This window comes from Cebidichthys violaceus, unplaced genomic scaffold, assembly GCF_023349555.1.
Source record: "Cebidichthys violaceus isolate CVI_PGR_0920_01 unplaced genomic scaffold, fCebVio1.0.p SCAF_1, whole genome shotgun sequence".
In the NCBI taxonomy this organism is placed as follows: Eukaryota; Metazoa; Chordata; class Actinopteri; order Perciformes; family Stichaeidae; genus Cebidichthys; species Cebidichthys violaceus.
The window spans coordinates 11,701,823-11,825,298 of NW_027176262.1; the positions used below are offsets into that span (position 1 = coordinate 11,701,823).

At 40.9% G+C, this 123,476-nt stretch overlaps 4 protein-coding genes across 7 annotated transcripts in view; all 4 read right to left on the reverse strand.

Moving 5' to 3' along the window:
- The window catches only part of grik4 (glutamate receptor, ionotropic, kainate 4), a 286,850-nt gene extending 244,771 nt beyond the window's left edge, over positions 1-42,079 (reverse strand). The window contains exon 1 of the mRNA XM_068710683.1: positions 41,863-42,079. The gene's annotated coding sequence lies outside the window, so the exon portion shown is untranslated. The remainder of the gene's footprint in view (positions 1-41,862) is intronic.
- Positions 42,080-61,296: 19,217 nt separating this feature from the next.
- On the reverse strand, positions 61,297-97,337 carry arhgef12a (Rho guanine nucleotide exchange factor (GEF) 12a). Of its 3 annotated transcripts, XM_068710695.1 has the most exons (41): positions 95,968-97,337; positions 84,520-84,540; positions 83,630-83,721; positions 80,536-80,601; positions 77,185-77,283; positions 76,096-76,145; positions 75,807-75,864; positions 75,537-75,709; positions 74,916-74,993; positions 74,002-74,121; positions 73,456-73,554; positions 72,835-72,969; positions 72,509-72,610; positions 70,967-71,077; positions 70,745-70,843; positions 70,235-70,277; positions 69,827-69,932; positions 69,545-69,682; positions 69,375-69,407; positions 68,694-68,808; positions 68,498-68,603; positions 68,207-68,410; positions 67,988-68,126; positions 67,868-67,900; positions 67,626-67,777; positions 67,216-67,362; positions 66,895-66,980; positions 66,013-66,138; positions 65,664-65,778; positions 64,327-64,427; positions 64,022-64,099; positions 63,768-63,843; positions 63,505-63,672; positions 63,206-63,293; positions 63,033-63,110; positions 62,844-62,938; positions 62,548-62,751; positions 62,202-62,438; positions 61,850-62,079; positions 61,661-61,736; positions 61,297-61,547 (listed from the first exon to the last, which is right to left on the reverse strand). In XM_068710695.1, exons 1-41 carry the CDS (start codon positions 95,997-95,999, stop codon positions 61,537-61,539), a joined length of 4,320 nt encoding a protein of 1,439 aa, XP_068566796.1. In that variant the 5' UTR covers positions 96,000-97,337; the 3' UTR covers positions 61,297-61,536. The 3 variants fall into 3 exon arrangements, with proteins under 3 accessions (XP_068566796.1, XP_068566805.1, XP_068566813.1); XM_068710704.1 differs by lacking the exon at positions 80,536-80,601; XM_068710712.1 differs by lacking the exon at positions 73,456-73,554.
- Positions 97,338-99,223: 1,886 nt separating this feature from the next.
- On the reverse strand, positions 99,224-104,310 carry tlcd5a (TLC domain containing 5a). 2 transcript variants are annotated; one of them, XM_068710725.1, is made up of 3 exons: positions 103,914-104,310; positions 102,188-102,391; positions 99,224-101,815 (listed from the first exon to the last, which is right to left on the reverse strand). In XM_068710725.1, the coding sequence occupies exons 2-3, from the start codon at positions 102,381-102,383 to the stop codon at positions 101,283-101,285; spliced, it is 729 nt and encodes a 242-aa protein (XP_068566826.1). In that variant the 5' UTR covers positions 102,384-102,391; positions 103,914-104,310; the 3' UTR covers positions 99,224-101,282. The 2 variants fall into 2 exon arrangements, with proteins under 2 accessions (XP_068566826.1, XP_068566834.1); XM_068710733.1 differs by lacking the exon at positions 103,914-104,310 and adding an exon at positions 102,558-102,594.
- Positions 104,311-104,842: 532 nt separating this feature from the next.
- Positions 104,843-121,011, reverse strand: oafa (OAF homolog a (Drosophila)). Its single transcript, XM_068710746.1, is given in 5 exon segments — positions 104,843-106,776; positions 107,560-107,740; positions 107,885-108,019; positions 120,262-120,524; positions 120,527-121,011. Coding segments are annotated over 5 exon segments (891 nt in total). The 5' UTR covers positions 120,564-121,011; the 3' UTR covers positions 104,843-106,501.
- Positions 121,012-123,476: the final 2,465 nt, after the last annotated feature.

Here is a 123,476-nt window from a genome sequence, read left to right on the forward strand (position 1 = left end):
CTGTTTTATGGCTTGATCTATAGACTGCCCAAATAAACTCATTCACACATGCACCTTTATTCAGAAAATTCTGACATGTCTTGATGATAGCAAACCACTGAAACCGGCCTACTGAATATGAAAAATTACTTGTTCAAAGAGTCAACTTTTGTTCTGTTTGTCTCTCCCCTATGTAAAGCGTCTTTTGGGTAGAAAAGCGCTATATAAAACGAAAGTATTATTATTATTATCAACAAAGCAAGAGGTTTGAATGCACATTGCATAAACGGTCCATCTACGTATATGCTTCTGTCAAGCTCAGTAACATTGTTTGTGCGCCAGTTAAAGTAACAACAGTGTATTCAGTTACATAGTTTCCAATTGTCAGATATCTGAAAATGAAGTTGACTCTAAAAGTGGCTAATTAAGTTATTTTTTGACAAAGATGCACTGTAATAATTTGAAGGAATGTGATAACTTTTTCGGCATCAAATTTGTGTGTCAAAATGAATTACCCAACGTCCATAGATCCCCTAAAAGCGCCTCAGAACTGTTTATCCATATGTTTATTACAAGGTTACAGAGATGTACTGCTGTGGACGGGGGAAGCAGCAAAACTCAATCAGGCAAAAGTATATATCTGTCAAAGTGTACGGGTAAAATATGTTTGCTACTGCCCCCATCCACAGCATTACATTGCTTTGCTACCTTGCTGGTACTCTTGTCTGTTTCTCCAAACTTCAACTTCTATAGGTGCTCAGTGACGTGCGGTGAGGTTTGTGGCTGGTGAGGCACTGACTGCACACTACATAAATCAGATTTACAAATATATGAACCCAATAGAGTAGCTTAAATCACCATTCAATTGGCAGCTTGCACATTGACTACTGGTTGTTTTTCATATTTCATATCAGCATTCCTTACACACACATAGGTAAGGTACATATTTGATTCCAACGGGAGTGTGTGCGCCGCAACCTGCCGACCTGCCCCACCGGGAGCGTTTCAGAAGTGCCACCCGCGAAAATCGTGAGATCTGTGTAACAACCGCGGATGTATGAAGAGAACAAACACATAAAAGGTTACTTTACCTGTCCGACGTTGAATTGCTGTTGATTTGGTCACATGTTTAAGCTTAGATATTGAATCCGCATTTTTGCGGTCAAAGCAAAATATAAGAAGAAGAAGAGAAGTGTAGAAGAAGAACAAAGACAGAACAAGCATAAAACCCGACACGTGAGCTCTCGCACGCCCTCTTCTTTGAGGCAGAGTAGAGTGTGCCTCCCTCTGTGCTTTTTCACTGCGGTTTAATGTCAGATCAGCAAGACTAAATATGTTCTACACAGACGTGAAATACATTACCTATTCTATGGAAAGAAAGGACATATAATAAAAGTGTCTACAAATATTACAGTGGTGACAAACAATGAGAAAGCAAAAGGCACGCGCTCAACCCAGTTAGTGAGGGATTCACAGTCTGAGGTGAAGCACAGCTGGTCGCTGCCTCACCTCACGTGTCTCCTCTGTTTGAACAGGACATGCGCTAATTCAGCGATTTTGATTATAAAAATGCTTGAAATGATTGGAATCATACAGAAATTACATTTATAGCACAGATCAGTAGAGAAATATTAACATTTATTTTATTTTATCATTATTTGTTTTTTACTTTTCATGATGACAGGCTCTGCCTCACCTGCCTCCCCTGACCGCACACCCCTGGAGATAATACACTGACTATGGAGAAGTAGCTCATACAACCTCACCTCTAAACATCACAACTATGACTTTTAAGAGAAAGAACTATCATTGAGAAACCTGAACTAGGGAATGTTTGGCATTATTGCCTAAAAATGTGCTTTCCAGAAGACAGATGTTTGAAAGAATTAAACTTTCACTGTGACGTACTATGTTGTTTCTCTAACATATACTGTAGATACAAATTGTTTATTTTGTATTGCTCTGATTATGACTTGTAATGCCTTTGAAAGGGTGTGTTGTTTTATTACTTAATAAAAAAAATAATTGTAACAATAGAGTTGTATTCATATTTGTGAGCATTACTATCTGAAAATAGGACATTTTGTACATTTTAAGTTGATTAGTTGTTATTCTGTTGAGCGTGTTTGAGCTTTGCACAAATTAAAGACAGTTGGAGTGAGGCACTGAAAAATAATACTTGTTCCAGCCCAACTATACCACGGACATTGAAACATGAAGGGTTTGAAAAAAGAAAACATCACGGCAGAGAGAAAAACACAAGAAAGCTTGATTGATCTTTGAAGATCCACTTAGACAAATCTAAATCTGGAGAAAATGTTCCCTGGTCTGTTAAACCTCAATTAAAGCTCTTAAGCAAATTATAGTGACACTTAAAAAAAAGAAAAAAAATGAAACAAAAAGGAGCCGCTACCTACAGACACAAGGAGGATGAGATGCTGGAATGCTTCTGGAAGTAAAATTTCGGTAAAATAAGAGATGCACCGATTGATCGGCCACCAATTGAAACAGCAGATCAGTCTCATGTGATTTTTTTACTTGTCAAATGTACACACACACACACAAAATGCAAGTCAAATACACAGTGGAAGCTTTAATCAGCTAAGAAAACCGGTGCATAGTAAACAGACAGGCCATAAACACAGAAAATGGAAAAAATAAGAAGAGCACAGCCAGTAATGCCAAGATTAATCCCTATATTCTCCTATATATTAAAAGTCTAATGCCAGACTGCCTAAACTTCCCAGTTAGAAACATCTTTAGAACTTCCAGTTAGAAAAGCCCAACCATCATCTTAAGGCTATAGTGAGATTTTTATGTCCTTCCCACAGCCCCCATGATTTAGGCGGTTGTTACGTAAGGTTCAGTAATAAGAAGAACAGAGCTTCAATTAACGGAATTGAGCAAAAATTAATCATGTTAGCAGTGCTCACTGGTGGTGATTCCCTGACTGGAGCTATTAACAAAGACTGAGCGAGAAAGCTCATCATCAAACTAGCATGCTGTTCATGTTGCGCTATAACAGCTTCACGTAAAACAAGCCATCACCTCAGAGAGCATCATGTCATGGTATGCTGATCATAACCAATTGGTGTGAATTTGAGCTGTATGTTTTGTCTGTGCTTTCATGGATGTAAAGAGTGTGTATAATAATGAGTCTCAACAGAGTCTACCACCCCAGGCTCCAAAGCAACAGTCGGCTTTAGACAAAGACTGCTGGCAGATGTTTAACTACACTGTTGCCCAACTTCAGCATTAAGACTCACATTTTTGTGTGTGCCAAACATGAAAAAAAAGAGCTAATTGCCTTTCTTGCACAATCTATCCCCATGTTTAGAGCGAGACACCCTATGATCAAACATCAATATCTTCACAGCAGGAGCCTTGTGCTGCCGCTAAACTCCCGCCTGTGGCAGTTAAGACCCATGCAACATTTTGCATCAGTACATTTTCAACTGGAAAATTTTCACTGATGTCAATATGAGAATTAGCCTTTTGATGCACCCCCTGGGTATGTATCATCTGGCTCACACACATATAAGTATAGGCATAGACAAGCATTGAGGTGGGAGGAAGTGTTCAATTTCCAAGGCCCCTCCCCCTCGCTCTTGAGCTTCTTTATCAATCGTGCACAGCTCTCCCAGGGCTCTGTAATTTCCAAATAAATAAATCATTAGTGGCTCCAGCATGAGGATTAATCAGTGGCTACTGCGGCTGCTTCTGCCTCTCTGTGGGAGTGTACCGTCACTCCCACCACATTCACATCAAGCCCCATCAGCAGCAACGAGCTGGGCTACGTCGAATGGCAGCGCTGACTGTGGGGGATTAGAAGTGGCAGCCTGGAACCGCTACATAATGCTTATTTCAGCTCTCTCTTTTCTCTCTATCACTCTTTTACTTTTCGATCAGTCTGCCACTCTCAGATTAATTCCGGCTTTATTAATAAGGGAGTGTAGCAGAACAGTATATTTACAATATATACATATGTGGGGTTTATCTATAATGAAAATATGGGATATTTGGACGATCTATCTTTGAGGGAAGCCATTTTTGAGAGCTCTGTATAATTGAGAAAGTGAGTAGAGGGGGTTGATGGGGTAAGGAGGGATTGATACAATGACACAGAGACCAGAGATGGAAGGAGGAAAGAGGGGTTAGAGAAGGCTGGGAAAGAATAAATGCTCTGCTTGATCGAAGTGGAGAGAAACATGCCCAACTAATCTCTCACAGAGCACTCAGGCCACTGAAACAGCCAATGGATTGTTTAGGGCTGTCACACATTTGAGCATTTCTTATTTTTATTTCTTATCTGTCTGAGAAAAGAACGCCATCCATGTTCAATTTACTAGGGGACTAGAAGCTTCAGGACGCCGCTAGGGCTGTACAATATTGTATATAGTTTTTTTCGCAGTCTTTCGCGGTGTCAACTTGTGCGATAAATGCATCACAAAAGATTATGATATTTGGTTAAGGAATTTTTTGAGGTAGTTGAAAGTGGGTATCAGTAGGAGACTGCACTTTAAAATGTCACCATCATTCTTTTTTTATTGGGGCCTTTTGTGTTTTGTTGAATGTGCAATTTATTTACACAAAGCAGCATTAAACAATTCAAATAAAACAAACAACGACTACAGCAATAAGACACAAAATAATCAGGGCTTAGAATAACAAAGATTATGTTTAAAAACATATTAAGAAATTTAAGAGCTTGCAATTCCCAACTCGCCATTGAAAACCAATTCATATTGAGAGAATCTGTTGCATTGTGTCCATGCATGGAGCGATGCTACATGTCACCCATTACTATCACAGATGGAGAGACAGAGAGGAGTAAGGCCAACATGACATAAGCCAGCAAGTGTTTATGCAGAGGTACAGGACAGGGCAGGAGTGGTCCAGTATCTACTCAGCAGGTTTTGAGCTCTATAGCTAGTTTCCCTATTCATGACAACTGAACAGGGGATGAATTTTTATTTCAAAATTATCTACTTACCAAATTTTGGTCCAGAGAGCGCATCTGAGTGAGAGAGTATGAGCCGCAACAGAGAAGCACCTGAGCCAAACGAGCCACTGGCAGATTATGAGCGGGACTACGTCACCCCTGCAGTTTTTTCAAGTCGCAGCGAGACAGGCCAATGGTTAGTCGAACGTGGTCACATTTTTCAAAATTCAACGCATACAACGCTTGCCTCATTATTTGTAAAGCAAAAAGCAAAGCTAGCCAGGACGAGATGTCTCACATATGCTCCCTCCGAGACACACGCGACAGCGTTCTTGTACTATGCTCTGCTGACAGACCGTGACAGGCTGCCAGTTGTAGGGACATGTTTGGGTGAATTCAACAAGGACTATGAGTTGGAGAAGTGTCTACTTTGTGAAAACAGGGGGTACACCCAAGCTATTTGTAATTTGCGAGTTTCTAATGGTAGAATTAGAAACAGAGAGATAATAGAATAAAAGCTTTTGTAATTCCTGTAATGGCAACTGCTTTGGGGGGGTGAATATCATGTTTTGTTTAAATGTAAAAGCACAAGCATTGTTCAGAATAGAGAGTGGGAGGTAAACAAGTTACCGATGGGCACCCTTAACCAAATTCAAGGAACCGGTACTGGTCCAAGTGTGAACAGTTCCCAACCCTAGTAACCAGTGAGGCAGCACTGCTTTCATACTCTTTCCCTCACTTGGCATATCCAAACACGTTTACTTTGATTTCTTCAATTGTCAAGAGACAGCCAGTCCTCGTCTGTAGTCTTGTAGCTATTACAGAAGAACAGGAAAAACTTATTTTTGAGGTATAAAAATATCCAGGCCTCTATGACCCACAGTCCTCTAAAGTTGATATTAAAAAAGACATTTCCTGGTGAACAGTAGCTAGATAGATTGTCTCTTCTGGTAAGACACAAACAACTCCTGAATCCAGGGCAGCGCTCCAAATTTACTTAACATGCTAAATATTTTGCTTTATGCTGTGAAGCCCTGCTCCAATGTGTACTAGGCATGTCAAATGATGCAAGGTATGCTCTGGCGGTGGTGTGCTTTGGACTCAAGACTTCAGTTTGTGACGGTTTGGCCCGAGAATTCAAACAGTCAAAGCAAAGTAGCTTTTAAACCCGGTGCTGAGTCTGTTTAAATTTACCAAACCCACTGTGATAAACTTTGCCTGGCTTTTTTAGTTATCTGGTTGTAAAAGAAGAAGAAATGTTGCAGAGCCCCTATTATGTGCAACTACTTATATTCTAGACATCTGACACTGAGATTTCACGATAATTAATGCCAAAGAGTACCTTTTCTGCTATTCTCTTGCCAATGTTTATTAAAAAATCTGACACATTACAGGGACAGAGTGCTCTTGAAGAGTGCCACTTGGAATTTTTTCAATGTTAGTATGCTATTGATTCAAACTCAACATTTCCTGTTGCCTCCCAGGAAAGAAAATTAATTATGGCTGTTGATTACATTTTTCCAGCCAAAGTGCTGAGTGATAGTCACAGGGGGCTAATGTTAAAGTTAGAGTGTCCCAACATTTGGGAATTTTACGCTGAAATATATTTGAGACTAATTGGTCCAAAAATAGGAGTGCTAGTGGTAAATATATGATGAAAGCATAATGTTTAGCCTTTAAAGAGTATTTATTAACTGTTAATTGAGCATTCTTGGTGCAGTGAAAACACTTTTTTGATCAAGTATGTTGTCTTAGTTAAATGCAGTTGTTCTATCAAAGCTTATATTATCAAAGCCGAAAAAAGGCGGACAGATTACAAATTTACTCTGAGCCCCTTGAGCCATAAGCTGCGCTTTGGTTGTCTGTTTGCCAAACGTGATCCAGCAACACTTAAGGATTAGAATTCTTCTAGAGTAGAAAAGCTTGAAGTCGGCATAAAGTCTTGTTGACGAGAAAAGACACTGACAAGGACATGACACACACATCAGACTACATTTGATGATTGAATAAAGGATTTGCCATTTTTGTATGTACATGTATTCTACGTGTGCGTTAGTGTGAGAAAGTCTCAGATATTGGTGGAAAAGACCAAGAAAGGAAGAGGAAGAGAATGAAGAAGTTTCTTAGTGCACACAGACAAACACTGAAACACTCCGCTCCTATACATATATTTCTTCTACGGTCCTTGTATTCACCAGTGGGATTGTTAATTGTCTTAGTCTTTAAATAAATCATTACAATACGTGTATCAGTCACTATCAGGCTTCCATTTTCTTTCCTCTCACCAAGTTCAGTGTTCTGCTGCCCTCAGAGTTCTCTCTCCCTGTATTGCCCTCTCTCTCTGTTTCTCTCATTATCTGTAATCCTCTCCCTCTCTCTGCCTCTCTCTTATTTTGTTTCTCTTTGTGCCCATGCAGACGTCAGAATGTCAAATGATAGGGGAGGAGAAGAGACAAAAACGATAGCCTCCATTTCAAGGGAAGAACAACAGTGAGAGAACATCTAATTACTCTTATGAGCTTATGCCAGGTACGCTGTGTGAATCCTAAACACAGTTTCCAAGCACCATTGTCATTCTGCTTCCAGACAGAAGCCAAAATGGGGGAAAAGACAGGTGAAAAGAAAGGAAGTGTTGAATGAAGAGCAACTCAGGGAAGAATGGCAGGGTGGGGGCAAGAAGGAGTGCGGGGAAAGGGAGGAAGTTTGGGTGGAGGGAGTGATGGGACTAACTGCAGGGAGCTCAGAAGAGGTAAGAGATGGAGGTAAAAAAAAACGGCACTAGCTTAGTGTGAAGAGAGGGACAATTTCAATTATCGTCTGGTACACACTTGGTGTGATGTGTTCGCAAAGTCACTCTGTTCGACTCGACAGTGGCACTGTGGCTTTTTTTTTCACCACATTCATGCTGTCGCCATTGTCATCTACGACCTTTTAAGTTGCAGATAGTGTACAAATGAGTCTGCACACAAACATGCAACCATCCCACTTCACCTCCACCCACTTGCAGACACTGCAGGTGTAAACCATTCCTCTATATGTTGTCAGTGGAACTCTAGCTACATTGTCAATTAAATGAATGCACCCACACGGTCAGGCACATGCCCTGGACTGACAAGCTAACAACAGGGCTCTGCGTGTCTGATATGCACACATTTTTGTTTGTATTATTGTGAGGAAAAATATAGTTTTAACTTAAGATTCAGTGTCTTCATCGAGGACACTTCGACATACAGACAGTAGAAGCCAGGGATCAAACCACCAATCTTGTGGTTAAAGGGTGACCCGCTATATCTACAGTGTAAGTGTGTTATAGTGTTGATCAGAAGGGCCCATTTCACACACACAACGCTGCCCACGCTTTGCTCCACGCAGCGAAAAGCCGCCGTGACAGCGTGCAGGCCATTGGAAATAATGGGTTTCAGAGCAAAGTGGCGCTGTTGCCGCATTCTGTTTGAAAGTTCCAAAAGACTGCAAGAAACATTTGCAACAGTCAGACAGGCTACTGTTTGTTCTATAGTTTATCTCTCCACATGTAATATGACTCTTGACATTAAATCTGGTCCACACCAGCCTGTGAACTTCAGTCAAAGATTTTATTGAATGAGCTCTCACAACAAGAACGTCTTTTGTGACGTACCATCAAAGAAGTCCAACAGTAGTTTTTCACAGCCATTTTCCTCTTTTGGTAGGAGACTCAACCTGTTATAACAGCAGAATATATGCACATGTAATTAGTTACTTCAACACAAAAGTGAGCACTAGACCAATAAAGCTAGCAACCTCTGAAATGACTCAAATTAATTAATTAATTAATTAACTGGCAAATGTGGATGCCATTTGGGCTGGTACAAGGTAATTGATTGCACAAAGCTTGCCTAAGACACTAGTCTCATGGGTTCCGAATTAAAACAACCAAGTTTGCATCACCACTGACAGCAGGTCGAGTTTAGTGAAAGCCAAGTCACTGAACAACTGAACTCTGCTGCAGTATATTGGTCACTGCTTGCATTCATTTATTGGTGAGTAAGGTTGGCATTTAGTAGTTTCGTAGTCATAAAGAGACAGTTGTGTAAGTAGCAACAATACTATAAAAAATCCATACACTCAATTTCAATAATAAAATAACTTTTTAAAAATTATAAAAATGTTAAAAGAATATTAATTGCTTTTCAGTACAAGGTCTCACCCTAGTACATCATCATCTATTATCTATTATTTCAAGTTCTTTATTATCATGTGTAAAACAATTAGAGAAGCAGTTGTTGGCAATGAAAATCTTTGATCTCATGCTCCCTCCAACAACGCTCATTATATATGCATTAAAATTGATTTTGCCTCATCATTTCAGAGCTTCTATTCCCTCTTTTTTTGTCATTTTATCAAGGAGTGCAAGCAAAGTGAAGAAGTTGTTATGCATAAACTTGCAATGTGGCACCTGAGCTTGCTCTGCAAGGCTGCGAACGACATTGGGTCACTGATCCAACCCAATCTCAGGGAGGAGAGTGTGGGATCCACCAAGTGGCTCCATGTGATACATGTAACCACTGGATGAGGCAAGGCTCCATAGCTTGTCACCAAAATGGATTGGTTTAACTCTTGACATTTGATTACATCCATCGGCCACAGTAAGGGATCATGCTCTCATCCACTGACAGCCATTCCTGAAATGGCATGACTGTGTGTGATTGTGTCTTCTTGGAACAGAGATGCACCCAGATGCGATTGGGAGCCTATAGAATGTAAGGAGCTGATCCACACTCAGGTCAGAATACAGTTGCTTGTCCTGTGTCTTGGTAGAGTAGAGGTTGGATATTACAATTTGGATCTCTCTTAGGGTGGGTGGATGCATTAGCAAGAAAACATCCACTGGGAGCAGCTTTCTGGAGCGTTTGAGCTGTATACTGTGTGTTACAGAATCACAGCGTTGGCAAGCCTCTTCAATTGTTTGAACACTATCTCTATTTTTGATTACTTACAGCCTTGCCCTTGGCTCTTCTGGTTGGATCCTCTTGCGGGCAGAGGCCCTTGGCTCTTCTGGCTGGATCCTCTTGTGGGTAGAGGCCCTTGGCTCTTCTGGCTGGATCCTCTTGCGGTTCAAGGCCCTTGGCTCTTCTGGCTGGATCCTCTTGCGGTTGGAGGCCCTTGGCTCTTCTGGTTGGATCCTCTTGCGGGTAGAGGCCCTTGGCTCTTCTGGCTGGATCCTCTTGTGGGTAGAGGCCCTTGGCTCTTCTGGCTGGATCCTCTTGCGGTTCGAGGCCCTTGGCTCTTCTTGCTGGATCCTCTAGCGGGTAAAGGCCCATGGCTCTTCTGGCTGGACCCTTTGGCGGGTAAATGCTTATATCAGTTCTAGACATCTTAAAGATTATGTGTATCAAAAATCTTTCATTCTTATTTCGTTCTTAAGATACTTCACGAACCAGCTGTTTCGGAGCTTTCTCTTCACTGGTATGTCATCCCTGCAGCTCTTGAAATTGGACAACTTAACGTTGTTCACCCACACATTAACTGGTATGATTCACCCCTTATAGTAGTCATTAACTGTGTGTCTGTGTGTGTGTGTGTGTGTGTGTGTGTGTGTGTGTGTGTGTGTGTGTGTGTGTGTGTGCGTGTGTGGATTTCTGGCTGGACATGTTAATGTGGGCTACTGCAAAAGAGATCCTGTCAGGCTCAGCTAATTCACTAAAACTGAAACTAGTTGGGGCCAATCATACTGTAACACAAAAGTGATGCTGCGTGCATTGTGTGGGAACTGAATATATTCATAGTGTAAGCCAGATACTGGTAAAATATAAAATCTGTCAATTGTTCTCTGAAAAACTTACATGTCCACCTAAACCTTCACAAGGACATGCAGTGTAATTTTCAATAAAACAGATGTGTTTTGGCAGTGCTCCCATAATTTTACCTTTGAACCATGCTGCAATTCCTGTAGTGTAGTGATAGCCAAGGCAGGCAGCCTATGCAGAAATAACAGTTTAGAATGACCAATACATATTTAGTTGTTTCCCTTAAGTTTTAAATTTGAACAGGTTGAATCAGTAGCAACTTCTCCAACTCAAAAGGAGAAGGAAGCTTTAAAAAGGACCAGCAGAGCACCCAATTGTCACATCTATAGTCATTGTGCATCACTTCACTCTGTTAGTTTATCATTGTGAACATAACTCAACAAACACCTCACCCACCAACTAAAGCCTTTCCTGCAGCAAACACAGGTGTGTCCATTATCTTGTCAGTGTTGGTGTAGGTACTGGTCCTCAGAGGAAGTGTGTCAGGCATCGCTACAGCAAAAGAAATACCAAGGGACCACGTCTCTAAAATGGCAGTCACAATAAGAGGTCAACCAATGGACTTTTAAAGCCCGATATAACAATACTTTGGAGCAGGAAAAAGTTGAATTATTGGCTGATATCTTCTTTGCTTCGGCAGCAAGCTAATTTTGCACACTCCATTTTAGATAATTTAGTTTTTTGCCACTCCAAATTTAATCATTAGTAAGAAAAAATCCTGAAATGTGATTTGGTGGATTACGTCATATGAATATGTTCTATTTATTCACAATACATTGTTAAATGCAACTCTCACAATCCATTAATGTAAGTAGGATCTTAATGCGTGCAATTTCAGTTCAACAATTAATGGTTTGATAATTTGGAAGAGAGAACACTAAATTGGTAAGTACTTTAATGTAACAGTTGAATGATATATTTTACTCGGTTTGGTTATCGGTTCTTTTTCATTATTATTACATAATGCTTTTTATTATATTCTTAAAAAGAATGAATTCAGAGCAGGGTTAGGAATTTATTCATACTTAAAATATAACTATTATATATATATAGCTATTGTGTCACTAAATGACATCACCACCACGGCTACGCTGCTCTGCTGTTCGCTGACTTTACTCCTTGTGTGTGTGTGTGTAGTTGGAGGAGCTCAGCCCTGACACACAACAGTGGAGTCGCGCTGCAGTGCGATAATAAATTACACCAGAACTTTGAAAAGCACCAATAAAAGAACTGATAATGTCCGAGCTTATACATTTTTTTTATTCTCCGGTCTTTAATGATTTAGCACCGGTCGTTGTTTAATACCAGGTTTTGTTATCCATCCCTATTGGGGAGAAATAATCAGTGGGTTATGCTCACATGCACAAACATGCACTAACAGCACATATGACCGGTCTAGATATAAAAAAGCAAGGAGATGCTTGAATAACAACACAAACAGAGGGAGAATGATTTCAATTTCTGCTCATGTAGTATAGTATACAGCACCTGTATACTATATCTTTACATATCAAATAGTTGTTTGCTGCTATATTAGTGCTTTGATTGTCATGTATGGCTCCTTTAATGTCCTTTCAAGCCAGCAGATAAGCGGTGTTCATCCGTGGACTCCTGTTGTTAATAACAGAGCAATGCGAGCGAAAACATGGCTCTATCCCAGGAGAGCCGTGAGCATTCATGTGGACGACCACCCTATAACAGGTGTGAGATGGGGCTAAATGGAGAAAAATGATGTCCAGTCAGGCGGGCAGGACTCTGTCCCCAAGCAGTTGTTCAGCAGTTTGATCTACAGCACGGGTCACCTTGTCCACCCACTTACAACAAAGCTGCAGCACACCCAAACCCAATTCACAAGCATCAGGGAAAGAGAAGATTAATCATTGGGTCAATATGATCAGGCGGCCTTCTCTCACCTCTGTGCAGTTTCCTTACAACATTTAACCTTTGATTCAGAAAAAAAAGGTCTGAAATGCCCTATGGAAAAACCAAGGCATGAGTCAAATGCTGTGTTCATTCACCCATGGGTACTGGAACTGCATTATTCACAATTATCTTTGTATGCAGAGACTCTAGTTAATTAATGCATTCTGTTGTGTTTGGCTGGGAGCCTCCAGAAGTGTAAAAGAGCAAAGAGCAACTTTAAGAAACACCACTGGGAAGAAAGCTATGAAACCAACACTAAGACTTAAATCCTGAGCTTTTAGAACCAGCACATTCATCAGCGGATAAATGTAGCTAAGCCTGCTCCATCTGAATTTATGTCTGGGGTATTACAGTACAGCAGCACAAAAGAGGTCATATCATAACACCCTAGTCCAAACATAAACGCATACAGTGTATAGACTGGAGCCTGGCCAAGGTATTGGCCAAACATTGCTTATTGCTGATATCAGTTTCGCAACAAAGGCCTCAAAAAAACAGTATCAGTTGGGCTACAGAACATAATATATCATCCAATGATGATGTTATGATATTGTTAAAAAAAGAAGCTATATCTTCAGGAGAAACAACAGCATATACAATGTGGATGTCATGTGGATTCATGTCAAGTGTATTTATTTGGGCGTTGATTTCGAGTGCACGCTGACACTTTTAAAAACATTTCATTAGTGAACGACATAATGGCTATAACGCGACTTGCTTGTCATGAACTAAATTGCATCTATAAACTCAACACTCATCTAACATCACTTTAAATTATTAAGAGGGAAAGAGGAAGAGAGTGCAAGAGGATTAGACAAAGTAGTTAAAAATTCCACGATAATGTTATGCTTGGTTAGGATATATCATTTCACACAGACATCATTAGAGATATCTGAAGGATTAGGCTTGAATCATGATTATAATTTATGAGAAATGGGTTGTTTGTACACAACAATTCAGCTCACAAAAAACAAATCAACTCTTTTAGAATAGAATTCTAATATGCACTTCGACGATCTGCAATTTGAAAATTTTTGAGGTTGACAACCATGCTCATAAATTCCAACTAAGAAAATTGGTCATGTCCTTGCGTGGGAGGCTGTTGAGGGATAACATCCTACAATATTGGTGCCAGCTGACAAGGGCACTCAACTTGTCATTAGATGGTTTGTGGCACCAAATGATAAACAGATGCTTATCAGGTAATGGCTGGCTGAAAGCTCACAATAAAAAGGATAAAATGAATTGTTTTAGGTGTTGGCAGTTCACTACAGGGGGTTGGTAGATCACAGCTGGATCTCCACTGGTCAGTGTGGTCCACTGGCCAGGTGATGCATAAGACTTCAAGGATACCTGGAATACAAATCTGGCTGTGACAGAGGGGTTATGTTACTGGCTGGAACCAATGGGTCTTTGAAAGTAGCACTGGTGTGTGTAAAAATTCTGTTAACATGAGGACGACGACTACAGCACCAAAAGAATGACTCCCTGACATTCGAGGGAGCACACGATTGTAAAGAACCTTTCACACATTTTAATCATGCAGTAGAACTTTATTCTGATAAGTGTTTTAATGTGTCCTCATTGAACCAAAATTGGGGCCTTTTTTAAAGCTGAAAAGGTTTTGCTGATAGAGAACTACATTTGACAACTGCTATTTTTCAAGCTTGATAAAGCATTTGATCCTTCTTGCACTGGCACCACAATTAACCCCATGGTCATATCACTGCTCTTGATGAGAGCCGAGGGGCAGCTAGGAGCTTCTCTCCCTTTACCTTCAATCACAGTAAGCCATACCATCGCTGCAGTATAATCACCGCAACATTGTGCGGAGGGACTTGACATACCTCTAATGAGATGTCAACAAAAGAAGGCAGAGAAGGATACTGGATGTACACTTTGCTCAATAATGGTACCAAATTAAGTGCTACCCTGATACATACTTCAGACTCATCATCTAAATCTTCATCATCCCTTTATTTCATCAAGATATTCAACGTATTTAATAATAATAATAATAATAACACATTAAGGTTAAGGAGGTTAGCGTCGACGGATCTGAGGTTGCGGATGGGAGTGTGTCGGTACAGGAGGTCTGAAAGGTATGGAGGGGCTAGGTTGTGAAGGGCTTTGTATCTAATGAGACAAATTTCAAACTGTATTATTTGCTGTATGGGGAGCCAGTGGAGGTTTTGAAGGACTGGGGTGATGTGATCTCTGATGCGGAAGTGGGAGAGCAGATGGACAGCTGAGTTTTGGATGTATTGTAGTTTGTTGATGATTTTGGTGGATGAGCCGTACAGGATGCTGTTGCAGTAGTCCAGTTGAAAGTGATAGAAGCGTGGATGAGTGTTTCAGCGGTTGAGGAGGAGAGGGAGGGGTGCGTAGACAAGCGATGTTTTTGAGATGAAAGAAGACGTTTTTTGTGATGTGAATGACGTGGCGTTCGTAGAAGAGGGTTTGATTCGAAAATGATACCAAGGTTACGGATATGTGTGGAAGCAAGAACAGTGGTGCCATGGATGTAGAGGGAGAAGTAGTTGGGGGATTTGTTTAGTGATTTTGGGCCGATGATGAGGATTTCAAATTTGTCACTGTTCAGTTTGAGAAAGTTGGTTTGCAACCAGGTCTGTATGTCTTTGAGGCAGTTGGTGATAGTGGAGTGGGTGGTGGGGGTGAAGGATTTGGTGGAGATGTAGAACTGGGTGTCATCAGCATAGCAGTGGAAATGGAGACCATGATGTTGATGTTGCCAATGGGGAGCAAGCAGGATGAACAGGAGGAGACCAACTAACGGACCTTGGAGGACACCTTAAGAGACTAGGGCTGTGTCAGACTTGAATTTATTGATATTAATAAACTGTTTGCGGTCGGAGAGGTATGAGTGGTTCATGGCGTCAAAGGCTGCACTGAGGTCAAGTAGGATTAGTAGCTTGAGGGAGTGGTCGTCAGAAGAGAGGACAAGGTCATTGGTGACTTTGATCAAGGCGGTTTCTGTGCTGTGATGAAATGTGAATCCAATTGAAATGGTTCATACAGTTGGTTGGAGTCCAGGTGAGTTTTGAGTTGGTGGGCAACAGTGTGTTTGAGTATTTTAGACAGAAAAGGGAGATTGGAGATGGGTCTGTAGTTGTTGGGGATGTCAGGGTCAAGGCCAGGCTTTTTGAGGATGGTGTGACAGAGATGATGCCAGGGTAGTGTGAGGAATTTAAGTTTAGAAGTACAATAGTTTGATTTAAAGCACACCTAAAGAAAGTATAAAATATCATATCTTCACAAAATATTCACTTATGAAATGTATAATAGGTTTACAGTATATTCACTTGTAAAGGATAGTATAAGTGTAACATATATTACTTACAAAAGTGTTAAACCACACAATCTTAATCAATTGAATGTATTAGACTAGAAGTATAGTAGTTGACTGTTTAGAGTAGAGAGAGGGCAAGGAGAGGAAGGGCGAGAGTTTCAGAGTTTTTCATGACCATATATGGAGATGTGATGGGTCGGAGGTGAATCGGCACCGCGGGAGACAGGACGGTGGTCAAGCGGGGGTCGGATGGACGGAGCTTTTACGAGGAGGTGGACCAACGGACATTACCAGGATCATCATATGGACCAATGGAGAGCATTGTCTGAGGCCAGGAGGAGACAATTATATTTAGCCAGCCACTGAAGTTGTTACTAGATTTTGAATGTAAACCGTTGACTTTTGGGTATAAAACATTGTTCGGAGAGACGCTATTCAGTTCTTGGCGATCTTCTTTACTGTAAACTGCCGTTTGTTGGCCGGTTAGGGGGGGAGAGTGTTTGAACTCGGTTTCGCGATTCCTTACTGTCGACAGTGTAATTCAGTTTGTAATTGTCTTTTTAGCATTTGTGAATTATAAATACTTTTTCATTGTAAGCCGGAGCCAGCTGATTTTTCTTAGCGTGACTTCGTTGCTCAAACAACAACGAAAGAGCGAGAGGTCCGCGGCCTCCTGCGAGCAGAGGTCTCACTCCATTACAGTAGTATGTGCAGCGTGCAGTATTGAGAGCCAGTTAGTACTGTTGTATGTATTCCTTCTAAGCCAGGGTGCAATTTAACATAATATGCACTGAAACATTTATGCTGTAAATGTGGGCAGAAAAGGTTAAATGTCTAACAGTGTAAGTTTTTTGTGTAAGTGCATGAAGTTGTGCACGTTTGCATGAATTTGTGTGTTGTGTGAGACTCAAAGGGCAATCCTAAATGTCTAAGGGTGAAGGGTCTGTGTCTCTGGACGGCAATTGTACCTGACCCATAATGCACTCTGAATTCATTAAGTGTGCTTCCTATTTTAGCACAACTTGGCCAGACAGCCTCTTAACAACACACTACCTTTCCCAGAAGGCCCACAGGCAATCACACTCAAAAGTGATTCATTATGGCATCACTAATAAACCTCTGTACTGTGATGATGAAAAGCCAGGGATGAAAAATTGAGGCCTTACCCCTTCAGAGGCATTAGCTGCAATGTGTTCTTCAGGCAATAGATGACAATACTGAACATCTGATGTCTACTGATACAATAACATTTGATAGATTATATTTAAATACTAATTTCATTGACTCACCTCCTCAGGGACAGCTGTACAAATTGTGAAGCAGTAAGAGCCAGATAAAAATGTATACGAAAACATTCAGTAAAATTGGTATAGTAATATGCTTGCTGTTTTTACACCAATCAATTTTGCTAAGGAAACCAATGACACTTGTTGCTATGATACCCTCCAATACTAAAAATGTGTTGGACGTTTTACTGTTACCAGGAGACATGAAAACACTGGGATATATTCCGTCGGCTGTCTATAAAAGTAGCAACAAAAAGTATGACCAAAGTGCACTGATTAAAAAAGACAGTTTTTAAGTATGTTAAAATAAGGTACAACCAGTGTTTCTATGATGTTCATGTAAGTCGAGAGCAACAGACGAATGCTGGAGAGCTGATGTGTTGGAACATTTTCAACAGCGTATAATTTTCTTTAAAGCAATAAACAAAATATACTAAGTTACTTTGGCCGAAGACAATAGAATAAACCGTCATGTCTGACATGCTGTAGTTAAAATTATTTTCTAACCTTAAAATGTGACCATGTTAATTTTCTTTTGCATGTTTATTAACTGCTTTATCATATTTTAAGGCTGTCTTGATTGTTTTTTGTCCTAGTATTTTGTACTTCTGTTTCTTTTGCCAAATCTTTTGTTTAGATGTTTTACCATGCCATATGCTCTTGGATATTTGCTTTAGTCTCATATAAAACATTACTGTCCCTGGCCAACTGCTTCACTGTCTTTCTCATTCCCCTCCTGGCAGTCTGTGTGGCGAATAAGTTTATTGATTTTTCAATAATTAGAAAACTATTGTTTAATAAAGCACATTCAGTATTGTTTGATAAACACAATGGTCAATAATTATAACTCCAATGTTAGTAGTGCTGTCAACATTGACTGAATAACAAATTAGTCAAAGTAGGATTGCTTCATGCACAGCATGCATGCATTGACTTGTCATAGCAGGAAAGGCAAAGGTGGACCTGATAACATCAAAAACCAGAAACCATCTTGCAAAGGGTCACCAGCCTTGACGCCAAATCGGAACAAGGGCCGTAAAGAAGGGGGGCCAATGGACCCATCCCTATTGTCTACCCCCCTACTTCTGGCGCACTTGCTCGGCCCATGTTCATCTCAGAACCCTGCCTTCATTTTGATGTCAGCTACAGACCTGTAAAGTTTCATGATTGCATCCTTCACAGTTGTGGTGCTACTGCGGTGACAAAATCTGGTGATAAAAAACACCAGACAAAGTACTCAAAAGTGCCTCTATCGGGACGACATTTTGCAATGATGACTCACAGACAGACTCACAAGATAAAAACAGTGCTGTCCCGGCTGGTAACGACTGCATTTCATTTAGGTGAACCAATTTCAGGTTCCTGGTACTGTGCGTGCTGGCTGGGCTTACAGGGACACTTGATAGAACTGGGCCATCACCAACTAAATTTGTTTTACTTGTTGTTAAATTTGTTTTTCCTGCTGTGAAAAAAAAAAAATCACAGTTGTCAAAACTCAAGGTCCCTAAATGTTATCTCCAAAATCAGGCAAGTGGGTTACAAAGTTACATTTTTTTCAACCATAAGATTCACTTGTCAATGGTTAGCGTGAAAGTGTTAGCACATGTCATCTCCAGTGGAGTTACATTTGTAGGCAACTTAAGCTTCAATTAGCTGGTATCTTCTCATCTGTGTGCCTTCAGTGGTGGTCATGAGCTACAGACACCCTCTTGACAAATTTGCATCAAACATATCATGAAGGCCTCTATTGTTTGTTTATTTTATCGTTCCTCTCTGATACTAAAGCAGAGCTGTTGCGGTGAATGGGCTTGTCAAAATAATATTTCTATTAGAAAAATTGCCAACATGTTGGGTCGGAGCCTGTGGGTAGGCGGTGGGTGTGAGAAAGAAACGGTAAAAAAAGAGTAAATGTAAGCGCAATGCATGTGCCAAGGACTGGCATTAAATCAACTGGCACACATAAATTAAGATACCAAAGTATCAGAAAAACAAGCTGAAGCTTTAATGATTTACATGCTTTGAAAATATAGGTGAAGAGCTTTTGACTTTGATGTAACCATGGTAATTTGCAACAATAAAACCGCATGACTACTACCAGACTAAGGCTACATAAAGCATCCATTTACAAAGAAAAAAAAGCAGAAAATGAATGGGTTGTTAGACTCCCCGACAGGCTAACAGTGATTTGACCTTTAATATATCCAGTCCACTGCTCGTATAGAAGCAAACACCTGGTATAGCAACTAAAACAGACGTGGCTGCAAGCATCTCCACAAGCAAAGAACATCAGGCTTCACTAATCTCTATCTGCAGCCTCCTCTTCTTCCTCTGCTCCTCTAATCGATACCAGTCTCCACAGCACACACCAGGTTCGAAGAGGCTGCTAGTCCACTGATCCCAATCTCCGCCCTTCAGCAGATAAGGCCAGTACAGGAAGGACAGTACAATAATTGGCTTCAACAAACTCGTCAGCTTTCGGCGTTTTTTCCTCCCAGCTCAACTCATTAGGTTAATTATAATGGTAATAAGGAGAAGAGAAGATCTGAGGAAGCCTGTTAAGTCTAGACTCTAGTGAAACTAGACCTAGCAGCTACTCTGAGCCCACAAAAGACCAGATAAAATTCCACTGGACACCATTTATTTTTCGAGTATCTCTGTCACACAGACAGCCTTCAGCCTGCAATCTGCCACTCTCTCCTACATGTCCCCCCCCCCCCCCCCCAAGCTACCTAGGAGTCTCGTCTGTTAAACAGGCCTCCTCCAGGCCCTGCTTAATTAACACAGGTGTTTCACATGGTAACTTAATGCTGGTGCTCAGTGGAGGAGCTAGGCTTTCTCTCATGAAAGGATGAAATTAGAAAATGCAGCAGCAACTCGTATTTCTGGAAGAGAAGGAGCAGGTGTTTTCTGGGGGTGAAAAAGGTACAGTAACAGATGTAGCCTTGTAATTTGTACACACGATAAGTGTAAAACCTGAGTATGGTTCAAAGCAAATGTGAATGGAGCAGGCCCAAGCAGGCTGTGTTAGAAGGGACTAGTACAACTCTCTCTCACCCATATAATCAAGCTAAAACAAGGTGTAATTCTGCATTTGCCACCCTGCATCTGATCTGCCCACTTTTACCAAATGATTCCCTAAAGAGGTGGAAGGTACTGCGGGAGGTGGTGGATAATGAAATGGTCAATCAAATTGTAGATCTAATTCTATTTCTAGAACTAAGAATAAAGCCGCTTTCAGACTGGCGGTTTAGAACTAATTTGGTGTCATTGCACAGTACTTTTAATTAAATCCCTTGTGTTTTCTATAAAACATATAATTATTAGTATCAGCAAATAAAGAACTCTGATCAGGGTCTGAACGAAAAAACCTAATCGGGATATCCCAATAATACTGGTCAACTGAATTCTCAATTGGGCTCTTGGTGTGATAACTGGCATTTTTGCATTGTTAGGAGGACAAGCTTTAAAGAAAAGATGCCTCTGTGATGAACAAGCAAAGCATAATTTAACTGGTTGGCCTTTGTAAGTAGATAAAAGTAATTCTCATTTGGCTCCGCAAAGCATTACTTTCTATTTGACCTGCATTTATCAAAATGTTCACCAATAGTGTTTCCTGGTGATAAAGCCCTTTGATGAGAAAAGCATTATGCATACATATCCCAAAACAGACAAGAGACAATCAGACTCAGGACTAGACTCAAACAAATAAACACGGTGTAAAAATGTCATCCTTACAACTTCAAATGAAGGCTAGTTTGTGAACAGTTTACTTTTTCAGTCATCTGGCCTCACACATTAAATTATCCAGCACTTAAAGCAGTCTATATATGGACAAGGCTGGAAGTCCTGTCACTGGGATAATTATGACTTACAATGGAAAAGGGGTACAAGGAGGTCAACAAGGTGTAACGCCCAGTGAGCAGTGAGTAGAGTAGTGAAAGTTCTTCGGCGTAATTAGTGCTTTGGGGGAGAGCGAGTACTGTATCTGTCAACTCTTCATCCACCCGTCTTCCACTTTGACCAATTTAGGAATTTAAAAAAAACTTTACTCAGTCACTGCTCCTCTAACTCCTGCCAGCTGAAAAAGATGTCTTGGTATAACGATTTACCTGTTTTTAAAAAAAAAGACTCTTTCTGTCCTCTACACTTCCTTTTGGCTTAGACTAACCAAAAAAAATCAGTAATCAATCAGTAGCTTTGAAATTACAACAGGCAAAATATGTGAAGCTTTGTGAAGTGTTGATGTTTTTTTTACTAATTTATCACAATGCAACTCCAAATGGGAAAGCGTAATGAGGTGATATTAATTAAGCAAGTAATTTGCAACTAAGTATTATGAATTGAAGCCTTACTATTAATGAGCTTAGTTTAAATACTGTCTCTGGAAGCTGATACCTTATGTTGAGGACCATCGGGTCCACTACAGCAAATTTCTTTAAAATATTACAAATGCAACCACAATGTGCCGCACATTTTAGTGTTGTGAATGTTTTCATTAAAACGGCAATCATTATGCGCCGGGCATCATTAATGTGGAGGACATCGTAACGACAGGATTTCTTCTGTAATTTCATTCAGTCCTCAAGTGCAAGCCTACTATCACTGAACACTGCCCCACTTACAAGTTATGTCAACCTAGAAAGGGGGATGGGCCCTTTGGGTTTCCAAAGAGATGAGAGAACTATGATATTGTTTCATCAGGATTTGTAAAAGAAAAGGGAACAAAACCAAAAGGAGTGGACAGTAGTTGGGAGGAATCACCGGATAATGTCAGACAAGAAGTAAAAAACTGCCAGCGAAGATGATTGCACCTTTGAGTGTGAGGCACTGAGTTATTATCACTGGAGATACAGTACCTTAGCTTAAGTTGATAGATTTATATCTGCTGTTGGATTTGGTTTAAACTGCCAAAACAACTATATATTTTATGGTTGGGCGATGACTACCGAATCGGCATATGACCGTGTCAACAGTGAAACAACCCAATGGAGGATGATATTGATGCGGTGGTGGGGGGGGTTGTCTAATGGGCTACTCCTATAAAAGGTATCATCATTTTTAGGGCTGCTCCCTCTCAGTCCGTTAGTTGACTAATCAGTCGTTTTGGTCTAAGTCCACTATGATTTCTGTAGTCGATTAATTTTTTTTATGCTTTTTTCATGCTGAAGGAGTTATTTCCAAGACATGTATGTACACATCTCTGGTAAACACATGATTTAAAGTGGTGTTTTTTGTGATTCTTTGTGTAGAAACTCAGTTTCACAGATTTGTCGATTAAATCAACTAATCGATTAGTCAACAAAATTGTATCAGTGTTGGTCAACTAAGAATATCATTGGCTGATGGTTTTAACTGTGACGATGTGTTCAAATTCAAAATTGATATTGATATATTCAGGCATCGGGATCCTTATGCTGTCTCGGTGCACGCAGCCTCACCTGTTCCTTCTCTTTTCTGCCACATTGAATGTTCGGCACTCAGTCAAGCAGACTGCAGACTGGTAGTGCGTGAGTCATCCAAACTGATTCAATCATCTGGGCACAAAATCCACTCCACTCCACGAGCTCAAGATGCACCAATCAATCGGCCACCAGTCAAAACTGGGCGCTTGTTAGCTGATCGGCCATGACCAGTGACCGGCCTATCAGTCTTATTTATCAGAGTTTTTGTCAGTAACATTTACACATGTGCCGCATAAGGGTTTTACGATGTGCAGACAGCAACGGTAACCTCGCAGACACACGCCCACACACACACATAAAACCATCATGTGTGGAATAGTGATGTTGGGTTGGGCAGGTTTAGGTACGCTTACCAGAAAATATCAGGTTTGGGAAGGCGGGTCAAAAATGACATAGCTTTCAGACTGGGTTATTAATAACTTACAGAAACATTGCGTTCAATAGTCCACCTTCCAACTTCTCTTCCTCTTTCTTTGCCTCTCTCTGTCCGTTTCTCACAAACACACACACACACACACACACACACACACACACACACACCGTGGCATCGCTGTCCTCGTCTCAATCCTCCTGACAATTGTGCCACTACAGTGGAAACTGCTTATCAACCCAAGATGAGGAATAACTCTGACTTAAGTCAGGTTGGTACTTATCTACCCCTGTTATCCTTAAAACCTGTAACACTTGAAAATATTGTTCTCCAGAACGTTAAAGCTTCCAACATGAAATAATAAAAGTTTTGCTGTTTTGAGTATTTTGTTTACAAATGTCACAAGTGAGGCAGTTGTGTTTGTTTGTACTGTTCAAAATCAAATGTGATGAACGATAGTATGGTTTATTGTTATTTTCTTGTGTATGCTACAATACAGTCTACTGGCATGAAACAACAAAAAAGGAATTTGTTTGATAACTACATTTGTGTCATTTAAATTATGTCCAATCAAGAGGCCATTGTTGGGTTTAAAAACAATAACAGGGTTTCCGCCAGTGTATCACAAGCCCGCCGACCCTAACCTAACTTGAGATGATTTCGAGCCAAATGAGCTATTGACCTGAAAGTAGACTGTGCAGAATCCCTTTTTGCAACACTACACTATTCTTAATCAGTGGCGGGCTGTGCATTTTATACCAGGGCCTTCAGTGCTGTCCTACTACAGTTGAACCACCTCCTAATAACCTCATTATGACGCCAGCATGACAGGATGCTTCGTCATTAACGGGCAGTGCATATAGTCAAAATCAATGGTATTAACACAATGACAAGAACAAGAACCAGTCACATATATTTATATGACAACAAAGCAGGTAAAATAACATAAAACCCAAATAACACGATTCAACAGGCTTCTGCACATTCCAGCAAAACTGCGGCGCTAAAACACGCATTCATCCACACACTTGAGGGCACGGGCCATTCAAATATTATTCACATCAGAGGGAACAATATTAACCATATCTAAAAAACGACACAATAGAAAAATGAACACAGTAGTAAAGCTACTGCAGATGTTGACACCAAAAATGATTAAATCATAAAATAGCTATAACTTTGTGATTCTGTCTAGGCCAGCAGAGACAGCCCACCACTGTTCTTAATGTAACAGTAAGGACTTAATGTAGGCTATAGAGAAAAATGATCCAAGCATTCATGAATATCACTCTCAAAAAGGCCAGATTGTTTTGTAATGATGAAAGATCTTGTGCATCAGAGAAAAGTGAATGTGCATGTGTGTGTGTGTGTGCGGCCATTTGTGTGTGCATGTGTGTGCCTGTGTAGGGGTGTAGGTTGGAGGTGTGAAATGGACACGCACTGTGGGCTAAATGAGTAGCTTCAGGCAGCAAGACTCCAATTTTACAGTCTCCTCCCCTGTGCAGGTCACATACTGTGATCAGCTTGAGCATACAGTTAATTATAAGCAATCAGTTCTGCACCTTCTCATCTCTCCCTGCATCTCTGCCAATGACAATCGCAGCAGCAGGAGAAACTGCCTCTTTCTGTTATTAAGTTTATAAAACACAAGCCAATTCAGGAGCATGCAATGTCCAATTCTGGAATACATGCATTATTGACATATACACGGGCCTACCTGTAGCTGCTACTACATAAAACATAAAAACATTTACACTTTAAAGCATAGCTTTATGCATCACACTATGCAGTATACATCAACTAGGAACTGTACTGCATGCAAACTAATCAAATGTATTTTATTTATTTTATTTATTTTATTTATTTTATTTATTTTATTTATTTTATTTTTTATTTGTTTATTTATTTTGTAGGGACAATGCACACTAATCAACAGTAAAACTGTAAGTGAGACAGAGTTAGCCAGAGAGGCTAGTTTTCATCTGCTGTCCCCGGCCAGATGTTCAAAGGCTGCCTAAAAATTACAAAATTTCAAATAAAATGGAATTAAAATTCATAGATAGACAGTAACATATAGATAAAACCAATACACATATAAGCAAAATAAAAGTGTACAACACTAGAGCAGAGCAGAACAAACCCACCTACAGTACAAGCACATATATAACACTGAGACACATAACACACATCAAAAGTGGAAAATAGCAACACTGAACAAGACAAATGCACATATAGGCAAAACAAGCAGGCAGGATGGACAGTGCATCAATGCTTGCACACCTGATTGGCAACAAGCCATTCTTTAAGGCTGTGTTTGAATGTTTTGTATGTGTTTTGTATTGCAATCTACAGTAGCAATGTAACCTCCCTTGTAGCATATTTATGTAAAAATAGATCCAAAGAAAGTGACATTCATAAATTAGCTATTGGGTCAGTCAGCCATTGGGCACCATTTAGCCGAGTGTGGCTGACCATTGCTTGATTTACTGGCTCATCAGCCTAGTGGATCAGTAACTTCAACCATTTAGTGCTCTTTCGCCTTAATTACCCCACGCCTCTTCTGTTCTTCTTCCACAAGCAAAACACACACAGGCTGACAACGCCATTGCAAAGCACAGCAAAGCAAAACTTTGCAGTACCAGTTTAATCAGATTCACAGTTGCATGAATGGTTGGCTAGTTTGTTGTGTTCGTCTCTTCAGGTTGAGTACAAATACAGATTTTATCTATTTATTTGCTGTCACAAATGGCACAGAACATTCATGCAAGTCTGTGGTTGGCTGAAGTGTTTGCAGTGTGCTCTTATGCAACACTAACAGATGCATGAGGTGACATGAGCCGATTCATAACTCCAGCTAAGAAAAAACACTTTGATGCCAAGTAACTGCAACATTAACATTTGTTCTATATATGACCAATACCCGTTTTTAAGCTGTGGCATGACGAGAGATAAATGTGTGTTTTCAAATATGTTAGTTTGTGGAAGTTTTTCTTCATTTCAGTCTCCCTTGTACATTAAGACAACCAACCCCTGGTTCTCTTTTTCCAGCGAGTAAATGTTTGCATCGCTTAGCGTGCAAAAAAACGGCTGTGCTATTTTGGGGCCTTTTTGATCCCCCATAATTTAATACTATTTTTCTGAAAATCTGAAAGCCTAGAAACTATCGGAGAAAAGCATACAGTGACTTCTCTCTACCTTTTACAGAGGAGCATTTCCCCGGTTCATGTCTGTGCTATTCCTATATTGAAAATGAAGTGAGAACGGAGTTTCGAGGTCAACCGTGCTCATCATATCTAAAATGCTATTAACACACAAACTGTCGTCTGCTGTGCTCATCAGAATGGAATGACAGATTATACACAATCCTAGGGCATTCAATTCAAGATCCCTGACAGAGTGAGCCTCTCTTCTATGTTCCAGATCTCTTCAGTAACTCTGTCACCCCTGAGGGGGCTACCATCTGAATACTGATGTAGTCATTCTCCCAGTCAGAACACAGTGAAGAGCCATAATCCCAAAGCCCCTGCGCAAGGACATCCTCCTTGAACCATAATCACCCCTACATCTCTTATCAGCCCCAGCCTGGAGAACATGATTAAAAAGTGGCCAGTCATACTGCCTCTGCACCTGGGATATGACTAGTCCCTGCTGTCACATGTCAATCACGCGGAGAGGTGCAGAAGTGCACTGACTCACAACCCCCACTAACCAATTAGAATGACTGGAAAGCCACAAGCATATGCCACACTTTAAGGGGTCTCAGCAGAAATAGTGGGGGCTCATAGATCTACAAGTGCATGTTATTGGACAGTATGGGGAGGGAGACAGGTCTTCAGCTCTACAAGACTGATGACAGGGAGAAAGGAAGAGTAAGTGGCAACTGATCTCCAGCAGTCTGGGGCAAACAACTGAAACTCAAATCACCCATAAAGATACACCGATTAGGCAGAGAATAGAGTTAAGAACAAATCAAGTAGAACACAAGCAGTAAGCGGAGAAAGTGGAAGCTACATGCAGTGGACTCTGCTGATTAACCTCGGGCTTGGGAACTGGAAAGCGAAGTCATTGAGTGTTTCTTCTGAGAGACAAGTGGGACCACTGGCACTGAAATGGTCCCACAGTAAAAATACATGGTTACTGGTTTGTTCCCATGGCTAATCATAATGAAGAAGCAAAAATATACAAGAGGGGAGCATGGCAAGGAATGAGCATCCAGAGGAGAACAAAAAGGAAATGTGAGCTTTAAGAAAATGACTAAACCGGAACAAGCAAAAGGTATTGCAAAAGAAGAGAGGAAGTAAAGGAAGAACGTGCACTTAAGACCATGTTTAGCACTAGCACCTTGACAACTGATGCCTTTTGTCAACTCAGGACTAATCACAGCAGCTGTTAAAACCTACACGAGGGATGAGTGCAGCTTTTCTTCTGTGGATTACACTCTTGTGTTGCACATCTATTCTTCAGTCCCCAGTCTCCCTTAGTCAGCATGAAGCATCATAGTCTATTGTGAACTGCTTCCAAGAATGACAGACGGTTGTTGTGTTAGGCATTAAGGTTGCACTTGAGAACCACAATCCATAGAAATAGAAACTCTACTACTCCGACTGTCTAGTTGTGGCCAAGTGTAGGCGAGCAGAGTTCTACTTTTCATCTTAAAAAGCTGGAGAGGGAATAAGAAGTGGTCTGGCACAATATTGGGCAGAGAGCTTGTGCCTTGTCTGCAGCACTATAAAATGCTCATTTGGATACGATTCAAAAGACAATATTGATGTTTGATGAAATTCACATGAACAAATCAAGGTGACGTGCAAGGCTGGCGTACAGGCCAGCGAGGGGGACTCAGTAGGGTACGGAGAGCTGAAAAGACTGTAAAGACTTTGTCATCAGCTCATGGAATTTACTTACAGGCATAATACATATGTAATCACATTGTCGGTTGCTGTTTGTAAACACAGCGTCTCATATAGCACAACACAGCAGAGAGACTGACAGCTGACAGATACACACAGAGGCACATAAAAACACATGGAGATGTAACAACTCGTTGTCTGCTGCTACGGTCTTTAACCTGGGAATGATAAAGGGCAGCACCAAAGGCTCTTTACCGATGCCCAGAAACATCCTGAACACAAAATAAAAGGCAGAGGGCAGGGTCTCTGTGGATAAAGACACCACACACACACTTCTAGTGGTTCATAAGTGATGATACAAAAGGGATTCTTTCAGTCTACACATACATTTTAACATTAACATTAATCGTTATCAGTTAAACATTTAACAGCTAATGGTTGTTAGACGGTAAGCTTGGACGTCATGGATTCTTGTATTGTTACTTTGTAATGTGATTGGTGGAAGGTATTACCATGACGATCTTCTCCTGTTTCTATGGTGCGACTGCACACGTGGATGCATCCGCATACATGGTTGCAACTAATGCGAATTTGCGCTTGTTTCTGTTGCACTGATGTGTTACATTTCAAAATAAACCATAAAAAATGAAAGTGATGTATTTTCTTAGTTATAAATGTATATACACTGACACTGGGTTACAAATTAAAGGAAAAAACAACATGAACTGTCCTAGAATTGCAGCAATGCACCTTGACATATAGAATCTGAAGGGATTTACACAATTTTTCAAGAAGACATTTTATGTTTTAATGATGGTAGTAGACAACTATCTTGCATACTGGTCCAAAATCTTCCATAGATGATTAATTGAGACAAGGTGACCGTTGGGGCCACATCATGCGTCATCTCATGCTCAGTGACCCCTCAAGCCCTATATGAAAGAGTCTGCATTGTTGCATTTCTCTATCAATTTTCTCAGGTTTTTCCTTTAAATTTGTAATACTTTTCTGTTACTTGGCCTGAAAGATCGGTAAAACCTTGCTATTTTTTCACTTGGTCTCCTAATTACTCTCGCATTCCCTTAATCCTTTTCACTGCCTTTCCATTAATAGAAATCATGAATTTGTGCACAACAATCCAGTTCCAAACATGTTCCAAAACCTTGTCGTGCTGGCAGTTTGTTTTGAGCCTGTTTATTCATGGATTTTGCACCACTTGTTGTTTGGGGCGGTTAAATCAGGAATGGAAATATCTGTATGCTGAACTTGCTGCAGGTTCTTTAAAAAGATGTCTGATTTCACAGTGTCTGACCATACACCGCCTGTACTCCTGCTGCTGCTCCAGAGTTGGCTTATTTTTCTTATCTTGAAGCCATTGGAGTCTCATAATCAAAAAAAGGTCTGCTGTCTATCTCCAACAGAATAAATTCATGACTTTATATGTTAAAGAAAATCTTGCCTTGGCATAATGCTGCTGGAAGGAGGACAATGTTTTACAAATGACTATGATCTCTTATTTAAATAGATAATTTCTTCCAGTGGAGTAAAAATAATTACGTTTTTTTGTTTGAATTATTTGTTTTTTAGACATGTCAGTATATTTCTACCCCTTTGCACTTTCCTGATCTAACCAAGCAATAGCCAGAGTCTGACAACATAACAAGACATAATTGCACCATCTTCTTGTATTGATGGATTGGTACATTAAGTTACATTTTATGCCTCATAACCAGAATGAGACAAAGTGGTACTGGCTGCTATGGCAACACGTATTGTGCAGCCAGGATAGTGCTGCTTAAAATCTATGGAAGGGTTACACTAAAGTGCATTTCCTTTGGACATAACAAAGCGTGGTCTAAAAGTCAGCAACATTTATCCAGTTCACTTGCATTCTTTTATTATTATTACAACTTTAATGTGCTATTGATTTGCAGTGGTGAAAATCTAACCTTCCTCGTAGCATAATAATGACGGTGAGGCTACAACAAGGACACCATTTATCTGTGTCAACATAGTGCAAAGAGAAATTACACATCTCTCCCTTCCCTATGTGTGAGCCTGAGACTCGGGTCATTTCAGAGTCCATTACACAAGTCGTCTTTGAAATCCACCCTGATGTACAATGACCTAAAGGGCTTTGTGAGACGGCATGAATGAATGGCTGCCAACTGCCCGAGTCAAGGCACCAGCTTTCGTTTACCTTCGAAGAAAACAATCAATATGCCGTGTAATTTGTACACTGCATGCCATTAAATGGTACAAGAGGAGGAGACTAAGGGTGCATACAAACAAACTTTTCTTTTAACCTAAAGCAAAGTACATGTCCTTCTTTGGAAATTTTAAATATTTACTGTAGGCTTAGAGTTCAATAACATGCTTAATATTGCACTTTATTTCACTGCTTAATATGTTGTATTTGAAATATATAGATCAACAACTGTATACACAAACGTTTACAAAAATTGTCTTGTTGTACAGAAAACATCACTCTAACACCACATATTACTATAACACTGTGTACAAAAGTGAAATTGAAGGTTTGAATGCTTTAAGGGCATTTTCTAATACAAATTGTTATGATCGATATTGCAATTATTCAACTTGTAATTATTTTCTATATAGGCTACAGACTTCATTAATTCCATTCCATTAACTGTACACTTATTTAATTTTCAATAATGACATTTGAAGATAGCATTTTACTTGATTGATTGATCGATTGATCGATCGATCGATCGATTGATAATAGCCAAGTTGTCCACAAATGGCAATCAGGAAAATATCTGGGTAAATCATGTCTTGCAATGTAAAAGTGTTTGTTCCAGAAACCTACAGGACAAGCTATGTCACAACTTCAAAAGTCACATATCCAGTAAGGTGACAAACATAAAACAATGATATGATGTGCTCAAAAGTGGAAGATTTAAAATACCGTTCACTATCAGCCATTAGGGCTTGTTATTGTTGCCAAATTGACAATACTGGTACTTTGACTATGACACCAGTTCCTTGCGGTTCCGTTTCATGTCTCTAGTTTGAGCACCTTGCATTTTTCTAGCCAAAGCTGTTTTATATTATAAAAATAAAACTATATACCACAACTTGAAGTTAAAGTTAAAATAAATGTAAATGTGTAAAAAGCTGAGTTGAACTGGGAACCCTCGTTTGAAATGAGTATCCGGTACGGATATATATAATTTGTATTTGCATGAGTATCATACAATTAAAATGTGTCAATGTCCATACTCTCTCCTCCCCTACACAGAGTTCACTGGAGCTCTGCTACGCTCAGGCTGCGCCACACAAAGACTGTTTTCACAAACAGCCACTCTGTCCACAGGGACAAACAGCTTGCGACTCTCACTGCTTCTACACCTGTTAGGTTTTCTTCCATCAGATACGGCTCGCTCTTATTTTTTTATATGGCTGAGCTGACACTTTTTTCCTCTCACTTTAGCTCATGAAATAATAGTAGGCCTATAATAATTAAGGCTTGAAATACAGCCTTTGTTTATAGACTTTGAATATTAACATATATATTAAACCGTTACGTCGCCTAAGTGTTGTACTGTGTGCGCGCACACACACACACACACACACACACACACATCTCTTTTGTTTTAAAATAGTTCTCTTAATCTTGTGATCAAAAATATAGATCTGATGTTCAATGTTGATGCTGCTCTGTAAGTAGATTTCTGATCAACCTACATCAATTGCAGGCTAAAAGGAATAACTTCCCTTTCAAACCCACCCACGTCCGGTTTAAGTCACACTCACTTCCAAGAACGGAAACACATACAGATAATTGAGTTGGTTGAACAGACACAGATACAGATAATAGTGTACTCACTCATCTGTACATCTTACAAAGGCTTCTCTTAGCAGTTCTCATAGCACTATCTTCAGTAATCTTAAATGAGGGGAAATCCAGTGGACACTGTAGTCAAGCCTCTGAAAATACAACACACACACACACACACACACGACCCCATCTCTTGGCGCAATGAAGTGTTTTTCCAGCATGCCTGAATGACGAGCAACGTTTGACAGCCAATCACCAGCATTATTAAATATACTGTAGGTACAAGCATGCTGCATGCTTAAAGGCGCACTGATGCTTTTGAGATTTACTCTTTAGACATCAAGATGTGGTACGAATAACGAGGCATTTTCAACACTCGATAGTATTACATCAATTCTGACGGTGCAATAAAAGTATACAGTACCTGTAAGCTAACCGTCTGAATAATATGATGTAATCAACTAGATAGTTTACCTAGGAAGAGACTTTTATTTTCTGTTTGCTGCTGCCTTTAATTGAACCAGATTCAAGCATATTAATCAATTTCTGCATTTTACTACTACTGTATTTTATTTCGTACACTGCTTTTTAGTGTTTTAGTGTTTCAATCAATGCTCTTAATTGTTTTTAAATCTCCTTTTCTTTTGCCTTATGTTTTGATATTTTTAATGGTTTTATGTGAAGCACTTTGAATTGCCTTGTTGTTGAAATGTGCTATACAAATAAACTTGCCTTGCCTTAAAACATCAAAATGACACAGAGCAGTGTGTATATATATATATATATATATGGTGTGTCCATCTAGGTTTTCTCTCTTTTCTCTTGACCGCATGTAGGCCAGAATCCCTGCATGTGCTTTATCTATGACAGCCTGCCTTGCACATATTCTACCTCTCGTTTATCACTGTCTAAACAGTTGACAAGTAGTGCAGTGGATATGGATCATCTCGGACAGTCAGATAAACCACTGTGATACACAGGCATATTAATTGCATGCGTATCAGGAATTGTATATATAATGTAGGTCAGTGATCGACCAGGCCATGACCTGGTAATGGTCTGTGCTTGCAACTGGGCCTCAAAGATGTTATGTATATGACAAAAAAAAAATTATGACCCTTTAGAAAGTCTTTTTCTTTTAGTTACATTATGAAAACTACCATTGAAAGAGGTTTTTCTTGTGTATACTGTTGTCAAAATGTCTTGTGCCAGGTAAATGACACATCCCCACCTGGTATTTTCACTAGTCGCTGTGTGCATGCTTCAAAGGCTAAAGGATGGGTGTGTGGTAGCTGGTTAACCTTCAAAACTTTGGGGAGTTGGGCTCCTATGTCCTATCCATCAATTGATCAAGAACGCAATGAGACCATGGATCTTACTTCACTTTTCTTGTCAGCACATTGCAAATGGCCCTTGCAGATGTAATATCATGTTTGCTCTGACTGGGCACTTATTCAAAATAGAGGCAGACAACTGTACTTGGCTTTCTATAACTTGTATTCTCTTGAGTGGACTTTTACAGTTTTTTTTACTCTTTAGGTTTGATGTTGTAACATTTTCTTCCATTGGATGGATGCAGAAAAACAGACCAATAGAAAGCATGTCTCACTATTAATGACTGTGACTGTTCAACAATGCAAACTACAACCTATATAATAAACATATACTTAATTGAATACATCTCGGACACTGTCAATCAAAACATTATTAATCATCTTTAAAAGGTAGAATTTATGGCTGAGCTGTTGTATTAGTCTAAATACTTACATGCTGAGTAACAATGAGGAATAATAGGTATTCAAGGTCTTGAATGAAAGATCTAAAATTATTGGATATAACAGGAGCTAAGCTGAATCAAACTGTTTTCACTTTATTTTCTGTCACCTATCTTGATCATTTTTTTGATATAAAAATCTTTCTTCACAGCAGTTCACCAGATGTTTTGAGACCTAATTAAAAGTTGCATTGCTCTTTCCTACTTCTTCAGTTTGAAAGTCCATTGAATGCAGAGGAATACTACAGCATGCTTGCAGAATGTAACATAGTGTGAACTGACTTTGATCCCTGGAAAAGTACAGACAAATTGAGCTTTCCTGCAGTGCCTTGGCAGCAAGATTTAGGTCATATGTTTGCCATTCACAGATAGCATTGTTATTGCAATTTTAACTATCTGACTAAATTTGAATAAATTTGACTAAATATAAATACATTTTTACCTAAATCAATTCCGATGCATGACAAAGTAAAATCTCCTCATTTATCTCAGTCAAAATGTTATGCACATAAAATGCCAGAGGTAGTGAGAAATAACATCTCCAAATAGAAAGGTGCAATCAGTAGAGAGTGGATCTTCAGGTGTGTCTGCAACAACCACTGTAGTGTGCGATTGAATGAATACAACCAGCGCTGTGAAGCATTGTCAGACTTCAGTCAAACTCAAAAACATTATGTACCATTATACAAGCAATGGGCTCAAAGTTGTCGTATAATACACTTCAAGCAATCGTGCCAAAACTCAAAAGGTATAATCACTAAGCAACCTGCCGGCCGAGCAGCAGTCCCCTCGCCCAATGTGGGGCCACGTTATTACGGAAGTGTAACACCACCCCTTCGGCTTGCCCCCACCAAGTTAAAACTGTTACCTCTGTCAATACTGCTCACGCTGTTGACATCGTCAGCAGCTAGCCGCTGGGTCAGAACGATGTGTATGATGGCAAATCACTGTCAAAATCCGAGAGCGCAAATGAGATCCAGGCGCATGCGCAAATTAAACAGCCGCACATGTATTTTACTTGGACAAGTATTTTTACAAAATTCCCTCTCGCACGAGCAACATTTGCTCGCTAAACTTTAACCTGCTCCCGAGTAGATTTTCTTTTTGACAGTAAGTGGGCGGACCCAGTCTCTGTTGTATCTCTACATCTAATTGTTTATAATCCTCGTCTTCGGAATGACCGGATATCACCCTCACACAGACGCTAGGTCTGTTAGAGGTGGTTTTCAATCCGCCACTAAACACTACTAATTACATCTCAGAATGTTCTACATTTGTCTGACAGGTTTTGTAAACTTTTCAGACTGTAGAAGCTGATGAAATACAAATTATGTTAACAGCGTTTTGAAATACAATAATTAAAAATGTGTTGCTTAGATTGATTTAAATTCACTCATCATTCTATTACAGACTATGTGTGTTTGATAGTCAAACCTGTTGTGACAAACAGCTCAAAGAAGCTCTTTGATCTTAATTGTTTTAAAACATGATGTCATACTGTTGTGTTTACAGAAGAGATATACTGTAATTGTATATAATAGACGAGGATTGTAACCAATTCAATGTAGAGATACAACAGAGACTGGGTCCGCCCACTTACTGTCAAAAAGACAAACTACTCGCAAGCGAGCAGGTAAAAGACTAGCGAGTGAGCAGGGTAAAATTTCACTCGCGCGAGAGGGAATTTCGCTCGCGGAGTGATGTAAAAGTGCTCGTCAAAGTAAAATACGCTGCTTGATTTGCGCGCGTGTGTGGGTCTCATTTGTGCTCTCGTATTTTGACAGTGATTTGCCTTCATAGATGTGCAGGCAGGCAATCGTGGCTGTATGGGTTGCAGCCGTTATAGTAGTGGGCCAATCACATGTTGCTTTAAATCCATAGAAAACCATAGAAATAGTATTTTTTCACATCTGGGCACAAATAGGATTGAATACAGGTATTGTTTGACTGTGGCAGTTTCAATACTTCTTGCAATAAGTTGTTTTGGTTATAGCATAAAGGTATTGAGTAGCGATACCCAGCCCTTCTGTCCAGTATTATGTATAGTATGAGTGGAAATAACAAGGTGCACATATACCTGAATACCATTAGCATTCCGGGAATCATGGGAAGGACATTTTTAGTGTAACCTTGAGCAAACAACTCCACCAGCTATATTAGCACAATGAATATGTTAAACATGACCTATGGAGGCAAGGAAGAAAACAGGAAGTCTACTCAGCAGACTGGAAAAAATGGCATTCGATTTTTAAAAATTGCAATATTTAATGTACACTATGTGTAGCATGCTGCATTGGCAGCTGTCTAAATGAAAATGGGGTGATGCAGACCATGACAGCATTCCTTCCCACTCACAAGAGACTGACAAGAGACTTTGTAAAATAATTGTGATTGTCACTGCAGTGAGCAAAGCATCTGATGATAATTAACCTTCAAAACAAACAGCCAAGATCACAGAACACACTCATGTAACACACCTGTACATTTATGGAAATGTACCACCCACATTTCTCTGATACTGCCAAAGAAACAACACAAAACTCAAATGAAACCAATGTTGTTATAGTAAAGGAAAAATATTTTAACTGTTAAGGGCGAGGCTGATGTAGTCGATACCCCACTGTGATACCAAGGTCCACAAGCAGACAACATACACCGGTTCACAAACTGTAAATGCCACGAATAATCAGGAAGACAGGCACGGAATGTGGGCTACAAGGCGAGGAATCAGAGGAGCTGGGGAAAATGCGTAAAGGAGAGCTGTGTGTTCATGGAGAACCACAGTGCACATTCCTTTGTGAGGCAAACAGATCCACATTTGCCTTTCTAAACATGTTCCACTACATCTGTAGTAGTAATATAGTAGTAAACTAATCTGATGGAGAGTAGGGTGCTTCTGAGACCAAAGCAGAAAGTTCCTGGCTATTTCTAGTAGCCGAGCTCAGCGCACGCCGCCCTGATGGTTGATGTACGCTGACACTGTCATGTTGTCTGTTGTCACCATGACATGTCTGTCTTTAAGCACTTTCAGGAGACAGCTCCAGACAATTTATGTGGAGGATTCTGCTATTTCCCACTTACTACTTTTAACTGGCACATTCCACTCCCTCCAGAAAGGGACATGTCTGTACACCGATATGTGTGACGTAATTCTCCCGAGGAGAACCCCCAATGACAGAACACAGGGTTTTGTTCCAGTATGCCATGTCCGACTGCAGTGAGGAAAGGATGGTCAGCATTCGCCTTTTGTGTCAAACTGGATCGAGGCAGAGGTCAACGAACCACCTCTGGATTTTTCTCATGTGGCGTCCCAAAGGGACCATCACATGACTTGCGGACATCGTAGAGAGTTTAGTGCATCCAGCCCTGATGGAGACAGCTTTGCTCTCATGGTAACATGAAACGTCCATGATGAAAGGTAAGATCAGATGAAGGGAAGCTGTAATGCGACACCGCTGCCGTTGACAAGGTAGGAGCAATAAAGAGTTTGCCATCTTGGTTCCGATAGTGGAGCTTCCGTGCTATTGTTGTTTTATCCTTAACCATAAGTATAGGTGTAACTCATAACCCTGGGCTACTTTAGTGCCATATTTTGCTCTGTTTGTCTGCCATAAACTGCCATAATTATTTCAGTGAGCATGATTAATTATTTTGTACATTGAGATATATTTAATGGATGTTTCTCTGAAGGATGACAAAACAGGCTGCATTTCTAAAGCAAGACAATTTAGATGCAAAAATAAGAACAGCAATCTACTGGCTTCAAACACCGTCAATATTGACTGTGACGGACCAGAGTGTGATGCAGGAGGATATCATGGGACAATATACGCTGCAAATTAAATATTTATGAGAATTACAAATCTCTTAACAGAACTGTGGTTCAGATGTATTGTGTATGATTAATAACAGGCTTAGGTTTCTGCAAATGAGGTATTTACCCTTACTTTCTAAGTGTCATTTGCTAGCAATCATGTAATAAAACAAACAGTATCGGTAGAAGGAAACTTAATTACCATAATCATAATATTATATTCATGAATGATGAATGAATAAATATTCATCATTATAAAAATCAGTGTACTATCTTATTTTAGGGAAGAGCCAACCTGCAACATCAGTAATAGGGCGACGCCAAGAACATTTTTAATGATTGGTATGTGTATCAATTTAAAATAATAAAGTACTGTACATAGAATATAAAGCATAATCCACTTCCAGTCATTTGCTTATTGTAGGCTGTAAATCTATGCATATTACAGGAACTATACATCCAGGCAGGTTAATGTATGGGCTATTTACAAGTGAATAAAAAATGACCAATAGTCATTAAACAAAATAAGTAAAATCATAAAGATCTGTCTCTCTGCTGCAACAATAAACCATCATTGACCCCAAAGGTTGTAAAAAATTGGCCCTTGGTTGAACCTAATTGCCAACTACTGCTCCAGGTATGCCAGCTGTCAACAATGCCCCATTGTGCTCTGTTAACTGTTTCATAACACACAGCATTGCAAACAAGTGAACTCTGGAGCGCACAAACAAATAAACAGCAGCCAGTGAGTAAAGTGAGCAGCACCACTCCACCCATGTCAGTAATGGAGCCATGAAACAGAGGCATGAAATTCACAAACAGGAACAGGAGTAAATGAAAATGAAATTTGCACCAAATGGCATATAAGCTACCAAACGTTGCACCTGCAGCAGAAAAACTGAACGATAAAGCCTTACTAGTGCCACTAAAAATAGAAATCTGGCATATTGCGTGAAAGTCCAGAAGAGGAGAAGCCTGAACATCTGTGACAGAGACTTTACCTGTCGGCCTGTGCTAACTGAGGCCCTTTCTTGCCTGAGAACAGGTCTGCTGCTGGTCTGGGACTTGGACTAGTCTGTGCTGTCCTGATGCTGAAGTTGTGTTAAGCTGTGCTGAGCTGCTGCTGCTCCACCCACTCGTTCTACAGTACTCTATTAAAAGCAAATTAAACATTTTCTAACATCTGTTGTGAGTGGATGGTTTGTTAAAAGTAATATCAACAGAATGCATTTAAAGATACTAGAAGGCACTACATGTCTTTAGCAAGTCAAATCAATTTAATTTATACAACTCAAAGTCCAAAATCCACCTCAAAGGGCTCTCAATAGAAAGCAATATGAATACGTTGTGTTATTGTTTTAGTCTAAATAGGGCTGGGCAATATGGGTATTTCCTTTTTGCTTGCATTGTATCATATTAGTACAATCAAATAATGTAATCATCTTACAAATGTTAATAAAATTGTAATAATGTTCAAATAAGGACAACAAGAAAATTGTAGTTAAAAAAATTGCTATTGAAGTAATGCGCAACAGTAAGACACAGTTCATTGCATTCAAATCTGTTTGATCATGAATACAATTAATATCCTTCATAAAAGTTGAGCTTTCTCTCTCTCTCTCCTGCTTTGACTTCAGAAAAGGCAGCCAGGTGACTTATATTGAATAATAATATAGTGATACTACTACTACTAATAATGCATGTATAATACATAATCATTACAAGTAAGTTTGTTCAGTCTAATTTAGCTAACCAAGTTGATGTAGTTAGTGGCTTATGCCATGTCAAGACCTTATTTCAAAGTGAATGCTTATAAATAATACAGCTTGCTAGCTTTAGCTTTTAAATTCAGCCCAACCAAACACAGCTGTGTTAACCTATGGAACCATCAGTGACTTCCTGCCCTTTTTTTATGCGCCATCTACTGTTTGTGAACTGGTGTATGTTGTCTACTTGTGGACCTTGGTGTCACATAGGGTCATAGATTACATCAGCTTCGCCCTTAACCCAATAGCGACAGGTCTTAGAGGAGCAAAGATTATACGAAATAAAACGCTTGTTACATATCGTAACTCCAGATTCTATTCTATGAACCCTCTAAGCTGTGGGCACTCCAGCTGAAGATGCTGGACTAAATTAAAAGCAGATATGTGGTTGCACAGCCTTTATATGTCTCAAGTGTGAACGTAAGATAGGCCTGTGCAGGGCACAAGGGCGCAAACAAAAGTTTTCATTTCTGTGCATGCGTGCAGGGATGAACCCAGTAGCGACAGCTCTTGATAGCTACGCTTATACTCATAGAATCTGGAGTTACAATATGCAACTGACAAACTTTAGCCTGCAGTTGACAAAGTGAAATGAACACCACTACTGGGGTAACAAACTTGGACATAACACCACATCGACGGTAGGCCTATGTTACGTATAACTTGTACTTTAATGTATATATGTCCTAAAATGAAGCGGAAATTAGAATATGCTTTTTTCTTCAACAAAAACAGGAAACTAAATTAAATGTCTTAATAATGCCTTGACCACCCATCAGTCGTTTCAGTAGCATTGTTTTTTTTCTAATTAGTGAAAACACACACTTTTATGGTGTGTTCAGACAACCTTGAATAAAACAGAAATATGGGGCTGGACTACACTACATGCATTTTATCAACGTCGATCACAAGCCTCAGTGATTGTTCATATTTTATTATCATGTAGAGTGCAAAACTTCATATAAGAGCAGCTTGATTAAATGATCTTAACTCAAGGTCACCTTATTATCTTTTTGTTTTACCTTCTGTGGAATGAGTTCGGTGGGTTGTCAAGTTGTGGTGTAATAAAAAAGTAGTTTTATAGCTTTTTTTTTTATTGAACCATCTGGCAGCAGCTGTAATTTCTGTAAATGATTGACCAGTAACAGCAAATTATTCTTAATTTGGTCATCCTAATGACTATTCTCCACATGCTAGCCTGCTGGCTTTCACAACTGACTCTCTGCTTTGAAACAAAAACTCCAGAACTAGATTTGCAGGACAATAAATTATTGATATGCACCCAATCCATAATGGCATATAGCCAAGCCAAGATGATCACTATTTCCAATTAATGAGTTGTCAAAATTTAAGTGTTCCTTTGGGGCATCAGCTGTAGCATTTGGCATCAGATACTGCGTGAACCCAAATTGCCAAGCTGCAGATAAACTTATGAACATGAAATTGATTCTGTAGAGCAAATATCTGACTTATAACAAGACAGCCAGCAAAGCAGTTTGTGTTTATGGATGCAGCATTTATTCATTTTGGTATCAACACAAAGTAGTTGAGCTTGCAGAAATGCAAGCATCAGCTGGCACCAATGTCGCACTAACAGGTGGTTACCATGCAGTTGCCAATAAAGTTCGCTCCAACTATTTTGCTTAAAAACCGAGAATAAGCAAAGCACATTTTCACAAGAAAATAAATGATCAAATAATAACAATCTTTAACTAGTCCAGGCATAGAGGAAGCCAAACCCAGATAGCAATATCACATTCATATTTGTAAATCTGAAACTATAATTGAGTCTTATTTGGTGTTAGTATATGTAGTATTAACAAGGACAACTACACAGTTACGTTTTCAGCTGCAGTCTTTAATAAGCATGCTGAAAATAGCCCACATCTGCCGTTTTTCTTTTATGACTATGACCATTTACTGCCTGGCGGTCAAAAGCTGCCCACCACTTTTGATTCACCACTGCACTTCAATAACATGAATTAATTGACACAATTAACAAAAAGGGGGTTTGTTTGGGTTGGCATCCACAGAAAAAACCTGTGGATGCTAGTGTGGAGCCAAAAACAGACACTAAATTGAACCACAAGGTGGTGCGAAAAATGTGGTAATATGTTTCCCAAACCATCCTCTCACTAAATCTCATTACAAAACACCACGTTCAGTTATTCCGTTATTTTAATGGTGGCCTAATAGCAAAAAAAAAATCCAATTAATAAAAGTCAAAACTAAACGTCTGTAAGGTGTTAAACCAACACTTAACACAACGACAATCGAAGATTCCCTTAATGAATTTACACTTTGTCTGTATCACTCCACTTAAACTGAACCCTTTATCATTGTAAGTAGTCCCATCATCCGTCATGACTGAAACGTCCTCGGCCTCTGCCTCCTACCAATTAATGAATTGACAGCCCTTATTGAGAGCCGCTATCTGAGCCACTGCATGGTCTCCTGTCTCTGCTGCACGAGGACCCCTTTTCCGATCAGCCCAACATGCAACAATTAGGCTACGGACGGAGTTTACCGACGCAACTGGCGAATAAAACCACGCACAAATCCCCCTGAGCGAGTGTTTGGAGTCCGAATCAGACCCGTTTAAACATGTTTCATTAGCAAATATATAATCAGTGTCACAACTTCTGCTGCACGGTGAAGCATTAGCAAAACACAGAGGTTTAGTCAGTGACTGAGGCAACGCAGCCCCTCTCTTTACCAGATTGGTATTAAAGCCTTTAAGCATTCAATAGGCTCTTTAATGCATTGCGTATTTTCACTTTAAAAACTTGTCTTACCTGGTTAGCCAATGTTGTCCAGTTCTGAAATAAATTCTGTTAGGCTCTGGTTTGTTGCGAGCGTCTCCTGGCCGCAGAAATACGTCGCTTTGCAAGAAAAGCGTTATTGCAATGTAACTCAATTCCCCCCTGTATAGTTCTCTGGATGTTGCTCCGCGCCTCCCTCCACACACCGAGACTCATTGGGTAGATATACGGGCAGAAAAAGCGCGTTACCGAGAACATCAGCAGCAGTCCAGTTCTATTTGATCTTTAGATGACCAAATCATGTCTTGCTCAATGGGGCATTGGAGCGCCCGGCGAATAAAAAAACATCCACATCCCAAACATTTGGAAAATAGACTACCCCCTCCGCACTTTATCCCCCGGATAAAAGCAGTCCTTGTCACACCGGCGGAGAGTTTAATTGTTTCCCCGTTTAGTCTTCACCCACTTACGTTGCCTTAAAATCTGACAGGCCCACTGAACTGGGAGGTCTATATATAGTGTAAGGCTTATTTTAACGATGCCGGTGATGCTGCGTATCCTGCATCCCACTAACCAGTGAGAGAAGAGCGCAAAGAAAAAGCCAGGCAGTGATTTCGCGTAGTGCTGTGCATGCTCCTACAAACAAACGGACCTGTGAAACACGCTCCGTACAAAAAAATAAATAAAACCTTCTTTACATTTTTGTGTTATAGATGTAGTCCTGTACAGTCGGCTGTATCCACTGCGGTCCGGGTGGAAAGATGCAGAGCAGAGTGAGGTGCAGGCGAAGTCTCGTCCCCTTTTCTTGCGTGCACACACACACACACACACACACACACACGCACACACACACACACGGGATCTGTTTTTCGGTGCCTTCCTTACAACGCGGCAGCAAAGGGAGACGCTCCAGACTCTTGGTGCATTTAGAGTAGCGTCAAAAACTCCGGGAGCTTGTCAGAGCTGCGTTTCCTCAACACGTGAAAGCAGCCAGCACGGAAAAGCTAATCTGAGCTAAAAAAAAAAGACACTGACATTTTAACAACAATGGGGTTCAGCAGTGGTTGGAGATAGTAATATGAGATCATAGACTTCTTATCATGATGCAAAACAATCCCCAAAATAAATGTCTTAGCACATATCACATCCTACCAGTTTACTGCACCCAAGGGCAGGTGAACATGTTAACATGTTTGGTTTGTACATCTTTAACCCAACCGCTGGGAATACAGTGCAACATTTGGAGGGCACTGGCAGGGCAGCACCGGCGTTCTCACTTCTGAGAAAGAAGTACAGTACAACCCCTACATAACAGTTCCTACTGACCTTATCACCAGTCAACAATCTGCCTACAGCCTTAGCTTGCACTTTCACATCTGTCAAGATCTGTGGGGATTCAATGGGTCAGTAATAAGGTCATACTGCTGCTCAGTATTGCCCTTTGACTGGTTGTTGGTTAAGCCCTTTTTTTTCTTTTCTTTTTTAACAATAATCTCCTGCACTCTTCAGAACTCCAGAGTGGCCACCAGTTAATTGTGCAATGGGAGCAAAAGGTGAGCTGCAACTACAACAGAGAGGGATGTCCACTTTGTTACAAGCGGATGAATCACATGTAGTAAAAAAGGTGAAGGCTGATGTAACTGGACATTTGAGAATAATCTCTTGACATTTTCACCTTTACCCACCACTCCAGTTTCAGTGCACCCACCAAGCATGCCATTGGTGTCTTTACAGTGGAGAGGCTCCAGAGAGATACTGAAGAGCAGCCCTTCCACATGCAACCATATTGCTCAAAATCAAATTGCTCTGAAAATTGAAGCATCGCGTCACGTACAAGCAGGATGGGAGGAAAATAAATTGAGGGATTCTTTTCCCAAGATGGAAAACTGGGGGTGTTTTTTTGTTGTTGCATTGCTCTTGGATCACAAATACACAAGGGCTTTATTCCTTAGAAATCATGTGCAGCAGCAAGGTATCCACGGGAATGTTTAGGTATAGCCTCAGGAATAACAGTGAATAGATAAATTACACTGTTGTATGCACAAACTAGATTTTCCATATCCTAGTGCATTATCACTGATGCAATTTACATACAATACAGTCAGCTATGTGTTGAGTAATTTATGACCCATTATTGATAAAAAATGAAATCAGCATGCTTTGAAGTGGGATGCAATGAAGTGGTACCCATAATCAACATTCCATTAAATGTGGCCAGAATGGAAACATATTGGGATATTAGTGTCTGGTAATGCAGGCCGAGAGTGATATACATTTTTCATAAGCCCTCTGGGACAAACATAAGGCTATGTAGAATATGTATTTGGCTATTTGCTATTCTCCAAACATATTGGCTGAATGACGGTTCTGATCTTGCATTTCAGGAGCTTGTCCCTGCTGACAAGTGGAAACTTAGAAGGTTGATCTGAAAAAGACATGCTATCACTTAACAAGGAACACTCTGTGCTATACGTGATGTCAAGATGCAGCAAAAAAAAGAGATATGGTCTTTTTTATCCCATGCATTTTTTTTTTCTTTCTTGTCAAAACTGGCGCCAAAATTACCCACAATGCAACTCCACCACAAGCTGTAGTGGCTAGCCTGTTAGTGGTTAATGTGGCCTTGACTTATAGCCTCTAGTAGAGATGGGGAGCAAGCTACAGATGTCTGGTAAGCTCACTTCTTTCTAACTCTCAACCCTCAGAAATCTTTGGATTACAATCTTGTAGTTTTCATCCCCAACGGATGATGACTCATGTTACGTCATTTGAGCAACGTCAAGCAGCTCCCTCTGGAACCACAAAAGGCGTCATACAACCTCTCATATGAACAAGTAGCCTATTCCTGAGCTAAATAGGTGGATTTTGCCTTGAAGTTTCTAAAAACTATTGCTTAAGGGACTATGTGAAAGTTACTGGGTTGGGAAGGGGGCTACATCCTATGTTTCACTAAAAGCAGCCCTCCCCAGCATTAAAAAATAAAATATATTAAGTGTTATGGAGTAATAATTTCCCCATAGTTACCAGCAGATGTCCTCTGTATATAGTCAACCACACAAAGGAAAAGATCTTGATGCCACTGACAAATATTAGAAAAAGCTAAAAGAACATCCACAGCTCCCACAAAATGTTTTTAGATATCCTACATTCATCAATTAACAAAACAAAATAAATAATTTTTGTCATTCCCATCCCCTGATAATTTGCAAGTAGAAGTAAATGCAACAAGTAAAGCTGGAAAAAACTGTTTTTGAGAACTGCGTTAAAGTATATTTCACAGAACAAATGGTTACATGATTTTTCCCATGCAATGACAAAATAATCAGACATCTAGAGAGAGCCCAGATAGCAAACTGACTCCGCTCCGGATCCGCCCCGGAGGTATCATAGGTTCCGGAACAGATCCGCAAAACGGGTCCGGATCGGAGTCCACTTGCACAGCGAGACGGATCTGGAATTGATACGCATCAAAGATCCAGACCAGATCCATCCAGACCAGATTCGGCCCGTATCCGCGGCTTGTCCGCCCATATCCGATATGGACCCGTTCATTAAGATTCTCTAGAGAATCTAATTGACAAAAAATGTGCATTAAACCCAAAGAATGAATTAAAGGGCCAGTGTGTAGGATTTCTGGGGATCTAATTGCATAAATGGAATACAATATTCATAACTATGTTTTCACTAGTCGAAAACAAGAGTTAAAAAGTTTATATCTAAAATAAACAAAATAACCATTTTACTGACATTGTTAAATTTGGTTTTCAGTCTGTGCCATTACTGTGATACATTACTGAACCCTGGCTGTTGTTTTTTTTTATGAAGTGCCTATGAAATTGTAACAAAGTACAACATTGAAGTCAGAATATGTTTATATAAGATTCTAATTGTTGATTCAGTAAACAATCCAACACTTCAAATTTAATAAGCATGCCAAAAGTAAATATATCAAAACTAATGTTCAGACACTGGAGCATAGCTTCTTTTTTGTGTGTGGCAGCAGGTCTGGTTTCTCAATAGAATCTATACACCATAAATATTCACACCATCACACACACTCTCCCCATTAGCAGATATGAGAAGAAACAATTCCTACATTATTGACAAACTTAAACAGTGAAGTCTTTAATGCACTCACTTTTCCCAAAGCTCAATGCAGTACAGTAATAGAAGGAGCATTGCTGTCTAAATAGCCACTGAATAGGACTGATTTGCTGAACAGTGTTGCAGCTTAAGACTTCCTAGAATATGAATGTGCATTACTGATGTCCCATTTCAGGCACAGTCACAGATGTGTGCATCTCCTGATGTGAAATAGGTTGTTAATGGGCCATGGAAAAAACTCTTATCTGTGGCTGAAACTCTGACTAGTGGAACTGGCACATTGACAGCTGCATAACATTTGCTGAGACAGTACAGAAAAGTATATGCTTTACTGCTTGCCATCTAGTACTGGGTTGTAGTTGAACTGTGGAACAAGTCAATGAAGCAAGATGTAAAATCAGCCATATTAAAATAGACATGTTCATAAATATGCTGCTTTCATGCCATGTCATCCATGGTGATGGTGAACTCACAAGTCGCCATGCAAACATAAATCAAGGCAAACATACTGAAAACAAACCATTTTTGAGAGAGAGTCATTTCGTAATTAGGCAGCACACTGACACTGCAATAGGCATTATTGACAAAGTCCTAAATCCCCAATGAGCTGCAGCAATGCGTGGGTGGGATGGATGTGAATAACGCTGCTGATGCTGTAATGGCAGGACAACGGTACAGTCACCTCACTATGATGCGAACAAGGGTGCGTGGTGCAACTCACAATGGATGACACATTTATCCTCGAGTCAGAGAGTGGGTGCATCCCTACTGGCTTATTGATTGACGGAAGCTGGCAAGGTGCACTAACAGGGAATACAATTCACTGACAAATCAGAACATGGATAGTCAGCAATTTCCCTCATTAGCATTCAAAAACATTATTCTATTGATAGCTGTTTTGGCATTGACTCCCTTACTCACTTGTCAACCTGAGAGGTTATTTTTCTATGAGTGGACTGATGTGAACTCTGCATTGAACTTTGCAAACCAAAATCAAAGATCATCACTCATCACTGAGTAAATCTGATCTCCAATTATTTTGTCAGTGTGATGGTGTTTCATGGGTTCACGGCCCTGAATACTTCTCCTTCTTCTACAATTAGCTTTTAACTATGAGTGATGGGTTCATACAATAACACAACAGTTTCAGATACGTCACATAAAAGACTTTCTCAATCTCTAATTTCATCTACGCTCCTCTCACTCCTGAAGTGGGTGTGGCAAACAGTGAAAAACAATTCAGTACACCAATCACGATTTATAAATATTTAAATCGAAATGTCATCATGTTCATGGTGTCAGGCCATTGTCAATCAAATGTGATCAAACCACACCTACACAATCCTGATGAAGCAGATGAGCTGAGTTTTTGATTCCAAAACTAAAACTAAACTAGAAAGGTGAACTCCATCAGGTGTGTTTGCAACGACCACTGCTGAATTGTGCAATTGAACGAATACAACCCACAGTTGGTTAACCACCCTGTCTAGACACTAATTTGGCTGTAAGGTGTCCTTAAACACATTTCCTTCAAACTCAAAAACAAGCGCCGATGAATGCAAGCAATCTGCTTGAATCTGTTGTGTGACACATTTCTTACAGTCTTGCCAAAAGCAAAATTAAACTCACCAAGCTGTGTGCCTGGATAGCAGCGGCAGCAATGTATTCAGCAGTGTGTGTACTAGTAGTTCCGTTTGCTGATTTCCAAACACACCGTCCAAGACACTTTGGGCGCAGATTAGCGGCTGGGGCTCGATGATGAACCAACGGCCTGTTAAGAGTAGTGAGGAGTCAGCAGGCAGTCAATGGCAGTATAACCAGGCAATAAAGGCGTTTAGATTTGGCATAACTGACAATCCAAAATAGTATGCAATGTAATGCAGCAGATTGCGAGATTAGCCGTGGACAGACACAAAGGTGCACACTCACTCACAGAGTCTAGAGCTGCGATACTGTTGCCCTTTTTGGTGAAAAGAAATGTCAATTCTAAATCGCAATATTCACAATTAAGTTCATAGAATGAAGATCAACTTCTAGGGGATTACATTGCAGCTGCGGGAGAGTTGATGGGGTCCTTATGTGAAACGGCACATTAGTGAGGCATTTGTCATATTAATTATATACATCTTAGTGTACATTCAGACGATATTGTACAATGAAGCCAAGCAACAGTATACAGCACAGATGACATAACAGCTTTCAATCACAATGCACCTTGTCAGGGGGATAACAGACAGAGCATGTATCCAATGACATGGACACATATAATTATATGTACATATATGTAAAGCCTAAACTTGCATGGAGAGTGAACCCCTTCACCTTGACAGCAGCATGCATTAGGGATTGATGTACAACTTTCAGCCACGAGTGGTTCCACACCTCGGTTTCCCCTGTGAGCTGCTGCAGTTTCAGACACCGCAAGGCCGGCTGGTAAATATTCATTAGCTATGAATCAGACCACTGCTGCAGCACTGCTGTGTCGATGTGTCAGGTTTTGTGGCACGGTGTCTGTGCGAACACAAAAAACACACTTCCACCACATCACCTTCCATCCCCAAAGGTCCCCCATTATTGTGCATTGTGACCAACCGGCGCTGTTCATTTTGCATCAGCTAACAGGATAGATCCCCATCCTCCCTCACACCGACAGCAGGCTAATGGCTCTGGCTTTCTTCCAATGGCTAGAAAGAGATGGGAAGACATAACATGACGGATGAGAGAAAAAGAGAGAGCAGGTAAGAAGGAATAAAGCAGTGAAGAAGAGTAGAGTGACATGAATCTGGAGAGGCAAGAACTCTTTTGCCATGTTTGTGTCCCAGCTAAGACAATCCAAACAATAATTGTACGAGACAGTTTCGAAAGCAATCATACAATTAGATACCGCCTGGAGATGAATTGCATGTGATAGAGTGGATATGCCTCTTTGTAGAAAAGCTGCTATTGAGCATGATGAGTGCCTGATGGGGAAACCCGGGGTAACGTGCAAACCATTACACAGGCAACGGAAGAGCAATATTGCACTCAGCCAAGGAGAATGGACAGTTAAGTGTTTCCCTTACCCATTCCATGTCGGGAGAAATGAGCAATGAGGACAGGTGGGAGCGTTTAAGTGACAGTAATAGTTTGAGGAAGAACTCAAATCACTGCTTGCGAGGCATCTGCCTGGCAAGTAGGAGGCTATCCTTGAATTGGTACATAAACACAGAAACTCTGAGAACTGTTCTTGTGAATGAGAAATCACCAAGGCGTAGCATGCATTGCCTTAGCCCCCCCCCCCAATAAATAATCTGTCAGGTGATGACTCACGAAGGTGCATCTTTGACCCAAAATGAAGACAGTCAGTTTGAATTTGGGAAAATGCACCTGCAGGCTAACACACACACACACACACACACACACACACACACACACACACACACACACACACACACAAAACTTCCTCTCCTATCTTCATTTCTCTCCATTCAGGAGCAATCTGGTCCAGGTGTCAATCACCAGCCCTGATTTTATTAGGGGTTAAATAGCACAGATCAGTATTTGCCCTCCCTCTAGAGTTGACTACACATTGGCAGGGTGTATTTTTGTAATCAGGAGACTACATCATCGCCACTGGCACTGTCAGTGAATGACCTCTATAAACAGGGTGAAATGAAAGACCATTCCAGATCAGCTTTTACCTAAATAAGCTGTCTCTCAAAAGCGAGTGCTCCTGCTCGGCAAGAGAAAAAATAAGTGAAGGGTATTCTTTTGATAGGTCAAAATACCTTAACACTTGACAAAAGCCCATATCCTGTAAAAGCTGTTTTGAGAGGCAGGAGACCCTTTTATCCAGTTTCCAAGGTGAAGATGTCAATGGAGGACTGTAGAAGCTTCTCTCTGAGCCACTACTTAATAGGTGCCCTTCCCTTACTACCCCCCCTCCCTTCTGCCAAATAGTGCCCTTCTGAACCAGTTTAGCGGGATGAGCAGGGCCCTTGACTCGAGTCCTTCTCTGAAGAACCCTTGGGTGAACTTCTGCTCCAGTAGGTCTTGAGAGACAGCTGACCTTCAGGCCTTACCAGGGATTAATAATGTCCACTGAATTCATGCCCTTTTCAAAAGCCAGCAGGATGCCGTCAGATGAGTTAAAGCGGACGGCAGGAAATACTCTTGGACGTTCCAAACGACTAGTTTAGGGCCTCCAGCCTGTGGAGAGAATAGCAACAGACGACCAAAAAGCGGGGTCATCTTCAATTCCAGTCAGGTTATGTGGTTATTCTCCCGTCTTTGCTCACTGTTAGCTTTTTTTTTTCCTTTTTCAAGTGGATTCATTCCTTCCCGATGTTGACATTAGCATTGGAGCATTATTGATCAGCACTCTGCAGGAGCAAGTCAGGTAGATTAAATCACCTGACCCCAGCTTGGTCTCTCAGCATCTATTCAGGACTTTCTGACAGCCGTGCATTACCGATCCTTATCTAATATTGAGATGGAGCTGGAGCTACGAAAGCTGAGAGGGGTGACGCTAGCCCTCCCTCGCAACACCTCACTGGACACCAGACACTGCTGCAACAGCTCAAATGCACTCTTTAACTTCTAAAAGGCTTTTCCATATTTTTGTGACACTAGTTTTATTTTGATAAACAGTTCTATTTGTATTTATTTTGAAAGCTGAAATGAAATCAGAGCAAGAGCTCCAATTCTCTGTGGCCTCTTAGAAATAACATTCTGGAACTTGGGGGGGAAAAAAGTACATTTTGTTCCCTTGCCTCTCAAGATTGACGCTTCTTCCCTTCTTTTAAATTCACTGTTTACAAATACTGTCAATGTAAAACAAACCTGTTCAGCTTCAAGGCTCATGTTAAATTCATGCTCATGCTTAAAACATAAACCGAGCCAGCGGTGGGGCATCAGCGTGACTCATAAGAGGACAGCATGTTGTAATTATGGATGTGGGCTTTACAAGAATACTGCAAAAGCCTGTTTGTACTGCACATATGCTCCCAAGAATGATCACACAATTAAGAAAGCTATGTATGCTCCATGCAAGAAAGGAAGACTTGTGATTCCTGGATGATTCAGTAACTCAGGACTATGGTTGTTCAAGAAGGAATTGAAAAAAGGGAGGTTTTCCACACTGACAGATTTATGCAACAATTATGTAATCTTTCAGCCATGGGTCTTTACTCAGGTATCTTTTGAATCCAGTGTGAGCCGTTATACACCAGCAGGAGCAGCTGCTTAAAACTGTGTTGGGATGGTTGCATGCCTCTCATGGCGGGCTTAGTTTGCCACACGACCAGGGAAGACACACTCCAGAGGTACATCCCAAGTCTCTTAATTGCATCCCCGTTTCCCTCACTTGGCTCCTTTCCTTGCGTCTTAGTCCCTCCCACCTTTCTCCCATGCATGGAGGAAACCACAAGAGGAGAGAGGAACGAGGAAATATGTTTTAGGAGACATGAGACGTCCTTTCCTGAGTTGCGTCACGTGAAGCGACGTCTGTTTCTGATGACGGCAGCCGCTGATCACAGCTGGATCAGCTGTCAATCGGCTTTAACAGCTGGAGAGACTTTTGAGAAGTTTATGTCTGTTCACATGGTCACTGTACTTAATAGTAACTAATAATACTAAAAACTAACCTCTTTAACAAACGGTGTCCTGTTTATGAGCGCAGGATCGATTTCTACGGCAGAATGCGTTTGTCATATTTATGACTTATTTCCATCTGTACGTTTTGAAATTGTGATTGTGACGTGATTATTAAATAACCCAGAATATGATTATGGTTTCTCTTAAATGATATAACTCATGAATGATCAGCCTCACGTGACTGAATGAAATGATGATACATTATGTAAAACGTGTTTCATCTCTCCAGCTCAATATACTATATATATATATATATATATATATATATATATATATATATATATATATATATATATATATCATGAAAAGACAAATCTTTCTAATAAATGAAGAAAGTTGTTTGTGGTCCTTTTGTTGTTCATATCTACAATAAACATATATTTAAACCAGATACTGAATCAGAAAACATATCAAATATAAAGCTTGAGTTTAATCTGCGATCCGTCCTCGCTGTTTACATGTTGAAAAAAATCAGATCAGTCCGATCGGCTGCAGCGTCCAATCACATAACAGATGAACAATGAGGGGGCGTGTCCACCGTTAAAACACTTCCTGGAAGCCTGTTCTCGTGGGTCCTCGGTCATGGCTTCTCCGAGATCTTTCCTCTCTCCTCGATTTTCGCTTCTCCGAGCTAAATAAAAGCTTTGGGACGGCCGTCAATATGGCGGCGCAGAACAACTTCCGGTTCAAGCGAGGAGCGAGGAGCGAGAAAATGACAATTAAGAGACTTGGGCCAAATCCCAATGTCCTCCCTAAACCCTAAGTCCTGAACCCTCAAGGACTTAATTGACGTCACCTAGTAAGTGGTTGAGTGTGAGAGGCTGCAAGGGCTCAAAATAGTGTAAATATGAACGGGACAGCACTTTGCTGCAACATATCACATTGCAATGAAAATGACAAAAAATAAGATGTAGCTATAATTGTGGGGATTTATTCTATACTTTGTACTCCCTGATTTGAACGTCTTCCAGGCTCTTTCCTCACAAGATGAGGTCATTTCATATAATCTATTTACTTGTTTTTGTCAAAACATCTTCGATGACAAAATCAAATATTTGATGGATAAATAAATAAATATTCTCTGATTTCAAGTTTATTTTTTGTTCCATCTTCAACCCTTAATGTTTCTGAGTAAATATAATAAGACAGGCTGAACACACGTGAGCCGTCCTCTTTGTTTACCTTTTTTTTAACGTCTTCATGCGTCCACTGGTTACCCCGTGTTTAACGTCACGTTGCTATGACTTGTGGGTAATTCCCTTAGGCTAAGTCAGCATACCATGCTGACTTACGGAAAGGGTTCTTAAAGGGCTCAAAATGTCTTCCAGAGAGCCTCAAACACTTGAGGATTTGACAGTGGGACATCCCTAAACCCTCACGGACTTCGTGGGAGCGCGCCTCAAAGTCCGTGAGTCCGTAAGGGGGGACATTGGGATTTGGCCTCTGGATGTACCCCAGGAGGTAAAGGCAGGGTTCACACACCCGAACAGCTGAGTGGCACCGCCCAGTAATTAGGGCACAGGTGATTCATTAAATCCACCTAATATCCTACGACTTAGAATGCCAGAAAAATATTTACTGTGTCCCATTGCTATGTCAAATGCAGCGTGTCAAAAATAGGATGGAATCCGGTCGCATTTCAGGGATAAAGGCTGACATGTTCCCGAGCTATGGGGGACAAACGCACAGTGTAACTAGAGCTGTAATGTTGGAGAGTTACAGCAAAAGGCGCTAGAAATAAAGGGATGGTGTCTGCTCAGCCGCTCGTTGGGTGCCTGACCTGAGCTTTTTGGTAAGCTCGACTGGATGGCGGCCAATAACAGTTGAACGTTTTCAAATAGAATGCATGTGTTTAATTTCTTTTATCAAGGATCTTTTTAATAGTTACAGAATTGCAAGTCTCACCCATTAAGTATGCTTTTATCCTTCCTGTGGATCAAATCAATCACCCTCGTGCTATGATCCTGTGCCAAGTGCCAGCTACAGCCTTTGGGCAAGTGCAGACCAGATTGTACTGCGCATGTAGCCCAATGATAGGAGTCGTGCCATCTCCTCTTTTATCTTTCCTTGTCGCACTTTGCAGTATGCAAGCCAGCATGCTTGTATGGCTATTTTGACCCACAATCCTCTGCACAGCGGTGAGCAAGAGGTGCAACATGTGATGTTAAGAAGACGTAGTATCCATTTGAATGCAGACTGCAACAGTATATTCTGCAGTATCTGCAGTATGTACTAAATGAAAAAGTATGCGATTTCGAATGCAGTGCTAATCTGCTACATACAGTTGTGGTCAAAAGTTTACATACACTTGTAAAGAACATAATGTCATGGCTCTCTTGAGTTTCCAGTTATTTCTACAACTCTGATTTTTCTCTGATAGAGTGATTGGAACAGATACTTCTTTGTCACAAAAAACATTCATGAAGTTTGGTTCTTTCATGACTTTATTATGGGTTAACAGAAAAAGTGACAAAATCTGCTGGGTCAAAAATATACATACAGCAACATGAATTAGCAATTTTGGTGACTTAGAAAGTTGTGTCAATGAAATGAGCTTCATAGCATGGCCTCTTAACTTCTTGTGAGTGATTATGAGTGACTACAGCTGGTGACTTCTCTGAGGCTATTTAAATAGGGCTCATTGGATACAAACGCCCACAAACGCTACAATGGGAAAGTCAAAGGAGCTCAGCATGGATCTGAAAAAGCGAATCATTGACTTGAACAAGTCAGGAAAGTCACTTGGAGCCATTTCAAAGAAGCTGCAGGTCTCAAGAGCAACAGTGCAAACAATTGTTTGTAAGTATAAAGTGCATGGCACTGTTTTGTCACTGCCATGATCAGGAAGAAAACGCAAGCTATCACCTGCTGCTGAGAGAAAATTGGTCAGGAGGGTGAAGAGTCAACCGAGAACCACCAAAAAGCAGATCTGCCAAGAATTAGAAGCTGCTGGAACACAGGTGTCAGTGTCCACAGTCAAGCGTGTTTTGCATCTCCATGGACTGAGAGGCTGCCGTGCAAGAAGGAAGCCCTCGCTCCAAAAGCGGCACCTTAAGGCTTGACTGAAGTTTGCTGCTGATCACGTGGACAAAGATAAGACCTTCTGGAGGAAAGTTCTGTGGTCAGATGAAACAAAAATCAAGCTGTTTGGCCACAATGCCCAGCAATATGTTTGGAGGAGAAAAGGTGAGGCCTTTAACCCCAAGAACACCATGCCTACCGTCAAGCACGGTGGTGGTAGTATTATGCTGTGGGGCTGTTTTGCTGCCAATGGAACTGGTGCTTTACAGAGAGTAAATGGGATAAGGAAGAAGGAGGATTACCTTCAAATTCTTCAAGATAACCTAAAATCATCAGCCCGAAGGTTGGGTCTTGGGCGCAGTTGGGTGTTCCAACAGGACAATGACCCCAAACACACATCAAAAGTGGTAATGGAATGGCTAAATCAGGCTAGAATTAGGGTTTTAGAATGGCCTTCCCAAAGTCCTGACTTAAATCCCATTGAGAACATGTGGACAATGCTGAAGAAACAAGTCCATGTCAGAAAGCCATCAAGTTTAACTGAACTGCACCAATTCTGTCAAGAGGAGTGGTCAAAGATTCAACGAGAAGCTTGCCAGAAGCTTGTGGATGGCTACCAAAAGCGCCTAATTGAAGTGAAAATGGCCAAGGGACATGTAACCAAATATTAGCACTGCTGTATGTATATTTTTGACCCAGCAGATTTGATCACTTTTTCTGTTAACCCATAATAAAGTCATGAAAGAACCAAACTTCATGAATGTTTTTTGTGACAAAGAAGGAGCTGTTCCAATCACTCTATCAGAGAAAAATCAGAGTTGTAGAAATAACGGGGAAACTCAAGAGAGCCATGACATTATGTTCTTTACAAGTGTATGTAAACTTTTGACCACAACTGTAGGCCTCCATTCTTGGTGGTTATACAAGATGCCATTGATGACTAATAAAATGTAGCTCTTCATGGTATGTGTTACTCTATATTTATCTCTGCAGTAGCTAAAACAGATTCCTTCTTGTAAATATTTTCAGTTTCACATTTTAACATATTTCCTTGTCTTATTCAGATGTGAGGATCGATACCAAGAGTGGCATTCATCTCCTCATCTGAGTCTCAGCAGGAAAGCAAATGCATGTTAAACTATTCCGCTGCTGGTTAAAAGACAGATGCATTCTACTGTGTTGTGTTCTGTTTTTAATTACTCTTATTGTGGCTGTAGATTGCGGCAGTCACATATTAAGGATGATAAATAACCAATCAATTTCTCCTCTCAACCAAATCCAACATCAGGAGGAGCGAGGCAGTCTCCATTCATCGCTGTCACATATAAATGAGGACCCATCACATGCCCAGAGGACAACACAAAACATCTGACTCCACCCATATGTCTATCAACCCTCACTTTAAACATTTCGCTTTGTTTTTATTTCGCTGTTTTCATGGCACTGTAGGCTGCACTCCCAGTCTCTGCCCAACCAACCTGGCAAGCCAGATGCAGCAGCTGTGTACCTTGCCGGCACTGGTCACCAAAATCAGCAAAAGCACGCCTGCCAAAAAAGTGCCATTGATTTCTGCTGCGGCTCTGAGCTACGTTAAGCTCGGTCCCAGGTCACAGCTCAACAGCTCAACACCTCTCTTTGGTTTCTCTTTCACAGCAGATTGAACCTGAGAGCCCAATGCCAGCTGGCCTGCCCGGAGCTTTTCACCCAGATACTTCATCAAAGTGCGGTGTGGTAATTAGACAGGGTTAACACCAAGCCACACCACATGTGCCTAATTATTAGGTTGGTTATCAAGGGTCCCACAGCAATAGCCACAAAGTGGGCTCAGGTATCCCTTTTTTTAATGTGCGGCATGCATGACTCTGAGCCCTTTCAGCAGCACATATTTTAGCATATTGCTCCCATTTGAAGGAGTCAGTTCATTCATATTTCAGCACCGGCTAACATATCCTCTTCACATCTCATTGTTGTGCTTGGGACAGTGATTACTCTAGAGAGGCCATGGATTAATCAGACTGTGAAGAGCACATTGATCTTCAGTCCAATCCATCAGATATTGGCTGCTGCTCAATGGAGGGGGAGAAGTGCAGGGTGAAAATTAATCTCATAAGGTCAGGGGTTTCAATTTGAGAAAGAAGTTACAATTGAGGTGACTATGTTACATACGATCATCAAATGTCCTTGATTTAGTATGACATGCATTTGACATTTCAACCTGATTATTTAAAGGCTTTTAAAAAAGAGATTTAGGAAAGAAAATGGAAATGTGTTTAGTAACATTTCTTAAATGTAAATACACATATATATATATGTATATATATATATATATATGTGTATATATATATATATATATATATATATATATATGTGTATATATATATATATATATATATATATGTGTATATATATATATATATATGTGTATATATATGTGTATATATATATATATATATATATATATATATATATATATATATATATGTGTGTAGGGAGGGAATAACAAACAAATTTATCGAGTTGACATATAGTTACAAAACCTTTTCCTTGCCCCCCCCCCCCCCCCCCCCAAAACAAAGAAAAATATATAGATATAGCCACAACCATAAATCACCATCTGAAGAGTTTATTTATTTGAATCCACCTTTAACTTTTAAGGAGCAGTCCAATTTATTTTCTTCTTATTCATTTCCTCCGGTTTAAAATATAATATTTTTTGATGAGCTGAACTAGACAGTGATTAATTGCATTGTAGAACAACCCTACTGGGCCTCTGCTAGAAAAGCTATGCAAAAGTAATGGAAGATATAACTAATTATTTTGTTGACTGATCTTAAGTTTGACCTCACACAATCTTGCCGATCCCACTGGTGATTGGCCGTGTATTGGTAAGAACAGCAGTTCAGAATGCTGCCTGTGTGCAGACAGCTGCAAACACACTGATGAATATTGATGAACAGCGCATTCCACCAAACCCGTAAAATGATGTGTGCAGAATAGAGAATGAGGCCCATTCGGGTCATGATTTACGGAATGACAACATGAAGTTTTAACATGGGTAGAGACACTGAATACCATGCAGTAGCAAGCAGTCATGCAGCAACATAGTTTGTTTCAACTCTATGCAGTGGCTGCAGACAGACAGGCTGCTGTGTAAATATGTAAGACCGGAAACATCTGAATGGGAATAGTATGCACTTGTAAATTCATTAGCATATTGATGAGAAACTCTTTTGGGACAGAAACATGCACACATGTGAATGGTGTTCAGAGTTTGATGGTTGCAAGGCTGTTTTGGGAGATGTGGGTGAAAAAAGTTCACATTCTTCAGAAGAATTCTCCGTGTTTGTTTCCTGTCACAGGTGAGTTATTTAGTCAAGCATCCTTATCTTGGAATTAAGCCCCATGGCAACAACCATAATGATGAGCTCCACCATAATCACCCGCAACAGTTCTTTGTCGTACACAGCATCAGGTAAACACATCAAATCCTCAACTTGATTTTCAGCCGTATCCAAAATTTATGCAAATCAGTATCTGAAAATATGTGGGTGAATGTTTTCTGTTCAGTATTCATACTATATTTAAATGATGATACAACCTTTTGGACGAAAGTAAGAAATCAACAATGCAAATCTTTGCTTTCGGTTAAAGGATAAAGCTTCATTTCCCTGCCTGACTCATAGCACTGTTGCTTAGCACAGGGCAAGGAGGATGAGGAGAAAAGCTTGTCTCATCGAGCTTGACACCAACTGCCCTCATGAAAGGCTCTGATGTGACTGACACCTCTCTCCTCTTTGCCACTCCAATTAGCTTCAGTGACAGGTGCATGTGGAGAAATGAGACAATCAATTACCGTCTTCTCTTCTCCCTCTGTCCTCTCACCATCTTCCTTTTGACTTTATCCCACTCTGTCCCTCTTCTCTTCCTTTATATTACTCTACATTTTTCATCCTTTCTTCCACCCTCTCCCAATTTTCCCATTCATACCGCGTCTGGCTTCTCATTGTCTGCTCAAAGCATATTCTCTCTCTCTCTCTCTCTCTCTCTCTCTCTCTCTCTCTCTCTCACTGCAGCATGCCTACAGACGGGGTGACGGGAGAGACGAGACAAAAAAGAGGGAGCATGTCACTATGTCACTCAGACTGTGAGGCGTCCTCCTGCTTTCCACTCAAACACATCTAGCAAAATCACTGCCAGGCAATGACGTGACTCCACTCATGTAGGTAGCAGTAGGTCATGTTAAAGTCACAATGAATGCTGCACAGTCCTCTGTGGTATCCTCTTGACCACAGCTTTGTCGCATTACGGTGGCAAACTGGTCACAGTCCTCCATTTATTTGTCAGACACTGTCAAATGTATCTGGAAACTCAATAGGTACCCTGGGTTATTTAAAACACTGATGTCACTGCAGGTTTCAGGGTGGGTCTTCTTGACTGGATGTTTAATGGTGGAAGTTTGCCACCTGCTGGTTATGATCCTTTTCCGGTGTCCTTGATCAAACTTCTTTTATGATTCCTTTAAAAAATACTCACCCTCCTGACATTTAGGCCTGCCAAATGTCCACAAAAAGCATTTCATTTCTGTTAAGGTCAAAAGGAAATTCTAGACATAAGACCAAGAGGATCAAATTAAAATGTTCCAAAATGTCCATGTTGTCAGAATTTGCAACCCTGTTTTCAGTTTCTAAATGGCCTCAGACATCATTTAGTTTTGGTTACTAAGACACAAGAGATCATCTTTCAGAGCCCTGTGTCCATTAACAATACACTGAACCTCTGCCAGCTGCACATTATTAAATACCTACTCATTCACTTGCATAGTATCGTCATCAAAAAGGTACTATATACAACATCTCCAAAAAGCCTATAATAATTGCAGAGCACCAAACTGCAGAAACACTTTGCAACTAACAGCTAGCGAGCTGGTTAACATAGCTGAGAAGTTAAAGAGCCAGATGTTTTCCTCATAGTTAATTGTTAGTGGGAAGCAAAAGAACAGAGTTAAAATGAGAGTAAATATGGGACTTGCATTCACCAGGTGGACAGAAACATGACTCCAAATGAATGATAATGTTGCTCAGTGTAACTGCAGGGTGTGTTTAAAGGCAACGTTTTGCTAAACATGGTCGCCACGAGGTGATAGTTTTGTTCTCAGTTTCCTTACAGCTTCTCCCAAGTGGCTAAGATAAAATCCCTTATTTTAGGTTTAACTATAAAGCATTTACTCAAGTTAGGTTATGTCGTAGCTAGGACCTATGACACCCTGTAAAAAGGGATTATATTAGGGGAGATTGTCAACATTAAATCTTACATGAGGATGTATGGAGGTGACATCTCATCAGCAGGGAATATAACGATACTGACATCTGAGAAATTTATACTATCTGATACAGGTAAGGACAAGAGGTCAGTACATGCAGTACAGATATATTATGACCAGTGGACATCGTTAGGTTTGAATATACCGACATATTTCATTGAAAAAAATTCAAGGATAGGCTTTTGTTTGACACTTGCTTATCCATCATGACTAATGCTCAGGTGTCCTTGATCTTTCTCATGTTCCAAGTCTTTAATCATTTCTCCATTCCTTAAAGTGTCATTCAATAAGTGCTGTACAAGTAAAATGTTATACCGACCACCTCTTCACGAAATTCACACAAAATCAGGACATAAAAGCTTAAATGGGGAAAAGAAAAAAACCCAAGGTTTTCCTTTTTGAACGTGTCATGGCACCATTTATTTATTAAAGTTATGCATAACCTTCCAACTTGATCATTGTACATATGTTGAACTTCATGACATTATTAGAATATCAGGCAGTCAGATCAGCAACACCGTGAAAGCAGAAAGAAGCAGCATCTCTGTCAGGAGCTGATTCAGAAAGAGCATGAGCGCTCTTTGTAGAGGAGGGGGGGAGTGGGGCAAGATACGCAAATGCAAATGAAGAAGCATGACATATAGAGTGTGGGAGGGGATAAATAAGCATGAAAGACACTGGGCTGTGAGGAAAAGGAGATGGATGACACCCATAAGTGTTCACAGGAAAAAGAAGGGGGAGGGTCACACGCATAGGAGAAGAGGAGCAGCCGAGAGGCAAAATACCCCTCACAGTGAGGAGGAGGAAGAAAGAGGCAGCACGAAAATGCAACAGGACCAGATCAGAGCCTTCAGACTCTTCATTCTAGTTAACACCACAACTAGAATTTATCTGAAATTCTAGACTTTTAACACATTTCAAGAGTTTTTAACACAATGGGATCTAGCCATCACCAGTGCAAGTCTGGCCTCTATCAGTCTGAATACATCCTGCCATTTCATCAGGGTACGCTAGACTAGCGTGCTTGTATGCTAGCGTGCACCCAACACTCACACTAACCCTGATTGACTGAAACAGGAAAAGCAGCCAAAACGGTAACACCATGGCCAAAAGCATGCAAGCAATGTTGGAAACACTTTTTTTTTTTTTTTTTTTAAATGAAAAGAAAGAAAATAAATACATCTTGGGATAAAAAAAATCTTAATACATTATCTTAAAATTTTCCTTTTCTTGTTTTGTGTTTCATATATATATATATTCTAAACACACATCTTTGTACATTTTGGTATAAGTTCTCTTTCTTGCAGGGAGGTCCGGGGAAAATGGGTGTGTATGGTAGAGGGGTGAGGTTGTTTCGGGGCAATCCCACTTTCCTGATTGCCTTGTGCTGATGGAGGGGGGGGGGGGCATCACAAAGATGACTCCACCCTTCAAAAATTTCTGCTCACACTCAGTCTCTCATTCTCTGTGGCAACCGTGGGCGAGGGTGATGAAAAACAAGGGGCTCAGCAGTGAGAGGACAAGCTTATAGGATGTCCAGAATGTCCAGGACACAAGAAGTAGGAACAGACCACAGGGCGGTACTTCCTCTTTGGGACCAGAGCTAAAAGCTGCAGTACTGTCTTCCACTATCTCTTATCTGGGGGAAAACAAATTGAGGTGCAGGATTAGAAAAAAAGACGGATAAAGGTTGTGATTCATATATTAAAATCTAGTAATTCATATGTTGACACTGAGCATGAATTGAGATACCTTTGTTTCCATCCGTGTCTGATGCTGACCTCTCTGGCCTTTGGCGTATTAGATTATTGTACTTGGCCTCAACCTCCTGAGAGAATCAAACAACACGGTCAGATCAGACACTAAAAATGACCATCAAAAACATACTGCAAACTGTTTTCAAAAGAATGTGTGTTGGTGAGCTTGGTGGCTGTTTGATACCTTCAGATAGTTGAGGTTGGCCTGAAGGTTTCTGAGGTGAGACAAGACCTGTCTGCTAAAAGAGGAGAGGCTGCCGGCCTGTGACGTTGAAGAAAAACGCAAGTTGATGCCGGAGTCGGCAGCACAGCCTTGTGAGGATCTCAGCTGCTTTCCTGTGGTTGATGCCAAGATGTCATCGTCTGTGCTGCTCTCCCCTGGGCCACCGTAACCCTCCAGGACTAAATACCCTGCTGATAGAAGCAAATGATGCGATTTAGTACTACTACTGCAAGATCAAGGACAGACAAAGAGCACTGACAAAGTAATTAAAGTAACTAATAACAGCTAAATTGTTCAAATTGTCCAGGCTCACCATAATCTTCAGGAGAATCAAAGAAGCCCGTGTCCCCAGAGCCCAGGTCCTGAGTTGGGTCCTCTGTCTGGGAGCTAATCTTCTCTGAGCCATTGTGGACCATCACTCGAGCGCGGCTGTCTACAGGTGTCCGCAGAGAGGTGGTCCTGAGGAGACGTACCCCCGTGGAGCGTTTGGTTTGCTCTAAAGCCTCCTGGGACATCAGCTGGGTCACCAACACCTGCTTCAATGCTGCCACTGAGGGAGCGATGAGGGAAAAGGGGGTTATGAAACCTACATACAATATCTGTGTGCAGCTGATTGATTAAGCCGATTGAATTTCGAGTCATCTGTTCTGTGTGCTTACATGTTTTCAGTGCTTCGTCTGCTCTGGAGGGAAACATGTTAAACGAGTCTCCTTCTTTGCCGTCTTCAGCCGCTTGATAAGGAAACTCTGGGTCCACAAAACCTTCCTCCTCCTCCTCTTCCTCTGCCTTTATTCCCTCAAATGGATTATTACCTGGTAGAGAGCTCTGCGTCACACTTCTAGGCGCTGGACTGCTCTCTTTATCTGAGGGATTGTAATTAGATCAGGATTATCTGCACAGTCGACTAGGATAGAATATATGAAGCAATACGGATGGAAAACGCGTCTCCAGCTACCTGTGGACTGGGTGCTGCCGGTGGATGTGCGGTCTGGGTCTCGACTCAGCCTGGAAACACCTGCTGTAATGATCTCCACACCATCTCGCTCCCCACTGGCACACAAGCAACACCTTATGTAAATAGCAAGCTCGAAGCCTGAGAACAATCTGATTGGATCATATAAGAAAGATGAGAAAAACAACATACTCAGTCTGAGGTAAGGGTATGACGCTGTGAGGTTTGACTTTCATGGCATCGGCTCTCTGGGTGATTAGACGCTGCCACCTTGTGCAAGAAAAAAACAACAAAAAAACAGTCATTAGCCTATTTAACAACTGGAGCAATACAAATTCAATTAATCAATCAAAATGTGGACTAACGTTCTCTGATCTGAGACTGTGGGCGCCATCAGCTCATAGATCTGGGCTCCGTTGTCTGACATGGATAAGACGAAGAAGGACTTGTTGTCTGGCAGGAGAGAGTGTGGGCACAAGGTTCACAAGGCAGATTAATCACAATTTTGCCCAACATGCGTGAAGCCATAGACTTCCTGATACCGTATTCAGGGTTGCCTGGATGTTGTATAGTGAGGTGTTCTTTCGTTCTTTGTTTTGATCAAGTTACTGTACCGCCGTTTTTAAAATTGCAAAACGGACCGAGAGATTGGGTGTTAACTGACCTGTGGCCACAGAGCGCACCAGCACAGTATTGAGTTTGATGATGGGGCTGAAGATATGTTTGGTATCTGCGGTGCCTGCCAGGTTTTTACTGTGACACTTCAGGATCAGACGTTCATCTTGTTTCTGTAGCAGAACCAAGATGTCCTGCAGCAGGAGGGTGTACAACTCTGAAAGGAGACAGAGAAATTACATATATTTAGTTTTCAACAGCAATATAAAAGTTGAATAACAATCAAACTCTTATGATGTGCTGATTACAAACCAATAGTCTTGTCCTTGTTCACTTTCCATGACAGTGGTCCCTCGTGCACCATTGTTCTCTTGGTTAAATCCAAATTCTGAAGGAGGTAGAATGGGAAAATAAATTTAAAGCTTATAAGTACTTGCTAGTGGTCCTTGGAGCCTTCTCCACCAGCACTACCTATCTACCGAGCAGATATTTCATACAGCATATGTGGGTGTACGACAAGTGAGTGTGCTTTAAATGAAGCTAAAAGGGTCATGTAGATAACTCACTTTTAGCTCCAGGATCATGGGGTTGTCTGTCTGCTTCAAAGAAGAGAGGTCCAATCTTCTCTGATAGTCCTCCAACCTCTAGAGAAAGGACGAAATAAAATGGGAGACATAGGAAAGGGGATAAGTAAGCGCTCTTTAAAAAGGAAGCCACTGCCTGGGGAGCAAAGAAGGTAGTGGAAAAAATAAATTGTGGTAGAGATGAAAAAAAAGAAGAGATGACTGAGGATGAGACTTAAGGGGAAGAGGAGAAAAGTCAACGGGATGGTATAAAATGGAAAGCAAGACTTTAAAAAAAAACATCCTACCTGCTTGTCCTCAGATTCCTTAACAGCCTGGTTGACGTGATTGAGAATCTTCCTACAGCAGTCTGCTGCCTGCTTCACTTTGTCCTTCTCCACTGCGTTATCTGAAAGATATTATGACATCAAATAAGAAGTAAGGCCTCCACAGTTCTGCAGGGGGCTGTCCGGCAAACGGATATTTCCTCTGTCCATTAACACACCATCGTTCAAAAAATTAAGATAAAGCAGAGGGGCATTATGATCCTGTAATAGCTGGTTATACTTTATCGTTAGTGCATACTCTCTGTGTGAGACCCAAACCCCAGCCAAGATTAAAATGATGGACCAAATAATGGGTGAGACGTTTCCCAAATTGTGCACAGCCGCTCCATGACCATTAAAACACTAATCTCTCCATTTGTCTCTGTAATTCACTTGTTGGTAACATGCTGCCACACAGAACCTTGCTTAAGACTTTAATTTGTTCATTTTCATCCACTTTCTTCTATCTATGGAGTTCCATCTTTATCTATTTTATTCTATTACATTCTAAATATAAAATGCTAACTATGTATTATTCCTATATTACCTGTTTCCTTGATTACTCACAGCATGCGTAAATTAGTTTCCATGTTGAATTAAATGCCTCGTATGATCTAATTGATTTTAGGTTTACAAGAGAGAGGTAACAATAACTGAAATCTTCTTGTGGAGTTCATGCAGGGGTGTCGTAGCAGTGCAGAAAAACTAGGAGCATGAAATTATTTCTAGTTAAGTTAGGAGGGTTTATAATTGTATGAAATAGAGGAGAGATTAAGTATAATTGTGGTTTGAAACTTTCATTTTGAAAAGTAAATAATTTCTCTCCCTGTGACAGAATCAGGGATTGACGAAGTATTTGTGACTTTGACGTGTGTGAATAAGAACAGGAAATGGATCTGTTTTTGTACTTAGGTGAACTGTAAGTGGTTTGTTTAAAAGTACAAATGTGTTCCGTGTCTCCTCCTGCATGTTGACTTCATTAAGGCTTCGTGCATGTGCAAATGCCCACTCTATATACTACCTACACTAGTTTATTAAGCTGCAACATTTAGTTCAACACCAGAAAGTGTTACTAGTTTCAACATTTTATGAAAAAAAACAACAATTCATCGAGAAAATAATCTGTGAACTAATCAAAAATTTAAATTATTTTTAGCTACAGCGATTCTATCATCATTCAATTTGAAAAATATCTACTTGCTACATTCTGGTTTATTCAAACATCTTGTATTGAATCATTATTACATCCAAGACCATGCACACAGTGGAGTCAGTATGTGGAGTAATTTGTGCAGTAAAATACAGCAACACTACAGCACCTGTGTACTTGGCGATGTTCTCTAGCAGCAGGGGGTACTTGGTGAGCCGCTGCATCTCTACAGGAATGATGTCTTTAAGCTGCAGTCGGCGACACAGTCTGTTACTCTCTGCCTCCTGCAAAGCAATACAAAAAAATTAAATCAGGATGAGTCAAAATACATCTTTAAACAAGTACAAATCGTCACTGAGCAATACTCAGTGTAGCTTCGGTTTTTGCTCAGAGAATTGACATTTCGGCTGCATGTTTCGTTTAACTCTTCCGTGTGACACATTCTGAGCCTTCATTCAGTGCAGCAGCTAACGACACATTTCACAGATGAACCAGTTTGGAAAGCATAATGTCAGTACCTGGACGAACGAAGTAAACCGCGAGTCTTTCTTCTGCTTGGTCTTGATGATCTCAAGAGCAAATGGCTGGTTGCTGCAGAACGTCCCCACCGCCTTCTTGATCTTCTCCTCCTCCCCATCGCTGAACTGTAACCACCCAACCCAAGACAGGACAGGGCAGAGACGCTGATCAGTTACTCAGTCACTCGATCTGGGTCAGGTAGTTGCTATGGAAATGTCTAGAATATAGCCACTACAATGAGCAGCAACTCCCAGAAGGGGCCAGGCTTAAGACTTCGTGGCAGAGACGGCTCAGGTTTAAATGTAGACGAGATCAATGCTCGGACCCTCGGGGGACCATTTACCCTACTTCTACCCCATGGAGACATTTTAGACAAGGCTGCCAGCTGAAATGCAGCTACCTCACATCTAATGTGTGACACATGATATCGAGATGTCAGCCAAATCTAGGGCACTGACTGACATAACCGTTTACTGAGAAACAGGCTTCCACTTCACTCGCTTGCTTCCACTGTGATTACATTTCTCGGCTGAGTTATTCTTTTGTGTCTTGTCGAAAGGTTTTTGACTTTCAGGATTTTGGAGTAGGATTCAAGGATGCAACGTTAACCCCTTCTCTATCAAATTTGAACTGTACATAACCATTTTTTATGTACAAATGACATTTCAAAATGATCAGAATAGAGGCTGAAGAAAGCAATCTCATGCCAACATCAACATCTTTTTCTCGCTATAAAGCAATTTCGGGCAGCAGTTCAATATCTTTGTGAACAATACGTTTTTTTTTTTCTTTTTCTACCACATCAGTCATCTTGAAATTTATTCAATATCAGAAAATGTTTGAAAGAGGAAAAACAATTTCAGCCTGAGAATTGGACTTACCCAGGAGAGCAAGTCGTCTCCTATCTGATCAATTACTGAAGACTCATTTCTCTTCCGAACGGCTGCCATTTGCTCCAGTATTGAAACTGAAAGTCAAAAGAGAGGCACCGATTGACAGTCAGTGTGCGTTTGTGTACATAAGATGACAAAGATGAAGGATACAACATGAGAATGTGAGGGTGCTATGTGTGCTGCGTTGTAGTTAGTTTTACTTAAAAACTTTATTTTCATTCTCACTACCTTACTTTTGAGTTTGTTTTTTTGACTGAATCTTAATGGTTCAAGCGCAGTCATGCATAGATAGGTTTTAAGGATGTGTACCGTGCAGCTGTAGAATCTCGTCCAGGTTGGTGAAGATGTTCTTGATATCAGCAGGAGGCAGGATGGCCTCTTTTGAGAGCTTCTGGTAGAAAACGTGGTCCAAAACTCTCAGCATCCTCACATGTGCGCGCTCTGTATAAAACAGCTCTGCAGACACAATGCAAGATGTTGATTGAAGTTGGCAGATTCATTTGCACAACTCAAAATGATGCACATTTGACAACAACTTGGGTTGGACCACAGCAGATGCTCTGCTGCTGCATACCTCTCTCTTCTCACTTCTACTCATTATATTCTATAAAAACAACAGTATTTTAAGTACATTGAGGTGGAACCACTTATATTCTTTGAAAACAGATCTGGTTAAAATGAATTGTAACTTAATGTGAAGTGGTAAGCCATGTCCTCACCATTGATGACTTCCTGTCTCTTGATTTCCTGAGGCCTGAGACCCGCTAGGATCTCTCGCCCCACCAGCTGCTGCCAGTTTGGAGGGTCATGCTCAGAGTCGGTTCCCTGGTCGTCCTCACTCTGGACGTCAGCTGCGCCCAGTCCCTCAAGCCTAGGGCCAGACAGAGAGTTAGCTCTTCATCTGGCAACTAACGACTTGGATGAATTTTATGCAAGTATGAAAATGATCAGGTATCCTCACCTTCTTATGGCCTTTGGTGTTCCCTCGTGTGCTCTGCAAAACAGTATAATCAATGTTAAAAATAAATATTCTCTTCTTAAGGGAGCTAAACTGTTAATGCAAATGTGACTGTAAATGCACCTGTCACTTTCTCTGTCATCCTCTTGCAGTTGGTCCAGGCTATAAAGATCAAAGTGCGAAGCAGGGTACGGCAACCCATCAAGAGGGTCGGACTGAAGGCCGTCACTCAGCCTGGACGGGCCTGAGGTCGGAGTCCCACCTGAGAGACAAGCAACAAGTTAAACTCCATCGCCTCCTCTATGTTCTTCTTCCACTGACGTGTTTAATCTAGTCGCTCACCCATATCAGTGTCTCGGCTAGTGTCTGAGCTATAGGTGGCGCTGTTTGGGGATGAGGAGTTGATAGACATGGAGTGTATGAGTTCAGAGCCCTCGCTCGATTGGCTGCCTCTGAGACGACCACCCTCCATGTGATCACTTGCCCCAAGTGTAGGCTGAGACAACTGTTTCTGCGGCCGGGGGCGACCATCCAAGGCTTTACCTACTGAATACGGAGAAAAATGGTGTCAAAATTTGAAAAAGGTTTAGAAATAGTGTCAGAATTTTGGCTCAATCGTAAGTCCTAACTCACCAGATGCTGCTTCAATGCGGCTGGGCCGACGCTGAGGTCCAAGGATGCTAGGAAATCGGGGTTTCTTCACCTTCTCTTCTCCTTCCTTTTCTGTCTTGATGCTTTTCTGTAATGTATTAACAACAAGGGAAGTGTCAGGTTGATGATAAAGAGAGAGAGAGAGAGGGGCAAAAACGCAAAAAGTAATGTTAAATACCTTGATCTTGGGAAGAAAGTTGATCCTGACACGTTTGGACTCCAGACTTCGAGGTTCCTTGACCCTCACACCAAGGTGCTTCATGTACGTATAGATGACATACTGCATTGTAGTGCTAAATGAAAACAAAAGTGGCAACTCATTAGTTTAGTTGCTCCATTTGAATTATATCTGACAAAACAACAGGATGCTAAGATTGGAAGTGTCCATATTGTGACTTGCACCATATGTCATACCCGTCCTTCTCTACAGTTTCTACACAAACCATCTGGGGTATACTGCGAACATATGGCATTTCAAACAAGACTGTTTCAATCAGTCACACTTTTGAATTATTTAATATAAACACACTGCATAAATTACATGTTCTCTTTAAGGGACTGCCTGCGTGTTTAATTTGTAAACTGTGGGGATGTAGAATAGGGCTTGGATGACACCAATATGTTGTGTTCTTGGTCGAAAAATGCAAAACTACACTTCAAGCGTTTTTTTTTTTGTTTTAAAAAAAAAAAATAATAATTTAAAAGGAGACAAGCAGTCTAATAAAGTAATAAATACTGAGAGTTATTTAAGATTATTGTGGGACACATTACAGATTGAAAATGCAATGAACCCACAGATGGTTTGACAAATACTCTTCATATCAATCAACCAAATGCTCCAAAATATAAGTTTGCTTACCATTTCTCTTCCTCTGTGGTCTGAGTAGTTAACCTATAAATAATACAAAGAAAACATACTGAGTAGCTGGTAATGGTTAGAAATATGAGATATTTGTGCATCCGAGCAGCATAATATCTCTGTATGCATGGCCTGTGTGTCAGGTAACTGTGTCTGCATGTGCTACTTACAGGATGTCCTCTATCTTGGTGATGATGTTTTCAGCATATGAGCGCTCTCTCTCCAGAGCGACACGGTCTCTGACTCTCTCTTGGTCCAGTCTGGACAGCTCTACTTCAGCCACCGTTAGGCCCATACTGCGCTTCTGCCTACATATCAAGTCATACACAGTTGTTAGGTTGATAATGCCCTTTTTCAGTTTTCCTTGATGCGAGAACCAAATCCTCAAGTTCTGCAATTCATCAGAACTTACTAAACCATGGAAAGTAAAAATTCTAAGTTGACAGGTTTACCTGAAATCCTCGAGGTTCTTCTGGATGTCAAGGAGCAGAGAGTCCTGCAGTGTTTGAACATGTTGTCTGTTTATTTCCTCAGGGATCAGTTCTGTCCGCCGGCGGTCTGCAAACACATGTGCACACACTCACATATACAGTACGCCAAGTCTCTAACAGGATTATGTCAAGTGCACACTAAATATGCCCTATTAAGGTTATGCAATACTTTCCAACCCATCAGAGCATTTGATTTTTTAACACCTTGGTCGGGAGTGTGCATGGCTTACAGGGACTGTATAATGAGGATGGCCAAATGGATGAAGTGAGCCACACAGAAGTACAAAAGGTGACCGTAACAGAAGAAATTGCCTACTCAAAATGGCACCAGGCAGATGAGCAAATGAAGCAAAGGCACAGCATACTTACCGAGATCAGTAGAGACGGATTCAGGGACAGCAACTTTCAAATTCTGTAAAATGAAAACAATGAAGATAAATAATTAAATACACTCCAGCAAAACCCTTTTAAATAATATAAAATGTCAATGCGAGTACAGATAATAAATCACGTGATGACTTATGAATAATGAAATAGTCAATTAGTGACAGATATATCACTTTATTCTCACTTGTAAATGGACAATTTGATGTTTGATGATGAGTTATTAGTGTATCACTCCATGTTTTATTAGAAAAATCTCATCATGGTGCTTTTAGATTGGAGTTTGAGCTTTGGACGTAAAGACAACAACAACAGATGTTGGGTCCGTCCTTGGTGCTTTGTGCCATTTTGACAATGTGGTGACATGCAACATTTCATCTGTTTCTTTTAAAATCCCATCAGTGGTGTACTGTGTGCATCTTGTGTGACAGATAGACTCAAGCAATCATCTGTCTGACGTGTAGCATTGCCCATATTTCACAGTGGGGAACTTACCGCTCCACGGTCAATGAAAAAAGTGTGGAGGTCCATGAACACCCGTCTGGTCTCTTTGGAGTTGGTCTGCTTGTAGAAGTCAGCATAGAGGTAGCACAGCTAAGGACATAAGATACAGATTTATTAAAGCAAACAGTGAGCGGTAGTGTCTGCCAGGTTGCACGAAAACAGGAAATGAATACATAAAAGATTATAATAAGGTGTGAAGGAGGAGGGTCTTACCACAGGAGCAGGGTCGAACTGAGAGATGACATGGTGAAGGAAGGCTGCGAGGTGGGCGGGACGAGACTTGAGCTGCTCGATGTTGTTAAAGCTGTTACACTGGCCATTTGTCTGGAACAAAATCAGTACAACAGTTTGCATTCGCGGACTTCACATGTGACGTGAATTTGAACAGTAATATTTAGATATGTCTTGCAAAGAAAAGTTTATTATTACAGCATCGAGTCATTTAATTTTTTTTTTTTAATATGACAGTTGAGTTTTGTATTATGATTGTCCCTGTCCCATGAAACATGCATCTTGGGTGATTCAATAACAAGTGGACAGCTCTAAGTAGTACTCAGTTCACACTAAGCATTAGAATGCGTCTCCACGTGCGTCTCGAGCGACCACTTGTGATCGGATCTCACTTCCCTGATCTATATGCAAATGAACACTGCCATCATTTCCATTTATAAAGACCAAATGTGGTGTTGATTTTAACCGACGGGAGGCTGCAACACAAATTAACAGTGTCCAATTGTGTTTTGGGAGGTTTGTCGCCATATACACACACTTCAGTGCCAAATTATAAGTTTGCCTCAAGAGAACAGACTGTGAGACGGTGGATAGCTTTGAGAAGAGATGGGGAAGCAATAGATGGCTCTTATATCCCCATAACCCCCCCTGCAACAACGCAATGGATTACCTCAGTCGCAAGTTAAGTCATTCCATCATCTTACAAGCTGTTGTAGATCACCTCTCGATTAGTAACACACACACACACACACACACACACACACACACACACACACACACACACACACACACACACACACACACACACACACACACACACACACACAGCATAGGAATGTAGGACAGACCACCTCTGAAAGTGGTCTGAGCGATCGTATCTCAATGCGTCCTCCATTCGTTTTATGTGCATTCACACCTGTATTTAGAGCTGTCCACTTGTGATCGGTTCACCCAAGGGAGTGTTACTGTCTGGTCTGAACCATATATCAGGGGTGTAAATACAGACAGTGCCTGCAGTGTGTTTGCACTGGGGCCTGTATGGTGGGAGGCCCATAGGGAGTGCAGGCAAAAAAGTAGACCCATCTCCATCATGGTTTTAATTTTTCAGTAGCAATCTATCCAAAAATATCCCAAATGATATGAATATTCTACATAAACTATACAACATATTTAAATTACATATATAATTTCAGATTTTTTTGTCATACACAGAAATGCAATGACGATTGCTGTAATATGTATGCTGATGTTGTCTAATGTGAAGTCACTATTTGACGAGACGATACAATATCTAGTGATAAGTTTTGGCGCAAAATCTTTTGCAAAAGACCCGAGTAAACAGCCATGCCTTTCAAACATACATTTGTTATAAACAGCCGCCAGCCCACAGTGTGTGTGCTTTATAAGTAATAACTAGCGTGCATAAGTGCACGTCATAATAGCATTCACTGGAGCCCGCTGCAACTACCTTTCATAACTGCCATAGATAATTGCCATAGTTAATACTGCACTGTGGAAAAATACCTGCTCCTGGTCTGAATCAAAATAGTCATCCTCAGCGCCGATGATTTGCGAGACGAGGCGGGAGGAAGAGGGACTGCTGACTGTGGTAGGGGACAGAGAGTCCTGGGGAAAAGACAGTTGTACATTGTGGAATTTGTGTTTTCCATTTAGAAATTCTTCAACTGGAAATTTATAGCTCAATTTATCTGAGATTATTCATCAACATATAATGTTTTTCTATAAAACACACTTCAAAAAGTTGTCTTTCCCGAGTTTACACCAGGAAAGGGAGTGAATAAGTACATTTCTTTTGGCAGAATGTTCAGCAGGCCAAAGAGCACAGTTACCAGGTCAGTGGCGTCCTCTGCCTCTGGAGAGTGGCAGGAGTTGAAGCTGTTCCTGGGGGTGCTCTTTGGGCTGGGGCAGGATGACTCTCTTGGGTAAAGGCTCTCTGGAGATCCAGGTCCAAATCCACGAGATATCTGCAGGTGGGATGGAAAAAAGGCATTACATTATCTGAGTCTTTTGCCTTTAGTTTTGTACAGCTGAAAGTAGACAGGAAAGGGGGAGAGTGAAGGGACGACATGCAGCACAAGGGCTGCGGATCAGGTTCAAACCGGGGTTGTTGCTAAGGACTCAGCCTACACTCCACTCTACCAGGTGAGCTACCGGGGTGCCACAAACATCAAATTCTCAATTAATCTCAATTTAACAAAACAAATCTCCCCAAAAAAACCAACATCTGTTGCCAATTAATTTATTCCATTCGTTTTCATACATGACCAACAGAAATTTGAACACAGAATCAATACTTAGCGCAGCCAAAGCTAAGCTGGACTAATTAAGATTGATTAAACTCATTCAGTTTAGCATGAGGCCATGCATCTATTGTCCTCAAGCTTGTCTAGTCTTGGACTCAAAGTTTAATATAAAGCTCAGAGGGGCATTTTAATTATGTTATAACTTACAGGAGTGCTGCTCCAGGACAGGTCTGTACTGTTGTCTCCCTTAGAGTGCTCCGTCGCAAACATGCTACCATCATCTGCATCTCCACCTGGAACAGCCTCCTACAGATTCATGTAAAAACAAGACCTGGTATGAACTAACAACCTCATTACACAACAACAACCGTCACAAAGTCCACAATGAAACATGTTTAGGACAAACAACGCTAACAGGCCACATTGGTAACAATTAACAAAAGTAGGAATTTATGAGTATTTTAACATATTCTCATAAAATAGGACTGTTCAAATTGAGGGAGCAGATTAATGTGTTGACATACATAACACAAGGTTTAGTAAGTGATGTAAATAAAATAAGCTGTCACACAGACACAAAAGAGAGGCTTCCCACAGAGAAAGTCTAATCCTCTGATAAGATTAGGATTAATGTTTGTCTGGAGCGATCCCTGAACGCGCTACACAAAATTATACTGCTTGGATGTTGCTGGTGTCCCTGGATACCCTATTCTGTATGCAAGCCCATGGCCATCAGCGGGTTATTTGCTTTACCTGTGTTGCCCCAGTGGCCTTGAAGAGCTGACCCTGCAGCTGAGGAATGTGTTTCTTAGCTTCCTGGATGTCTTTCAGTAGTTTGGGGGAGGGGTTCCTGCTGTACTCCTCCTTCATGGCCTTTACAGCAAGAGAGGTGAAATCAAAATAAGCAATCAGGACCAGTAGTAAGCCTCTGGTATGACATGGCTCTATTCAGACCTGGCATTGACAGTGGACAGCTCTAAGCACAGGTGCGAGTCCTTCAGTGTCCTGTGCGACACTGAAGGACTGCCTACTCAACAGATGTCCTCTACGTGAGTGCAAGTACAAACTCGTTCGCTGGCTTTGTCCACAAATTTCAGGAAGCCACTAGAGCCAATAGAGATACACAAAGAATGCGTGAAACATCTTGGACAATTTCCAAGGAATAGACCCAGTCTGTTTTGTTCGGATTTCTTCAGTGGTTTGATTTTTCCACTAGGTGGGGCAACGGCCCTACAGGTAGCTCAGTGTATTTTGTGTTGTATTTTTAAACATTAGTATTTTCAAAGTATTTCTCATGTCACATAAACCACTGAGTGAATGCCAGGTGTGAACTGATGTACTTAGAGCTTGACACCCAAGACATATGTTAATGCCAGGTCTGAACAGGGCCTATGTCATGTGTTGAATCTGTTCTCAAGTGTGGGATGTTGAGGAAAATACTATTTGAATCTACAGCATAAAAAACAATCGTGTTAAGGGTACACATAGTACCTGTCTCCTACCCAACACAATGCTCTATTTAAAGATGGATGAGAGCTGATCCTTTCATTTTCAACACAGACAATAACCCGATATTACTTAAGAGGGTTTAGATTCTATTGCAAACGCAAGAAAAACACATGTTACAATAGAAAGAAGACAGAAGTGGCAGTGATTGTTGTGCTAACCTGCAGCTCCTGCTGCCCTTTTGACAGCATCTTTTGCAACATGTCAACCCTCTGGTTGCAGACACTGCTGTTTTCATCCTGTGGGAAAAACAAAAAGGCATATGGTGGAACTGTGCATTAGACAACAGATGAGAGGCATTCCAGCAAAGATTAGAAATACGTGACCATGATGCATTTAACAAATATTTAGTCGTACAGAAAATATGTGAGAAGGGATGATATATAGAAAAGAAAAAATATTGAGATTCCAGAATACTGCCGTAAAGAAGATCCACCATTACAAGCATTTACACTGAACAATACAACGCTATTTTAGACAGCATGCCGGCATGACGTGTAACACAACAGCGTCTTTGTTTAGTGTGCGTGTAGTCTATTTAACTCCGTTACCATCTCCGCTGACGGCTTAACTGTGTAATAACTCTGGTGCCCCATTCCGTGTCCAAACCTTTTATACAGAATGCTATAACCGCACAACATTCCCACTTTGAACACAAAAAGGGGCAGTGATAACCCATATGAAACCCCTCAAGATGATGAAGAGGAAGAATAGGAAAGGAAAGCAAGTTTGCGGAGGCAAGAAACAAGAGGACAACAGAAATGAACGGATGTCTTTAGTACCCATGGTGGTTGAGTGAAGGAGAGGCGGTCCAGAGGACTGTAGGGGCGTTCTGCTGCTGGGGAGTTTGGAGAGGAAATGCTAACCCCGAGCATTTCAGACTCTGCTTCAGACAGAGGGATCTGGGCGAGCCCTGGAGGACGCCCCAACACTGTGAGGGCCACATAGGAGCCCGCTGGATCGGAAAAATCATAGACAAAGAGTCAGTTTTACTTTAAAGGTTTACTTGTTATATTTGTGGCTTTTGCTAGAACACAGACAGTAAGACTTACATTTGATAAGTTTCACCACCTCAATGTGATTTGAATGTGTAACAAGGGTCCCGTTAACCTGGAAGACAGCAATGGCACGATGATGAAAATCAAAAAACAGATGCAGACACAAAAACCTTCCATTCTCAGTTCAACAATTTAAAATCTCCCTCCTTTCCCAGAAGCATCATAAAGAGAGTCAACATACAAACGGACCAGAAGGTGGCAGCCTACAGCCTCTGTATTGGCCTTGGACAAAATAACAGTGACGTTAGCGGTTTAAAAACATGGAGGAAGATGTACACAATACCTTGATGATCCTGTCTCCTGTCTGAACACCTGCCCGCATAGCAGCCCCATCTGGCAAACACAAAAAAAACAAATGATAAAGCAACAGAAGAGGCGAGGAAAGATATAGAACAAATGCAAGAATGAAATGGGTGGAGGGGAGAGCATAAGACATACAGCTTTGTGGCGTAATTGCTGCTATTTCTGCACAATGAATAGATAATATAGCCTTGACCGACCAGATGTTGCAAAGTGACTATTTGAGTGCCATTTTGAAAGACCATAACAGTGGTTATACGAAGGACCTGTTTCACAGCTCCACCCAAAACAAAGGGATTTAGGCATGAGACAGGTTATTATGAGATCCACGCCTGACTCTATAGTCAGCAGCATACAGCTGAAGTATTTTGTAAACCAAATACAGTTTTACTGATACACTATGATGATTTGCATTTTGAGTCTTCAAATTTGTATTAGTATGGAAATTTGAACTGGTGTCACTGAAGTAAAGACATAATCTTGTCTGATCAGTTGGACTAAAAGTAGAAGGATGAACAAGAAAAGCTGAAGCAAGATACTACAGATACATTTTGTTCATTTAAAAACAAAATGAAACAGATGAAACTAAGTCAAATGGGAAGCCACACAGAGATAGTCCAACACTCCCATGCACTGACGACAGTGCAACTTAAATCCTCGATCAGTTCCTTCCTCTTCTGTCTCTCTCCTCTACTGTATAGACTGAAAATGTTTTTGTGACCCGATAACAGCCCACATCATTCTCTACCGACAGAGAAAGACTGCCGGGGACCATGTAAGTATCCTGTCAAAGACAACATGATAAAGCAGAAGCTGCAGCTATACTGTGAAACTACTGAGCAGGAAATATACAGTCAATGGCTTCACTTCTCTTCCTAAGTGCCAGAGTGGTGGGTTGTTGCCGAGTCCCAATTACCCTTCACATCTGTGTTCAGAGCAAACTACCATGACAGTTTGATGTCAGTGCATGAAAAAAGGAGCTCATATCTCTATTGCAATTGCTTCGACCAGAAGTAGGTATTGTAACAACAGATTTTTCTTTTGTCCTTTTAAGTTTGAGACTCCACCTTACCGTCTTTGACAAGCTGCACAAACACTGGGTTGTCACCACTGACAGTGAGCCCAAAGCCATTTTCATCTTTCTGGATGATTACACATCGTTGAACCAGACCTGCAAAGTGAGACAGAAATACATAAACAGTGTCTTCAAAAGTACCAGGAAGTCAACATAGAAAAATGTACTTACCTCACTGGAGTAAGTGCATCGAATACAACTAAACCTCAGCCTTGTTATAAAACCTAAGCAGATATTTTAAATACATTGAAGAATGCATTGTGGATGGATACAATTGACCAATAATAATCACACTTTGCAGGTTATGAATAGTAGTTTTTACACTGGATTTTTTGAGTGAGTCCTGGAATATGCTGAGCAAATGGTTTTCACTAATCGATAAGAGAGTAGAACCCCCCCCCCACACACACACACACACACACACACACACACACACACATTTAAAGGATAGGTTCACATTCTCTTAAGTATATCTTAAAACAATACTCACATACACCTTTGCATTATCATTGATTAATTGATCAGCCTATGTTCCTCCTGTCCGTACTGACCATTAAAATGGGATCTCTTTACAACAGCCAGTTAGTATTGTTTGTTGAAAAGAGTCTTTAACATATCAGCACATAACCCATCTCCTGTAGTCTAGGACTCTGTTGTCAGGATAACAACATCCCATAATCTGAGCATGTACAGTTAATGAAGCTTGTTCTAAGGTTGACCAGTAAACATTTACATAGCAACATTTTTACGAGGCAGTTTTACTTATTTCAGACACATTGTCTACTTTCTTGTCTGGTGACCAGATACCAAAAGGAAAAATAAATCCTCTTAAAAAATGCAAACACTAATAATGAGGGCCCTTCTGTGTGAGGTGATGTTTGAAACAGGCAACCCAAACATTTTTTGGTTGTAGTCTCAGAAGGAAGAACGTTACTTTTCAGGTTTTTTTTATGAAGTGTAGCGTAGCAAAAACAGATTAGAGCTTATCTAATGTCTGGCTGACACTGACTAGACTTACAAGATAGAACAGACAAAAGAACACACTATGCAAAGAATGCAAAATGCTCTAAAAGCAAAACATTAAATATTGCAAGCTTTCTTAAAACACCTTTATAGAAAAAGAGTAAGTAACCCTAGAGCTGGTTTCTTGTGCAGAATCAACCAGAGAGGTGAGTCGATCGATGAGGACAACGGTGGGGTTGGGTGGGAGAGTGGGAGGAACAGGAGCTAATACACGGAGCGACGTTAGGGGAAGCAAAAGCCCCAGGCTGGGGGGGGAGGGCACGGTGAGAGGGTTAGGCAGAGTGCGGGAGTGGGGGGAAGGGAAAGGGGGAGAGGGCAGGGGTGTCATGGAAAAAGATGATGGGTTAAAGAACTGGTGTGAATATGCCTCTAGATGTTGATCTTTTGCCTGTGTTCTAACAGTTTTTAGAGGTTTTTGGTTGGTATATATTAACCAAGAGGATCACTGATCAGGTTAATCCATCTAAACTCATGTATTATTCAGAGGTTTGATTGATCTGAAATCTGCACCCTTTGCTGAAACACAAGGAAATGTACTCTAGAGAATAAACTGACCTTTAATACTGACAGAGTACCTTAAGCCCCACAATCACAAAAAGAAGGAACCATTACAACAAATCATTACAATGACACATACAAAAGGTCACACTACTTTCCTTAAATCTAAAAGTCTGTTTAAAAAAGTGCTGTTCTATGATAAAGGCTTTTCATCTGTGAATTTATTCTGTTCTAAATTGACACAAGACTGAACACAATGGAGATAACTGACTCAAACAGAGAGAGAACACACCTATGCTTTGTTGAGTATGATAATAGATGATTATCTTGATGAACTGTGCCCTAGACAGAGGCTACATCCACACTACTACGTTTCCCTTTTAAAAAGCATATCTTTTGCTACATTTACACTGAGTGTCCACACTACTCCGGAGTTTTAGAGCACCAAAAACGAAGGAGTTTAGAAATGCCACTGAAGCCGGGTAAGTTTGAAAACTCCGGGGTTACCTCCAAGTGTTGACGGGCCAAACACATAAGTTTGGAAATGATGACGTAGACACCCGCGTTCGCTACGTGATTGGGTGATTTGTTTCAACATGGATAATGGATTACAAGCGTTACTGTCCTTGTTGTCTATGCTAGCAGCATAAATTCGACATTTTATAATTCTACTACTGCTGACATGCGGAAGAAGCAGCTGTTATTAGAGCGATTAGCGAGCGGCGTGTCTAGCGGCGTTATCAGCCATACGGAGCGGACGTCCGAAGTCACGGTTTGTGGCTTTGAGGAGGGCGATGGACACAAAACAGAGGACTTTCATTTTCTTATTAATACTTATTTTGTTCTGCAAAACTATTGTAAAGTCCACACAGAAACTGTAAACGAACAAAAGCATAAATGACTTCAGCCACCCGGCAGAGCTACGAGGGTGAAAACAGTCAACAATGAAACGAATGAGAGACCTGTGTTTTTAAAGTCAATTTGATGTGTGTATGAGAGACAGAGCAAGACCTGCAACCTTGTAACGAAGTTTTAAAAATAAAACTTCTCACGAAATTTGTCCGTTAAGAGTTTATAAGGAAGATTTTAGAGGAAGATCTTAAGCACCTACCTTTCATTATTTAAGACTACTCTAATACTATTAATAATTACTATAATATTTTCTGTAACCAATCTACTTCCTGTTTACACCGGCACCCCATGCCCAGTGTACGTGAATAGTCATGTGATATTCGTTTTCAGGCTTGCTAGTATGGAACTACGGTTTAAAGTAAACTATGCAAATGTAACCTGGTATTCCAAAATCTTTGAAGTTCTACAATGGATTCCAATAGTGACCATTTTTTTGTTGTGAAAAAAGTGAATAAAACATCCCTGGATTGAGATGAAAGAATACATTTGGCAAAAATATATGACTAAAACTTATCAAGCATACAGATGGATAGTGAAAAGAAGGGGTTATAATTGGTTTCTATAGTTTTATAAATATTGTCTTTTGAGTGTTTAAAAAAATAAATATCTCACGATCTGTACCAGTTGTTCTGGTCAACAAGTACACACACCAAAAGACCAAAAATGTGGTTATTGGAGGCATAACTGTTACCTGTATACCAGATGAAGATCAGTTTACCACCCAGCACTACATGCAACTCAGCGCTTTCACCACCCAGTCATACATTTAATAATGATTCAAAAATATGTGAAACAAATAAAATAAGTTTGCTGTCACTCTGCTTAAAACGAACATCTAGAGGCAGTTTCACACCGTGGGCTAAAGCATATAGAGATGCAGCTGTCACACCAGCCAATCCAGCAGGAGCATCTTACCACAGGACTCAGGCTTCCCCTCTGCTAGCAAACTGCTGCTGCCACTCTTCTGCACCACCAGAGCTTCTGCTCACAGCCCCCACCACGCAGACAGCACAGCAGTGTACAAACACACACACAAACAAGAACCAACACAAGGAAAAGAAACACAAAACAGGAAAGAGAAAATCATGAGGGAGAAATAATCATGGGAGGAGAAAATGAAATGAACAAATAGGTAGTTTAATAAAACATAATGATTTGGACAGGCAGGAGTGCAGTCACTAAAAATGAACTAGCTAGTCTTTTGTTGAAAGTGCCTCCAGTCCTATAGGTGACACTCTACCAACGCATTGTGACTTCAATGACAGTGGTCCCATTTTTGCATTAAATTCACGAGCTTTAGTGGTTTAAGTGCAGATTTGATTGTAAAATGCACAAGAACCTTAATAAAACAAACCAAATTTCTGGGTTTTGTGATTCAAAAGTATTCTGGTAATACCTAACTGGAACTGAGCCTGCGGCTGGTAAAATACCATTTATATTCAATGCACTTCAGGTTTGTCTCTGAAGACTAGATGGTGGATTTACAAGTTGTGGCAAAAGACCTGATGATAAGAATAAACCAAACATAGTTTCTGCCAATAACAGAGGAGGAACCGGTCTTGTTCCAAGCCTTTTTTTAATGTCCAGTATATCTTACGCCTTTAACGTTAATAACTTAATTAGTGGTGTAACGGACCGTTGTCGATCCGTACCGTACAGATCCCCCCCCCCCCCCCCCTCATGGATCGGCACGCATGTGAGCCACGGATTAATTACACAGTGTAACGTTAACCACCACGGTGTGAAATAAAGTTTCACCATCGATTGTTATCTGCAGATATTCAGTAAAATATGCGATCAGAACATCAGCATTCATGCTTTTCTAGTCGCTGAACTCTAATAATGTTACATTGTAAACAACCAATCCCTGTTGATAACAGGAGGAGAGCTGGTTACCATGGCTTCATGCTTCAGATCGGTTGAAATGATTTTTGGGACAGTCAGAAGAAATAAAAAGTCTTGAGACTTGTATACCAGCTGCTATAACCAAACAACAAAGGGATCTGTGTCTGCCAATATGGATCATCAATGATCGGCAATTAGCATTGGCAGTGAAAAAAAACATGATCAGGGATCTCTAAGAGTTATATATTTTTTTCCTTTTTTTTTCTTTTGTGCCGATCCGTGACTTTTATGATCTGTTGCACAACTCAACTTAATTTCTGCACATGATTCATTTGGAAACACGCGACTCTCGGGAGCCAGCATTAACATCCATCTCTAGAGTATCTGACTACTCCTGCCCATCCTTAATAAACCCAGTTTGAAATTATGACAGAAAAGATGACATCAGGAGAACATCTAGGAAAATATTATCAAAGAGTTCATGCAAGTTTCAACTAAAAATGGGATAAATATAAAAAGAGACGACCACCATGCAGACATGCAAAAGATCATCACACGAATCCAAACATGACAAATGTCAAGAAATAATATTGTAATGATGGCCCGAAGGTATAGGTTTCAATTAAATAAAGAATAATTTGCCTCTCTGTGGTTACTTTGCACTTGGTTTAATCACGGCATCATTCCAAAAGTGGAACAAACCATCAGAGAAATAAAAGAGGTTCTAGTGTGGCTCTACACAACAACGTGCATGTCTTGTGTAACCACTGAAAAAGCACATCTTGTCTGTGTTTTGTTGCATCATACAGAGATAAGCCGCCATGTGGTGTGGAGGATTTTCTATTTTGTTTTGAATACAGAAGCTTTAGTCATATCTCAAATCATGATTGCTGACAAACACTACAGGGAGTGTCAAACTAGTTAGATTCTGAACCCTAACAATCTCACCCTGCAATAAACTTGAAACTGGAGCGCATAACAGGCTTAATGGCTTTTTGTTCCCGTCAAGTATGCATTGAGACCACCCAACCACTATTAACATAAGAAACGCACAGTGCACTGATTTATGTTAAACTACAAGAACCATGTGGACATTAAACATGCAGCTGCAGATTTTAGGGTCCTATAATCAAACCTTTCTTTGCTTATCGGCTTGAAACCTGCAACATCTAAATAATATAAGCTTGTGCCAAACAGTTGGTATAATGCAGTGTAATGAAGACTTAGCCAATAAATCCATATTATACTATCCATTAGTTAGAATTAACACATAAAATAAGTTGTTACGCTGCAGTGGTAAGACTCAAACAATTATTTCCAATCAGACCACACAAGTAAAATTAACACACACCACCTTTCACCATCCCAGCATGCCTTGTGCATTGAGTAAACTATCACCACCACAATTGTTTCATGAGACTGTGATTGTGTGTGTTAGAGAGAGAGAAAGAGAAAGAGAGAGAGAGAGAAACAGAGACAGCAAGAGACAGAGAGACAGAGAGAAAGAGAGAGAGACAGCAAGAGAGAGAGAAAGAGAGAGAGAAAGAAAGAGAAAGAGCAAGATAGAGAAAGAAAGAAAGAGAGAGAGAGAGAGAGAGAGAGAGAGAGAGAGAAAGAGAGAGGGAAATGGGAAAAATTCAATAAAATTAGGAACATGTACTTTAAAAAATTCAACTCTGTAATGTCAGATTGAAAAAAAAATTGTGACATCTCAAAATTAAAAATACTCCTAACATGCCACAACCTGAGGGACAGTGAGTGACCTACACACACACACACACACACACACACACACACACACACACACAAAATATATATATATATATATATATATATATAAAAACTCAATCAAGATGTTATATTAATGTTATTGTGTATTAATGTTGTGTATTAATATTATTTAATTTTTTTATGCTTTGGCAATACTGTTTCTAAACTGTCATGCCAATAAAGCAAATTGAATTGAAAAATTTAATTGAATTGAGAAAGAGCAAGAGAGCGAGAGAGAGAGAGAGAGAGAGAAAGAGAGAAAGAGAGAGCGATCAGGCAGTGAAATAAAGTGATGCACACAGAGATAGAGGGACAGAATAGAAAGACAGGAGGGTCTGTGACAGACAGTAAAAAAAGAATGAATAAGAAAAACCGAACAGAAGTGGAAAGTTACCTGTAGGGTCAAACTCATTGGAGGGAAGTGAGGTTTTGTCACTTTTGGGTTTCTTGTCCGGGGGGTGGTCTTTACTGAGAATGCTGCTGGTTCTAGAGAAACAGAAAAAAAACATTGGCGTTTATCCAGCATGTGCCGTCATATGCAACACTGTAGACCTTTTTACAACATGTGCACGAGATGCAGGCAAGTGAAGGTTCAGGAGGAATTACAACAGCACACAGAACCAGCAATTGTTCACTGTAGCATTGAGAATAATGTGGCAAGATGACCTCCTAGTGTATAAATCACGCCGAGTGTGTCTACTGTATAATGTGACAGCCAGAGAGGATGTGGAGTCGCTCTGCTGAGTGCCCGGGGAGCGAGGCGAGAGAAAGGACGCTCCTCACAGGAGGTGCTACAAGGCCAAACTCCGGCCTGAACCTCGGGAGGCTATGTATGGCTGCTTCTGCCTATGCCGGCCCCAACTGTGAAAGGCCACTGTTCTGTTCGCAGTGAAAGGCAGTGATGGACCGCCCTCAGAAGAGGGACCCCTTTGTCCCTCACTCTGTGTGTGTGTGTGTGTGTGTGTGTGTGTGTGTGTGTGTGTGTGTGTGAGTGAGAGACGGGAGGGGGGGAGGGTGTATGTTTGGTCTAAGCTCTGAAGACTTCTGTTGCAGCACAGCAGTTCCTAGTAATACCTGCCTCATTTCCCTCATCTGGAACTCCGTGTATGTAAACCACTGGTTGGTTGGTGTGTGTGTGTGTGTGTGTGTGTGTGTGTGTGTGTGTGTGTGTGTGTGTGTGTGTGTGTGTGTGTGTGTGTGTGTGTGTGTGTGGCCACAGGATGTCATATTCATAAACATGCATAGATATTTGCAATACAATTTGAGAAAATGAAAAATCCTTACCTGTTTGCTTTCTTGGGAAACCTGCAGGATAAAAACAGAAGGCTCATCAGTATCTCACAGCAATGAAGTAAATAAAAGCTGAGCATGTGTGCGTATATGGAGGGTGAAAAACAAGATGCCAAGCTGACAGCTTCCCCGAGACCCATATTGTGGTAAACATGATAATCCTGATCAAACATCAGTTCTTCAGCTGCAGATTAAAGCCCTTTCCAGGTCAAATGTCTTCTGCCTCTTAGATCTCAGCTGTGTGTACGTGTGTGTGTGTGTGTGTGTGTGTGTGTGTGTGTGTGCGCACCGTGATTTAGTTCCTTACAGACATCATGACTTGACTGTAATAATCATCTCCTAATCACATCCATGGCCTGTTTCCTTCGAGGCAGCCTGCCCTGAGACTGATTACTGCCACAGAGTGAGGTAGAGATGAAATCATTTAGGGATGCTGTCAGGACCATAATGGAAAAAGGCTGTGTTTTCCAGGAAGTTAGAGATCTACAGTATGTATTGACGTGCTGTTGTGGCTGATGCAAATTGAAATGTCAATTTAGATTTAGGGAAATACTGCAGTGTTAATTCTCGCAGTAGGCGTTTGATCTCATCTTGATAATAAAACCTTGAGTGAAATAATGAATTCTGCATTGAAGATTAAAGGTTTTCCACCTCACTTTGACAATGCCTTGGACTGTAAAGAGTGCATATTAGAGTCTGTGGGAGTACTCCGTGAGTGATACATATCACTGTAATAAACAAAGACATGAGCCACACTTTGAAATGGGCAAAATTACAATTACGGTTTCCTGGAAGTCATTGAGACAATCTATACAAAAAGCTATTTAAAGGCCAATGTTAATCATATGTTTTATCTGTAATGCACTTTGCACTGAAAGGAAAATCTCCTGAACACACAGATAAACTTTGTGGCAATTATCTGTGCGGCCCCTCAGCTCTAAACTATTCCCGGTGGGGTCTGCTCTGAACAGAAGGGAGACATGTTTTGCTATTCTTCTTCATGTAGAAAAACGACTAATGTTGAACCACAAAAAGTTTTATTGTCAATTACCATAAAACCTACACACAGATTCAGTTTATTTTTTATATTTTTGTTGTGATGAAGTGGAGAGCATGGGAAAGATTGACGTCTCAGCCAGGATATAATCCCACAAAAACAAAAGGTTTGACACTTGTAAAATGTAAATGTAAAATAGTCAAAGAGAATAATGATTCGGTTGCAACTCTGAATTGCAACCTAGTATTATTTAAAATATAAATGCACACAGTATTAGAATACAAAACAGTAGTACGATCACTACACCAGTCTTCCGTAATAGGGAGGACTCATGACTAACTAGCCCACATTAACTCTTTCTCCTGGCGACAGTGCGTCCCATTCAGAGCCATGCGGGAGCAGCTGAATGGCCCGTTTATGAAAATGGCCTCAGACTGTAATAAGTTCCAGAGCCTCCAGCAGAAAAAAACAAAACTAACTTTAAGTAGCCCACTCCCTAAGAAACCTCTGAGTTGGAGAGATGGAAAAGTCAGCACATAAACACACACACACACACACACACACACACACACACACACACACACACACACACACACACACACACACACACACACACACACACACACACACACACACACACACACCAATGAACTGGGACATGCATACGCACACGCTCATGGATGGCAAAACTGAGTCGGCAGATGTTGTTCTTGGTTCATCATACAGGAACAAATAAAAACGTGACAGGCAAACCCAGTTCTAATGGGCTGGATGATGCACCAGGCTGCCTCTAATGTTCATGCTGCACTAAACTAGTAAATCATGCTTTCAGAAATAATGTTGTACCGCTACAAAATGATCTAATAATGTCTTATTCATGTTAAAACAGTTTAAAGAGAACTGAGAAGGAATTTTGTTTCGTATAATATCGCGTAGTATCTATATTTTAATTAACTATGGAGTGACCTGTCTAAGACCCATTTAAGGGCTAAAGAGAGGGACAGAGGAAGTCATGAAGAATGATGGCAGCAACGGACAGAAATAAGAGGACAGAGGGAAGGAGGTGTTGAAAAGGCAGCAAGAGACTGAAACACAAAGCACAAGATAGAAAGCAAAAACAGAGAAAACGCATATTTAGAAAGAACATTACTGATACTGAAGGTTGAACGCAATGGAAGAATTTATGTTCAAGAACATTCATGCAGGTTAAGCCAAAAAGCGGCAATGATGAAACAGAAGACTGCACGTCGGGATGAAGAAAATATTTTGCAATCAGATCCAAGTACTCAAGTACCCAAGTACGCTAATTTCAAAATTCAAAGCATATCTGGAGCGAGTCAGCAGCTAGGAGCTAACGGTGCTAACAGTGAAAACAAAAACGACAACAACAGTAGTGCGTACATCTTCAACTGCGTCGCTGTGGGTTGGATGGCGTTTACCTTAACCATCAGAGTGTGAAATAAAGTTTTGCTGACATTGGTCTGTAAAAGATGTGATCAGTACATCGGCATTTATGCTTTTCTAGTTGCAGATCTCTGATAATGTTTCACTGTAAACAACCAATCCGTGTTGAAAATGACCGGAGAGAACTGGTAAAGTGGCTAATGGACAACAAACAAAGGTTCCGTTGAGTTACATTATGATGCGTTCAGGCTCTGTCCGGTGAAAATGAGTATTGGGCGAAGGTAAATTATAACGTTATCATGATCATGATCACTTGAATAAATCCAGTTGTTTGAAGGAGACATTTTCACAGCGACATAAATAGATACTAAAGATGAATTATGACCTGTTTACACTAGCTCTAAGCAGGTTATAATACATCATTAAAAGTACTGATGAAAAAAAAGTACTAACAAGATTTGTTTTAATTGATAAAAATACAATCTTTCATTTCCTTATCTTTGAATTGTTTTATGACAAAGTACTTTAACAAAGTAAAAGGATAACATTTAAAATTTTTGATGGTTTACACTGACTTCTGAGTGGTTGAAATGATGTTTGGGCCTGGAGCCTTGTGGGATCTGTATTCGTCAATATGGATCATGAATGATCTGCAGTAAGTATCAGCGGCAACAAAAAATATGATCAGGGATCTCTAGAAGTTATATTTGCTAGTGGTAACCACCGTATGAGCGTAATGCTGAGTGGCAGCAACAAGATATCCAGTGGGGCACAGGAAAGAAAATTGGAACAAAAAAATAATAATAATATGCAGACCCGCCAGCATCACGGCGCAACTACACAAGACAGCAGTAATTTTGAAGAAGATGCAGAAACCTCAGCACAACTTGAGAGGCAATGAAAACATCAGAAGCAGAGAATGCTACTCCAAACCTACAATAGAAACGGTAACTTAAAATATGCAATTGTTGAAAGTGTTGAAAGTAACAGTTGCCTCCCCGTCAATCAGCTGTGTTGTGAGCACGCTTTTAAAAGCAACATATGACATTACACAGAACTCCAAAGAGGCAAAAATATTTGTACACAACTTGCATGTCGAATAACTAAAAGTATTTGGTTTGGGCTGCACTTTTTAATGGGTGCTTTTCAATATAAAAAGAATGATAACTACAGCATCTCGGCTGAGTCACATGTGCCTCCAAAGCAAAATACTGTGTATACACAGAATATGCAACTGGAAAAATGACATAGAGCAGTTATGACTATAAAAGTTCTGAGAGGAAAAGTTTGTCAAAAAGAGACTCCAGTCACTGCAAAGCTGACTGGTCTTATTGAAGGTTCTCTCTTGAGTTTTTTCAGTGAAAAGAATCGCTGACACACAGTCACAGCTCACATAACATCCCAGCACATCTCTAGTAAACCCTCATAATGGCTCCACATTAGTCTCTGTCCAGTAGACAACAACAGCGTATTGTTCTATGTCCTGATGATACTCTACTGCTCTGTTAAGAACATTAAACAACGTACACCAGAGCTTAAACAATAGTAGATTGATTAACCAGCAACTGGTAAAATGTGCACACTTTAATGATAAAAATGTAGATCTTTGGACAAAAACAAGCAGATTGGATGCTTCCGCTTGGGCTTTGTGATGGCTTTTTTGCACACTTCTGACACTTATTAGACTATAACATATATTGAGATTAACTTATTATGCAATGTGAACAGTGGTGACATGTGTATTTAAGTTTGCACTTTTTGTCTAGAGATTAGATGTAGATATAGCAGAAACTCTGACAACAACATGCTAAAAACAAGAACATTATTTCCCTTGAAAAGCGACAGACAGTGTTTAAGAATCAATTTCAGTCAGCTCGTTTTAATTCTTCAGACCCAGCTATAAAAGTGTCCCAAGTCTTTCTTGACGGGTCCATTAAATGCGCAGCGAGTGAAAAAAGGAGAAAGAAGGCAGGAGTCAGGACAGGGTGGGATGGGAGGGAGGGGCAGCAGTGGAGCGGGCCTGGGCTTGAATGCTCCATTGAGGTTTGGTGTTTTGATGGAAAACTGTGGCAGAGCTGGGCCAACTGCAGCAACAGAGGCCGAGACCAGACCAGACCATGAGAGAGAAAAAGTAGCGAGGGAGGGAGGGACGAGCGGCCCTGAGGAAGCAGGACTCTCACACACAGCCATTTCTGTGAACGGGTCTCCCAAAACTGAAGAGGAAGGAAAAAAAGCGAACCAAAAGAAACTAGACTGACTCATGCAAGATTCAGGGGAAGCACTTCAGGTTATTCTCAGTTCCTCTTAGAGTCAGGCTAAGCAGATATATATAGAGAGAAGTTTCACTCAACATTGAATTATAAGCAGCTAACTGAATATTCAAAAAGGAAACTATAAACATGAGGATAAGAGTTGGCAGGATACATCCGATGGACCCAAGTTATAAAACAAAGTAGGTTGACGATTGATAAAAAGCTTTAATAAGCTTTACTCTGACTTTTTCCTGTCAGACAATGTTGATGTTGTAACTTGTACTATAAGCAGAGCGACACGGTTCACAGCACAGGTGTTGTTGGGGCTGGGAGAGGTGGGGCCTGTTTGAAACTCCGAGAGGATTGGATAGTTTTGGGAGTTGCCTGGAGGCTACAAAGATCAGACCGAGGTGTGTTTCATTCCAGGCGGTGAAATACACCATAACCTTGCACCCTGCAAAACACATCCCCAGATGTTAAGATTACAGTGGAAAAACTTGGCAGAACTTGGGGTGTAACTTCTGTGGTGATGGCACAATGTCCTCAGCTGGGCTTTGAGCTGAGTCATGCCACATAATCTATGGAAGTGGCAATATCTCCCTTTTCAGCCACCCTTCGAAAACTGCTCCGTGATTCTATCTCAATGGTGTAATGATACAGTCCCTTGAACGGCCTGATTCATGCCAGCAGCATGCCAATAGGACACACACACACACACACACACACACACACACACACACACACACACACACACACACACACACACACACACACACACACACACACACACACACACACACACACACACACACACACACACACACAGCTATCTAATCTACATACCTGAGTCACACACAAATACACGGCCCAGCATTACATCACTGCTTTCCACTCCTTGCCACTGAGTGAGAAGTCTACACCCATGAAGTGATACTCCTTTAAACCACCGCCTGTGTATATCAAACAAACTCATGCCACTCTCAACGCGTGGCCATAGCAGTTTTATCATACAGTATACAATGGTGTACATTGGATTTAAAGAAAGAGAGCATTAAGTGAGTGCATGAGACAGACAGAGACAGAGCGAGAGAGACAGAGAGAAAGAGAGAGAGGTATGGTGTGTGTTGGAGAGACAAGAGCAATAGCTCTGGAGCTCAAGCTACAGCCTCGGGGGAAAACGGTGCCCTTTCTGCCCCAATAAACCTCATCAGGATTCCTGATGTGAGGGCCGGGGGATAGACATTTCTTCACGCTATGCTGTCTGCTGTCCTACAGCACCAGGAGAGGAAAGGAGGTGGTTCAACATGCTATACCGTCTACACTGCTGCTGGTCACGAGACCTGTCACAAACACCTAAGAACTTCTCTAATCCACGAGTAACTTCTTTGAACTGAGTACCTTCATCTCAGCTGTTTAACTTATGCACTAGGGTATGTGTAATAGTCTGCAAGGGACACATGGACACTTGGACCAGACTTGTATGATCTGGTATGGTATGATCCTGCGGTGATGTCAAAACTGTATTAATGTGCCGTCATAAGCAGACCTATGATGACATTTAAGCCTGTAGTAAAAGCACATTAGTGACACATCTCTCCAAAGCAATAGAATTGTTCCATCTATTACATAGAGAAATCAAGCTTGGTGAATGCAAGATGATACTTATTATACTAAGTGATTTGTCACAAAGACAAAACATCAGGACATTTATGGGACAACAAGAATATCTAAACTGAAGAGTCTTTTAAGCAAAGGTGCAATGATTCAAAGTACATCCCTACACTGTTTCTTCCTCACCCTCCTCAAGTCATTGAAAAACCCTCTTCCACTCAGCCTGACTGTTCTGACACTGGTTCTTGTAGAGAAAGAGTTAGGGATGTGTGAGTCTGTCTAGTCACCCCTGAATCAGCAGAAAAGAGGACTGTAAGATTAATGGCCGTGCTGCAGCAGGCTGATGGGCTCTCCTTAGACCACATTCAATTCAGAGCACCCCCACTCTGAGACTCAGGGTAGGGGACAGAAATCAGGCCACAGCTTTGACACCCAACCAGCTCCTTTGTAACGGCAAACATCCGTTTCCTCCTACAAAGATTGCCCAGACACATTTGTGCACTGACACAAAAGAACAAATCCGTATTGTATGCATATAAATTTACATAATCAATTTAGTGTGAAATATTGAAATTTAACAGCATAAAAATGGAAGCTAAATCCCAGGCATCACATCTCCCAGACCACTGTGCAGTCTGCAGAGTATCGTGGCTTCACAAGTGTCACAGTTGGCTCGAAGGCACTAGCCTAGTTCATGGCTACGAAACCCTTAAATGGACATGTGAAGAGATAACACTTGGGGAAGACGGCTCTCTACCCTTGTCCCCTTTTTCCTCCTCCATTGTAGTGATCCTGTCTTTTGTGAAGTGAAAGTAATGGTTGGGCCCTAAAGCTCTATTGGCTAACAGGGCAGGATTGTAGAGGGTGTCCACAAGCATCAGCATCACAGGGCTGGGTGATAGACCCAACTCCCCCCAGCACTCAAGAGCCCCAGCTAATGCCTAGACTTTACCCACAATCCAACATCACGACCCCAGAGGCATCGCCTTGTTTCTTTCTCTCTCTGCTGTCGCTCTCTCTCTCTTTTGCTATCTCAGTGTCCCTTTATTTCCTTTTAGACAGGCTTGTCTGGACTAAGATAACTAAAGAGAAATATTAATACCCTCAAAAAAGCACACCAAAAGGCCCACGCTACACCACAGAATGGGCTAACCATTTTCATCTATACATGGCTAATTTATGAAGGCAAATTTGATGTTCTACTCCCTACCTCCAGGCATGATGAAAACGTGGTGATGATGGGAGAAACAGGTCGACTGAAGCAGAGAATGGAATAAGTGATGGGTGCGATTGAGAGAGTGTGTGAAAAAGGGTGAAATGGGACCTGGCCAGAATGAACAGAGTTTGGTGAGAGTTGGTGTGTGCCTGCCAAATTGACATCCAGGTGTGAGCAGTTTTCCTCAGGTCCTCATTTACATTCTATAAATGAACAAAACTAAGAATTTGGTCTGCAATACAAACAATTTGAGTAATAACGAAAAGATAGAGCTTTGATTCCAGCTTTTGTCAAGAGGATAATGCAGATAACTGCTGGAAAAGAGAATACACAGCCACCCACCTGAACCAAAATGTGACCATGTTGTCGATAACTAAACCAATTTCCAGAGCACTGTGTTAAAGACATCACTGACAAATGTAATTGCAACGGTAGAATAACTCCAGGGTGGCACAAGGTGAAACGACATGATACTCAGGGTTTATTGCAGAGCTGTTGTGTTTGACGGCATAAGGCCTTGGACACATGCTGCGTCTTTTACCAACTGGAAAACGCGAGGCATGTTGGTCGGGAACTGGGTTCCTACTCTTGTGCCAACTTTCCAAAGCACGGAGACGGGTTGCGCCTGACGTTACTAAGCGAGTGTAATAAAATAATATGATACTATTATATCATTAAAACACTGTCTGTGGGACAGAACGTAAAGCTCCGCCTAGCCCTGCATTAAAATATTCAACTTACGCATCTTTACCATAGACTTGATGTTTACGGAAGAAAGGAAAGATATCTGTCGGCTGTGATTGGTTGTTCCTCGTCACATGACATGCGGTGCTCGTTGCTACGTTCAAAAAGCGGCATGTGTCCAAGCCCTAAGACTACTGAGATGTTCCTGATGGACTGATATTTCTGTGTGCACTACCACTATACTGCATCATAAATAGAGGCCCTTGATTTTAATTTAAATTCAAAGGACTAGACTTCAAAAGTCTAATCCATACTCTATAATCCATAAGCAGGGCTCCCTAAAGGCAGGGTAGGAAGATGGGGGCTCGCACACCTGCTCACAACCTGGAGCATGTTTCAATTTATTTTGCATTCAAAAACAAAAGCTTGTAGATAGTTGAGATACCACCGTTGTCACATTTTGAGCCAAGAAATAATCTAAATGCATCAGCTGGGAATGACCTGGTAATATTTAGGTTGGCAAGAGCCTGCTATGACCTAAAAATGCTGCAACAAAGTATTAATGGGAAAGAAAGGCAGACAGGCTACAACACGTAGGGTTTTTGTAACCAACAGTCAAAAACTAAAAAATAATTTTAGTTTGTTTAGACTTCAACTAGAGTTATTTTGCCAAATTGCAAAAGATAAACATTATCTTTTAGTTGCAGCAAACATGTTAAGTGTATAACAACAACATTCTCCAATGCTTGCTGTGCTGCACTTCTGATCAGAGCTTAAAATGACTCCTGCATACTCGTTTTAATGCACAGTTCAGAGCAGCTGACGCAGCTTCCCTAGTATCAGTGCTGACTAGATGGAGTAGTACTGCATCATAAGGGAGGGATGCCAAATACAGGAGACGCATACAAGCAGACCGACTTGTCAGAAGTACTCATGAAAACATGACGTTATTATCCTTTGGTGTTGACATAATTTATTAATCAATAGATAACAATTTTGATTATATATTTGTTTTTTTGTATCCAGTAGTAACACTGCTGGTTGCAGAATCTCAAATGTGTTGCTTTTCACTTTTTTTTATTTTATTGTAAATCGAAAGCTCTTTTTTTAGGTTTTTGGGCTGTTGGCCTGACAGAATAAACAATTACGTTATAATCAATGATAATGAATCAATTCATAACAAACTTGTTAGTTGCAACCCTATTAGCATTGCCTAGCCACACACATTTTTTCTCAAACAGGGTAGCGATGAACACATGACTCCAAACATTACATTTACATTACATTACAGTCATTTAGCAGACGCTTTTATCCAAAGCGACTTACAATCCAGTATCTATCTACACACCGTAGACGCAGCTACGGGAGACATTTTGGGGTTAAGTGTCTTGCTCAAGGACACATTGACATGGGCAGGAGCCGGGGATCAAACCGCCGACCCTCTGATTGAAAGGCAGCCCTGCTCTCCACTTAGCCACGGTCACCCAAACCAGCCCCCCTGAATGTACCTGGCCTACGCTAGTGGAGGAGCATTCAGCGGGGCAGCCAGATTGCTCCAACTAAAAGCTATTGTTTACTATTAGTGATGTCACCAGCACCACTTCCCGGGAGGGCCTCAGAGGGGGGTGGGAAAAAAAAGTGGAGATCAGCAGAATTCTATGACAAAGAGCTAACGGCATGCTAAACTGACCCATCAGCCGGCAGCCCAACCCCAATGGATGCTGGATGCATACTCCAACCATAGCCGACAGAGCGAAAACAAAAATGCACAACACCACGCATAGAGGTAGAGGAAGCAAGGACGGGGAAATACAAATCGAACTTAAGGAGAGACTGGCAACATCATTAACCAATAAAGTCATTATCAAGCACTGTGAAAAAACACCTTGAAATCAGCTGCAGTCTAAACAATATTTTAGTGCAACAAAAGGTACAGAGCTAGTTGCTTTCGCAGTCTACTGCTGTCACACTGTGTATTTCATACATTAACAATATGGCTACTGTTGTTGTTCTACTGGTAGGAGGAGGAACAATTGTGACTTTAAGGACACAGAGAACCCAAACAAACAGACTCAAACTAAAGATGTCACCAACATACTCGGACTAAAGGGAAGATGAACAGACAGCAAATCTGAGATGACAAATATACCGTATGATATCCTACACAGTCTCAAAGAAGCCTAACATTAGGTGCTTCATGGCATCCGGAATACCTCTGTGAGTGATAAGTGATTGGACAGCAATGATTTGTACTATGGTAATACTATTAAAAACACACACACACACACACACACACACACACACACACACACACACACACACACAATAAAAAGAGTACCACAATAGCAGTTGGTGCCAGCTACTGTTGCCATCATTGCAGTTGGGGAAGGGGGGGTCATGTAAAATGGGGTTGGGCTTTAGCCTCTAGCTCGTGCTCTAGCCAGGAGGAGATTTCAGATCCCAACCTGTGCAATAAAGCTTCCTTCTGCTATGAATCTACCGAGCACATTCCACTGTGATGGCCTGCTCTCCCCTGCAAGTATGTGGGATTCAGGTGGAGAGGCTTGATGTAATGCATCAAGCTTGACTTTTTCATCATATTGAGAATAGAAAACCACTTTATTCTCCGGGTATGAAAACATGGGGGAATTAACTCTTGTGAAGATGCAATAACAAAATATTGACAACTTCTATCGCAGAGGATTAGGACTATACAGACTGAAGACTGATGCTTCTCCGCCATTCAGTGTTTTCTTTTGGGTCTTGACACATCATTTAGTGTCAAATCTTTTGAGTTGACAGTTGCCTTAGATAAGGTGATTAGCTGACGGAGCTACGGTCTTGTCTAAATCCAGAGATTGTTTTAATAGGTGTTGGAGAAGGTTAGCTTTAAAGGCTTAGATGTAATAGGGATGTTGGAAAGGTGCACATGGATCCCAGGCGACTGTTCCCTGGCACACAAACAGTGGCGGGCCTTCTCAATCCCTTGGACAAGTACTACTTTTACTGTCTGCTGAGAACTCCCATTACCCAATGCTGAGATCAGCAGAGTTTCCATCAAGATCTGATGTCCTTCCTTAGTAATTAGATTGTATAACATAGTTATTACCGAGCCAAGCACCACAAATGAGTGCTTTACTTGGACCATGTAAAACATGTTTTCACCAGAATGTGGGCTGTGTTTGAAGAAACTTTTAACAAAATGTCTGCATTACTGTGAGGAATGGAGGGCAGATAAGTGAATTGGTAGAATAATAAAGGCCGTTGTTATACTGTACCTGTCAGTGAAGCTGGACTGTGTGTCACTCATTGGGCTTCCGGTTCTAGATTCGCAGCAAATTATATCCGATTAACATTTTCCAGAGTGTGATGAGGCGATTTCCTGGAGCGTCCTTTTCTCTGGCATAAGTGTGAAGTAGGCAGGGGTTTTGGATAATGGTGTTGAAGATAGATTACTTGTCGGACACTGTTGGGTTGTTGCAAGGCACGTTCATACACAAAAACACTGCCTATACGCTACCTGTTAGCCAATAAACGTTGCAAGGAGTGCATAGCTTTAAACAAAAATAATCGGGGCCTCTGTCGTATTAGCTGTGGATGATATCCCACCAGGACTATAAACAATATGTTGGCAACACGAATAAACACACTGCGTCAGCTGGCACAAGTTCCCGTGCATGTATGAACTCCTTGTGTGTATCCTTTGCGTTCACATCGCAGTTGTCCGCGGATATGAAACGTGTGCACGATATGTATCCCGATATAACAGACACCTCGGCCCTGCGATGCAGTCCGTCTGCTTTCACCACCCCCGGTCCGGCTGAATGGCCTTGGTTCCTAAAATTATCTTTTGTGTTTTTAAGATGCTGGAAATCCCACCAGTTCCATTTGGTATTCCTTGTTCCCAGAAATGCCTGCCTGTTGGCTGTTGAGACGACTCTCCCGTGACCATGAGAATAGCTCAATACTGAGTTTAAAACGACCCGTGTTACGAATTAGCAACAACTGCAGCTAATGTTATACCGGTGTAAGACGTCAGATACACAAAAAACAACTAAATCGGTTAAATGGTCGGTTAAAATAAAGCACAATGGGGTTTTTGGGGGGAGAAAATCCTTCTCGCTGGCGTTGAATCTCGCCAGCTAACTTAACAGCTAACAAAACAGATGAGCTCTTTCAGCAGAAAAAAAACTTTGCTCCGTATTGCTCTTGTTTCGAGTGCAAACTAAGCAAAGTCCCGTTCACAACAATGAGCCAAAATATATATATACAACGCGGCATGAATGTGGACTGGCTTGCGATATGTCTTCCACAATACGTCCTTCAAAAAAGTCTCCTTGAGGGAAGAAAATCCAGAGAAGTCGGTTAGCACAGCGCGACGCTCCTTGACTCCATGTTTCCAGAATTCAGTTGTTTCTCGGCACAATTCCCGTGGATGGAAGCAGGCTAGCTCCGTGTCCAAAGCTAACGGGGCAGAAAGTAACACCCAGTCCCCCTGTAAACAACGACAACGAAAAGAGCCACCGAGGCGGTTGAAACTTTTAGCTTAACATCAAACGTTGTTTTCTCCAACGCAAGACGTTATTTGTACGAGAAAATAACTTGCAAAAAGCGGTACCGAAAATCCCACTTTCTGCCGCTAGCAACGCCCTAGCCAGCTAGCTGTTGGAGTCCAGCAGCGCTTCAGTAACCACTTCCGCCGGGAGATGGGAGAACTCATTCTGTTTCAGCATGTTGGGGAACACGGCTGAGAAATAACACGGAAACAATAACAACAGTATGATAACACTTATACTACTAGTAGTAATAGTAGAGTATATTGTTATTAATTTATACAGCGTTTCATTTTTATATATGGCATATAAGTTCCTATAAAATAGGTTGTGAATGAAAACAAATGTTATATATTTGTATTTACAGATACATTTCAAAAGCTAATAAATGAATGAATCACTGGTTTCAGCTTCTCAAATGTGATTTTTTTGTTTTCTTGAAGACATCACCTCAGACACTGGGAAAATTGTGATAAAGATTTCTTTTTTTACCATTTGTTGATTATTTTATAGACAAAACTGTCAATCGATAAAAAAAATAGTTAAATGCAGCCCAGATATATATAGTAGACCATTACATTAGTTGACAATTTAACATAGATTGCACTGATTGAGAGAGAGAGAGAGAGAGAGAGAGAGAGAGAGAGAGAGAGAGAGAGAGAGAGAGAGAGAGAGAGAGAGAGAGAGAGAGCGGGAGAGAGAGAGAGAGAGAGAGAGAGAGAGAGAGAGAGAGAGAGATGTTATGTTTATTTGGTGCTTCATAGTTTAGTCTATTATTTAATTAATCAGCAACAATTTTGGCAATCAATTTAGGTCAATTATCAACCAAAACGTCCAAACATTCTTAGGTTTTTTTTCTTTTTGTTATATAATTGTAGTGAACATCTTTGGATTTTAGACTGCCAGGGAGTTTTCACTATTTAGTCACTAGACTAAACTATTATATTGATTGTATAATCAATAGATTCATTGGTAAAGAAAATACTGCCTATAGTTGTTGGATATAGATACAGCATGATTGCTTGCATTTGGGAAACCAGCCTTAATAATTTTCCGGTAAGGAGGCACTTTCCTTTTGGTGGTTGATTAACTTGATGATTGTATTATTGTTGTATTATTTTATGGTTTTCATGGCTTTCTGCCAGTCTGTGGTTGGTCTGGGACTGGGAGAATAGTCATTATGTTCATTATTTACAGTTTACAGTCCACTCCTTGTCCATCATCAACAAGAAGACACTCTGATGAAAGTATCCAAACTCATCCACAAGCTTGAAAGATAAAGGAACAGAGAGAAAACACACTCAGGTGGAGATATGAATGTGTGAGGGAGAGTGTAATAGACAGAAAATGCAAACAATATTCAAGTCTAGCTGGACGCTTTCATTCATGTCTTTGTATTTATTTAGTTTCAAATTAATCTGCAAACTACTGCGGTGTCAGTGTACACAAGATTCCAAGACCAATATCCATACTCAGTGCAATCAATGCAATCCATATTCACTGATCCCACTAGCAGTCCATATGTTTCGTTAATTACTGTACATGCATGTTTTTGTTATTTTACCAAACTGAGAAAAGAAAAGGTATTTAACATCACCAATGATACAATAAAGGATGCAGTTGGTAGTGTTCAAAAGGCAATTTTCATCACTACTACAACTAATCTGTCCATTCTATTTATCATATGATAAATCATTCTATTTATCATAGTATTTAATATCATAGTATATTTAATATGTGCAATCATTTGTGTGTTGTGTGTAAAGTTGTACACTGTATATGATTATCTTCACAGTGTTGTGCAATGTCCGATTTCATGATTTGTGTTTCTGGCAGCTGACACCATGTTGTACAATACTATATCATATGCAATACACTGTGTGTACAGTAATATACAACAATGTATGCACACATATTTAAACTGTTGAATTCATGAGGACAACGAAAATTACACATTTTGATAAAGGTACAATATGACACTATTTTCAGCTGACAATGCTGTAAAAGTGTTTTTCCACAAATGTATTTATTTTAGCATTGCCAAATGACTGTCCTCCTGTTTCCTCACTGATCATTCATATATAACATGACACCATCGTGTGGACAGTTTATGTAACTTCAGTCTCAGTCCAATAATACATCTAACTATCTGGGTCGTTTAATGTTGCAAATTCAGCTGATTCTTTAGTTGATATGTGAATTCTGGAGTTTCAAAATGTATTTGAAAGCATACAAACAATCTATCACATCTTTATTTGACTTCACTCAGGGATTACAAAGGCAAATTATGAAATCCCAAACTGAAAATGGTTCATTATTACTCTGGTGGAGGGTTTACAGTACAGCACAAGACAAAAACCAACCAAAACATATTGAAAGTACATTCAGATAACTAAGGCACACACCAGTTAGTTTTTTGCTTCTCTTAGATATAACGGTGACGCTCAGAAGATTCTTAACTGTGGCAACTAGATAAAGAGACCTTGTATGAGCTACAAATCAAATGTCAATCAAATATAAATATAGGAAAACAAAGGGATGGCAGGCGATTTAATACGTTACTGTAGATATCCAATAATATTATGATCACGAACAGGATATGGTCATAAAAATAGGAACACAATATAAAGTCTGAGCACAAAGTTAAAACCTGGTAGCTTGGTAACTTTCTTGGCGTGGAACAAATTCCGAAATGGAGCGGGCTGAATCGAAATATTCTCAATCCACCTGCTTTCATCCCAAAAATTCACTTGTGTGTTCTGTCTGGACAATATAGTGGAAATCAATATCACAATATTGAGATGAACACTTTTCTGATGATTAATATCACATTTTGTAGGCAAAATCACACATTAAATATTACAACTCAGACAAAACTCTTCACATACGTAAATCCAAAGATTAAATACAACTATTTTGTATGTTAGTATGTTTGGAATGAATGTAATATCATCTCGACATGATTTTACTGACAGTAGATAATTCATAACTGTCTGACATTTTAGGGGCTAAAAACACAAGATGAATGCATGATTGCACAGATTTTCATCTTGTCCCAAGTCAGAGGCAACCTGGTTAGCTTCTGACAGTAGCGTATGTTTGTCTCAAAAATTAAGATATTAAAATAAGGTGCTGGACAAAATAAATGTAACTGAAGAAGTCAGATACAAGATCAGGACACTGTACAGACAGCTCACAATACATTGTATTTAATTATCTTGCCTGACAAGAGCTTTGTGAGACTTAAACACGACTCTATAAAACATAGTGGGAGCTATTAGTATAAGTGCCGACCTTTTGAAATCATACACCACACATAACTTAATATACTATATAATGTACAAATTCTGACACCATTTCACCAAACATGTCAAGTTATTTATAGTCAACATAAAAAACTGGATGGACTACAAAATAATAAAATAGCATTACCAGTTATGCAAATGTTCCTCTCCATGTATCCCTTAACACCTTTTGCTATGATGTGGATTAAACACACATCACACACCTTCTCTGGAGTCCATCCCAACTTTCTGATATAACTTCATCTCCCTGAGTTTACCATGCGCAAAAAAAAAACATTAGAAGGTAACCAATTGTAACATTTTGAAATGACTGAAATGTTTCACAAGGAGGATAGTAGATGTAAACGGTCTCTTTCCTAACATTGAGCTTTCCTTGGGAGTGCCACCACCACATATGACTAGGCCACAGTTCACTGCAAATGAAAGCAACATCTGTTGATGTGTTTGTAGAAAGTGCTTGGCTTTTCAGTGACATAAACTTCATCTGTGTTGTTTTTGAACTGCACATTCTGCACAATATTCAAACATGTGCTCAGCTGCAATAGCTGTATAAAAATGAGTTGTTTAAAAAATGTGCCGGTGTGGGACCTTACAGACAGATGTCACACGATATTTCTCGACATAGAAAACTCTGACTTTGAAATATCAGCTCAACATACAAATTGTCTTTGTACTTTCCCTTGAGCATCCAGAGTGAAAAACACAAACAGATTTCCTTTAGAGAAGCACAAGCCATCAGTCCTTCTTCCCTTCGTGACCATTAGCTGCCACTGCCTCCTGTTGGTCTGTCTTCTGCTTGTCCCAGCTCTTTCTCTTCCGAATGGCAAATCGAACAATGTCCACCATAAACACCCAGGATAGAGCGTACATAGCCACTCCCCCACACTTGATAAAGAATCTGGGTCTTGGGGAGATCAGCTCACAGTACAGCATTGTGCCTCCCACAAAGACTCGCATCACCACAAACAGCAGCACAAACAGGACGTCCACGACGTCCCCCAGCAGCGTCCTGTAACGTCCCGTCTGTTTGAGGAACCAGCGTGCCTGCAGGAGGGGGTTGGTGATTTCACTGCCAAAGAGTACCGCGCACGACTCAATGCCAGACTCCCCCAACCACAGGGTCAACAGGATTCCCAGGATGCTCATGGTGTGGTGGGCCAGCATAACGGGTCCCTCTGTGCGGAAGTACACACACCAGGCCATATCAAAAATAAAGTAGCCCAGGCTCACCACCATGGCACTGATCTGCAGAGGAGTGTTCTTAGTACCTGGCATCAGACATAAACAGTTTTAGTTAGTATATCTTTACACAATAAAACAATCATGACGTCACAAAGACAAAGCACATCATTATTAATATCAACATATCAAAACAAACTTCTGATTAAGAACTTTGTGCCATACCGAATGAAACAGGAAACCTTTGAAAATTGTTACAATTAGCAGTTTGAATTAAAATGTGCACACTAATAGCTGTTTCAAGTAACACATTTTCAACAACATGCTAAACAATGGAGAGCTGAAACAATTCATCAATAATGGAAATAAATATATCTGCAACTATGTAAACCAATTTGTCATTTAATTTTTTCAAGCAATAACGTTGATAATTTGAATGCGCAGAGGGTTAAGTGTCCTACCTGGATAAGTGAAGGGCCAGGGTCCATCCACATAGCCGATGTATGCCGTGATGCAGACGGCCAGGATGCCGTGTACCAGGGTGACGAGGCGACAGTTCCACTCGTAGCTCCTGGACCCGTTTAGGTTACACAGGATAAAGTAGAGAGAGGCCCAACAAGAGATGCACAGGAGAGCACCAACCACAACCAGTGCCATCTTCTCTTCTGAAGAGAAAACAAAGAGGGAAACCACTAAACCAACTTACAGCTTCTCTCACAAACTTCAGTCATCAAAGCCAACTTTGAACAACATGACACAGAAAGAGATAAAAATGTACAGAGGCACATCTCGCACTGTAGTATCGCTTACAGTAGAAAGAGACTGCATTACCGTCCAGAGTCTTGGACTGTGCAATCCTTTGTAAGTGACCAACAATTAGCCTTTGCTTGAACTATAATAGCACTATAGTCGGCCGGCCCAGGGTCTGGTGGGGTGAGGGGGACGTCTCTTCTTCTGCTGTGACGTTTGTACTAGGAGGTGAGACCATGCAAGATGGTCAAGCCCACTGGAACAAGATGTTCACTTGAGTCTCAAAGACTTCGAGCAAGTTTCAAAACTAGATGAGAGGTTACGAGGTGCGAGGCCTCAGACAGTTCTCATGAGAGGAAGATTCTTTCAGTTCAAATTTAATGACGTGTAATAATAATAAAATATATTGCTGTTGACTGTTTCTGTTGTATGGATGCATGGATGTCAGGAGGAAGCAGTAATATTAAATGTAGTGGGACAACTTGCAAAATAGGGTGGCAACTACAAATAATTTCCTCGAATGAGGATTTTAAAATGTCAAATAATGGTGAAAAGTGCCCCTTATAACCCAATGTGATGTATTCAAATAGCTTGTTCTGACTAACCAACAGTCCAAAGACTCTGTTTACAATTATATATTAGGAAAGCATGACATCCTCAAATTGGAGAGGCAGGGAATGTTTTAAATTTGCTTGACAATAAAAAAATAAATAATCAAATATCAACTAATGTATATATCATTTCAGCTGCAATGGGTAGGGTTTGATGTTTATGAATGTAATAATATAGAGGTTTGATTTGGTTGTATTCTGTTATTCTGTCTACAGGTGACACACTTGTCCACATAGTACACACAACAACAAAAAGAAGAAAACAAAAACAAAAGACAGATACAAATCTAACAAAGGATCGGGACACGCAAGGACAATAAATAAATAAAACTAAATTAAAACAAACTAGTAGTAGCATACAACACAAAGTAAGTGTTATAAAATACAATTCAAGTTAAACACGGGATGATGCATCTCATATTTCCACAGCTGTTTTCTTTACATAGCAATATGAGAAAATACAGATTGTAGATTGTATATGATTCATAATAAATCTGTTTTATGTTGTGTCCTGTGTGTTCTATGTGGGGCTATCAACCTTTCCTGAGATACTAGCACTGTTAAATGAGATCTGTGGAGGCAGTTTATAGGTTTGTAAGATGCTCAAAAAGAAAATATACAGGCTACAGTCAACTATAACACCAAGAGCAGCTGATGCTGACAGACTGAAAAGGAAGGAGCTCTCCATGAAGAGGATGCTCTCTCAACGGCTAACTAACTTACCCAGTTAGCCGGATCAGTTATGCTAGCAAACTAACCGGTAGCAAGCTAACGTCCAAACGCGTCTTTCCGTGGGATTATAACGCACGCAGTAAAATATCATTACCTTGACTGTGAACATGTGGCTGTCTCTTCGTTCACATCCTGCGCGTTTTGTCTCCTGTGAAGATATCTTTCTGTGCAGGTTTCTGTTGGAGAATGTCAAAGGTTTTGTTAGCAGACACTGTGCCTGCTTTTTGTTGTCGTTAACGTGAGCACAGCCTGCTTCAGCATCCCTTATTGCCCTTCCACCTTATTTAGTCGCTGTGCATTCAAGTGTAGCAACTAGTAGAATCAGCAAGAGTGTGCCCTGGTTGTATTATCCCAAAAATATGGCGTACACTTAATTAAAGAGACCATGGCAGGTTTATTTAATGTTTATTAGAAAAAGTAGGTTTCCATCCTTCTTGCTATCTTCCCAAAGCGATGGGAAGTGGCTTCATCTTATTTTGAGCAGTGGCGACACCGTGTGGTCGATAGCAGGAATTACAAATACGTTCTTCTCCAGCAAGGGGGACAAAATGGAAGAACGACTTTGTGTATAAATTATTAATATATTACTAATAGTCTTACATGTGTAATAAGGGGGTGAATAGTGGTGTTATTGTGGCAGATAACATCTTATCTGCATGACATGGGTGGAAACCCTGGTGGCATGTGTACACCAGCAAAGCACTCCCACCCTTTGCTGAAGCTGTAGCCCACTTGTGCTTAACCTCCCGTGATTGAGTTAGTAAACAGCTATTATCCACATGAACGCAATGAAGTATTAAGTTATCAATAAAATTGAACAGCAGGGGGCATCTTAGGTGGTTTAAGATGCTGATTATAATTATATAGCCCCAACATTCCCAATGGAGTCCAGCCTAGGACCTTTTCTAATGATACCTTTTTCCTTCTCTTCCCCTATTTCCTGTCAGCTCTCTACTGTAAATTGTCTAATAAAGACACAAAATTTCCCAAAATAATTAACAAATAAATACTTGCGATACTATATGCAGTGCAAAGAAAGACTTTATTAAAATTCATGTAAAACTCTTATATGGTACATTACCGAACTGCTTAATTTTCTCCAACTTTTTACAACATATTCAAAACTCTTTCATAGAAAAAATATGTTTACAAACTTAATCTACAGTTACATAGCAAAGATATCAGTGGAAATGTTAAGGCACTTTATCACCTGTAAAGGTTACAAATAGAAATGTTCCACTCATTTGGTTCTTTAGTTAGCATGACATACATCATTTGATATGGCAGTAAAGACTGAAATGAAGATGGAGGTAAGAAAAAAACCAAATCATACTTTAACCGACTTCTCTTAAGAACAGACAGACAAAATTAAATTTGGTCCCACAAGTTATAGAAAGGCTCCTTGAATTACACATCAAATATTATTAGGGATTTGAGTTGTATAAATTATAGACATTTAATGCTGAGATGAACAGACACAACTGAAAATAAAAAAAATTAAAAATTTGCCATTGGGAAGTAACAGAAAACATAATAAACAGAAACACTGTTTAACCAGAAGATGGCAGTATATATATATATTATTAAAAAGGCCATACTGCGGTTTTAGTGAATCCTAACATGGAAAAACACCACAGAGAAGAGTCTGGTTCAAGACACTGAAACATTACACCCTTCTTTTGACAGTAATTCCTTTGACTTTGGTTTATTTGGCACTTTTAAACAGAATGAGAATGCGAGTGGTGGGCATGTTGGGTATTGATGGGGCAAAGCAGAACTACAAGTATCCTAATGAGAAGATAAAACATCTGTTTATCCAAACTCTGTAAACCATAAAAACTTGGCATCAAAGTAGCATGACATATGGATGAGCCTAGAAACCAAATCCAAACTCCAAGAGGTTAAAATGTTCTGAAATGTGTGTGGATACTTATTCTTACTGAGGACATGTGGTTTTGACTGTAAGAGCTTATTTAATGCAAAAAGATACAAAAATAGTCCCCAATAATTTCACTTTGCAACCAAAATAAATAAAGCCAGCATTGAAGAAGCATTTCTGTTGCCCGCCAGCTGACATTGTTATAAACAAGCTGGCTACAAACAGTTTTTTCACAGAGCTTTATAGGAAAGAAAACTCCACCATCCAAATTTTCCTTCACCAGGATGGTAGATTTTGTTTGTCCAGTTTGACTCCTGTGATCAGAGTGGGGCTCTGTTATTACTTTGCTAGTGTCTAATTGAGCAGAAATGCACTGTCCAGCTTTGTGCATACCATAGCTTGTTTGGGAGGTTATTGTTGTTGGCATCTGTAATCTGCTCCAAGAATTTCTCCCAACAAAAAAAAAGGCACAAAAGTAACAGCTTCTTTAAAAAGTCACATTATAGTTGATAACGATATGTCATTTTCCAAGAAAAGGCTTAAAGTCAGTAGGCCCTCTTAGAACAACGTGCTGCAGCTCTCCTTCCTCAAACGTTTTGGTCTCAATTGGAACCTGAATTTGTTTCTGTTTCAGCTTGAACAACTGGATCTTCCCACCTGAGACATTTTAACTTCACATCACATAAACCGAGGTCCAGTGTTACTGTGTTTACTTTGAATAGCTTGGGTGGGACAGCATTGGTTTGGCTGGGAGAAAAAAAAAAAAAAGCATTTCTCTTTTCTTAACCATCCAGAACTAAATGCTAGGTCTCTTCGTCCCATAGACACAGCTGTTTTTGTGGAACATAGTAAGTAAAATGGTAGCCCTTGCTGCAGCTCTTTATGCCACACTTGTAGGTCGAGCCTTTTCCTGTGGAGTCCCGGCTGCGGCAGTACTTCAGCAGACATGGGTACCACTCCAGACGCAGGCTGTATGTGCAGAGACAGGGCTGCCACAAGTCTTTAGTAGAGTGACAGGCCTGAAAGCTGGGCACCTCTGTTGTTTGGGGCAAGACCTCGAATATGGAGCCATCCACTCCTATAACAAAGACGTGAGAGGGGCATGATTATCAGAGCCTGTGGTATTAAAAACAAAAGCAAGCTATCATAGAATTGTGTGAATCATTCTCTTTCTGATTTCGCTCCATTCAACACTGTATTGAACTAAGGAGGGCGGACAAAGTGGATAAAAAGAGGGGAGGTGGAGCAGTAAAAGGGGAGCTTTGTTATGCAAAGGAGATGCTAGTGTGATTCCCTCCGCTGATAATGTTGCGGAGTGCTTGGTGAACCATGACCATCAACATTGTTTCCTCTGTAATAGTGCTGTCATATGGATTCTCCTCAGCCTGAATAATTTGGACTTCATCGCTATTAAAATACTGGATACCACTGCAAAAAGGTCTTTTAAAAACAAATTGTTGATGGAAATGTTCTCAATCTAAGTGTGAGGATTGTACTCCAATGTTTAGAGATGATTAGATTTTTTTGTCACGGTATAAGAGTGGAAGATTGATTAGGAACGTAAAGAGACACAGAGGAAGGTAAACATAGATAGCACGAATGGTAATAGAGCCTTATCAACAAAAAGCCAAAGATAGCAGTAAGATCAGTAAAATTAAGTGGAAAGAGGTGTTTGTCTGTTAGAAACAGGAAAGATAGAGAGCATCTGGTCGATAAAGAGTGTCAGTAGAGAGATAGAGAGGATAGCCAATCTGGAGAGGGGTGGGAGAGACGAGAAAGAGATAAGAGAACAGAAGGACATTATGCCACCATAGAAGTTATGCTGGTTTCAATGATAAACAAACATAAGATGACCCCTGACCTTTGTCCAGCCAGTGTCTGACATCGGACTCCCTGGTGTAGACGGCCTCCCGGGCCTCACTGCACATGTTGTGAATGTGGGAGCTGAGTTGAGAGGCCTGACTCAGATTGACCGCGGCGCTCATCTCCAGCTGCTCCAATCCCCTCCGCTCCTCTGCCAAGCGAATGGCCTGAGGATTTTTCTGAGCACACAACACAAATGATCAGCGTCCATACCCTCAGATGCTCTGAACAATACACTGTACACAACACAAAATAAAAAAAAATTCAAGAGCTGAAAATGTTGATAATACACATGAATTCAGCTCGACGCCATGACGTCATACCTGTCTGAGACGGGCCATGGACTCGCTCGGGATGATCTCATTGCGGCTGAGGCGAGAGATGAAGCACAGAGCCTGGTACTGGTTCTGCCCTCTTTCTAGCTCACCCAGGATCAGCGCTCGGAATATCTTCACATCCTGCGAGACATAAGGGATGAGACATGACTGGCTGAACGAATAAACAGACAATTCCCAGAAGACGTTAAAGTGGTGTATGAAGCGAGGTTATAATAACTTACGGTTTATATGTGCAGGCTCATACAGATTACAACAAATATTCTTTCCATCCCGGTACTAAATGTAGCACTTTTCCAGACACTGAGAGTAACTCAATATGTGGAGATCAAAGATGTTCAAACAAACGTCTGCTAAAAGTAAAGAGGGGGTTGTGTTTGCTACGCTCATAGAGCCTCATCTGACAGTTTGTTTATACTTTTTGTCTGTAGGCCTGTGCAACGTAGCTCCAGTCATGCTCTGGTTATTTGTACTGTCAAATTAAGGCTCTGGGCCTATTTCTTGACAAACTTATCAGAAGTTTCCTCACATGCTGTAAAAGTTAGAGGCATTTTACTGCACTGTTTTATGTGGAACTGTGGAGGCAGGAAAATGGTGATAGTGGAGAATTAACCAGGAAACTTGTTGCTGTTGGCAAGTGTGTGAGAGATCTGGCGCCAAACCCAAGGCCATAAAGAGTTCTGTGAGAGGGCATACAAAGCATGATGGGAAGCTCCAACAGTGGGGAGAGCGGAGCAGCAGACCTGTCCTCCCATTTATCAGACACCCCCCCACTGGCTTCAGCTTCGAGACAGATACACAGTCCCAAACACCCCTCCTCCGCTTTTCACACCCCTGTCTGAAGCAAAAAGGCTGCAGAGGAGTAGCAGTTTGAAGGCTTCCAGTCCCTGAGCATGAGGGGCTCTGGTATAGATAAACAGCCCAGAGATAACCCCATTGAATTCTCCTTAAGCTCCTCTGTCCCACTTCCTGTATGCAGAAGTGTACACGCTGGCAAGAAAGCAATACAACCTGCCCCAGAAGTGTTTACGCTCTGTAGTTCATTATAGACTACTTTGCATGATCACTGGTTCCTCGGACACTTTTGTCTGTGAAAAGAGTTTCTGGCGGGCATACAATACAAGCATGGGTATTTCACAAGACAATCATGCGATACTTTTTGACCTTTGGAAAAGCAAATTAGAGAGCAAATATTGATTCACAGGCTTTATACCATTTATACGATCAGATTTTTTCCCTTGTGTATCTCTGTGAGCTGATCAGTGTATTAAAACATGGACCCGAGGGACAAAACACAGAAAGTTGTCGTTAAATACCTCAGGTATTACTATGATAATAACCCATTACTCAGATTTATTACAAAAAGAACAAAGTCTGAATCATCAGAGAGAATGCCGAGACTACAGGAGGCATGCATATATTATCGTGAACAGAGTAGACGTAAGGAAGAGGGAGTACAATGCCGACAGAGAGACGGCCAAGAGTGCCATTTCCTCTCAAGTGTAGGGAGAAGCAGAGGCCACGACTTCAAGACCTCCCATATTGCAGACACATGGCGCTATGCTGGGACATCGCGCGCACGCACGCACGCACGCACGCACGCACAGAGAGAGAGAGAGAGAGAGAGAGAGAGAGAGAGAGAGAGAGAGAGAGAGAGAGAGAGAGAGAGAGAGAGAGAGAGAGAGAGAGAGAGAGAGAGAGAGATGAAGGGAAGGCATTTAGGCATTTGTGTCAGCCACATAGATTTGCCCCAGGGCACTCTGGGTAATTACAGAGAAGCAGGGCTCCACAATCTCTGCTTCTTTGGATATTACTCATGGGCAAAGTGTAGAAGCTGAGATCTCCTCCTCCTCTTGTGTCATTATGTGTCCAGATTAATGATTGTCTACTTCTACTGCCCGGCATTTAGATTTAGGCTAAAAAAAGGGCGAGAGGCAGTGCTTACCGTGGCTTCTTTTTGATGTAACTTGTCGTCATCTGCACACAATAGATAATCTTAATGAAATTGTTTAACATCTTGGGAAACGAAGATGTGAAAAATCATAGCATGTCTGTATGCTAAATATGAAGCTATAGCCAGCATTTATTAGTTTAGTTTAGCATTAAGATTAGAAACAAGAGGGAGCCAGCTAGCCTGGCTCTCGCCGAAGATAACAACATCCGCCTACCTGCATCTCTAAAGTTCACTAATTGAGGCGTAACATCTTGTTTGTTTCATCCTCACAAAAATGTATTGTAAAAACAACAATTTGTGGTTTCGATCTTCCCATCTACCTCTCTCATCTAATCCCTGCACTATTAATTTGATCATACAGGTGGCACGAAATAAAAGACACAATGAAATTAATCCATCTCCAGCCAACTGTTAGGGGGAATTAAGTGTAATTGTTGCTTTTAAATGGCAATAACAATATATGGGTGGTTTATGTGCCACTGAGAAAATAATCAGCATGCCTTCTAGAAGCAAATGGAGTAATAACAATGACATCATCTCCACATCTCCATCCAGACAGAAGCTGCTGGATTCAGCTGTTTGTTTGGACAAGACCAGCCTCACTTGTGCCTGCCTGAAACCAGCACCGCCGCATGCGCACAACGACTCGTTTGTGCAGAAACACTTAAAAGTGTGATATAAGAAAACGCAGCAAAAGAGTGAGATCCCCAGTGATGTGATAAAAGGAGGTTTTACACGTGTTGTTATGATGACAGGCAGTATCCCAACACCAGGAGAGTGTGATTATTGAACAAAGTGATCAAAATCTGCGAGGGTGGTGGGTTGATGGTGGGGTTTTTTTAAGTCAGGGAATTATGCAAAGTGATAGGGAAAGATACTGGTATGGAATAACTTTGACAGAGGATCAGACAAATATGATACAGGCAGGCGTCAAGCTCCTGTGGGATAACAAGAGGTAATATCTATTTCCTGCTGTGGCAGAACTTGTTTTATCTGTGCTATGGGTACAGATAAAGATTGTGTCAACTGCTGCTCAAAAATTCCCAACTACCAAACAGTAAATTAAGTTAATGCTAGTTATACATTTGAAAAGCACTAATTCAACTTTGGGACATCTTAGTCAAGTGGGCCTGCAAGAGCTTGAAAATGATGAGTAAGGCCATTTGAATTCACAAGTACTCCTTAAAGAAGTGAAGCCTATATCAGGACAAGGAGTCACCCCGTACAAGCACATTTCCACAGACCTACGTGAAATTAAAGGCTTGCACACCAACATTTTGAGAAAATCACCAGGTACGGACATTAAGAATTAAAGGAGTGACCTTTGCCTGTCTTGAAAAAGGCGGGTAATACCATAATCAAAGGACAGCGAGGCCTTGAGTTTTTCCCCGACCAGAGCAGTGTAAATGTCAGCACGGCTATAAATAATCCACACAAGTACAGATTCCTAAGCATTGCTCCTCGACACCCGGGACTTAGTACATTTGCAGACAAACTACCACTGGCCAACAGCCAAACACAAGTCTGTATTCATGCAAGCTGACTAGTGGGCAACACTAAGACCTGTTAAACAGCCGGGAGGTGGGGGGGGGGGGGGGGGGGGGGGGGGGCTGTTTCATTGGTGGTTACCTTTGGTGGGTCAGGTTATTTAAGAGGTGCACAAAAGCCTATTCACACAGTCAAAGGCTGCCATTTACAGTGACCATTCTCCATCACTGTAGTTGTAACCCAGCTACACATTCACAGAGGACACACCTGGTTTACTGGCTGTGAAAATGAGAACTATGTGAAGCCCTAAACTGAAAGACTTATCAGGCTATTTTCTATTAAGAGCAGTTATTATTATTATTTTTTAATGTCCTAGGGAAAGAACCACTGCAAGACATGTACATCTCACTTTGGGAGCAATACCAACTGTGCCAGCTCGCACTTGCATGCATGAATAGACATTCCAACACACACAGACGCACTCACACTAAAACAAACAGCGTGCCAGTAGCTATCCCCCGTGCAGGAGGTCCTTCCTGTATTTCAATCCCCTCTAAGACCCTGTCTGTTGATAAGGCTGCTGGCTGGCTGCGGACGACTGTTGGTCAGCCACGCTCTGATGAGTCATTTGGGATCACTGTGGGTATTTGAGTCTGACTTTTTTTTTTTTCAAGCAAGCAAAACAGTTTCTGAAATATAAAAACAAAAACAAAGGCCTTCTGTTAGTCAACAGCTACCAAGCTTGCACAGTAAGACAATGCTAGTATAAAAGCTCACATTTTCAGCATTATATTATGTGTAGAGACATAAGTGGTGAGATTTTGTGTTGACTTTTAGGACCCTTAACCTGCCCAAATGGTCCAGACTCCCCTTTAAAAACAACATACGGATTTACTATGTTTGGTGATGGGGAGAACATTTGCCGTGGTGCGTGAGGGCAGCGCACTCCAAAAGCACAGGTGTAGGCAGGGATTAGAGATCATGTTGGGAGACAGAGGGAGAGAGGGTGAGACAGACTCACACAGACAAAAGGCGCGGGAGAAAAGCCGCTGCGCTAAGAAATGCTTCAGTTGAAGCTAATTACATAGGCTCCAAAGGCAGGAATGTGGAGTCACATTTGAGCCGGTCACACCTGGCTGTCCAAAGAGCGAACCAATTAGTAAACAGTGGCACTGAATGGACAATAAAAACACTAGAGGCCACAGAAAGAAAAGTGTTCCCCTTGGCTATTGGATGGTAACTTACTTGGAGTGTTAATACATGAACTCCGAAATACAGACATAAACACTCCACCAACAGTCTCCAATGCAGACTTTAAAAGTCTTCAAACCTGTGCAAAGTATGTGCGGACCACAATGAGGGAACTATTCCTTCACACAGAATCTGGATACAATTATCCGAACACCCAAACTGTTTATGGAGACTTTGCATTCAGGAAATGAGAGGGGCACAAACAGTGGGTGCTAACAGGGAAGGAAATGAGGCAGATAGATCAGGCATAAACAATAGAGATGGCTACAGCCCCATTCAGCCATGAACTGTTGGCCCATAGCTTTCATATCCGGTTGCAGGGGACAAACAAACAGCTATTTAACAAGAAGGCAATTTAAAAATGATGAGATAATTTCAACTATATCTCATTTCCTAAAGGCAGATATTTTCATAATTGTCTTATTCAATATATGCAATTATCCTAAAACTCAAACCCCCCAACAAAATCCAATTCTTACATTTGTTGTCAAAACAAGCTTCACATTTTGTGTGTGTGACCTGGCACCCGAGTGAAAGAAAAAAACAGAAAAGGTCAGTTTTGTTGACATTTTTACAGATCTATTTGGAAAATGTCACTTGCAAAGGTTTCTTTAAAACCAAACATCCCTTTCTTTTCTAGACTTCCCTGGCTCTTTCTCAGAACTTTGAAAATACAAGCTGTGTTTTATGACTGGAATAGTAACACCAGAGCAGTTTATTTGACAAGAGAAAGGATGATGTAATACCTTCTCAGGTGTGGACCCATATAACTTAAGCACCAGAACTGACTGAACTATCACAAGGGTTGCACAGCGAAGTCAAACATCTAGTTTGAAACTTACCATGTTGGGCTAGCCAAAAGGACACGGCCATGCATTTGACAAAAGGACAGAACAGAAGCTTTGGTGGAGTAAACCCAACCCTTTGTTGGCTGTTTTGTTGGCAACTGCAATCTTGGAACCTCTGAGGTAGCTTGAAATGATCACAACTATAAACAATGCAAGCCACAACTACTGTCTTTTTGTCCATTAAAGGCTGGACGGAAAGTATTCAGACCCCTTTCAATTTTTCACTCTTTGTTTCATTGCAGCCATTTGCTAAAATCAAAAAAGTTCATTTTATTTCTCATTGATGTACACTCAGCACCCCATCTTGACAGAAAAAAACAGAAATGTAGAAATTTTTGCAAATTTATTCAAAAAGAAAAACTGAAATATCACATGGTCATAAGTATTCAGACCCTTTGCTGTGACACTCATATTTAACTCACATACTCTCCATTTCTTCTGATCCTCCTTGAGATGGTTCTACTCCTTCATTGGAGTCCAGCTGTGTTTAAATAAACTGATTGGACTTGATTAGGAAAGGCACACACCTGTCTATATAAGACCTTACAGCTCACAGTGCATGTCAGAGCAAATGAGAATCATGAGGTCGAAGGAACTGCCCAAGGAGCTCAGAGACAGAATTGTGGCAAGGCACAGATCTGGCCAAGGTTACAAAAGAATTTCTGCAGCACTCAAGGTTCCTAAGAGCACAGTGGCCTCCATAATCCTTAAATGGAAGAAGTTTGGGACGATCAGAACTCTTCCTAGACCTGGCCGTCCAGCCAAACTGAGCAATCGTGGGAGAAGAGCCTTGGTGAGAGAGGTAAAGAAGAACCCAAAGATCACTATGGCTGAGCTCCAGAGATGCAGTAGGGAGATGGGAGAAAGTTCCACAAAGTCAACTATCACTGCAGCCCTCCACCAGTCGGGGCTTTATGGCAGAGTGGCCCGACGGAAGCCTCTCCTCAGTGCAAGACATATGAAAGCCCAAATAGTTTGCCAAAAAACACATGAAGGACTCCCAGACTATGAGAAATAAGATTCTCTGGTCTGATGAGACAAAGATTGAACTTTTTGGCGTTAATTCTAAGCGGTATGTGTGGAGAAAACCAGGCACTGCTCATCACCTGCCCAATACAATCCCAACAGTGAAACATGGTGGTGGCAGCATCATGCTATGGGGGTGTTTTTCAGCTGCAGTGACAGGACGACTGGTTGCAATTGAAGGAAAGATGAATGCGGCCAAGTACAGAGATATCCTGGAAGAAAACCTCTTCCAGAGTGCTCAGGACCTCAGACTGGGCCGAAGGTTCACCTTCCAACAAGACAATGACCCTAAGCACACAGCTAAAATAACAAAGGAGTGGCTTCGGAACAACTCTGTGACCATTCTTGACTGGCCCAGCCAGAGCCCTGACCTAAACCCAATTGAGCATCTCTGGAGAGACCTGAAAATGGCTGTCCACCAACGTTCACCATCCAACCTGACGGAACTGGAGAGGATCTGCAAGGAAGAATGGCAGAGGATCCCCAAATCCAGGTGTGAAAAACTTGTTGCATCATTCCCAAGAAGACTCATGGCTGTACTAGCTCAAAAGGGTGCTTCTACTCAATACTGAGCAAAGGGTCTGAATACTTATGACCATGTGATATTTCAGTTTTTCTTTTTGAATAAATTAGCAAAAATTTCTACATTTCTGTTTTTTTCTGTCAAGATGGGGTGCTGAGTGTACATTAATGAGAAATAAAATGAACTTTTTCGATTTTAGCAAATGGCTGCAATGAAACAAAGAGTGAAAAATTGAAAGGGGTCTGAATACTTTCCGTACCCACTGTGTGTGTGTGTGTGTGTGTGTGTGTGTGTGTGTGTGTGTATGTATATATATATATATTTTAAATAGATGATAGTTGTCAATATATCCTCTCTCCCTGCAGGACTGTGGGAATGGGAAGCCTTTTCTTTATCAGCAGCATTACAGATGAACATCTGGCCTGCTGGCAGGAGGAGGATAAAGGATAAAGACATCAACAGGGGCTGAGGGGCCACGAGAGGCCAAAGGGGGCCTATGTGGGGCCTTGAAGGGCCACAACAAGGCCATAAGAAGCATTTTTCCTGCAGGGAACAAACGGTGGCCAGGAGAAAGAGTGTATGGGTTCATCTTTGAAAGGGTCCACTGCATGCACACATTGCAATGGAACAAACTAAAATGAAATACAATAAAAAAACAACCCACATCTGAAATAATTTCAGGTATAAAATGTAATCGGTGTATTTGTTTGTCACTTTCTACACAAGTGAGAGCTGATTCACACAGCTAGTAAGTAACTTGTTTGTGGAGTTTCTCTCTCCCACGCTGAAAGGAACCATAGCAGGAAAAGGGGAAATGAGCAGGAGTAGAGTTCATCTAAGGTACTGTGCAACGTAAACAAGAGCGTGAATATCTGAGCATCTATTGTGAGAGGATTTCTCATTTGGATTATTTCACGGAGCGTTGGTGACTAGCCGTTGACTCACTGTGACCTTTGACAACCTTTCACATCAGTAGAGAGGGTAACGTGTGTGCCCCTATGACGCGTCCTCAACGGTGTCTGAAACAACAACATTTTCCGGAACAGGTGACACTTACCTGTAAAAACAGACTTCACAAGTTTGTGCAAGTGACAAAGTGGGGTGGTGTTTCAGGGTAGAGTGAGAGGCAAGGTGTGGCAGCCAAAAACAAAAAACAAGGCAAAAAATGTGGTGACTGCACTGCACCGACTTGCAACTGATGTGCATTACTTGCGATCAGGGAAAAACAAGCGTCAGTTGCTTCATTTGGCAAAAAACGGTATTTCCCACAAACTAAAAAAAAAGAGCAAAATGGATTGCCAGCAAGCCTCCCACACAGGAGACGGTTTGCCTAATAGCTAATAAAGGCCACAGCCCAAAGCCATTTGAACAATATCACCATGGGATGCAGTACATGAAGGCTGTGAGAGAACGGACTCCTGCCAAAATGAATCATAGATACTCTACTGTACATCCCAAAGGGAGAGCACAAAGAAAGGCCAACCAACCTGCCTCCCCACCCCCAACTCTTTTAATCCTGCGTTTGACATAGCACACGAGGGTGTGTGAAGAATCTCCGATTCATTCTTACAGCAAGCTGGGCGTACCCATAAAGCCTCTGTGCTTTGAAGACAATCACAACATACACTAGAGTGAATTGACCTGAGGGTAAATAAGCCCCATGGCTGAAACACAATCCTGTTTATAAGGCTGAAATGAAATGAGAATCAATAAAACAGCTAGCAAGCTCATTCTCACCACGGCGCCATTGTTTACAAAATCCAGACCCATTTAACATGATAGTGTGAGATAGTGTCAAGTGGCCTCTGACATCTGTTGCTCCCATGACCCATCAGCATAGTAATGGGTCACTCTCATGCCATGTGTACACTGATGTGGATACATTAAAATCTTTCCAGCACAGAAAAGTACTCTCCAAAGTGGATACTTTGAAAATGTGCTGTTATAATATGGATAGTGACACTTTTTTTAAAATCTTAGTCTTCAGTTATAAAGCTATGGGCTTAAGTGGCTTATGCATCCCCAAAAGACAATGTTCAAACACGTTTTCACTATTTTTGGCCTTTCTGTGAGGACAGCAGACAGTTAAAACGAGATCGGAAAACACTAGTGTGGGTGGAAAAACAGCCTTTTCACATTGTTCTGCATCAGTGTGACCAAATGTTTCTTTAATCTCTAAATAAATCAAAACAGAAAAAAATAAATGTTGAAACGGTCGTCGCAGATGTTTTACTATAGAGCCACGGTGCATGTAACTACAGATGCACAAGGCTTTGCACCGCTGCATCCCCGAAATGAAACCTTCTTGAAGTGTTAACTCAGCCGAGAGGCCTGTGGAGTCACTCACATTCCTGCATTGATCAAACCCACTAGTTAGACATGAAAGCAAGACACACAGAGTACAAAAGTCATTAGCCTTTCTGACAAAGTTCCTACATCTGGAAAGAACCAAATATGTGATACATTTCCAAGACATGGTTTATGTTCAGCTCAAGGTCTTAAGACTGTGTGAGACCATAAATTGTTGCAGTGATCGTTGAAGGAAAATATATTTACTGAATCTGCAAATGACTGAAGAGGAACTGTCTATTTTAGGCTACAACCGAAATCTGATTTGTCTGTTGTTTAAAAGATTGTACATTGACAGTGAGCATGTCATCAGGATATGACTGAACTGCAAACACATTGCTGCAATCCTACGCTATTTAGAGTGGATTCAGCTGTCAATACGTTACTGTGATACCAGATAGCATTGCAATATTTAGATTATTAACAAGTCCCTAAAGACATGAGAAAGTTAAGCAACCCATTGCACAGTGGATGACCACCTCCCTACCATGACGCCTTCCTTTCACAAACATGATAATATATACATTCATTATTTCCACTCAACAGAGTTGGTGGCAATTGTTGGGTACAGCATGAGAGCTCAGTTCCAGGGCAAAGAAAGATCAATGAAGCAACAGAAACCATAAATCATTACAACAATCTACATAAAGAGACACACTCAACATGACACAGAGGTGTCATGAGCTAGCTAAACCACGTCATCTTTTCCATAATGTCTACATGCCTTCAGAGCAAACGTGGACCTCCTGAAATCACAGCACAGCGGATTCTCACAGTGATTCATTGCTTGGATAAGGTTGACTAAACTTCCTCCTCTCATCCAGCAGACCACTCCGCCAGTGTCTGATGACTATAGCGTTTACAATCACATCTTTCGCCACGTTTTCACAAAGTAAGATGGCTGATGTCTGATGATTATTTATAGAGGCTTTTTTAATGATCCTAGTGAGAGCAAAGATCATAACATGTGCCTCCATCCCAGATGAATCATGTATAATTGGATGGTGAGAAAAGTTTAAAAAGGGAAAAGCTTGCTTACTCAATAATGAGTAACTGGAATAACACTTTAACCTGCACTGTACCTATCCACCATTGGCTGTATAGTTCATCAGAAATCTCCAGTGTTTAACATCCCTGTTAAAACACTCTTCGTCCCACATGCATTCATCTGGACTGTATATTCATGGCAGCTGGAAGGGACAGCTCTTCCAACTTTCCATAAATCTTGGAGATACTGCACAAGAGCTGAATGAAAACCACATGCAGGAGAAATTGAGGGGAGAGCAGGAAGAAGTGAGCAAGAGACAGAGGGGGGCAGGGGGAGACAGAGACACAGAGGGGGGGGGGGGGGGGGGGGGGCAAGGAGGCCGACTTACAACAGAGAAATCAGGCAGCAGAAAGGAAAAGTGATCTAAGAGGTTGTGTTGCCTTTATTCAAATAAACTAAACCATATGTGCATATGTACGTGCACGAACGTGCGAATGTGCAAAGGGACGCAGCGACACAGGGCAGCTTCACAAGCGAGCAAAGGCTCCATGCCCACAGATCAGTGTATGTTTCTTTATAATGGTGTGTCACCAATGATTGGGGGTGATGGACTCTTCTCTTTCAACTCTAAATTAGCTGTTTTGGTTAGTGAACCAGACATGCAGATCAAAAAGGTCAGACATGCCCACTTAATCCTGGTAAATCTCCCCCTTCACATCTCGCCAGCCTGTCAGCCTCTGTGTGACAGCAACCATCACACACACATGCCTTTGCTCCGTGCGCCTCTGTGAGCTGCTCCCCCCACCCACCCACTTCATGCACAGTTGTAGTTTTCCTTCCAGGCCAGATATTTATGTGTCCCTGTGTAGTCATTGTCAAAAGTGAAACAGTTTCATCTTTCCAAAAAAAAACAAATGTAGTGCTGGTCAGGGAGGGACACTTGATCTGCTCCGTCTACTTTTAGAAGAATGCTAAATATGGCCGCTGATGATCAGCTCTGGGCTGGACCCGTCAGCAGCAGGGGTTTAAAGGCCATTGGGGTGTGTGGACATCCACATCTAAAGGAGCAGCAGCTGTCTTGACCTCTGGGAAACTCAAGCCCAAGATGAAAAAAGATGAATGAAACTGCTGCTCAGTTCCACTTTAGTTTGCACGGTACAATGTCTGCCACATGGGGGATTAGGCTTTTGGGATGTTTTCATTTAAGCTTCGGATTTTTGACCCTGCCTTGGAGGCAACCCTTTAGCTTGACCGCCATTGTGGTTACCTGATTTCAGTCTTAATAGGATATGGATGTTGGGCCGATCTCATGAGATAATCAAAAAAAGAAATGACAAAAGGCATCAAGTGACCTTTTTATGTCGCCTATCACACTTTGTTTTTTGGACTATAGACCTCACCCCTAGGGACATGACTTGGGTTTGTTAGAGCACAGGTTTTTTGGTCATGTGAAACACACACACCCTTTCGATTTTGATGCCGCAATAAGGTAAAACTGAGGTATGACTAAATCAATGGTTCAAAAAGTGAAGGCTGGGTACCAATAACAGTTTCTGGGAGATCTCCAGAAGGTCTCAAAGTTCCCAAAAAAGAATCGTCTTTGATTGTGCCTAATTTCAAGGATGAAAGAACGGCTTTTAACATTCGAATAACCATGTACATACAGTTTAAATTCGCTATTACCGTAGCATAATTTAACACCTAATACTGGGGACCTCTCAAGGAGCACTGATGGGCCCCAGATATAATTTTGCCACCCAAGAGCTGGAGTCAGTTGAAACAAGTTCTGGTTCAGACTAATTGTGTAGTCATACAGTAGTTAGAGACTTTCTAACAGCATCACATCTCATTTCACCAGAGTGTCAGTATGAGCGGAATAACATCCTCTGAAGGGACAACAACGTTTAGTCTGAATGGTAAACAGGACCCCCCTCTTACCTGTTTAAAGTCCGCCAGAAACGTGATGAGTGTCCCATCTCCCTGCTTGAATTCGAGTGATATCGAGTCCCTCTCACTGTCAGCCTCCAAAACCTCCTCGGTCACCAGTCCGTCAACGAGCCGGACCCGAACCCGCAGCTCTGAACCGAGTCCCAGCGCGACGACCAGCACCAGGGCGCAGAGGCGGGTCAGTGTCCGAACTGAAGCCGCAGAGACGCAACTCGCAAACATCCCAAAAGACGCAAAAACTGAACCCGACAGAGGGAAAAAAATCGAGGCGAAATCCACAGATCTGCGTTCATATCCCCTTTACTAAGATCTTGGATTTTTTTCGTAAAGTCTTTTCCTTCATATTCAAAGTGGTGTTCTAGTTTATATTTCGCAATTCCATATGGCCCCCCGTGTGCCCAGCACTTTCCAGAAGTACAAGCACGGTCATGGAAATCAGACGAAAACCTTGACTCAGATCTCTGCTTTTCACTTCTGGGAGCCTAACGTTAGTTCACTTCCACTGAAAGTCTCTCGCTCCGGCGTTGTTAAGATCATGCGCATTTCAGCTCCCACCCCCTGCAGTACAGCCGACAGTCCGACGATCGCACGTTGCTTCTAATTCTGCTTTGTGTTGATATTCTCGTCTCTCTTTTTTTTTCTCACTCTGCAGTTCATGTAGTACCGTCACTTCCTATCTGTCGGTATCCCACTGCTCGCCTGGCCCCCAAACTTTCTGTTGTGTGAGTAAGTGAGTGAGTGCAGTGATGGTAGTAAACTCTTAAAGCCATACCACCCTCTGAAAACTCTGCCCATCCCCCTAAAGGCCTCATGTGATCCTACTGCACGCCAGCAAGCAGGCTGAACTAATAATACCCCCAACAATTATAACAAAGGTGTTGTGAGGATTTGTAAATCATAGCTTGTGGCTGCTGCTCTTGTCATGTAGGGATAAATAAAGAACTATAACTATAAGCTGCTGCCGGTCAACAAAAATCTAATTTAAAAGAACATTATTATTGAAGATATAGTAGATTTTCTCAAGTTAACAACAATTTGGTATCAAGATAAATATGATAAATGCAAGCAATTTATGTCATACATTTGTTTCACGGCATCTTCTTAGAAAGGAACATTTTCAATGAATTATTCTAACACATCTTTGTTGCACATCAAATATTATTGTGGCTTATTTCCATCACAGATGTGTGAAATTTAGACTTTAACTGTGAAAACCAAGACTACAGTTTACTGTCTACAGGAAAACAAAAATTCCAATAATCTGTAACTTTAATAGACTAATAACCAGTTTTAAGAACAAAAGTTGTCTAAAAATGAAGATTACATTTTCTATTTGAACTCACTTTTTAGTTTTTCAGTTGTTTTTCAAATGCATCTAATCTCCCTGACACCTTTTTTATTTATGTATTTATTTTTGTTGCGATACCCTCTGAAATAAATCTATGAGCTAATTATCACCTTTGATGACAACAAATGGGTGATTCACGGGTTCCAGCGAAAGGAAAAATACAGTCACTCCTTTATTCTCCTGACATGCTGTTTCATTTTACGATACCCTCAAGTCAAAGCTTGTCAAGCAGAGGTGAGAGCTGCCAAACAGACAAAAGCTGCCCATATGAGAGGAGCTCTCTGAGTCACATCAAATGGTAGATGATCACTGTGTTTGTGTGTGTTTTGCAAAAAGATAGGGTGACATCCCTTGGCTTAAACCACCTGAAGAGTTGTGTTATCTCTGTCGGCTGACGCACTGCATTCTGGGTGGGCCGAGCTCGGGGCTGGTGACCCCAAATGTGGCAGGACTTGAGTGCTGCTGAGACCAAGAGGTGGATGCTCCAGTGAAGGGGAAAGCAAACAGAGAGGCTGTAAAGCAGAGCAAACATTGTTAGCTGGGCCTGGCAAACCAAACGGGGCCCTGGACCCTGATAGACTGGAGGAGTGGAGGTCAGGCAAACACACCCCATTGTGACGGTGTTGAGTCTCAGGCTACATCTTAGTTAGAGCACTTAAATAGCTGCAGAACAAAGTTTGAGCAGAGAAAAGTTGACAGGATCAATCATCGCCGTCGATTGCTATCAGCCAACTGGTAAATGTTGCGCCATCCAACTATTTTGGATGGCGCAACATTTACTGCCATCCATAATTTTGGCTTGTTGCATTTGCTTCGCCGTGAATTTCCGTGCTGTATCCTCACACACATAGGGGTCCAAAGTGCAGTAGCTCTGTGAGGCTGTTTGCATGCAGTGACACACGTAGGTAGCAGAGACAGACACAAGCTACAGTGTACAGAGGGTGTTTTATGATTAACTAGCAATTGCGTTGTCTCACAGTAATTATGGACACAATGAGAAGAAACCACGTCAGTGCCTTTACCCCACTGGACTAACACAAGGCCAAATAAGAGAAATCCGTTTCATTTTGTTCAGAAGAAACAAAAGGGGAAATCACACAAACACTCTAGGGAGTATATTTGTATGATGTCTATCATTAAGGGATAATAGAATAGAATTTTAATGTATTCGTATTTCTTTCACTTTTAACGTGATTTCCTTTTTTATCCCAGTTTTGCAATGCTCTAGAATATTCTCTTAGTGTTCGAGCTGAAAAGCAGAGAAGCTGTTTGCATTCCTAAAGGAATAACCTGTGAAATAGACACTACAGTTTGGGTTGGTCAGTCTCCTGTAGACTCTCTGATGTGTTTGCTTTTTCATTCTAACAACACAGCTGCACAAGTGTCATTATCGGAACACGTGTAATCTTGACATCCTCCTAAAGTTGTGAGGTAAAGGGATTTTGTTAAAAGCAATGCATTGATTCCATAAAAGAGCATGAAAGTGTAGATACAAAGTTAAATGTATTTTATATCTGTTTCACATTTGAATATGCATTTCAATTTTCTTAAAGAGTAGAGGATTACTGTAAAACACTAGGCCTTTCAAAAATTACAAATGAATCAGTTCATACTGTAATAATATGATCAGATGATGTAATATTTAAGGAATATAACATGTAGAATTGGAAAGCAGCATCAAATTAGAAGATTCATCAAAATAAACAATATTTTAGGTCATACCACAAGGTGACATTGTTGCAAAATAATTCTTAACTTCACACACACACACACACACACACACACACACACACACACACACACACACACACACACACACACACACACACACTTTCATATTTGCTGTAAGAAATGTGAA

Excerpts from the sequence above, each read along its gene's own strand:
- arhgef12a (XM_068710695.1), bottom strand. The coding sequence starts at position 95,999 with ATGAGTGACACACAGTCCAGCTTCACTGACAG. Across the intron at positions 72,611-72,834 it reads CAGAGGACGCCACTGACCTG|GACTCTCTGTCCCCTACCAC; the intron begins GTAACTGTGCTC and ends TCTTTTCCCCAG. Across the intron at positions 67,901-67,987 it reads GATGACAGAGAAAGTGACAG|AGCACACGAGGGAACACCAA; the intron begins GTGCATTTACAG and ends ACTGTTTTGCAG.
- tlcd5a (XM_068710725.1), bottom strand. The coding sequence starts at position 102,383 with ATGGCACTGGTTGTGGTTGGTGCTCTCCTGTGCATCTCTTGTTGGGCC. Across the intron at positions 101,816-102,187 it reads CTGGCCCTTCACTTATCCAG|GTACTAAGAACACTCCTCTG; the intron begins GTAGGACACTTA and ends GTCTGATGCCAG.